The sequence below is a fragment of the Homalodisca vitripennis genome, chromosome 6, assembly GCF_021130785.1.
Source record: "Homalodisca vitripennis isolate AUS2020 chromosome 6, UT_GWSS_2.1, whole genome shotgun sequence".
Classification (NCBI taxonomy): Eukaryota; Metazoa; Arthropoda; class Insecta; order Hemiptera; family Cicadellidae; genus Homalodisca; species Homalodisca vitripennis.
In genome coordinates, this window is record NC_060212.1 from 1,673,793 (window position 1) to 1,817,971 (window position 144,179).

The window sequence follows — 144,179 nt, forward strand, 5'->3', positions numbered from 1 at the left end:
AGGATGCCTTTAAAGCACACGGGAGACACAACCACTCCCTGGCAGGGCTATCTGCTGCTGAGCATTACAGAAAATGATACATTCATAGTGAATAGGGTTACGCTGGTGTCTCGTAGATAGTTTTACTACTATTTATACTAGACTTATGAAACTAAATACTTCAATTCAAATTAATCGATAAAAGAACATTCTTTAACAGGAGATTTCAGTTATAATACAATGAGTACAAACAGATTCGCAAGTATGTGTTGTCATTATCTCTCAGATGTTTGACTTTATATGTGTTTTAGTGACAGCTAACGTTTCTAAGCCTCAATTCGAAAAGGACGTCTATCGTTTACTCATAACTGGTTTATGTGATTAGTGAACCTCATTACTTTATTTCTGTCTTATGTTATTTTTTATAAAGATATTTATCTAGAGAAATGTTGTTACAAATATACTACTTTTTTATATACACCAAGAAATTTATATGACAAAGCAATTTTTGTCTTATAAGGTTTTATGAAAGGTAGTACCCACGTCATTGAAAATGTCTCGATTATATTAATATACCGACATTTAAAATTATTCCTCAATGGGTTTTGGACAAAAGAAACACCTAAGGTAATAATGCTTCTTTAATTGGACATTTAAAGATAACGGCAAAATGTGAAATCAGGTTTTCCCCACGTCTGAGTCCGAATATTATTTGTATATATGTTTTCAAAAATATATTTCACACCTTGGTGTAAAACCTGGCATTTTTGACAATTTTAAACATTCTAAAAGGTTTACTAGGAAATTAAATTTGAGAAGCAATTAAATCCCCAAAAACATTTTTTTAAATAGCGTTACTCATAGTGATATTGATCTAACTTGTTGAATTAAATATTTTGAAACTAAAACATTTCATTTCATAATGGGTTAAAATATGTGTAGTATTGTAGTTTTTCTTCTTCTATCATCTCTTCGAAAAAGAATATAATGAAAGTTATAATAGTTATAATGTATTGTAATTCTTATTGTAATCAAAACATTTTATTTCGTACATGAATGATAAAATTTGTATAGACATTTTAAATTTATATGTATTTGGTTGACACCGATGTAAACTTTTATTTACGTTTATTGCGGCAGGTTTTACGTGTAGGAAGGTAAACCACATGGTCTGAGAAAACCGTTTGATGTTTTAAAATTTTCATGTACCCTCCAATTTCAATTATAATAAACATTGATGGGAATGACGATTAATTTTTTTTATTAGGGGAAATCTCTCTATTAATTTCATTTAAAAGATAATACGAGTAAATACACCGTATAAGTTATCTACCTCTAACAAGACTAACAGAACTAGTTCATGTAAATATTAAATATAAGTGCACAAAGATAAATTCTTATGATTCATTTCTAAACTTAATATTTCATTTTTACTCCAGGCCATGAGTTAGAGTACCCATGTGAGTTGATAGTGGGAAAAAGTTTTATTTTTTATGTTCTCTTAGGAGGAGAAGCGTATAAAATGTACCTAGGCCTTTAACGACCTTTGCGCTGCTTCCGGAGTGACAGGATATTCTGGACGAGTAAGGTTGGGGTAGGAACGCTTCCTGTCGAGATTCACAAGGAAGGATTTAGGGCACTAATCTCAAGTCATATTTTAGTCATAGTAGCATATTATTTATGTTACATTCTAAGTAACAGCATTTGGTTACATCGGTTTCATTTCATTTCGGGATGTAAGCAACCTTTTTGATGGATCTATGATAATTTAGCAAGTTTATAGCATAGTAACATTTAATAGAACATGTATTGGGATATATAGAATAATTTGGGGGAAATATGAATAAAATGAATGCACTACCAAACTTACTTTCCATTCCAGGATATTGATTTCATTAGTTTCTTCTTGTTGCCGTCATAATAAATTTTCTAATAACCTAATTAGCTTCTATAGTTTATAGAAGCCAATTAAGTTGTCAGGAATATTTTCGTAACTATTGCGGTAACCCATTGATATTCCTAACATAACCAATTATCTAAAAGGCCTAACTCAGGCAGAACATACAATTAGTGGGCATAGCGTGTACTGAATAAAAAGTGACTTTTTATTGCTTGTTTATATCAAGTGTTGTTCCTCCTTGAAAGGCTGAAATTATTTTTACATGGATTAATAGTATTTTACGCAGGTGAATAAATAAATATTATGAATCGTTTAGTCACCTTCGTGTGAATGTTCCACATCGATTTTATATACTACCAAGTATGATTTTGGTACTTCACAGTATAGTACAAGGTAGGATTTTGGTACAGCACAGTATACTACAAGGTAGAATTCTGGTACAGCACAGTATACTACAAGGTAGAATTCTGGTACTGCACAGTATACTACAAGGTAGAATTCTGGTACAGCACAGTATACTACAAGGTAGAATTCTGGTACTGCACAGTATACTACAAGGTAGAATTCTGGTACAGCACAGTATACTACAAGGTAGAATTCTGGTACAGCACAGTATACTACAAGGTAGAATTCTGGTACTGCACAGTACACTACAAGGTAGAATTCTGGTACAGCACAGTATACTACAAGGTAGAATTCTGGTACAGCACAGTATACTACAAGGTAGAATTTTGGTACTGCACAGTATACTACAAGGTAGAATTCTGGTACAGCACAGTATACTACAAGGTAGAATTCTGGTACAGCACAGTATACTACAAGGTAGAATTCTGGTACTGCACAGTATACTACAAGGTAGAATTTTGGTACTGCACAGTATACTACAAGGTAGGATTCTGGTATTGCACAGTATACAACAAGGTAGGGTTTTGGTATTGCACAGTATACAACAAGGTAGGGTTTTGTTACAGCACAGTATACTACAAGGTAGGGTTTTGGTATTGCACAGTATACAACAAGGTAGGCTTTTGGTATTGCACAGTATACTACAAGGTAGTCTTTTGGTACAGCACAGTATACTACAAGGTAGAATTTTGGTACTGCACAGTATACAACAAGGTAGTCTTTTGTTACAGCACAGTATACTACAAGGTAGGATTTTGGTACTGTACAGTATACTACAAGGTAGGGTTTTGGTACTGCACAGTATACTACAAGGTAGTATTTTGGTACTGCACAGTATACTACATATCACGTAATATGCTTTGCTGAGTTTGTATGAAATGTTTTTAAGTTTTATCTACTGTACCTGTATTAAAATTGTACATGATAAAATTGTATGTGGCTATAAATGTTGTAATTAAAAATTAATTTATTCTTTGGTTTCTGTTAATAATAATTGCTTATATTGTTTATTAAGTAAGCTATATTTTTCCCTTAAGAAACATTATTTTTTATAAAAATCAAAAGCCATTGGTACTAACATAATTGCATATTTAAAAATTTATTATAATAAAGACACTAAAAATCTAGGTTTCCAAATTAAAACATCATTAGATTCTAGACAAGTTTCTATCTATAACACTTAGTGTTATGTTTATCCCTCTGAGCCTCAGATGCGCGGCCGACAGCTAATTAGTTTGCCCTCTTAAGGGTGAGAGGCAGACACATGTTGATCGAGATAGGTAGAGGTGTTTATAATAGTTTGGAGTTAATTTATTTTGTTCTTAATAAATAATACATCATATTCAATCATATTATACTTACTATCATAAAGCTAAAGTTTTACATACCTAATGTAAAAAAACTAAAATTTGTATGTTTACTTTGTCATATTAAATCTTATATATGGTTAAAAGGTCTTATATTAATAAAAGTATCTTTACACTCAGGTGGTTCCAAACTTAGTTCAATAATTCTGTTATGTTTTTTATCGTATAATTTGTAAAAACTGCCAAAACTAATTTAAGTTACTAAAATACATAAATTCAATCTCAGCCCTTAAAATGTAGCGTGATATCTCAAGTATTTATCCGATGGATGGATTCAATAATCCAAGTATCATAAATTTATGTTTGCCAGAAGTAAATAACATTGTTATACATGTAGCAAAAACATCAAATTAGATGATTAAAATGCCACTGATTAACTATTAAATAAAGCTTTGCTTTAAGGAAAAACGTTTAAAACTGAAATACCCGATACTACTACCTTTATCGTCTTAAACAGTATAGTACCTTTTGTAGACCGTAATGAAAATTTTGTCAAAACATGATGTGATCCCCAAAAAGTTAAACATGTGCATTAAATTTTATTTTAGACGATGCTTTCTTTCTTGATATTGCGAAGACTAGCTGCTTTATCCTGTCTCCCGTCCTTTTGTAATGGAACTCTTTACACATAAGAAGTATGTTTGTATTGCTATGTCATATACATTTAAGAGAATGACATTGGCATGAAATACATTGTTTTATATTTGACTTTAATTGTAATAATTTAAAGACTCTCTTGTAACGTTTGGATTCTTATTCACTTTACACTACCACCCTATACATTGCCCTATACATTGCATGTCATTAAAGATTTGAGTTCTCCATGGACCTGAAAGCGTCTTCAATATTAAGAACGTAGTTACTCAACAAGATAAAGATAAGATTTTTTGTCATGTTGTATAAATTTGTATTGGAATACTAAACAACATACTATATCGTCTTATTCACATTATATCATTTTTATACTTTTAAAGTGCAAAAACAGAAATATAAAAATACAAATAATTAAGGGATCAGGCTTATATCAACAGAAGCGGTAATAAAAAACCACAAGCTTACATGAACACAACATCAGTCAAATATTAAAGGATTAAAAGTGCATTATTGATGTACCAGGGCTTTATTTAATTGCTAATCCCCAATTACATAATTGAGCGCTTTGCTGTTATCGTTCTCCAAATACTTATTTCTCATTGAAATTATTATCCAATAGAAAAAACTTTATTGTTGAATTTATAAAAAATAAATGTATGTTTTTTGCAGTACTGTTGTTCATGTATTTTTTAGAAATGTAATTAATACTTCTTTACATATTTATATATTATAAAAGAATTTATTTGTTAATTTTTAATTGCATCTTCAATAGATAAACCCCAAAAATCGATTACAAATTGTAACAAATTCATTATATGTTGTATAATTTTCTTAAATATCATATATTTTATTGTATATACTATATTAACAATACTTAGGGTGCGTTATTGCGAATAACGGATGACATCCTGGTTGCCGTGGTTTAGTGACAATACATTTTTCTAGTCTTGTTTGACTTCTATGAGGCTTTTCACTCTGTAAATCATATTCTATTGATTTAAAAATTGAAATTTATGGAATGTTCGGCTGAAGTTATGTGGTAGGTGAGATCTTGTCTTAGTGGAAGGCAAGGAGTGTGTTTGTGGTTGATGACAACAAATCTAAGTGGAACCTGCCACATGCGGTGTACCACAAGGGTTTATTCTTGACCCCTTACTGTTTTCACTGTACATTATTGATATACACACAGCACTGACTTACTCAAAATTCCACGCTATGATGACAATCTCCAAATATACGCTCACTGCAACGATAGTGACAGTAATCGAACAATTAAAAAGTTTGCATGGATATTCAAGAGGATATAATTTTGATCCAAATTTACGGGCTAAACAAAACCCATAATAGTTGGGCATTCATGGCTTTTGAGAACCTAATGAGAAACAGCGACATCCATACGCACAATTCGGAGGGTGCGAGCATCTTCAACCTGTCCCACCACAATCCCTCACTCTATTTCAGAAAACCAACCTATACTGGAGCAAAGCTCTTTAACATTCTCCCAGCGGAAGTGAAGAGAGGGCTACCAGGTTAGATAAGGACATGGCTTCATCGCTGGCTGCTAAGGGATCCAGTATAGCTTATTGCTTGTAGGAATACACGGAATGAGCTACGTCTCTGATGTGAACACTGTCATTAACATTACATTTTTGTCTATTCTAAGCTTGAAGCTGTCGAATAAGGAATATTCTGATTCTGATTTGGAATGAGTTTAATATTGTTGCTCTGTTAGTCAGGTCAAGTTCGCAGTAAACACTAAAATCAGTTATATATCCAGGGCGTACACATTACTTCTGCAAAGAGTAGTAAATAAACGGGAGAAATAAAATAATTCACGACGCACTTAAATTTCAGATTCATAACCGCTCGTAACCGGATCATGGAATAGGTATTTTACTATGCCATTAAAATTCAGTAGTAAGTAGGATACATTAATTTGGGCTATCCAGTGATCACGACATAAATTATTTTCTCAGAAAAGTATATGCCATAAACAATGTTAATCAGAACCAAAGGCTTGACGCAAACTTTGAAGAACAACAAACAATGTTACGAAAGTGTATTAATTCTGGATAAAAAAATCTAAAGTTTTAATTAGTATTTCACATAAAAGTTATTGTGGGGCTTTATGCCTGGTATAATTATTAAGACCTCTAAAAGTACGAAGGGATTATATCAACGTTATGGCAAACTTAATCGCCTACATAAATTACACGCTTTAAAATTTCTCAGTAGACTCTTGTTTTATGTGATTGTAAACTGATAAAACATAATGTATAGCGATCCAATAACATAATGTGAAGAAAGGGTTGGTTCACAGGCAGACAATCAAAGAGATGATTGGACTTCTCTGTAAACTCTGGATCTCAAAGTCAAAAGGATAAACAAGAATCTATGTAGGAAACTTTTAGATCCTAGGAGGATTTTTCTAACAATTATAGTAGAGACGGTCAGACTGAAGAGCTGACATAGAACTGCTGTTTGACATTTTATAGTTTTTTTTTAATTTTCATACATATAGTCATGATTTCTTATAAACAACGTTTATTTTGAATATTCATTGACGGATTTACAATATTAGGCAACCGTGAACTGTTTTCCTCATATGTTATTGGAAGTTTCTCCAATGAAATGCTTATATGTAATTCTTTGTGTGCCCGTAATATTTGCCTTTTCTGTTCTACATAACATATAGGTGTTTTCCGGTAAAGAAAAATATTCCTTATTGAAGATAAAATCCTGGAAACACCAAAAAAATGTTATACACCTGATGTAACTATAACTATTCAACACGGTTTTACCTGAAAGTTACAATAACTACATACATATCAGGATATATCCATATATAGGAGTAATATTTATAACATTAATTTTTCATTTCTTTCCATATTTAGTGCTCTGAATACTTTGAACAACGGTGTATACGAAGGATAGGCTTGTTGTTCACATTTATAAACATATACATATAAGTTATATCTAATATAAGTCATGTCATGTCTAATAAGTTATATGCTGCATTAATTTTTAGCAAATAATAAAGTGATTTATATGTTAAGTAATATTTAATATATAACATGTTACCAATAATTTTTAGTATAACAAGGTTAAATTATTATTTACAAACGTATTATTAATACACATGATAAATATGTAAAAGTAGTTTTTATTTTTGTACTGAAATAAATTATAGGGAAACAAAAATATCTGCTGCTATGAAGATTTTGGAAATTTATTCCATACGCATAAAACTCCAGAAATATGTTTTTATAAAATCTATTATTTATTAAATGATTTTGTTATACGATTTATCATAAGGCAAAACTCTTCCTCATCCTCGTAGTAAGTGTTCCTTTCATTACTTTTCTATAGAGTAGATAAAAAAAACAGTGTTATGGTAGGGAAAATATAATAAACAGCTTTTAAATTCTTCAGAAATCATTAATACGTGTAATAGTTTTTTCAATAAAATATGTACTAGAATTATCAATAGTACAATAATTAAGATTTATACTTTGAATAGAATACCATTTAGGGTAAATAAATCTGAGTATATAGGGTATTATGTTTAACTTTGATTTAATTTTTAGTAGGGTTCTCTGAGGTTATATGCTAAATTTTAGATCTATAACTCGTTGGTAGAATAATAAATAGACAAAAATACAATTATACAAAACAAATTTGACAAGAAAATCACTCATCAAAATACTCATTCTTGTGGAAATTAAGTTTTATGCCAAATTTTAAAGCTTACATATGATATATACTTCAAAATATCTTTTGATGAATGAAGAAATATCTCTTCGTATTGACAATTTTTGTCACCACATAATGTCTTCATATATTTGTTCATTAAAATGGGTTTTTATCAGTATTTCAATAATAAAACTCTAAATCATAAGTCACTATTAACTGTTGTTCCAAACTTGTTGAATCTCTTTCGGGTCCTTGTTGATTTATATGTAAACTGAGTTTAATTTCAATGTTATCTATTTCTGTATTTCTTGTTACCGATCCTATATGAAAAACGTAAATATATTCGCTAATGTCAACCGAATGCCATGGAGTGACATGTACCATCTCATTGTTTGTCATATATAGAAATGCACAATTTCAATTCTACGAGCCATACGGACAAAAACTTTTCCAAACCTTCAAGTCATGGTATTATATTGACAAATTGGTTTTTATAACTGTAAATAAACTAAATTTGTCTTAACCAATATTTTACACATAAATAAAAGAGGACATTTCTGTAACTGAAATTTATTACTTAAACGTATTTTATATCGCGCATAAGAATTTTGCAAGTATCTCCATTTTCATAGCACTATGGTAAGATTATGAACGACAGCAATTGTGTTATGTAGTGTATTAAACTATATAGTTATTTATTATCGTTACGTTATTATGATTTATCAGTATGAGTTATTAATACGTAATTGTGACCTATAGTGTAGTATGTATTTTAAAATATCTTTAAAATAAATACAAAAAAAAACTTCAGTTTTATTCTAATGTTCATAACTATATCTTATTATTGATGTTAACACGATGCATTAACTACATGGAACATGAAATAGTAAAAATGTTATAAATATGTAACACAAATTATTTTACTTTTTTAATATTGTTTTGAGACTAGTATTTAAGTATTTTACAAATAGCAGTTGAACGTGTATTCTGATAACTCTCTGTACTTATTCAAAATTCTCACTTGCAGCACCATAATGCACAATGAACAATAATAGGTTAAAAATAAGTTAAATGTACTCAATGTGTTAATCTCAAAATCACTTTATCTTTTCTATATTGTTTTAATAAATCATAACAGCCTTCATGTTTTAAGATTAGAAAACATTAACTTCATTCATTTTCGATCAGAACTTAATTTCGCAACCAACAAATCAAGTTTAATTTTAACTGAGCAAGGTTTTCCTGCTTAAGGTGTGGACAAACTTTACATTTGACGTAGTATTTCATGATGGTAAAACTTACTTTAACACTTTTCTGTAACTTCATCATTTCATTTCATTCCACTAAAGAAAACAAACTAATTAAATTATTTAATATTATAATCCTACAATTGCGGTATTTAACTATTCAGACATGGTATAACAAGAATTAAATTCTTGTAACCAGAGACAGCACGAAATAAGATGTTCGGATAATATGGATTTGTACATACAATAAAACAATATAAAGCAATGTTTAAATAGATAAAATAATTTTACCAACATCTTTGGCTGAAATTTAGCAAAAGCTAACACTCGAGGGGCTAGAAAACCTTTACCTCCATAAGTTGAAGTTTGGCATAAAGCCATAAAAAAGTTATTGTCACAAGAAATGTCTTTACGTATTGATAATTTTTTGTCATCACCCTGATAACAATCCTTGATACCTAAGGTATAAAATTAATCAATCTTTAGAACTATAAAATGTTACCTATTCCCTTATGTGTATTATTTTTTTTTTATATTAAAAAGTAAACAAACTTTTGCTTACAATAGTAAATATGCATCAGAAATGAATTTATCCTAAAATTTTTAACCTGGATCACGGCCCTGAAACCACCCTAGTGCCAGGTCCCAAACAACCATCGAAAATTCTCCTTTTAGCCGTCCGTGTTATACTAGTAGTCGGATAGCAATGCGTTAAATAAGCTGTCTAAGTGGTTGAAAATCGTATTTATATACGGAATAGGAAAAAAACAGTTTCAATATAATTATTGTTGGATAATTCATAAAAGATTAATGCAGGTGTGGCAATTTTATATTTTTACGCTTGAATGCCTATTTTGTTACCTTTTTTTCCTAAAAGATCTAGTGAAAAAACACAACACCTAAAAACTATAGACTGAAACGAAAGCGTGTATTTTACCCCTTGCACCATAAGTTTGTACAGTTTAAAACTCTACAGATTATATTGTTACATCAAAGGTCACATACATATCTCATTTTAATTACATAGTATTGAGTTACATTCTTGATATAAAATTCCTTGATGTTTAGGAAATAATTTTTATAAAAAAGGACCAAAATAATCTGGTAAACAACGAACCTGGGCCTTTTCAAAATTCACCGTTACTTTATTTGATAAAACTAAATGTAAACTTTATTTTTACATATACATATAACATAATGTGCTGTCATAGAATATTACCTCTTTGTATTTTTAATGATATATGTTTTTATTTTGTACACAATTTTTTATGTTACTATTGTTATTATTAATTTTATTAAGTTGTGTGTCCGAAGATGTACTCATTGAGTACGAAAGGCCTCACAAAAATAAAAACTTTATATTATTGGAGAGTTTGTTTAAATTTAATATAGTATATACTCAAGACAATTTTGAGTTAGTTTTTATCATATTTAATTTATAGATCATTTACCAATAAAGTTACATAAGAATCATTGTGTGTATATATATATATATATATATATATATATATATATACATGATATAAAAAGCTAGACAAAATATCATGAATGAGAACACGAAAAATCATTACAGTTTAACAAGAGATGACGTCACGCAAATGTTAGACTACTACATTGCCTTGTAACTTTGTTACTTACAGCGGTCCCTTGTCGCACGTTAGAGTTAACTTTCAATGGCAGCTCCCATGTCTAGAATACTAACTTATGTTACTGGTAATTTTAGATTTGAATCTGGTTATTACTACCTTCACTAAAGTGTTCTTACTATGAATGGAATATCTTACCATTATGTTACCATTTGCAACTTTCTAATTGTGTTATATCATTCTGCTGATTACTAAGAACTATTTAAATTTTTAAGAACAATACATAAAATAAGTTTATGTCTTGCAACTTATATTTAATAAAACGTAATGGGATATGTTCTGTTATTGAACTTTTAGTAATAAATATTTAATGGGTAACCATTAATATGAACATAGTGGTTGCTGAAGAACAATATTAATAAACATTAACACGAATTCATTTAATATACTCATTTAATTAATTTAATATTCATATACGATTAGTGTAATCAGGCAAAATAGAATATGTATGGACGAGAAGATTCCTCTAGGATAAGAAGTTTATTCCCAGTTTTTTGTTTCCCTAAGAATAATTAATAGAAACTATATTTTAATGCCTTTTTTTATCACACCATGCTAATGCATCTGGGACTATATTATTAAAATAGCTATGGTAGGAAGAGTTCACTCAATTTATTGTCGATTTTAGCTCCAGTTCACAATTCTTTTATTGCAGCGTGTGGTATCTGACGTTGTCTCAGATTTCACTCCTGGAATCTGGAGTCATGTTCGCCTGAAGATATCCAAAGAAAGTCGACAACGAAGAAGCTCAAAACGAAAAATTTACATCGTTTCGACATCAGAGACACCTATAAATAGGTGAAGTGGTGGACTCATTAGGTACACAATTGAGTGCACCGCAATGTGATAGACACAATCTCTAAGCACAGTAGAAATGCTAAAATTTTAAAATGCTCTAAGCCACCGGTTTTTTCTCACTTAGGAAATGCTAAGAAGGATATATTCAATTCGGGCGTTGAGTTCATATATACAAAAATATATTTTGGCAATTTTTGGGTAAAACCAGACCGATTTATTAATTTAATATATTTTTACCGTTGAATAGGTAAATAATATACCATTATATATATATATATATATATATATATATATATATATATATTATATTTGCATATATAAATTTACAATACATTGAATTTAGATATAGTCGCCTACAGAAAATTTCAATATTTTGGCTTAATTTAGAAATACAGTTAGTAATAAATAAAGTACCATTTTAGTTCGCTTTTTCCATTTAAACGTCGTTTTCTGAAAGTACGTATATTTTCACGTTAAATTACGGAACTAAAGCTGATATTTCCTTAATAAAAATGTAAAGTATTTAATTAAAATTTTTATGAACTTATTTTATATATTTAGCTTAATTGTCAGTAGATTTATACCTGTAACTATCTTGTACTAGAAAAACCCGAAACTTACTTTGGGAGTTATGTCGCTTTAAAAAGATTTTAAAATTACATGAAAATTCATGCTTTTCAATACTTTCTTCAATAAAATTTTAAAATATAAATTTTTTATATTTTTGCATTTGTTTATAGCATGGACCATATCAGAAAAAAATGATTTTAGGCGTAAATACTAAAGTATTCACCCTTTTCAGTGCTAAATAATAAATTAGTATATTACGAACTTAATTCAAAACATTTTTGGTATAGTTCATTGTGATATTTTCTCATCGTTCGTATGTTTCTATTTTAATTAGGAAAAAATGGTTACCTTTATGTTATTAATTTATTGGCTAAGGAAAAAAAATGTATTTATTTTGTTTCAATGCATATCCCAGCAATAACACTATGATTGTACCAGTTTCGTAACAGAACAAAAACATAACGGTATTAAAAAAAATAACTTTATTAAGTACCGCGCATAATGTACATACTTAAGTCTAGTCACCTGGAAACAGTTACTACACTTACGAGCATTGCACTATTCTTAAACTGCAATTTTATACTACTCAGCTATAAACCGCTTCTACCATAAAACCACCTCCGAGCGTAAGCACGAGACGTCTGCTCGACAAGATGGCGAAGTCTCGCAGCTTGTGGCTAACTATTATAACCCAGATAATAACAACCCTGCATTCATTGTTAACAATAAATGCATGGTATTTCTAAATAGGTATACCTAATACATTTTAATTATTAGAGTTTTTCAAAACAAAATATTTTAGTGTAGCCAATCTACCGCATCCATTTTACTGAGGGACACATAATTACTACCTACAAATCTATCTAAGTTCTTTAATACATAAAGCTAAGCAATTTTATTATATAAAGTAAATTTCCATCTTGAATATTTTATTGTCTAACTCCCATTTTTTTGGTTTTTAGGGGACAGAATTATACCTTCCGATCGAATAAATATTTAAATTTCAAACTCACACAATTTTGTTGATATTTTAAAGCAGATTAAAGCATAATTTAGAATTTCTATAACTTTAAAGTTTTAGATGGTGGCTGGTTAGACTTAAATACATATAAAAACAGTAAAACATCATAGGTTAATTTGTATAAAACAATTGGGGAATAATTCGTAATAAATCAAGGCCTTATTTTACAAAAGAAATATGCTTAAAACAATATTATTTGTCTAAAAGTTTACAAGATAAATGACATTTCTAAATTTTGAAAGCTTTTTCCTATCAGTTTCGTGCAAAATATACATCTAAAATAATAATGCATCTTCAGATTAGATATGACGGCCACATGTAAAGATAAGACAAAGTAAACGAAAAACGAAATAAAATTTGTAAGGGTCTTCCTGAAGCATTGTAGAATTTATTAAAATTAACAGTTCGCAAAAGACTGATTTATTAAAATTCTAATTTTTCCGTTTATATCTACGATACAAAATGTTGAACTAAATATCGAACAAGATGATTATGAAATGCAAATTAAATGTTTTTAAATATATATTATGTACTGATTTGATGTCCAGTTTTATTGTACAAAGCTAGTGGGAGGGATGTACACTGTTAATAGCCATGGTTTAATAATAAACACTAATGATGAAATAATAGTATTTTGTCTTTGTATTATATGAGTTATGTATGAAATGTTGTATTGTTGAATGATAGTGAAATGTATGTGTGGGTGTAGGAAATTGTACAATGGATAGTATTTGTTTAAAATAGAAGCAGACATAATGAGGATTATAAATTATAATTTATTTTATATAATTAGTGTATGTGTGATTTATCTGTTAATCTTACAAATATGAATCTGAATCAATTTTGTTGGAAAGAGGGTTTTTAGTATTATGTTATAATATTTGAAGATGTATAATTGTTGTTCTATCTCTGCTAGTTCTTTTATTTCTATGATTACGTAAATGCCTCAAAACAGGCTTTGCCTTGGAGGCCAATACTTTTGTTTCTCGGTATATGTATGTATGTATGTGCGGCATGAATGTTAATGTGTCAAGGTCAGCCAGTACTGATATACTCTGTAATCGCGTGCTATGCACAAGATTATTTTGCTATGTATGTGGTTTTCAGTTATATTTGTTGTATATTTGTATTGAATATTTTGTAATGAGTGCATATTTATGAGAAATAAAGTTTATTCTATCCTAAAATTCTATTCTAGAAATAGATGTTTACGAAGGTTTAAGTGCTAAACTAACAAATGAACGTATAAACAAAGAATTTAAAATTATATTTAAAATTTACATGATTAAATAAATCAAACTGGAAGGAAAAAGCGGGTACATCTTGATATATAGAAAAATGTTAGAATACCTATTAAGACATTATTGTTATTAAGACAACTTGTTCTAAAAGTATTTTAAGGATTATACAAAATTCATCGCCCGAGAAAAAGACTGGAGTACCGTAATGTTATGATATTTAACAACTCAGATCATATAGAAGAAAACAAATACAGCTTTTATAATACATTTTGTATGTATCAATATATAAAGACCAATTCTTAATTAAGAGATTCGATAAACAAGATACAATAAGATATAAGATAAATAATATTAAATACAAAAAGATTAAATGCAACTTAATGCTTAAATTTTTCTGAATGAAACAAATTTATTCTTTACAGGAATATTTTTTTATATTAGGAAAATAAGAGTACAAATAAATCAGTACATATCTCATCATAAAAAAAATAAGTTTAAAGTTTTCGTGAAAAGTTTCTATCTAGAGAAGTCGCAGAGTAAATACTGAGCAAGAGAGATAAGTGGATTAACCTACCAAGTTTCGAGTTGCTCTTGGATGTTACTCCTAGTTTGTAATAACATTTTTAAGCCGCTTTTAAAGAATTGAGAGCCAGTTTAAACTGCAAATATTTAGTTCATTTTGTTGTTACCCGAACATCATAAACCATACATCGCATAAGTTGATCTTTGCTGTTTGTAGAGAAATATAGAACAACGAACTCTTCTAATTCTTTATATAGACATAGGTTACAATCTTGATAATTGTCTTCTATTCAATACAATTCTGGTATCTGTGACCTCTTGGAACTGGATAAATCCAAACGCTAGCAATCAATATAATTATTAACCCTTTACATCATAATCAATCTTTTTAAATTCTTTTTCCTCACATGGTTTTCATAGCCTTATGTTATTAGGTTAAATCGATTGTATGCATACCATCATTTAAGGTTGATTTACTCTTTGAGATTTCAGGAACAATCGAGTGTTTGGGAATAAGAAATCTTTTTACACGATCAATATAATGGTATATATTATTTTATAAATGTATTTTATTACTGAAGTTGTCTATTTTAGAACGTTGATGAACCATCAGATGCCGATCAACGACGCCATATGCCTTAGCTAAACTTGACCTCCACGTCACATAAATTTGAAGCCATACGATAAATCTAATTCCTGTTATTTTTAAATTTTCATACTCGAAAAAGGAACGAACGTATTTAATTTTCACCCTCTTAAATTACGTCGATAATTATATGTAATTTATGTTATATTTTTGTCTTAGTATTTTACCGTTAATTTGATAATTATTGTTTCCGATTAACCGAACATTTTTGTCATTATCTTTGCTATTTAAGTGCTATTTAACTTTTCTATACAATTTTAATTACACTTGCATACAATTGTGTACAGAACCTCGTATAGTTCCTTGGTCAAATGGGTTAAAAAGTGCTACACGATTAGGTAACAATCACAAATTAAACCAGTATAATAAATTTCTTTTCATAACATTAAATAGTTGCAAACCCTTCAAAGTTGACAGAACATTTTATTTCTTCTGATTTTGATTTTTTTTACAAAATATAAATAAGTCTCAATTACCAATTTTACTGTAATTATTGTACTGTAATTAATGACATATAAGTAAGATTTTACTAGAAAATTGATTAGGTTACACTCATTTTATTCATAATAAATCAAAACTAGTACGGGTATTATATCGGTTAAATTAATTAAGCTGTATCCAAGGCGGACGCAGGTCTTTTTTTTAGATACTTATGATCATAAAGTTGGTGATATTCCCATATAAAAGTATTTACATAACTATAAAAGTTAAAATGTACAATAAAGTATTTGAATACAGCATTTCAACCACATAGATATGTTGAAAACACTTGCTGGTCAGGGTTTATACGCTATGTTTGTTCTCTATGGTCAGATTATTAGTTGCAATTATTAATATATAATTGCAAGAATTAAAATTTGTATTTCTGAAATTAATACAATTTTGTTCTTAATATTTGAAACCAATGTAACCATAAAATTTAACCAAATTTATAGACAATTTGTAAGTAGGACAAAGATAAATGCTAAATACGAAATGCCAGACGATTACTTACTTGTCAGTAATATTCCTATAGAATGAAATGTTTAATTTAATTTTCAACTTGAATTTTACATATTATATTAGTTTGAGACTAAAATATTATTATAATATTTTTATTGTATACTTAAACATGTGATTACTTAAGTGATTCTTTTTATAATAAAGAACACAAAAAATGTAAGAAAAAGTTTTTTTTATTCTCATTCATACCGGATTGTTTCTTTATAAAAACACACCAAAATTATATCCATCATTACGTATGAGTGTAAGTACACTAGCTAAAATTATTGAAGGATACCCAGCCTACTTTTCATTGTTACTTTATTCGCATTGTTTTTCTACTTATTTTGCGAATATACCAATTCCGATATTGCATTCAATTATTCATTGCTCTAACTGTTTTTGTACCAGGAGGTTGTACAGTGTTACTTCTCAAGATAACGTTTGGACTATTTTTACAATCGGCCATTAAGTTAAACTATCTCTGCACTTTTTTTACATTATACGTATAATTTTCTTTTCAGCCCATCGGTATTTCTTGACAACTGTAATTTGAAAAGTATCAAAACAATTTTTGCTTTATAAATGATGAAATATTATAAATGAGTCAAATTTATTTATACACATTAAATAATGGACGAATAATAATATATCAATGTTTTATAATCTATAGTATATAGTTACGGATAAAAAGTTCACATACTTCAGGTTTGATAGAGGACGTGAATAAAAACTCTCTTTGCTGAATTGATATCGGGCAAATGTATCGTTTCCGATAAAATTCAGAATTTTTGGAACTCTCCCTTAGAGGCAAGTGTTCCAAAAATGCAAAGCTGGTAAAAAAGACTTTTTTACTTCGCTATAACACGTTAGATAATCACATAATGTGAAAGAGAAAGTAAAACAAAATTATTACAGCAAACGTTCCAAAATCTCTCATTTTGTTCGAGTCTGAACAAATTGTTAGTATTATTTTTTACTTTCCTGTTTGCATGGAGTGTTTTTTTTGTAATTTTAATAAAATGAATAAAATGGATTTAGTGTCAGACTTTTTTTTCTGTCCCAATATCATTGGAAACACCATGTGTAGACTACAAGGAGGCTTTTCATAAATTATAAATCTTTTTTTAAAGGGGAACAATTGCGACTCCATATGTATTGGATAAAATTATTTCATTCGAATACTAAATCTTAAAAATTCGAACCTTTATCGTAATTGCCATGCATTCTTCAATAAAGTTACTCTAAAAAAGATATACAATATGTTAAAATACTCTCTGCTGTTTTCTGTAGTCTCTTTTGAGTTTACAACGTTCAATATATATATATATATTTTATTTGTTAAAATTTTATTTTGGTTATGTCTTTTGTTTTTGGTTTGAGTTCTGTTTATATGTTTTAATTCAGTGTGTTCTGATGAAGGGTTGTGTCAACTCGAAAATTAAACATGACCACTGAATTTTTGTTTCTGTTTTTATGTACACTATAAACTACTTCGAAGAGTATATATATATATATATATATATATATATATATATCAAACAGAATGCATAGCTTTAATTTACTAACTAACCCTTTCTAACTTAATATTAGTTTTATAATCTGTATAATAGCCCTATGATCGTTGGGTTTTAACGGTCAAGAACATGGTTTAGGGAAAATTATGAAGCTATTAAGTTGATTTAAGCACAGTTTTAATCCAATAAACTAAAATAAAAGTTTGTTTCAAAAGTATACTATAACAAAGATTTAGATTTTAAGTAAATGGAAAAATATCTTTTAGTAAAGAAATAATTTTAAATATTTAATAGTGGTCCATTTTTAAATTAAACTGTATAAAACACACTTATAGTTATTGTGCATACGTTTGCAATAAAGAAGATCACTATTGATTTAACGGGTTATCTTCTTAATGGAGTTTTGAAGTGAAGGATAAGAGCTAAGTGTATTCACGCCTCAACATTGACGATCAATACGGTGACAGTTAAGGCCAGGAAGTATGCTATTAATGCTCAGAGCGAGCTGCATTACTGGAGGCAGGGAGTGATGTTGATCATTATAGAATGTTTTTAAAATGTGCACCCATTACGGAAAATAATTCAAATTAACTATTTTCTATAATTATACAATACGCATACCTTTACAGCTTAGTGAAATGTTTATATTAATGTACATGTTATTCTGTATTTACTTCACTGTTAATATGAGTATTATCGATCTAGTTATACACAATGCAAAATTACCGCACTATATACATAATTCTCTTGTTGCATATTTGAAAATTAGTATATACTACGTTACAATATAAAAAAAATTCTAATACGCAAATTATTATAAACAATGCTATACTTTCTAAATGTACACTTTAAGATACATACCATCAAAATACACACCTCAAAACAATTAAAGGATCACTTTGATTGCGTCTTGTAAAACAAGTATTAATAACAGAAGAATGTTTGAACTTTGCACACTGATAAAGGAACCTCTCGGTAGCAAAGATAAATAATTCTTGTTTATTTCTGACCAATTCAGTAAAAGATAAGAGCGATTATTTCGATATCATGTCCAAACAAGAATGAGATAAGGAAAGGTTCAGACTCAGTTTTGTCAGAAGTTGATCTCGTTCAGTCTGGATTAGACTTCTATAGTTAGGCCTGTGTGTTTTTTATTGTTATGGCGGGTGTTAGACGGATTTTGTCTGAGAGTGATGTCAGTAGAGCTGTTACTTTGATAGAAGTGGGAGTTTCCCAACGAGAAGTGGGTAGGCGCTTAGGTGTGAGTCAATCAGTAATTTCAAGATTATGGAACCGACATCAGGAGCTAGGTACTCTTCAAAGACGCCAGGACAAGGCCGCTCGAGATCTACCACGCACATAGAAGATCGATTTTTTACGAGTTAATGCACTTCGTAATCGATTTTTAACTGCTAGAGAACTTCAAAAACGACCTAAGCCAGGCGACTGGAAATCGTGTGTCGGATCAGACTGTTAGAAATCGACTCCGGGAAGCTGGATTGAGATCTAGGAGACCTGCCCGAGTGCCGAGATTGACTGTGCGTCATAAGAGAGCCAGATTGCAGTTTGCAAGAGACCATAGGCGTTGGCAGCTGAGACAGTGGCGTAAGGTAATGTTCTCAGACGAGTCAAAATGTACAATTTTTGGTAATGACGGCCGCGTTCGAGTGTGGAGAAGAGGAAATGAACGGTTTATTAACTGTTGCCTAGCTCCCAGAGTTCCGTTTGGCGGGGGCTCAGTATTAGTGTGGGGTGGCATAACAATGGACGGTCGTACAGACCTTGTCATAATCCGAAACGGTACTTTGACAGCCCAGCGTTATGTGGACGAGGTGTTAGACGTTCATATTCGTCCGAGAGCGGAGCAAGCAGGTCAAAATTTTTTATTTATGCAAGACGGAGCTCGACCACATGCAGCAAGATTGGTCCGTGAGTACCTGGGCGAACACAACATACCACTGCTGGAGTGGCCAGCCTGCAGTCCGGACCTAAACCCGATTGAGCACGTCTGGGACCAACTAGGACGAAGTATCCGGGGCCGCCCAAACCAACCCAGGACTTTGGATGAGCTGGAAATGGCATTACGAGAAGAATGGGAGCGGTTACCTCAAGATAGCCTCAGACGACTCATCAGAACCATGCCACAGCGTGTTCTTGCGGTTATATCAGCTAGAGGTGGCAATACAAGGTATTGAAAGTAACATTCAAAAGACCAGACCATTTCTTATTACATTTGTACTTTATTAAGAGAGTTGTTTTCGTTTTAATTTTGCGGTTTTAAACTTTGTTTACTGTTCTAGCCTAAAATAAAATATCATATAAAAAAAACATATACGATGTATTTTACTTTCAACACCGACTTTGAAATAAAAAAAAAAAAAAAAAATTATTAGAAAATTTCGAACCGTTAACCGAGTGCATTCTGTTAAAAAAGTGATCCTTTAATTGTTTTGAGGAGTGTATAATCATTGAATTCTTTCGTATTAGGTTCTTTCTTAACTGATTTATAAAAAGAGCTTATGCATGCGACCAAATTCTGTATTACTTGTTTATGTACATCCATACTTTTTTTTCCAAATCTGAAGAACTGATATCTAAACTAATCAATTTTCACCGGAACAGGGCTTCCCCATAGTGGATTTTCGCCATTGCTTAAGGATTGGATAAGTTCTTTGGATATTTTACATGGAAAATCATATAGAGAAGCCACATCTTGCAAATTATAGTTAGTGATGCTACTTTCTTACATCTGCTAAAACCTACCTCAGAAATATCAGGAAACAAACATTTTGTATTTGAGTTTTGAATCACATCCATATTGGAGAAGATCTAGTAGTACAAAAACAACGAAAGTTGGAATTTCCCAAGTTACTGTAAAATACTTCAGAGTCGTAATATGAAGTTTTCTGGTCTTTATCAGGATTCCAAAAAATGCCTATGTAGGTCTTAAAAACATGGTATGAACAAATGAGGTGAATTAGGATGCCAAGAGGATCACACCTTTATTTACATGGTTCGAATAACGTTACTGTTGGAAACAATATAGCATTCCTACAGGAGAAAAGAGACATAAGTGCGGAGATTAATCTAAAAAATTATCAAATGTTACTTAGGAGCTGCAGAGGCAAGCTTTCTACTCTATATTAAGGTTTCAGAGAAATATTGTGTAGGAGTCCTTTGAAACACGATATAGTGCAATGATACGGAATAATATGCTGAAATGTACTTTATTGTAACGACTAAAAATAATCTCAAAAATTTTAGGAAACATATAGGTTGCGACTATAATAAAGGTTCCTTATTGAAGGAAGTATAGTAACAACTGCAGTACCGTTCACCTTGTATCAACGGCACAAGGAAGTGCTTATGTTGTAATTTTCCAAATGTTAACTAAGGGTGAGTGTGTATATGTGTGTAAGTTTTCTGCTTTATATCACAGTTCTAGTCGTGTAGAAGTTCTTTGAACTATTACGTAGACCAACGATACGAAATAAGATTCAGTGATTTGGTCTTGCAGTTACCATAATGTACTTCCCAGAAGCTTGGGAACGTATATGTGTTCACAGAAATAGCCAATATGCCAATTTTAAATATTCAATGAAGCATAGCGAAAATATTTATCAGATTAGAATGTTTTAATCATTATATGCTATCTCAATGTTACTAAACGTTCAAATGGTCATCCTCTACAAATATATGAGAACATGAAATGCAGGACGGGGTATAACTTGCTGCTTAGTAGTTTTATTTTAACTATCCGTACAAATTTTATTATAGGCTTATAGTTAGTCTTAGTTTGTTTCTTACCCAATGCAGGTCTATTGTGAACTATATTCTGTAGTTAATTTTAAATAATTTATATTGTATTTTGTTCGTTATTAAGTTCATATTTCTTTTGTTGAGTTACTGAAGTTGACACACAACATGATAGTTGTTATACGTGAGTCATGCGTGTTACAACGCTCTGGCATTACTTGCTTGCTTTAAGCTTTTGTTAATTATGTATTTTATTTAACTGAAGAAGACATTAGATTGCAAATCTCGAAACGTAATGTTACTGATTTTTGTATTAATAAACGATGGCAAATATCAGGAAACTCCGTTTCCTTTACAATTATTCTATCGTGAAAAACAAACTTCATTCAACGGTCCTAACAAATACTGGGAAATATATCGTAAATTTTAGTACCTGTGAGAATAATGTGTCTTTTGGAAGCGATGGTGTGTCTGTCCTGGAGCAATAAGACAGGATTTTGTGCGGAGATTTAACATTTTAAAAAGTATCATGCTTTACCTTTGGAGTTATGACAAGCTTTCTACTCTACATAAGAGCATCATATACCGACACTCTAAGTTTTTATTGAAACAGGATATAGAGATGAGAGACACAATCAGTTTCTGATTTGTCTAAGTACTATGTTACCTCACCAACAAGGGATATTATAACTTTAATAGAGTCTATTATAGTGCACTAAAGGTAACGATTTTAAAGTAAACATGGATTACCTACCTGACACGGGTAAAATGTTGTTATTTAAAATAGAACTCTTGTATGTGGCATTTCCATGATGGCATGGAACAAGATGGAGAGTGAATAAGGAGTACATATGTAAATATTTAATATTTCGAGATGGCACTACAGTTGGTGTACATGTGTAATATGTTTCATCACGCATGGGACAGTATGGAGAGCAGAGATTGCGATTTATCAGGCATGGGTCAGATCTCAGTCATGGATCTCAAGTTGGCATAGCCTTAAGTAGCAGTCCATTATAGACTACATAGCATGCAGCAACAATACGAACTAACTCGAGCTGCATTTCCTTGAATAAATCTATGTCGCACTAAGGAATTGTACATTATCGTATAAGAGTAAGATATTATATTATCTACTAAGTAGATCACTGTATGTTAGGTTATATTCCCTGAATATTTTCCTCTGTATTATTGTTAACGTTTGTCGAATTATTAGTAGGGAGTAAAATATGCTAAAAGTCAATACAATAACAATAACTAAAATAAACCGACTTCGAATCCCTAAAATAGACACAAAAAAATTCTTCAAAATTAAATAAAATGAAAAATAATCATAACACTGATGAATCTCTGATAAACGTTGAAAATTTATCCATTTGAAAAACCTTTGTCTAAAGAAAATTTGGTATTAAAAAAAGGCCTAAACTTTTCCCCTACACCATACAAATTTAATCACATTAACTTCGTAACTGATGCGTTCGAATTTGCAAGAAACATAAGAATAAAATATTATTTCAGTCAAAACACTTGAGATAATAAAATTAAAACTCCTCAATGTTTACTCAAATTCAAAGATCGCTCAGGATGGCAACCTCCACCACTTCCACTAGAACACCCTGTGAGTAATTAATAAGTTTAATTTTGGAAAATATTTCAAATCCTGATCTGCCAGACAGTCTTCCTAAATCCAAAAACATATCTCGTGTTGAACGAAAAGCAATTAGGTCACTTCAAAATAATGATCAAATTATGATTTTGCCTTCGTACAAAGGCAGTTCTATTGTAATTTTAAACAAGGTTGATTACATTAAATAGGCAGAGGTCAGCTAAGTGATAGTTCTACCTACAAACAAATTGATGAAGAACTAACATCAGCATTTAACCAAAATATCCGTGATTTCCTTACTAAAGAGGATGCTAATGAGGATCTTTCAGATGATATGCTAAATCTTCTTGTCCAAAAAACAAATTTTTACCATTTATCAAAAATACATAAACCATCGAGACCACCTCCTGGCAGACCTATCTTGACAAGCATCGGTTCTGCTACAGAGCGAATCTCAGCATTCGTAGATGACAACCTGCAACCCCTGGTGAGAAATCTTCCATCCTACATCAAAGACACCGGACACTTTTTATCAAGACTCAAGGATATTCACCAGCCACTTCCTGATGAGACGATTCTTGTAACGATAGATGTAGAATCGCTTTACACTAACATTCCACATTAAGGTGGTCTGGAAAGCCGCCACACATTTTCTTGAAACAGGGCCAAATATTACTAAATCTTCAACAAACTTTCTATATAAGTTCTCTAACCTCACTCATTCATTTAATTATAAACAATGAATCATTTCAAATTAAAGGGTAAGAACTATCTCCAAATTAAAGGAACAGCGATGGGTATTCGAATGGCCCCATCATACGCCAAATATTTTATGGGATGTGTAGAACAAAATTTGTTTAACTCAAAATTTCCTTCCTTTATTGTGGCTAAGACACAATAGATGACATTTTTGTAGTCTGGAATCATGGGTTAGAGAAACTTCATAATTTCCTTGATAGTTTAAATAAATTTTCATGTCTTAACTTTAATTAAAATATTAATCACAAAATCGTCACTTTTTTGGATGTTGAAGTTTTTCTAGAAAATCTTAGTTTAAAAACCAAAATACGTGTTAAGGGTACCAATAAAATGAATTACTTACATTACAGTAGCTGCCATCCAAATTATGTAAAAAAGTCAATTCCAAAAAGTCTTTCCATTAGAGCCAAATCCTTATGTACAAACGCTTTAGATTTAAAAATTTACAAAAGCAAACTTGAAGCTCTGAAGCTCTTTGTAACAGGGTATACCCTAAAAAACTTTTGAACCGGCAGCTCAGACAACCAAAAAAGGTTACACATATTCCAAATCACTTCCAAAATTATCCTAAATTTATAACAAAATTGTATCCTTGTTTTTTATAACAGAGTGTTCACAAACTTCTGTGGCTAATATTACTCTTAGTTTAAAACAAAACATATCATATAAACATAGGTTGAGAAATATCTCGTTTAGCTAATACCACCGTTTTGTTTTTAACCTGATATCTCTAAAAATATTCAAGCTAAAGAAACCAAACTATAAAGTAGGTTTAAATAGATTAGAGAAAAATTTTAAATTATGTTAAAAAAATGTTTTAAGCCAAAAATAAAATAACCCGTATAGTATAAAAAGTTATTTGACACGAAACAATTTAACATTTTTTATTCCGATTCCGACTGTACTCTTTTCAACAAAATCCGTCAACGAGTATGCGTGCACGACCAATTTAATTATACACTCGCACGAGCCGGGAGCACAAAACCTGTTGTAGTTGAAAGGTTTCAGTTGTTGATGCTCCTGGCTGAAATGTAATATCAACCGTGACGCGAACAAAATACTCTGATTCAGTAAAATATGAATCACCTGATATAGCTTGAATAATAAATAAACAAAATTAAAATACTTTAGACGAGAGTACTATATTCATCAAAGCTGAATGTTTACAATCATTATTATAATGTTAACACTTCTCACCTACGAGTTAAACTGTTGAGCTGTATAGCAATTTTCACTGTGTATTATTAAACACAAGAGTGATTAATCAGTAAAGTGTGTACCGAGGTTGTTATTCTCTAATACAATAATTTATGACGAGCCGTCAATTTTATTTTGGAATTACTATTAAGTTTTGTGATGATAACAGACCCTTTCAATATGTATATTACATTGAGGGTAAATATTTAGGTTTTAAATTTTTATATTTCAGAAAGGGGAATATCCAAAAAATCAAGTTTTGTTCACACTTAGAGAAAGGGTGTTGTTAATAACTGTGTTTAACAGAATAGTATTATAGGTTCTGGAGATACAAATGCCAAAGGCGACAATAATCAACTTCCAAGAACCATAGAATCGCTAAGAAAATCTTAACATTAGGGTTGTATTATACCACTTCACTAAATGTTCTATAACACTTTTCAAGCACATACATGCCTAATTGTACGGAATGATTTAGTTATATTTAAATCATTAGTCAGACTTAAAACCCAAAAGTCCCACCCCCCTTCTAACTTTTGAACGGAATTAAACAAACCAATATCCTTTGGGGGTTAGTTATATAATGACAATTGATGGTTTTTGCGCTACATGAGAGCTTAGCCCCTCAACCCAAAATGGGGGTTTGGGGGGTCAAGTCAAAAGTTTTTAAATTCAAACCCCCATCAAGTGGACACTTCACTTTAAAGGTCTTTATAAAAGAAGAACAATGCCACAGACTAGGGGTCTCAATCTCAATCCAGTACGAAAAAACGGCTTGAAAACTTAGGCTAAGAAACACTATTTTTCTTAACAAAGCTCAACGATTGAAAACCCCAGTAACAATAGGTTAAGAGAAAGAATTTAAAAAATCGTGTAGATACTACAGAAAACGGTTACTTCCTAAAATATAATACGCTGAAACAACATAACGTTATAGTACGACTTTGGATATGTAAATTTCAATAATTTAGTCAAACATATTCTTTGTGCATGATTTGTGAGTGTTGCAATTCATATAAGCTTCAATCGTTCTCTTGTTGTACCATTTGAATTGATTCACAATGTATATAAATACAAACATATAACACAAAAAGGCATAAATTTCCACATTATAGCTAAATGGTCAGTGCAATCATAGTGACGGTGGGGCAACAATAAGCGTGGTTGACTGGGATCTGTTGACGCTGTATGAAATAATGCTTGCACGGCAAACATTGTCTAATAGAAGCAGTGCAAACAAGAATCATGAAAATGTTTACTGCAGTAGAATAGACAGACTATAATACCTGATGACCTCCTTTACAACACGCTGACGCAACAATCTGGGTTTACAGCGTAGCCTTTATTTTATACTAGAGTGGTTTTCATTGGTTAACATCACAGTATACGGTTACTGTAAGTGTTTTCTTCAAAGCTGCAAAATGGTTAGTTTCATTATTTCATCTGCATCTTTGACTAATTGAACCTAAAAAATTAAGAATTCGAAATTACTACGTGAGAAAACAGTGATCATTTGTAAAGAAGTTATGTTATATATTTTTTTTCTGCTGTTTTTCTTTTTAAAATACCGTCGTTAAATGATAGTTATTTTAGAACATAATCTTAAATAGCAGAATAAAAATAACATTACATATTTAATTAAGGCTTTAGTTCAGTTTACTTTCAAATATAAAAAAATATTGTGTCGGCTGAGCGTTAGTGAAGCTTATCATTTGTAGAGTTTGAATAATTTCTTTTACGTCTGTGCATCTGTTTATATTGTTTATATTTATCCGCAATTTTTTTCTGAGTAAAAACATTACTATTAATGAAATGGATGTATCTTAAAATGTGTATGAATAAGATTTTTCAAATTACTTTGACTACGCTATTTCGTTTAGATATTTGTTTTTGCCATAAATTACATTTAGAACTAACAAAACATAAATTCATATGTTTTGAATGAATTTACTAACTAATTCAAAGCAAGACATTTCGGTAAAGCTGGAGTTCGTGTTAAAGGAAAATCTTTATCTCAAAATACTTCACATAACAGACTAAACATTTTTTGAATATATATGTATACTTCAAACAAACTTGATCCTAGCACATTATTAGTTGTCTTTAATAAGTGCATGATGATGGTAAACGGTTATAACTTAGTTCTTGGGCATCCTACAACGAAAAAGAATTATTTAGAATAAGCAAGTTTTGTTAAATTAGAAAACTACTATGTTTGTTTATTGTTTTAAAATTACGTAGTAGTTCAGTAATGATTGTATAAACTTAATTTACAGTCGTTAAAACAGGATTAAACACCATAATTATTACATAATATTTAATTGATTTGTATTAAACTGAGATCCTCTGATTAAATATCTCTATAATAATTAATCGATACATGATGAGTTTCCTGGTAAGTCTAAACAATAAACATTTTTTTAAATAGCAACATTCAGATACTTTGAAACGTTTCTAACATATTTTAAAGCCGATACCTTATGTGACATATTTTTTGTGAAGTTCATATGACTTAACGTATGAGAGACACGATCAGTGTCAAATACTGAGAAATTTAAAAGTAAAAAATGTTTCAAAGACAGACATTTAGAGGCTAAGAGTACAGAATTGTTGAGTCATAACTACTTGTATGTGAAATTATTTACGATATCACATTTCAAACAATACACCAGAAAACAATAGATTCGTTATAATGCGTGTATCATACCTAATAGTAACACTGGCTTTCCGTTACAATATAGAACAAAATGATAAAACAATATATAATCAGCTAGGAACTCTGGTTAACATGTTATGCTATAATATTGAGTTCAGATCATGTAAAACAGAATTGAAGTATACAGTTAATATATTTATGTTCTGTACCGATAGATTTTACAACTGGGTCGAATTAAGCAATGGGGATGTATAAAATAGTCGAAGTTAAAACAATTTTTGAAACATATTGATTATTTGCTCTTTAGTGCAGCTACTGGATAATAAATTAAGTAAAATTAAATCAAAATGTCTCCCTAAACCTTTTACAGCTAAACGAAATTTAAATAAAAAACCCAAATGCATTTTTAATTTACCTTGGTAAGGTATATTTCCTAATAAACTCTTTTAATAATACAATAATCATATTATTATTCATACAAAGTACAGTTATATGGTACATCAAAGTTTCTGTAGCTTATTACATTATAACCTCCTACTAATAATTTTTTCACAAATGGTGACTTTTCTCAAATATGTATTATAGATTTAATAGAACCTATTATAATACAACACTAACTGTTCATACTAAATCCACTGAATGAAGATGGACAACAGAGTACACAATGCAGGCAATATATACATGAGCTTCTTATCTCTTACAACTCCTTATCTCTTACAAACACATACAAACTGGTGCCACATATCGGCAGAATTTGTCAACACAAACAAGTTTGTCTCAGAGTAGTGGTTTCACCGAATAACTAGATTATCCGTCGAGTCTCAAATATATTTTGAGATTATAACATCACTTCTCTAATCTACCTGTGAGAAACGTTAGTAGGCTTCAAAATCGTCAATTAAATGCAAAATTGGTCTTGTATCAAATCTGAACATCCATATTAGAGAACGTTTAAGGTTTGGTTGAAATAAAAGCACAAACATCGTTTTACACCCTTATTGCATAGTGTATCAAATTTTTATTGCACGAAATATAGGAAAGTCTACTTTATTTACAATCCAGAATGAGTATTATTACTAAATTATACTAGGGATGCCATCGCACTTTTTGATCAATAAACGGCTGTACTAAAGGCTTAAAAAGAGTTCTGCATGGTAAAGGATTTCTGCTAAGGACAATAATTGATCGTCTAGTAATTTAAATATGAGGAATTCTAAGAGAATAATGAATAATTATTTCAATTACAAAATTATATTATTCAAGATAAATATACAATTACAATTATTTTACTCCACAATCTCATCGAACAACAACATTGTGTTTAAGCTACGAAAGTATTGTATAGAATACTACCAGTTACCTGCGGCCTTAGACGCACTATTATGCTTTTAAATTATTTATTAAGTAATATTCTGGAGCCCTATGATATTTATCAAACAGATGTAGACATACATCAGCTACATATTATTTTAGTATATATGGCTAAAGATTCAAAAATTAAATAAATTTCTACTGCTTCTGTTTATGCCATGTTAAAAAGATATATAAATATATGTCTTAGAAAATAATCGGCTTAAAAACGTCAACTCTGAATTATTAAATGCACTGTCTGCCTAACGTATTTCCAGTGCTATATTCGAGTTTTCCTTTGGCTCCGATAAAAAAAATATACCAATACATGTTACTATAGAGTAAAAAGGATTATGTTTCTTACGCAAAATATTATTCCAAAAAATTTGTGTTGTACATAGAAATGTTAGTTGGAGGTTCGATTAATCGCTTTGGCAACGACTCTCTTTGTATGACTTTACAGTGGTCATTACATTTTCCTAAAACAAATGAAACCTCCCCTATCACTTAAAATACTTTCAAAATGTTGACCGTAAATTAGTAAGGATTTAAAACTTGATTGTTTATTAAATAAAGATTTTTACCCACACAGCCACGTATAAGCTATGATTTAGTAGCCCATTATAAATGCAAAAGAAACATACAATGGCAGTAGAGTGGAAAATATATTTATCATTTATTTTTTAGAAAGTCATAAATCAAACGTATACATCCATCAGTGTTATCAAAGAATTATAGTTGTATATGTCTACTATTCAAATTAAAGTAATTTTACTTGACGAGTAGGCACACTCACTGAAGTATTTCTTACAGCAGTAGTCACCAAACGGTATTAATAGACGATATAATCGTATCAACTTGAAAGTTATTCACTTATACAACGATCGTACTGAAAAGGTTTTAAGTCTGAGATTTCTCGCTTCAGCTTCAGCACTATCGTCGATGTCAACAACATGAGTTACTGCTCAACTTTCCTTCTTAGTGTTATAAAGCGATTTGCAACTTGAGTGCGACTTTGTTCCAGAAATGGAAATGTAGTTTTGATGTTCACTACATCGCGACGTTTGGCACTGCCTCACATCTCGTGGAGCTTTACCGCTATCGTTTTATTGTGGACTAAAGAAGACCCATTTACAAGTTATCCCATGTATAAGCTTTAGTATTTGATATTTTTGGTGTATATAATAATATATTCTATATTTATCCAGTTTTTAGTTTCACTATATGCGACAGTACGTATCAGATCTGAACAAGAATACAAATAAATATTTATAACCATAACGCATGGGGAAAGGGAACAACGTCGTCACACAACCGTTATTGCAAATGTTTAATTGTAAAATAATTTCTGAGATATAAATCAGTAGCAGTAGATTGAAGGAGAATGATGTCTTGTTGTTTGCCACTACATCTTGGTGTAACTTCATCAGGACTATTTTTATTTTAAACTGACAGTGAAGAAAATTTATTAATTGCGGTGCATTATTGTTACTAATATATGTAATAACATACCAACTAAAAACAGGAAGCGGCAACTAAAATGCTGTTTGTCTTGTACAATTTATAAACTGCTTCCTATGCAAGTTAAAAAAAAAAAAATTACTAGTCTCCTTAGTGAAAGCACTTATGCCATAATGTTATGAGGCCTATGAATCGAACATAAATAGGAATATACCACGCACGTATTATTGTAGCGCTCATAATCAATAAGAACTGAGTTTTATGCGATCCAAACACCATATTTTTCTAGCCGTTTTAGTCGAATTAGTGAGTATGGTTTGTTATCTCAATTAAAGGATACATACGCCATACGAAGGACTGACAAGCTTATCAAAATGTGTGTCCAACGTTTAAAATTCAATTCCGTTTTAAAAATCCTATTTGCAGTGCCATAGGTAAGTATTCCTTACTGCTCCAATAAAAACATATACACATGAGTAGGGTTCGAAAATCGACTTATATCTATCAGATTCAATTACCAGCCCTTGCATCTTACTTCTGGCCTCATACAATTACAGGTAAAAATTGTTTCTGACCTTATGTCCTGATGAAGAAATTATAAATACATACATAAACTGTGAAATTTACTACAACGTAAAAGTGCTTATTTTGGCCATTGAGTTTTCAAATCGTCTAATTACGACAGTTGAGGCAACATATTTATCTCTTTGTTATAAAATATCTGTACTAATATATATATATATATATATATATATATATATATATATACATATTAATACAGATATATACATATATATATATATAAGTAGATATAAATATGAGGGTTCTAGACCACTTTTGGGACAGTCAGAAAATCAATGTAAAATACTGTCCATTGAACAATAAAAAAATCTAAGAAATCTAACAGGAAACCACGAATGTAAAATACTGTCCATTGAACCATAAACAAATCTAAGAAATCTAACAGGAAACCACGAATGGAAAATAACCGAATCTTTAGCTGTTTACTGTTCATTGTAGGCTTCTAATTTCTTAAGCTATTTTAATGAAAAAATCCAGAAATCTTCGAAATCTTTATTCTACAAAGTTAATTGTAACACAGTCTTTATCTTTAATAGTCTTCTTTCCAGTAACAATCAAGTGTAATTTATCATTTTTATTCAATTCTTTAATCTTTTTTTCATCCAAAACAGTCAAAAATCTGTTCGGTAAGTGTACTTTATAATCTTCCAACTCGGCAATTATTGTAAACCCGAATTTATCTTTCATTTTCTCCAGATTCAAAATTTTGTATTTCTTATTTTCTTCTAATTCTATTAATCTCTTGTATTCTTTGAACTTTAAATCACCAACCTTATTCAACTCTTGTAACAGTGCCATTTACATAGAAAAAAATTAATACTTCTACACTTTTAAGGTGAAAAATCAAAACTATACTTCCAAAATACACAAAAAAACCGGGGTTTTGACCCTAAAAACACGGTTTTTTAGGGTCAAAACCACAGCTCTTAAGGTGCATATACTAGAGTTTTTTGAAAAATCCTGAAAATCTACTGAATTTCTCTAATTATTGCGAATTTTTAGCTTTAAAGTTGATAATGTGAACGATATTTCTCGAAAATTCTGTTGTAAATATATTAAAATCTTAATGAAAAATCTTGGAAAAGTTAAAGAAAAAAATATTGAAAAAATAGTATTATAGAATTTAAATTACCCCCTACAAACCAATATAGTAATAAAAGTACTTTTATTACTATAACTATACTATTTTTTCAAAAATTTTAAGTCTTAGTTTACAGATTTTTCTATAATAAATAGAAGAATCTACAGCTGTTTTACTACAATTTGTGCTGATTTGTGTCAAATTCTAGTAAAATTCTCCACTTTTCAAAGTGTTAGTTAAACAAATTTTTCTTCTTTAAATAGAAGAATCAAAGGCTGTTTAAACCATAAATTGTGCTGATTTTTATCAAATTTTGATAAAAATCCTTAGAAATCTACTGAATTATTGCTATTTTTCAGCTTAATAAAAAGATATTTCACTAAATAGTAAAACTTGGCACATTCAAATTTTCCCTATTTAAATGGAGAGGAAAAAGATATTCTGCCCGTACTGCAAAAAAGATGTTTTCGAACATCATTTTACCCGACATTATAAGTCAAAAAATCATCTAAAAAACAAAGAACTTTATGAGAAAGAACTAAATTATTTGAGGAATTGGGCTAAAGAAAATCAAATTGTCGATCATGAAAAGATGTACAATATAGAAAAATTGCGTGAACTAAAGAAAAATTTTAAGGAAATTAAAAAAGATCTCAATCTATTTAAAGATGAAAAAAATTCAATCAATCGCTGAGAAATTGTCCATTGAAACAAACGATAAAACTAAGTCTGAAATGATCGAAGAAATTGACAAAACTCTTAATGAGAAACCCGAAAATATCATTGATGTAGAAGTTTTATCCTCAATACACGGTCTTTTCAAGCAATACATTTTAACAAATTTAAACGATAATTCCATGTCAATTTACAAATATCTATCAATTATGCGGTCAGAAATTAAGAGTTTAATCGAGAAATTTCAAGAAAATGTTAAAAATATGAAGGGTTATCTCTCTTTAGAATGCGAATACGAACGAACTTTAGTGAACGGTGAAACACAAACGTGTCCAATGTACTTTACTATAAAAGCAGACGAAATCTTTGACATAAACGACTTTATTACTAAGCAATTTAATAAATTAACACATCGAGAACAGACAAATCATCCAAATCGAGGTTCTGGATGGACATTAAAACGCTGTAAACAACTGATTTTGAGCCTTAATAAACACGAATTTATGAACGCAGGATCATATATCGATTTACCAAAGAAAATCAAAGATAAGAAAGCTTGTATAAATATCAAAAATAAAGATGATTATTGCTTTATTTATTCTATCCGATGTGCTATTGAAAAACCAGAAACTCATGTAGACAGAGCAAAACAATATGAAAAATTTGTAAATGACGAGATATTTTCTGCGTTCGACTATCCTATGTCCTTAAAAGATATACAATTATTTGAAAAACGAAGCAGTAAAGCAAAGTATAATTATCCGAAAATGTCTGTAAATGTCTATAGTTTTTGATGAAAAACTCAATATTGTTCCGTTGCAAATTTCAGAAATTTATGATGCCGAGTTAGAAATCGATTTATTGTATGTTAAACAAGATGACAAATCTCATTATGTTTTGATAACAGATTTAAACAAACTTGTATTTTCTCAGTTATCTAAGTGTAAAAATAAAAAATTTCTTTGTAGAAGATGTTTAAGCCATTTCTACAAATCTGGAGATTTAACAGATCATTTAGAAATTTGCAAACAACACGAAGTTTGTAAGCCAATTATGCCGTTTCCAGGTCAAACAACAACATTTACTAATTATCAAAAGAAATTTTCTCATCCTTACGTTATTTATATGGATTTTGAAAGCATATTAGAGAAGATTCCCACATGCAAAAACAATCCGCAAAAGTCGACTACAACCAAGATTCAGAAGCACATTCCATATGGTTTTACTCTATACTTAGTGTCTAATGTGACCAATCGTATGTACAAGCCGATATGTTATCGAGCAAAAAATGAAGAAGATTTGCCAAATGTTCCTGCAAAATTGTTTGAAGAACTTAATAAATTATCGAAATACATAGCTAAAAAGTATAATTCTAAGAATAAAATACCTATGAAATTAACTGAAGAAGAAGAAATTTCGTATCAAAATTCCAGTCTTTGTCATATTTGTGAATTTGAGGGTTTTGATAATCAAACAAGAAAAAAAGTACGAGATCATTGTTCATTTAACAGGTAAATTTCGAGGTGCTGCTCATTTTATCTTGTAACTTGAATCTCAAATTTCCTCAAAATATTCCCGTTTTCTGCCACAATATGTCATGTTACGATACTCATTTGTACATAAAAGAGTTGGCAAAACAGTATGGTAATGTTGATTTGATCGCAAACACAGATGAGAAATATATAAATTATTCTGTAAATTCTGGATATGGATATGAGTTTGAAGATGATAAACCAAGAAAGTTCATCAAGTTTTCTTTCGTAGACACGTTCAGATTTATGGCATCGTCTATAGAAAAGTTAGCTAAAAATCTAAAGAGAGATGATTTCAAGCATACAAATCATTTTATACAAGATGGTCTGAACGCAATTCTAGATAGACAACCAAATGACGAAGAAGAAATCTTTAAAATTCTATCTGGAAAAGGAATATTTCCCTATGAATTTATCGACAGTATTGAAAAAACTTGATTACACAGAAGAATTGAGAATTCAAGATTTCTATTCACTTTTGACAGACGAGAGCATATCTGAGAAAGATTTTCAACACTACTTAAATGTATGGAACAAATTAAAAGTAAAAAATCTAGGAAATTACTCCGATCTCTATAACATTCAAGATGTTCTATTGCTCGCTGATATCTTTGAAAATTTCAGAAACATTTGTTTGAATTGCTATAAGCTTGATCCAGCACACTATTTAACAGCTCCCAGTCTTGCTTGGGATGCTATGTTAAAATTAACGTAGATAGAATTACAATTAATTAGTGATTATAACATGTATTTGATGATCGAAAAAGGTATTCGCGGAGGCATTTCTCAGTGTATTAAACGATATGTGAAAGCAAATAACAAATATTTAAAAGATTTTGATAAGACAAAGCCCGAAAACTATTTGTTGTACGTCGATGCAAACAACCTTTATGGGTATGGACTTATGCAAAATTTACCATATAACGAAATCAAGTGGATGGATCCTAAAACGTATACAACAGCAGAATGGAAAGAAACAATTTTGGAACTCACTGGAGACGAAGATTATGGCTATATTCTCGAAGTTGATCTTGGATATCCAACGAATTTACACGAACATCACAAGGATTTACCTCTTGCTCCAGAACATTTTAAAAACAAACTTTGCACAACTCTACTGGATAAAACTGAATACGTTGTTCATTCGAGAAATTTGAAGTTCTATTTGGAACAAGGTATGATTTTGAAACATGTGAATAGAGTTATTGCATTCGATCAGAAGCCTTTTATGAAAGAATACATTGATTTTAACACAAACATGAGAACCAAAGCTACAAGCGACTTTGAAAAGGACTTTTATAAGCTGATGAACAACTCAGTGTTTGGAAAATCTATGGAAAATGTGAGAAACAGATGTGATATTAAGCTTGGAAATGAAGAATTTTCAATGAAACAAGCTAAGAAAACAAATTTCAAATGCTTTAACATCTTTGACGACAACTGTATAGCGAGTCACATGTACAAACAAAAGGTTAAATTTAACAAACCGATTTACATAGGATTTTCAGTTCTCGACCTCTCAAAATTGCTAATGTACGAGTTTTATTACAACAAATTAAAGAAGTTTGATCCAGATTTGAATCTGTGTTACATGGATACAGACAGTTATTTTCTAGAATTGAAACGAGATCCTTTTAAAATTATTAAAGAAAATATAGATGACTTTGATACAAGTGATTATCCAAAAGATCATGAATGTTTCACTACTAAAAATAAGAAGGTAATAGGGAAATTCAAAGATGAGTTAAATAGCGAAGTTTTAGAAGAATTTTGTGGTTTAAGGTCTAAGATGTACTCGTACAAATATCTAGATAAAAACCCAGTTAGGTGTAAAGGAATTAAGAGAAGCGTTGTAAATAAAACAATAAATATCGAAAACTTGAAGAGATGTTTGTTCGAAGATAAAGAAGAATTTAGAGAGATGACAGTAATCAAAAGCTACAAACATGAGTTGTACACCGTTTACCATAAACAAGCTGGCACTGAACGCTAAAGATGATAAGAGAATTGTCCTAGAAAATAAGATCGATACAGTACCTTATGGCTATAAAAATGAAGCAAAATCTGATATATTAGACGAATTAAATAAACTTGGAAACTTTGAAAAATTGAGAAATAACCGGAAGTTTTTACGAATATGAATTGAAAAAGTCAAAGCTGTAATTTTTTCTATATAAATGGAGGCCCAAAAGAAATGTATAAAGTGTCAAGAATTTAAAGATTTGTCGAAGTTTTTTCAAGATAAGACTAGAAAAGATGGATTATGCTATTATTGTAAGGATTGTAATAAGAAATATAGAAAAGAATTATATGATAAAATGGAAAAATTAACTTTAGAAGAGAAAGAGTGCACACGGTGTAAAAAGGTTAAGAATATTTCAGAATTTTATAATCTCCATTATAGTAAAGACAACAAACAAGCATATTGTAAAGATTGTGCTAAACAAATCTTTGCTAGACCAGTTCTTTGCGTATGCGGAAGAGAAATTCAACATTTCTATAGTCTTAAAAGACATTTACAAACAAACTATCATAATTCGAATGTTTAACATTTTCATCGTGTAATTTAGATATTCTATAAATCAGTCGAGATTCTGCCATATTTGTAGTAAAATGATTTCCGTTGTATAAAATATTCAAAGATTCTTTCATTTGGTTGTAGAGATTTATACTATTTGGATCTCCATGTCTTAATAAAATTTCCATTTCTGGGTAATCAATTTCAAGTTCTTTCAATCTTTTCGGTATTTCTCTCTTTTGAGCTCTGATAACGTAATAAGGCCATTCCCACATGTGATTCTTCTTAATTAACACAAAAACATGGTGTTTTTTCTTATCAAAATCTTTACAAACAAGATCTGGTTTCATTAAGTCAATTTTTACACTTTGTTTTGCAATTATTTCCGTTTTGATTTCATCTTTAATTTGCAAGTGCTTAACTTTGTCCTCTAAATATTTAATCTTGTTTTCAAGTTTGTACACACCAAATTTACGAATGCTTGGTAAAACATCTCTCGTAACCCATTGTTGAAAGCTTTTTGCTTCTATTTTATGAGATCTTAAAATTAACGAATAAAGTCCTGATTCATTAATGAAAATAGTATCTTTGTGAATATTTGCGAGGTGGCCCTCGAGGGCTACCTTATCTTTTAGATAAAAGTATTGAGATTTGTCACCTTCATCGACATTATTTCTAATCGCTTTTTCTGTCTTGTTATATTCCAATATTTCTGCAACATCTTTAGCCTTAAACCAAAATTCATTATTTTCGTCAACAATTGTTAAAAATTTCTTTATTATTGAATTTTAGATGATTATTTCTTAGATCTATGACTGACTCCATTTAGATAGAAAAAATTTAACAAGCAATTTTTATTTTGAGAGACCTGGTTCATTAATAAAAACAGTACAGGGATGAAGATTGTTAAGGGGCCATTCGAATAGACCCCTTGTTTTTTAAGTAAAAATATTGAATTTTGTCATCATCATCAACGTTTAATATGATTGCTTGTCTAGTATTTTCATATTCTAACACCTCTGCAATATCTTTTGCTTTAAACCAAAATTCATTATTATCATCGACAATTGTAAAGATATGTTTGTTTTCAAATCTAAGTTGATTATTGAGTAGGTCTACAACTGACTCCATTTAGATAGAAAAGAAATTTAACTAGTAATTTTTATTTTGAGAATAAAGTCCAGATTCATTAACGAAAACAGTGTTATTTTGGAAGTTTGAAGGTAAGCTATTTATAGCCCCCCCTTATATTTAGATTAAAATAGAAGTTTTTATCATCTTCGTCAACGTTTATTCTGATCGTTTGCATAGTATTTTCATATTCTAGAATTTTTGCTACGTCTTTAGCCTTAAACCAGATCACATTGTTTTCGTCTACAATCGTTAAGATATTTGTGTTATTGAATTTGAGTTGATTATTGAGTAGGCCTACAACTGACTCCATTTAGATAGAAAAGAAATTTAACTAGTAATTTTTATTTCGAGAATAAAGGCCAGATTAATTGATAAAAAACAGTGTCAGGATGAAGATTGTTAAGGGGTCATTCGAATAGCCCCTTGTTTCTCGGGGTCTATGGGATAGACTCCTGTAATTTATACATTCAAAAGTTGTTTTTATCATCATTATCGACATTATTTATGATAGCTTGCCTCGTGTTTTCATATTCTAAAATTTCTGCAACATCTTTTAAAAGCGTGAACACGAAACGTAAAACATGAACGCGGAACGTGAACGTGAACGTGGAACGTGAACGTGAAACGTGAACTTGGAACGTGAACATGAACGTGAACGTGAACGTAGAACGTGAACGTGGAACGTGAACATGAACGTGAACGTGAACGTAGAACGTGAACGTAGAACGTGGAACACGTTCATGTTCACGTTCCAAGTTCACGTTTCACGTTCATGTTCACGTTCCACGTTCACGTTCTACGTTCACGTTCACGTTCACGTTCCGCGTTCATGTTTTTACGTTTCGTGTTCACGCTTTTAAAAGATGTTGCAGAAATTTTAGAATATGAAAACACGAGGCAAGCTATCATAAATAATGTCGATAATGATGATAAAAAACAACTTTTGAATGTATAAATTACAGGAGTCTATCCCATAGACCCCGAGAAACAAGGGGCTATTCGAATGACCCCTTAACAATCTTCATCCTGACACTGTTTTTTATCAATTAATCTGGCCTTTATTCTCGAAATAAAAATTACTAGTTAAATTTCTTTTCTATCTAAATGGAGTCAGTTGTAGGCCTACTCAATAATCAACTCAAATTCAATAACACAAATATCTTAACGATTGTAGACGAAAACAATGTGATCTGGTTTAAGGCTAAAGACGTAGCAAAAATTCTAGAATATGAAAATACTATGCAAACGATCAGAATAAACGTTGACGAAGATGATAAAAACTTCTATTTTAATCTAAATATAAGGGGGGGCTATAAATAGCTTACCTTCAAACTTCCAAAATAACACTGTTTTCGTTAATGAATCTGGACTTTATTCTCAAAATAAAAATTACTAGTTAAATTTCTTTTCTATCTAAATGGAGTCAGTTGTAGACCTACTCAATAATCAACTTAGATTTTGAAAAACAAACATATCTTTACAATTGTCGATGATAATAATGAATTTTGGTTTAAAGCAAAAGATATTGCAGAGGTGTTAGAATATGAAAATACTAGACAAGCAATCATATTAAACGTTGATGATGATGACAAAATTCAATATTTTTACTTAAAAAACAAGGGTCTATTCGAATGGCCCCTTAACAATCTTCATCCCTGTACTGTTTTTATTAATGAACCAGGTCTCTCAAAATAAAAAATTGCTTGTTAAATTTTTTCTATCTAAATGGAGTCAGTCATAGATCTAAGAAATAATCATCTAAAATTCAATAATAAAGAAATTTTAACAATTGTTGACGAAAATAATGAATTTTGGTTTAAGGCTAAAGATGTTGCAGAAATATTGGAATATAACAAGACAGAAAAAGCGATTAGAAAATAATGTCGATGAAGGTGACAAATCTCAATACTTTTATCTAAAAAGATAAGGTAGCCCTCGAGGGCCACCTCGCAAATATTCACAAAGATACTATTTTCATTAATGAATCAGGACTTTATTCGTTAATTTTAAGATCTCATAAAATAGAAGCAAAAAGCTTTCAACAATGGGTTACGAGAGATGTTTTACCAAGCATTCGTAAATTTGGTGTGTACAAACTTGAAAACAAGATTAAATATTTAGAGGACAAAGTTAAGCACTTGCAAATTAAAGATGAAATCAAAACGGAAATAATTGCAAAACAAAGTGTAAAAATTGACTTAATGAAACCAGATCTTGTTTGTAAAGATTTTGATAAGAAAAAACACCATGTTTTTGTGTTAATTAAGAAGAATCACATGTGGGAATGGCCTTATTACGTTATCAGAGCTCAAAAGAGAGAAATACCGAAAAGATTGAAAGAACTTGAAATTGATTACCCAGAAATGGAAATTTTATTAAGACATGGAGATCCAAATAGTATAAATCTCTACAACCAAATGAAAGAATCTTTGAATATTTTATACAACGGAAATCATTTTACTACAAATATGGCAGAATCTCGACTGATTTATAGAATATCTAAATTACACGATGAAAATGTTAAACATTCGAATTATGATAGTTTGTTTGTAAATGTCTTTTAAGACTATAGAAATGTTGAATTTCTCTTCCGCATACGCAAAGAACTGGTCTAGCAAAGATTTGTTTAGCACAATCTTTACAATATGCTTGTTTGTTGTCTTTACTATAATGGAGATTATAAAATTCTGAAATATTCTTAACCTTTTTACACCGTGTGCACTCTTTCTCTTCTAAAGTTAATTTTTCCATTTTATCATATAATTCTTTTCTATATTTCTTATTACAATCCTTACAATAATAGCATAATCCATCTTTTCTAGTCCTTATCTTGAAAAAACTTCGACAAATCTTTAAATTCTTGACACTTTATACATTTCTTTTGGGCCTCCATTTATATAGAAAAAATTACAGCTTTGACTTTTTCAATTCATATTCGTAAAAACTTCCGGTTATTTCTCAATTTTCAAAGTTTCCAAGTTTATTTAATTCGTCTAATATATCAGATTTTGCTTCATTTTTATAGCCATAAGGTACTGTATCGATCTTATTTTCTAGGACAATTCTCTTATCATCTTTAGCGTTCAGTGCCAGCTTGTTTATGGTAACGGTGTACAACTCATGTTTGTAGCTTTTGATTACTGTCATCTCTCTAAATTCTTCTTTATCTTCGAACAAACATCTCTTCAAGTTTTCGATATTTATTGTTTTATTTACAACGCTTCTCTTAATTCCTTTACACCTAACTGGGTTTTTATCTAGATATTTGTACGAGTACATCTTAGACCTTAAACCACAAAATTCTTCTAAAACTTCGCTATTTAACTCATCTTTGAATTTCCCTATTACCTTCTTATTTTTAGTAGTGAAACATTCATGATCTTTTGGATAATCACTTGTATCAAAGTCATCTATATTTTCTTTAATAATTTTAAAAGGATCTCGTTTCAATTCTAGAAAATAACTGTCTGTATCCATGTAACACAGATTCAAATCTGGATCAAACTTCTTTAATTTGTTGTAATAAAACTCGTACATTAGCAATTTTGAGAGGTCGAGAACTGAAAATCCTATGTAAATCGGTTTGTTAAATTTAACCTTTTGTTTGTACATGTGACTCGCTATACAGTTGTCGTCAAAGATGTTAAAGCATTTGAAATTTGTTTTCTTAGCTTGTTTCATTGAAAAATTCTTCATTTCCAAGCTTAATATCACATCTGTTTCTCACATTTTCCATAGATTTTCCAAACACTGAGTTGTTCATCAGCTTATAAAAAGTCCTTTTCAAAGTCGCTTGTAGCTTTGGTTCTCATGTTTGTGTGTTAAAATCAATGTATTCTTTCATAAAAGGCTTCTGATCGAATACAATAACTCTATTCACATGTTTCAAAATCATACCTTGTTCCAAATAGAACTTCAAATTTCTCGAATGAACAACGTATTCAGTTTTATCCAGTAGAGTTGTGCAAAGTTTGTTTTTAAAATGTTCTGGAGCAAGAGGTAAATCCTTGTGATGTTCGTGTAAATTCGTTGGATATCCAAGATCAACTTCGAGAATATAGCCATAATCTTCGTCTCCAGTGAGTTCCAAAATTGTTTCCTTTCCATTCTGCTGTTGTATACGTTTTAGGATCCATCCACTTGATTTCGTTATATGGTAAATTTTGCATAAGTCCATACCATAAAGGTTGTTTGCATCGACGTACAACAAATAGTTTTCGGGCTTTGTCTTATCAAAAATCTTTTAAATATTTGTTATTTGCTTTCACATATCGTTTAATACACTGAGAAATGCCTCCGCGAATACCTTTTTCGATCATCAAATACATGTTATAATCACTAATTTAATTGTAATTCTATCTGCGTTAATTTTAAACATAGCATCCCAAGCAAGACTGGGAGCTGTTAAATAGTGTGCTGGATCAAGCATATAGCAATTTCAAACAAATGTTTCTGAAAATTTTCAAAGATATCAGCGAGCAATAGAACATCTTGAATGTTATAGAGATCGGAGTAATTTTCCTAGATTTTTTACTTTTAATTTGTTCCATACATTTAAGTAGTGTTGAAAATCTTTCTCAGATATGCTCTCGTCTCTGTCAAAAGTGAATAGAAATCTTGAATTCTCAATTCTTCTGTGTAATCAAGTTTTTCAATACTGTCGATAAATTCATAGGGAAATATTCCTTTTCCAGATAGAATTTTAAAGATTTCTTCTTCGTCATTTGGTTGTCTATCTAGAATTGCGTTCAGACCATCTTGTATAAAAATGATTTGTATGCTTGAAATCATCTCTCTTTAGATTTTTAGCTAACTTTTCTATAGACGATGCCATAAATCTGAACGTGTCTACGAAAGAAAACTTGATGAACTTCTTGGTTTATCATCTTCAAACTCATATCCATATCCAGAATTTACAGAATAATTTATATATTTTCTCATCTGTGTTTTGCGATCAAATCCAACATTACCATACTGGTTTGCCAACTCTTTTATGTACAAATGAGTATCGTAACATGACATATTGTGGCAGAAAAACGGGAATATTTTGAGGAAATTTGAGATTCAAGTTACAAGAATAAATGAGCAGCACCTCGAAATTTACCTGTTTAAATGACAATGATCTCGTACTTTTTTTCTTGTTTGATTATCAAAACCCTCAAATTCACAAATATGACAAAGACTGGAATTTTGATACGAAATTTCTTCTTCTTCAGTTAATTTCATAGGTATTTTATTCTTAGAATTATACTTTTTAGCTATGTATTTCGATAATTTATTAAGTTCTTCAAACAATTTTGGGCAGGAACATTTGGCAAATCTTCTTCATTTTTTTGCTCGATAACATATCGGCTTGTACATACGATTGGTCACATTAGACACTAAGTATAGAGTAAAACCATATGGAATGTGCTTCTGAATCTTGGTTGTAGTCGACTTTTGCGGATTGTTTTTGCATGTGGGAATCTTCTCTAATATGCTTTCAAAATCCATATAAATAACGTAAGGATGAGAAAATTTCTTTTGATAATTAGTAAATGTTGTTGTTTGACCTGGAAACGGCATAATTGGCTTACAAACTTCGTGTTGTTTGCAAATTTCTAAATGATCTGTTAAATCTCCAGATTTGTAGAAATGGCTTAAACATCTTCTACAAAGAAATTTTTTATTTTTACACTTAGATAACTGAGAAAATACAAGTTTGTTTAAATCTGTTATCAAAAACATAATGAGATTTGTCATCATGTTTAACATACAATAAATCGATTTCTAACTCGGCATCATAAAATTTTCTGAAATTTGCAACGGAACAATATTGAGTTTTTCATCAAAACTATAGACATTTTACAGACATTTTCGGATAATTATACTTTGCTTTTACTGCTTCGTTTTTCAAATAATTGTATATCTTTTAAGGACATAGGATAGTCGAACGCAGAAAAATATCTCGTCATTTACAAATTTTTTCATATTGTTTCGCTCTGTCTACATGAGTTTTCTGGTTTTTCAATAGCACATCGGATAGAATAAATAAAGCAATAATCATCTTTATTTTTGATATTTATACAAGCTTTCTTATCTTTGATTTTCTTTGGTAAATCGATATATGATCCTGCGTTCATAAATTCGTGTTTTATTAAGGCTCAAAATCAGTTGTTTACAGCGTTTTAATGTCCATCCAGAACCTCGATTTGGATGATTTGTCTGTTCTCGATGTGTTAATTTATTAAATTGCTTAGTAATAAAGTCGTTTATGTCAAAGATTTCGTCTGCTTTTATAGTAAAGTACATTGGACACGTTTGTGTTTCACCGTTCACTAAAGTTCGTTCGTATTCGCATTCTAAAGAGAGATAACCCTTCATATTTTTAACATTTTCTTGAAATTTCTCGATTAAACTCTTAATTTCTGACCGCATAATTGATAGATATTTGTAAATTGACATGGAATTATCGTTTAAATTTGTTAAAATGTATTGCTTGAAAAGACCGTGTATTGAGGATTAAAACTTCTACATCAATGAATATTTTCGGGTTTCTCATTTAGAGTTTTGTCAATTTCTTCGATCATTTCAGACTTAGTTTTATCGTTTGTTTCAATGGACAATTTCTCAGTGATTGATTGAATTTTTTCCATCTTTAAATAGATTGAGATCTTTTTTTAATTTCCTTAAAATTTTTCTTTAGTTCACGCAATTTTTCTATATTGTACATCTTTTCATGATCGACAATTTGATTTTCTTTAGCCCAATTCCTCAAATAATTTAGTTCTTTCTCATAAAGTTCTTTGTTTTTTAGATGATTTTTTGACTTATAATGTCGGGTAAAAATGATGTTCGAAAACATCTTTTTTTTGCAGTACGGGCAGGATATCTTTTTCCTCTCCATTTAAATAGGGAAAATTTGAATGTGCCAAGTTTTACTATTTAGTGAAATATCTTTTTTATTAAGCTGAAAAATAGCAATAATTCAGTAGATTTCTAAGGATTTTTATCAAAATTTGATAAAAATCAGCACAATTTATGGTTAAACAGCCTTTGGATTCTTCTATTTAAAGAAGAAAAAAATTTGTTTTTTTAAAACTAACACTTTGAAAAGTGGAGAATTTTACTAGAATTTGACACAAATCAGCACAAATTGGTAGTAAAACAGCTGTAGATTCTTCTATTTATTATAGAAAAATCTGTAAAACTAAGACTTAAAATTTTTTGAAAAAATAGTATAGTTATAGTAATAAAAGTAACTTTTATTACTATATTGGTTTGTAGGGGGTAATTTAAATTCTATAATACTATTTTTTTCAATATTTTTTTTCTTTAACTTTTCCAAGATTTTTCATTAAGATTTTAATATATTTACAACAGAAAATTTTCGAGAAATATCGTTCACATTATCAACTTTAAAAGCTAAAAATTCGCAATAATTAGAGAAATTCAGTAGATTTTTCAGGATTTTTTCAAAAAACTCTAGTATATGCACCTTAAGAGCTGTGGTTTTGACCCTAAAAAACCGTGTTTTTTAGGGTCAAAACCCCGGTTTTTTTTGTGTATTTTGGAAGTATAGTTTTGATTTTTTCACCTTAAAAGTGTAGAAGTATTAATTTTTTTCTATGTAAATGGCACTGTTACAAGAGTTGAATAAGGTTGGTGATTTAAAGTTCAAAGAATACAAGAGATTAATAGAATTAGAAGAAAATAAGAAATACAAAATTTTGAATCTGGAGAAAATGAAAGATAAATTCGGGTTTACAATAATTGCCGAGTTGGAAGATTATAAAGTACACTTACCGAACAGATTTTTGACTGTTTTTGGATGAAAAAAAGATTAAAGAATTGAATAAAAATGATAAATTACACTTGATTGTTACTGGAAAGAAGACTATTAAAGATAAAGACTGTGTTACAATTAACTTTGTAGAATAAAGATTTCGAAGATTTCTGGATTTTTTTCATTAAAATAGCTTAAGAAATTAGAAGCCTACAATGAACAGTAAACAGCTAAAGATTCGGTTATTTTCCATTCGTGGTTTCCTGTTAGATTTCTTAGATTTGTTTATGGTTCAATGGACAGTATTTTACATTCGTGGTTTCCTGTTAGATTTCTTAGATTTTTTTATTGTTCAATGGACAGTATTTTACATTGATTTTCTGACTGTCCCAAAAGTGGTCTAGAACCCTCATATTCATATCTACTTTATATATATTATATATATATATATATATATATATATATATATATACATATATATATATATATAGAATAATCTTTTGTTCTATATTATACACATCTCAAAAATTTGTTTCGGGTCAAAAATAGATCTCTTCCACACTAATAATATTTTCTGAGCTATACGTGAGTTTTTCTTATTGTCCTGATGAAAAATGTATACACATAATTAACTTTGAGAGGAATGCTTTCCTCAAAAGTATCTACTTCTGGCACTAATAATTTATATTTGGTTGTAAGAAGAATTGTGGATTAGCATTTACTAGTTTCATATATAATTGTTAAGTAATCTTTTATAATAGGATTTAAAGATCTTGTTGTATTTCAAAACTGTAGTCCAAAATATAATGGCTCTTTAAGGAATTTTTCTCGTCAAACCCAAAAATTTACTTATAAAACGCCGTAAATCTATAATATTGAAATTTGGAAGTCACCCAGTAAACATTATTTTTGTTCAATAAGGTTGGTTTAATAAATTGCCTAAATAGTACCCTAAAATGCATTAAATGAACTACAATCGTTACTGGCGCAATCTGTATTAAAAATTGAATATTTCTATTTGTTTTGTAATCCGTGTCAAGCTTACTTAGTTTTTTAGCTATAGCTTATAGCTCTGCCTCTTTGGCAAGCTTCAGCTGAATTTCTCAACTTCTGTTTTAGTATTTGTAAAATAATGGATTATATTTAATATATATAAATTTTGTAGTATCCTATCCCTAATTATTCAAGGAAAATTGTTTTTATCTATAAGGACTACAACGACTGTAAAATAGGAATTAATTGAATTGGTAGTGCAATTTTCAAAAATTTTGCGTTGAGATGAAAAAAAGCGCTACACATTTTTTTTATTTTCAAGACATAAATTAATCTCAGAGATCTAAGTTTAATAATTCTAGTGCGGAATGAGCACGCTGCTAATAATTCCAAATTGAGTTGAAACGTTAGCGAGTCTCCGCAATGTCTTGAGGAACAAAGGTTCACGCTTCAGCGGATACCGCAGCTGCCTGACACAACTGTTCGTTGCACAGAAGTGTGTCGCCTCCCTGTATTACATGTTACAAACAGTGCTTCACTGCCAACATAAATCGCGTCTCTTTTTTGGTGCTATCCGATTGCGTGTGAGAGGTATATAATTATCGATGTCAAAAGGGAAAGATAATCTCTCTCTGTGGCTCGGGCATACCCATAAAGTGTCAAACGTTTGGTTATTCAAAAAATATATGTAACATAAATAAAGAGTGGCAGTGCCCAAATCGTAAAGTCTTTTCACTAGCCCAGTGGGAATAAAAATAGAAGAGGATGGCTTAGGTTTAAGAATTTGCGAAAATTTTCTCTAATTTACAGCCTTCTTGACGTCTTCTTGTGGTTGGTGAAGAGCATATTATGTTGGTAAATGAACAGTTGTATTTGTAAACTATTAGAGAAAATATTTGTTTCTAAATAACATTAACTTGGGATTGGTGAAAGAAAATGTTTGCTTTGTTTACTAAATGTTTTTTTTTTTAATAAGGTTGGGTAAAATAGGAAATTGCTGAATATTTTAAAAACCCCTTTTTAATACAAATAAATTTAAAACAACCTTTAAATTAAAATTTAAAAAAACTTATGTTTAAAAAATTCAAAAATTAATTTTTTTTATTAAATTTCCCGAAAATGCAAAAAATTTAAAAAACAAAAGGATTTAATCCTTTATCTTTTCCTTAAACAAATACAAATTTAATAATGGAAATTTTCCCAACCAAAAATTTTTTAAGATCTTAAAAATTTTCGGTTTTAACCCCGGGCCCTTTTTATTTGGGGTTTTCCCAATTGCCTTTATTTTAAAATACTTGAAAACCCCGTTTAAACAAAAAGGGTGAAAGGGGGAAACTTTTTGATTAAAAAAATTTTAAAAAACCATTAAATTTTTCCCTTTGAAAAATCAAATTTTTCCCAACAACCCCAAAAATTTTTTTCCCAAAAAAAAAACAATTTTTTTGGCCTCCGGCAGTGCTTTGAAGAAAAAAAATTTTTTTTTCCCCTTTTTAAAAACCCTTTTTTGAAAAGGTTTTATCTTTTAATTTTTGGTTTAAACTCCCCATTTATTTAAAAAAATTTTATTAAGAAAAATTAGGGAAAAATTTCCCAACAAAAAAATAAAAATTTCAAAGTTTAATTTTTTTAATCAAACCAAGGGAAAACCCCCATTTAAATTTTTTATTTAATTTTCTTCCTAAATTATGACTTTTTAAAATAAAGTAAAACCCCAAAATTTTTAAAAAAAAATAAAAAACAAAAAAAATTTAAATTTAACTTAAAAATAAAGTTTTTTAAAATAAATTTTTTTTTAAAATTTTGGGGTTTTTTAATAAAAATTAAAAAAAGAAAAAAAATTTTATAAATTAAATAAATTCCCTGTATTTTTAAATCTTTAAAATACATTTTTGGGGGTTTTTTATAATTACGTTATACTATTTTAAAAGTTGGTTTAACCAAAAAATTAAACCCTAGGATTTAAGTTTGTAAAATTGAGGAAAAAAATGTTTTATATTTTGGGAAATGTTTTCCGAAGAATTCCTTTAATAACATTATCATGTCTTCGAAAAGTTCAAGATACTTCTCTTTATCTATTGAATCGGGTAATCTATAATGGGACAATCATGTATTTTGCGTAAAAATATTAATGCATTATCTTCAAACATATATTACCCTGACGCTTCATTTATAAGTAATATATACCGTCATAATTATGGGTTTATAAATTTTTAAATATCTGGTTGGTTAGTAATGAACTAAATACTTGGGGAAGGGCCCGCTAATTAAAAGAAATATTCCTTTTATCCAGATTTTTCTACCACAATAAATATGTTATTGATTCACTCTCATGGGAATTTTAATGTTGCTCCATAAAACAGATCGAAACAAAAGAAAGGGCACAAAAATTTTTACTAAATTTTTAGTATAGCATTTCAGACCCAATTTCATGTTTTTCTCTAGTTTATAAATAAATTTTTAAAAAAAAACCGATTTTATAGGGCGGCTTGAACATATTTCATTAACGCAAGCATACTACCTGAGTTAACGTTTAAGGTTCATGTACAAAGCCCTTAAAATGTGTTTTTCGTAAAAATTATATGTTACAAACACATTAAACGTTTACAATTATAGTAATTTTATGAAAGAGACCACAAACAAACCTGTTCCATTACAATTTGTGAGGTTTGTTGTGGATTTTGCAGAAAAGGCCGTTATTAAGTTCACCTAGTTAGTAGTTGGGGAACAATAATAGAGAAGTCCCACAATACAATATTTCATTGTAATTAACATTAAATCCTGTGTGACCTACTTGTTGAAAGAGTTCTATCATACATATTACATTACATTGGGACAGAATTATGGTTATTGTGTACTTTACTCCAAGCAATTGGAGTCCGTAATATGTAGTTTATTAGTTTTGCAATAATATTTTTATATTGTATATGTAGGCATAGTTATTAATACCGTTTTGTAACTGCTCCGTTACGCTCTTCTAAGTGTCACAGTAATAGACTGGAATGAAAAAAACCACTTTCAATCATGCAAAAATAGTCTTTAATAGGAAGTTACAATCTACTCCACAGGGCATTTCTCAATATTGTAAGACTGTACAAAAATTAATCAATTGAAAAAAACAACTAGGTATACGATCAGTGATAAAATATTAGTTTTTAAAACGAATAAGATTTTTACTCCTTTGTCCACAACTGTTTAAAATAAATCCTGAAATTAAGGTTACTATATTAATAATACATGTTGTAAGCGGACCAATATGTATAGTTATTTTCAATATGAGGTGCAGATTATTTTACTAAAAAACTACCACAACAGTGATGGTGGAAGTATATAAAAATGTCATGCTATTGTATTAAGTTCAGACCCATGCAAAGATAGAATTACTGTATGCAGCTAATTCAGAGAACGACCGTCTCTCTGACCAAGGTATGTTGAACATAAATTAACAGTTTTACACATTTATCTCTCAGAAATGTAAAAATATGACAAACATATTTGCAAGTGTAATATTCCTTTTGGTGAGCTTTAACGTTACCTCGCAAGTTCCTTTCTGACATAGTTATATAGCAACGATGCAACCTTAGTAAGCCTGAAAACAGGAATGAATGAATTAGTTAACTTTATTTTTCCAAAATAAATGTACAATATTTCAATCGAAAAATTTGGAAAAAAAAACCAAAAATACCTATTCAATAAATAATGAAAATTCGTGGTTACTGTGTAATGAGTACGATTCAATGAAAGAATATGAAGATAAGTCTTTGAGCCATGATTGCGAATCCAATATTGCTTCTGATACCGTGCCACTAGGTAATATATAAGGATAAGGTGTAATGATTTCCCAAACTGATGATGTTTAAATCATCAAATCTTTTGTTAGAAGGATACCCTGATTGCTATAGCCTGAAAGCATATGTTTTATTATTTTAAGGTTAGTGCCTAGTATAATTTTTTTACTATGTGAGCAATTCATAAAATCTTTGTGGCTACTTGTAGGTACACTGTGGCTTGGAAAAAGTTTCATGAATCGCTGTTTCAGCTAACATACCCTCATGGACAAAATTGACAAATCAATCGGATTTTCCTTTTTACAATTCACTAATTCACCTTGGAGCACAATAATACTCAATATGAAATATTTTTAGCATTTTTAGTAATTATTGGCATACAGGAAAATCTTTCTATAATCACTTAATATAACATGTATGTTTGCCCTTAGATAAAGCAAAATTATTCGAACACTGTTTACAATTAGTGTGATGTATTTGTAGTCAACATACAAGCGTTGAAAGTATGCACAAATGAATAAACACTGGCGATATGAACGCAAAAGTACATGAAAAAACAACATAGACTGTATCTGATATTGGTGGTGAACCGCAAACAAAATATCCGATTTGATGCCTCAGGGAGCAATATTTAGCTGTCAATACAATCATAAAAATCCGGCGCATTATTTAATAAACATTTTGAAGCTTGATTTGGTAATAATAAAAATGTATAAACTGCTTTTATTTGTTAAAACATTTGTCTTTATTCAGGAACCAGTAATATTAAAATTAATGTAAATATTAATTTTAAGAATTTTTTTAAGATACCACTGGTAAATTATTATAAATCTCTAGAATATTTAGTTTTTATTTTTGCAAAGCCTTTTAAAAATATATAGAAATAACATTATCAGGGCAACTTTACTAGGCTTTTTTTAAAACATAAATAATAATATAATGAATGTTCCATAACGCATTAAAAACTACCTTTAAGTTATTAAAAAAAATCAGAAGTTATTGTGACTAATTTTAACATTTTGTTACACTAACGTGGCCCCTCAACATAGCTCACTAAAACTTTCCATTTAGAAGTAAAGTATAGTACTATTTTTTGAGAAGTACAGTATTTTTTTACAAGGGACAAAAATATACCCTTGAATGTTTCCCACTGGTCTTCAAAAACCACAGAGGTATATAGAAATATCGCAAAGATATCATTAAGTATAACGCCAATTACCTAAATTTATACTAATTCACAGTAGACACTTTTCTATTAATATGACATGATGGTCTGTTCATTAGTAGGATCTCTGAAAATGTCTGAAAAGGATAAATAAAAGTGACTTCAATTTAAATTTTGACCGAAAGAAACATTTAAAAGACTTTTCAGAGCCTTTCCTTGCAAGAAGGCCGCCTACCCGGCCATTGGTGGTGGTTCCTCAGTCACTTTTAAGCCGTTGGTCCCCAGTTTTAAGGTTAGACAGGGCTCCTTAGCACTATCTACGCTTAGTATAATAATAGAGACTTTGGAATATGTTTTCTTTCTTTGATTGTACTTCGTTAGTTGCCAAAATGTGTTTGTGTCTATCGGTTTTTATAACAAGGCTGGAATAAATAGTCGATGCATAAAAAGTGTCCTCAACATGGAATTCTGTACAGGAGTTCACAATCTTCCTATGGCTGATATGAGTCCTAATTTGAAATAATCTTTATAAAATAGGTCCAGAAATGTCTCGTTTAGCCTCTATCCATAGTTTTTTTTAAAAAAGCATTATCTTTAATACTATTAAGTTAAGTATGCCAACTTTTAAAAAGTTTGAATAAATATAAGACAAAATTTAAACAATTTTGCGTTTCTATAATATAAAAAAATTAAGTCAAATACCACAAAACCAGTATAGTTTAAAATACAACCATCCCATTATAATACGTCCATGTATTATAAACCGACCATTCGAAAATTTCTATTGCATTTCAAACTGTAATTTTTCCAACAAAATCTATTAGCACATAATAAGGGAGATCGACTTCTTTAAAGATACGCTTGCACAAACGTGTTACAGTTGAAAGGTATCAGTCGTATGTTGCTCCTGGCTGAAATGCAATACCAACCGTGACACGAAAAAATACTCAGTAAAATATGAATAAACTTTGGCAGAGCTTGAACTATAAGTAAACAGAGTTTAAACAAAAATCTAACAAGAGTATATCATTAAGCAATGCTGATTGTTCTGATTGCTTAAAATCATTCTTATAATGTTAACACTTCTGACTTACTGTATGAGTTAACATGAGTTAACTGTCAAGCTGTGTAACAAGTTTCAGTGACATACTGATCTTACGTGTCAGGGTTTATGTCAAGGACTGTATACAAAACACAAGAGTATACACAACAGAGTCAGAGTCTGTCTGTACTAAACACAAGAGTGATCAATCAGTAAACTTTGTACCGAGGCTGGTGTCTCTAAGACAATAATTTTATGAGAAGCTATCTATCTTACTTTGGCATTATTAGTGGGTTTCGTGATGATAAAACACCCTCCCGATATATCTTACATTGAGAAAATTTTGATAAATATTTAGGTTTTACATTTCATATTGAAAATTTACATATGCAGATAATACAATACTGTGATATTTCAGAAAGGGGGAAAAAGAAAAGATTAGAATTTTATGAACACACTTACAGAAAGGAGGTTATCGATAAACTGTGTTAAAATGAATAGTATTATAGTGTGTGTAGATACGAATGCCAGAGACGACAATGATCGAATTCTAAGAACCATAGAACCACCAGAGAAATCTTAACAACAATGGGGAAGTATAACTATACTTCTCAAAATCTAGCATAACGCTTTATAATTACATTTAAGCCTAAATTCACGGATGAATTTAGTTGGTTTGTATTTGAGAGATAAATTTGCAATTTAGTAAATAAAATCAATTATTATGAAAAGTCGAAATGTTGGTTACAAAAACTGTGTTGCATATAATCAAATCATTAAATTTAAAAAGCTATCGTAGAAAAATGTCCAAAATTGGAAGAACATGGGATTTGATTAAGTAATTTTATGGACAAACCTTTTTTTTGGCTGCCACAACAACCTTAGGTTACAGTACGACCTTGGATATATATTCCATTACTTTAGTAAAAAATATTCATTGTATGCGATTTGTGAGTGGCAACATTTATTTCATTTTCTAGTTTTAATGTTTTCTTGCTATACTGTTTGAGTTGATTCACAATGTATATAAATTCAAACTCGTAGCACAAAGAGACATAAATCATAAATTGCCACATTATAGCTAAATAGTCAGTGCAATCATAGTGGCAATGCGGCAGCACTAAGCGTGGTTACGTATGAAGTAATGCTTTCTCGGCAAACAATAAAAACAATGCAAACAAGAATCACGAAACTGTTTGCTATAGTAGATCAGACAAGGACTATAATACGTGTTGACCTCATTTATAACGCGCTGACACAACACTCCTGGGTTTACAACGTAGCCTGTACTTTATACTAGAGTGGTTTTCATTGGTTTAACATCACAGTGTACGGTTATTGTAAGTGTTACCTTCAATACAATAAAGAGGCTGGTTCTATGACTATTTATACCAATAACCTTCTTAATATGAAAATTCTACGTGAAAAAAGTGATTAGTTGCAAAGAAATTATGGTTTATTTCTCAACTATCTTCATCTTTTAAAAGTACTGTTGTTAAATATTCATTATTCTGATACATAATCCTAAATTTTAATGTAGTTCTACAATTTCTTTAATGTATGCCTTGCAAGAATTCGTTTGTATTTATACATGATTTTTTATTGTAAAATTATACTAAATCATGATATCCGAATCATAGCAAAGGTTTCCTCTGAAGCAATATTTATGATTAAAACAATTCACACAGTTCAGTAAACAAATATTGTTGATTGTGGTGATCACATGTTTGGTGAAAGCCCAATTACATTAATAACGTAACATTTATCTGTTATTAGTCAAAACCAGAGACCCCTGGGCTGTAGAGCTTTACCAATACGCACATGTACCAATGAAAGGTCGCAATTGTTGTTAATTTTAATTTGTTCCTCATCAGTATTTAAATAATAAAATAAATAATAAACCTCATATAATTAAGCTATATTTGTTAATATGTCACATATTAAAATATATTATAAGTGTAATGAGTATATTACAAATTAATCTGCTATTCCCTCGCTAACACCATCGTCACACACAAGACATTGGTATATAAACAATCATAGATCCCGATTGTACACAGATATGAAGCTTCTTGCACTATTTAAAGTTTGTATGCCAATTCGTGATTTACATACTGTGCGGATAAATAGAAATTAAATGTGTCTGCTCCTAGAGTAATAAATAGGCTTCACTAAGGCTCAGCCAACAACTGCCCGTCCTGATACCTGCTATTCCTGAGTGAAACCAAAGAGAATCTAGTTTTATTAATATTGTTTTATACATTGAAATAACTTAAAAAGTAAGTTTTTTCACCAGTTAGCACAAGAAGCTATAGAATTGCCTCTTTAAAATGAACTGTTAAAAAGGACTTTCAGGATTGCTTCCTGAGTTAGGAATTTCAGAACAGTAATATTGGGGTACTGTGATTCCTGTTGAATTCCTTTACACATTCACTTTGAGGACGGATATGGAGCACTGTATCTCAGTCACGTTACAGTGGGACAATTAAAGCATTGCCTTTTCCAGTCAAAGCGTCTAGGGTAAAGTACTCTCTCATATTTATCTTGCCCCATTATTTAACACTAAAGCAACTCTACCCATTCCAAACGACCTCATCGTCAATAAAGTAAACCCATAAAAACAACTCGTTAATCCTAATTTTGACATTTGTGGTTATTGATGTGGCGCTCTTAGATATTCATAAGATATCCCAGATGTAAGTGGCACTCTGCTTATTGCAGCAACCAGGATTGGTTCAATGAAAATTTACGAAAAGGTATAAAGAATCAAAAACAGTTAATAGTATTGTATTGGGTTTCAAACTAGTCAGAATTTAAACTCTCCTGGAGAGCTCTTTATGAACTTTCAAGTTGTGTGTCTTATGTATACATACATAAGAGAATTTATCAAATAATAATAATTCTTAATTTAAATACAAAATTTGTTTTATGAAATATCATTAAAATCGGTAAAAAATTTGATATAACCCTCATAAAAAATACTGTGGTAAGTTTTAATGAGCGGAACATAAAAAAATAACTAAAAATTCAAAGAAACATTGTTTAGACAATCATTTTTGAATATAATAAAGAATTCCTGAACTATATTACGTTCAAAATATTCTGAAATTAAAGTTTTAACGAGTTTTTTATCGTCACTTGAAATCTATAGAAATATTTATCAGTTTTGAAAAATGTATTACTTGTCTTACTTCACTCATTAATATTATATTTAATGAAAGAAATACTGTTTAAAAAATTATTCATTCGTCTTAATTGTAATCGTAATTTTACTAAAGTAATTATTTAAAAATGGATTAAAAACTTGTTTTTCATAACATCTAATTTTTAAGGAAAATTTCAATACTACAGTGGAATCAGAAAGGCAAATAAATATTACTAAATGTAAATAATACATATAATTTCCAATGTATTTATTTTTCGTGCGAGTCCTTTCAAAACCGGAATTTTTCCTCATCAGGCGACTCCACAAATAAATATTTTACACATAATTTTTATTACAATTAAAGTACCATAATTATGGTGTAAATATGAATATACAAAAAGTTTGGAATTATTTAAGCAAGTATGAAATTTAGATATTGCTACGGTGTAATTTGTGAAATAAATTGAGAAAGAAAGAAGAAAGACTAGAATTTTTCAATAGGGCCCTCTTCATTGTTTATGAGTTTTTCTTTATTTGTGTTTATATGTAGTGTTTCCCAAGCATTTCAATTCATTGTTTTTGTTACTTCTTTTATTAATTTTAGATTTTGAATTTATGTTCTCTGTCCTGATACGATGCAGTGCTTGGCTACAGCAGATTTTTCAACTCTTCCATATTTTTTGTGTGGTAAATGCTCTTTAAAAATCGTGTTTTTTATTGTTATTTTCTTTCTCCATTATACATTTTGTCACAGGCATCGCATCCAATTTTATAAATTCCCGATTTATTTTCATTTGAAATGTTGTCTTTAGGATTTCCTAAAATTTGGGATGGTGTTGCGCTTGTTCTGTGAGAGACAGTTTTGTTTGTATGTTGTTTTTTTTTAATTTTGAATATTTGGTTCAATAAAGTACTGCATGTTGTGCAAATAAATTCTTGTTTTGTGTCTTGAGGTAGCCTTAATGTCGTCTTATGTTTTACAGTTATTCTTTAGAATGCGTTTTATCACCACATTGTCAAATCAGTTGTGTAGTGGAACTTTTAAAACAAAGCGATTATTTCTTATGTAATGTAGTTCTTTATTGCAGTTTTCTATTGAAAGTGGTGTATTTAAAAATCTGTAGATCGTAGAATTAAATGTTGTACTTTTTTGTGCAGGTGGATGATTAGATTCATTGATGATAAATATATCTGTATGAGTTTTTTTCCTGTAGATATCAAACTACAGGAAAGGCTATTATATAAGAAAGGCTAATGATAATTGGTGATTCCTAGAATATAGTAGAAATGACAAGGCTATCTGCGTACAAGCACAAAATGAGTTCGGCCACCCCCTGCCACTTTATTCGTGCTAAGCCAAGTGTGAAAAACTGCGCCAAAGAGCTCAGGGTGAAATTGCTCCAACATTGTGTAAAGGAATTTCGGTGACACAAAAGCGATTTTTCCTAGAATGAAAACTCAAATCGTATACTCCACACATACAGGCGCATATATATTTTAGCAAATGATGCCTGAAATATTTTGTTTTCTCTTTATTTATTATTTATATTCCCAATATCTTCTCCCAAAAATATATATTTTTTTCATTAAACTAGCTATTTGCCATCTAACACTGTGAACGTTACATGTGCAAACAGTCTATATGTTGTATTTGACCTAATGATAAATTTAATATTTCAAATTACGGTCGTCACTTTCAGCAATCCTCTAAATTAAAGATAGGATTGTGTACAATAAAAAAGTAATTAAACTATAAAATATATTCATTACAGTAACTTATTGTAAAAAATTTTATCATTTGTTATAAATGGAAACTTATGTAGAATATCGTATATATATATAATATATATAATGTTAAATTAGGGGAACAATTAGATAAAAAAAACATAAAGATAAAATATATTTCCATTTTTAAATACTTTTACGAATTTCAATAAGATTTCCTAGAATGGAATTTGCGTCATTATCACCATTGGTTACTTCAAACATTTAATGCATGCATAAGTTATAATAATACTTTACACAGTATAAAATGAAAAATTACGTAAAAATGCCTTTATTAAAGAGGCAGAGTTATGGATGTTAAGCCCTTTCTACCATTTATTACATTTATAAATATTTATGCGGATTTGATAGTAGTGTATATTTATTTAAATTTCAAAGAAAGATTGGCTTATAAAATAAAATTTTTACAAGAAGATCTAAAGCTGAATCTCTCGCTGATAGGGCAAGTGTCTTGATATGTAAAATCTGATGTAAAAACTATTTCACTAAAATAAGTGTTATAATTAGCATGTAATTTACATAAAGACCGAAATGGAAACAAAAGTATCGAGATTGTGGTTTCTTTTGAAATATTTCACAAACACTAAATATTTACATAATTGTAGTACAAAGTAAACATCCTATCGTTAATGTACAACGTATTACAAACACAACACCATTTACCATACAGTGTAAACATACAGTGTTACTAGGGTAACGCATGACAGAAAACATTTAAAGAGCCAACATGTACGCTTTAAAACGTCTTTTAGAAATGAACACAGATATATAATATATGAACACTTGTCTTTTACAGTAAACATTATTTCTAGAAAATTACTGAGTTACGTATATATAAAATTGATCTTTAAAAATTATCATCTATTATACTGGATTTTTAAAACATAAATATTGATAGAATTTTCCCTCCTTACTTTTAAGTATTATAATGACGTCATAAATAACCTTTTTTTACGGCGATATTTGAAAACATAGGTAACTTGTAGTAGTACATGTGACTCGATTCCTCTAAAATGTGTAAGTTTTGGCAGCAATAGTTTGGCTGAAAAGTGCAATTCATGCAACAAAACTTTCATTACAATACTATATTTTGATTACAGACAGTTTTACCTTGGCGAATGTAGGTTGAAGTGTTTCGTTTATGTAAAAACTGTATACTTTCTTAAAAAGTAAAAGAATGCCTGCAAACCTCATTTTATTTAGCTGGACATTTTCCTCCGTTATAATAGGTATTCATAATATTCGAGTTTAAATATTTATCATGTGGTAGTTAGTCGGAATATAAATGTGCTTAAGGATTTTCAAAACAGCCATTAAAATAAATTATTTTTTCGTAAACGGTTTGTAATTATTAGTAAAATTAAAAACATTTTCATCTTCAACACAAATATTTTCTGCTCTATTTATATAGTTTGTTTGTGATCTATTGTCAAACGAACTCTATCTAGCAATTAATGAGAGGAATAATAATCGTTTTAATCAATTAAGGAAAGTTAAACTATACCGTGCGAGTAAGCGCCGCTAAGGTGCCTAATGAAAAGAAACAATAATCTTTGTAATCAATAAGGGTAGTTCAACTGTACTGGGAGATTTTAGCGCCGCTAAGGTGTCAGCAAAGTTTTAGTGTTGGCTCGGTATTACCACAGGATTTACGCTGAGAGATCCTATTTTAATTCTTTTGCATTAACTTTAATTTATTTTAAAATTCTAAATGAATTGCAATAAATATGCTTAATTCGTTAACCTATGTTAAGAATATATAATAATTTGTAAATAAAATGGTTAGTTTAACACATTACATATCGTTTCTGAATTTCACACAAATTTACATAAAATATGCCAGATATGTTGAAGAAATGTAATCTCAAACCGTTTAAATGCATAAAAAAGGCTTATAATGTTTCTTAAATTTTTTATGGTCAGTTAAAAACATCTATTCTAAATAAGATTACGTTTGTAACTTTGAAAAAGCTACAGTTCTTTTAAGAATGCTCGTAATAGGTCTGGCACTTTACCTTTACTTTGAATTATTTCTCGACATATTTTATCATTTAAGATATTTTTCTGCCTCCTTATAAAACATTTCTGATATTAATAAACATAAGACATTGAAATAAAATAAATTGATAGTTGTTATAAATATTGGTGTAAGGTTTTATTGCTCTATCTGTAATGGGTAAATAAATAACGTCATAGTATGTTACGAAATGACTTGGTTTTAGTTCGGTGGTCATTATTTTCGTGTTATTATATTTTTAAATTCACGTTGGCAGTGTATTAAACAAACGTAAGTTTTGTTACTTATACTTCAGTTCAATCAATAATATCTGTTATTGGGAAATTTAAGTAATTAAGTTTTTTATTGTGCTTGAAATTACTCACACAACTAGTTTTTAACACGATAAACCTTGTTATTTTTAAGAACTTTATTAGGCTTTACTGTAGCTCTTAAACAATAATATTGAAAAAAATTTCCAACAATAAAATATTCTGAAAACGTTTTATATTAAAATTATAAGATAACATAGGGCGTTTTAAATAAATTATGAATTTCCCCGCCATATTTCCAAATTTGTCTATACATTTATTTTATTGTCAATAAACCTACAAAATAGTCTACATTTAAATTCCTCGTAGAAATCCTTTTAAACATGAATGGCTTTGCCACCATTAAAATGGACAATGTATACTAAATATTATCAAACAGAGGTTTACTGTACAGCTACGTACATTACAATAGAGAGCTCTTTAATAAGTACCTGAAATATGGTTATTGGATGTAAAAAACCTTTTTTTACTTTTTTTTGAGTTTTTCCATACAATAATTCAGTCTGCCAAGGAATGAATTTAACCCGGAATTTCCCTTGTCTGGCGACTATGCTACCACTACACCAAAGAGACTTACGTTTCTGAAGAATACGAAATGTATTCTGTTTTCTATTCATTCATTTCAGCACATATTCTAAGCAAAATACATTTTAAATAAACCTAAATATTTTATCACAATAAACGATTGATCCACACAGTCTCACTATTTTGTTATATAATGATTGTAAATGCCATAAGCTAAATCTATTATTTACCATAAGCTTAAAATGTATTATTTAAAAATTCATTTTTCTTTAGTGGAAAATTTATACTAGTGACCGACATTAAGTCAGTGTTTATATTTTATTGAAAAGTCTCTGGTGAATTACAAGTATTATTTTAAAAATAAGAACAAATTTTGCATATTTGCTTTAATGAAATATACTGTACATAATTATATGAATGGTACTTTTAATTTTTTAAATAGGAGTTTTTGCTATTAATGAATAATAAGTAATTGTCACAAGTGTTGTAGTCTACGGATAAACTTTCAGAATTATTTTAATTTAAGTGAATAACTACTATAAATAAATATTTATTTTGTATAATATACTGTATATTATGCAGTGTATACTGTATAGTATATACAAGGTGTTTGAAAAGTCTGGGTACGGCTTAATATTTTACAAACCATAGCAGATAACATCTGTAAACTTTGCACACAGTGTCATATTGCTGTGTAAAACTATTTTCCTTGCTATTACCATGACATGCCAACCATGGGGGACGGCCCACAGAGGAAAAACATGGAAATCTTAAATGAAAGCATGGGTAAATTACCTAATTTTAAAGAGCTCACTGTTACTCCTTTGTAAGGTTAATCCAATCAGAAATGGTGGGTTGTTTTAGGTACACATTGTGAAGTACATTATGCGCTGCGCCATTTCTGACTGGATCGTCGTATTCTAATGCGGTAGGCGGCGTTTCACTCTACTAACCCAATGGTTTCACTGATTAGTATTTATAAAAAGTAACAACAAAATTTAATTCAAATTAAATGGTAAGTTAACTATTTCACCAACAAAGTACAATGGTAAAACCTAAGTATTAATATTATCCACTTTAACAACCCACCATTTCTGATTGGATAAACCTTTTGAGATGCGGTTTGCGGAATTCAACTCTACTAAGTGAGCTCTTTAAAAATGAGGTATCACTCGACCCATGCTTTAATTTAAGATTTCCATGTTTTCCTCAGTGGGGGGCCGTCCCCCCATGGTTGGCATGTAATGGTAACAGCAAGGAAAAATAGTTTACATAGCCATATGACACTGTGCAAAGTTTTATATAGATGTTATCTGCTATGTTTTCAAAATATTAAGCCGTACCCAGACTTTTCAAACACCTTGTATACAGTATAAATATATACTAATAAGTATAAATATACTTATTTCTAAGTGTTTATACGAGTATTAAAACTAAAGAGAGCGTAAAGCCAGGTAAACTTTGAGGCTCTTTGTATAACGGCTTTCTTACATTGTTTATTATTAAAATTCTCTGGCTGTAAACTTTAACTATTACAAACTTGAATGGTTTATTCCATGAAATTCTTTCTTCACCTGAAAACTGAACTTTGTACAAGCACTTTACTTTTTACGACATTGAGGCGAACAGTTGTGAATAATTGCTCTCGGTTAAGGGGGTTGTGTGCTTACGTTTAAATTATAATATTTTGACATTTTTTTTCTCATAAACTCTCGTCACTGAAAAATAAGTTTTTACAGAATATTTACTTTTTAACCGGAAATATTGCCTAAGAATCTTAGGAAAACTTGTATTTCACAGCAAAACCCGAGCAAATATCTAAAGGCCCAACCTCTGAAAATAATTTAAAAAGGAGTAAATTATGTTTAAAGAGGTAGATTAATTTCGAAAAACATAAACTTTGTAAGACATTTACCATTGTCCACTATTCAAGTAGACATTCTTTGGAAATTTTAAAATTATGTTCCAATGATATTTGTTCGTTTGTTAACTACTCAATCATATAATAATCACAGTTACTGTCCAATAATAATTATCACTTTTACAATCGTATTGAGTATAAAATGCCCAATAAAGTTTACTCAATCCGTTACATAGAAAAAACATATCATGAAGTATGAAAACAAGTATATACCTATATATTGTATATATATAATAAATATAAATGTTTTCTTTAAAATAATTAACTGATGTATTGGCTATTATATTTGATCGATTTTTCAAGAACATATTTCACTATATTTTGATATAGTATTTTCAAATTTTTCTAGGCTTTAGGAATTTTCAACAGTATTGTTGTTTACTTCTCTGATTTTAATTATCTAAAGATGATTTTACCATATTAATTTGTCAATGAATATTGTATTTTATACTATATGATTACCTAATCTAACATTACAGTTTTTCCCAAAGTCTTAAAAGGGTTTGACAATTGCTTGCTAACTACCTGAAAATTTTTATTACGTTAAAGTGCAAGAATATTCACATATACAGAATTAATTCCTAACTAGTCCGTGCTTACTGGTGATTATAAGACAGGAGATGACGTAGGTGCTTAACGTTCAGCAATGGAGACAAGTACTGAACTGTTTGTAACTAAAATCTATGTAGAATCAAAGTTATAGATATACCCACTGATATCTGGCAAGTGTAGCTCCTGCGCCTGGATAGCCACTAAATAGGGATATACAAACATTATAATGGCCACGTTTATCCCGTCCCAAGCGGCTACAGAGAGAACATGCGTGATGTGACGTTCCGTGACGAGAACAACAATTTTTTCCGTGTGAAAGTCATACATCCCTAGGTTTTCAAAGGACCAGTCACTTCAACAATGCCATTTTTATCATAAACCAATTGACCATTAGCAAAGCCTTTCTCCTCTGAAGTGGTGGACCATTTCATTTATGTTTTGTTTTTTTATTCACACCCGAAGAAGAAAAGCTTTGTATAATTTAAAAAGCAAAACAAAAAACTGTCATGTTATATTTGGTAAGTAACTCTGTTAAATCTATGTAATAATTATGAACTTTTTCTGTAATTCTCGTACATAAAAAATATGGAATATGTTCTTTGTTATAAATAGTTTGATATTTCTCAACAAAACGTCCATCATCATTATTATACGGAACATTGCAACTGCAAGTGCCTTACTTCACGATACATACAAAACGAGAAGTTGTGCATTACAAAATAAAGATATTCATGAGCGTGTTCAAAAAGTATATAAGTTAAAGTATTTGAAGTATAGACGCAAATTCTCCCACAGCAAACCTTGTTTATCTTTACATATTTTAGAGAATATGTACCAAACATGTAAATATCCTGGGCAGCAATTGGGTCACATAATGCATAAACCGCGGAATGTGGTGGCACTTTGTGCAGTCTGAACATCATACCACAATATGGTAACAAGAATACTCACTAGACTTGTTGTTCATTGCAATATTCTAGTTTGCAACAAATTACCAGTAGTCTCTTTGGTGTGTGAAATTGTTACGAAAGATTGACAATATACTATCTTATATTTTAGTATAGTAAAATTTTTAAAATATATATAGTTTACTAAAAGTGGCATTAATGCGTTTTATAGTAAAACATTGAAATCTTATATTAATTAAATCAAACATAAGACATATTTTTTAAAATAGTTTATACATAATTATATATTTAACGTCTTAATTTAAACATCCCTTCTAGTTTTTAAATTTACAGTACTTAACTCAATTTTATAAACTTATAGCTTGGATTATCCCTTTCTCGCTCAAGAAATGAGAATTCATTGAAGCTTCTTTTACTCTGGAACAGCCTGGTTCAGTATTTTTTTCTGGCCCTACACACAATTTAATACCCTTAACTTTTTAGCTAGACTTTATCCCATAGGGTTTATACAGATATTGTTATTATGTAAATTAATCTCAGCATCAAGAAATAAATGACCTCTTGAGTTTACATCAATCTCTTCAAGCATCCTTAGGATTTCAAAAATTTGTTCTAGTTTTTTCATATTCGGTACTGCATAACAAAAATTTTATATGAACATAGACCTGATTATTACTCTCATATTATGGACTTTACAAATTGTCAAATAAAATAAATGATTACATACTGAATCAAACTAACACATTAGAAGTAAAGTATTTTTTCTCAAATCATTCAATAAACTGTACCATGAAAATATGTTTTCATTTTCAATCCGACAGTTATAACGTATTTGTTAGTTTCTTAAGTGACTATAGGATAAGATAGTAATGTCTAAGATTAAGGTAGTTGAGATAGCTAAAGTGGTTCCAATGAAACTTCAACCGTACAAGTTAGTTAAACTCAGGTTAGGGGGTTAGTTATAGAGGTTATAAAGTTATACAGGTAGATTTGAACAGTCTTCTATCTTGTTTTACCTTAATAAATTGTTTTACGTGTTATATTTAATAGCTTATTTGAAACTAAATTGAAATATTCAAATTACATATATGGATTATATTTATCTAAGAAATTTGTAAACATCAATAATAAATTAATTCGGCAGAACAATGTAAGTAATATTTGTTGCATAGTCACCATCATAATGTTGAATATTTTCACAGTTAATTGTTACTTTTTACATAAGGTTTTCATTTAATACTGATCATATTAAAAATAAGAGTTGTAATAACTAGCAGAACCTATTGAAAGTATTTAATACATTGCATATTATGAAACTAAAATAAGCACACATGTAACATAATATACATACTACTAACATCTTATGAACTATACAGTTTTTTGATTGTACAAATTGATACATGGTAACGTCTTCATTGGGGATGCTGGCGAAATTTGAAGATTTTTTAGCTCATTTTAATCTAAAATTTGGCTACAGAGGTCACGTAGTTTTTTTTAAAATATTGTGTGACATGTTTTTTACCATCAGTTATTATTATACTAAAGTATAATTATTCTTAATGTTTTTTGTTACCACTCGATGTTGCCTCTAAATGAATAAACTTCATTAATATTCTCTAGTGTTCCCATAGGTAAATTTCTGCAAATCGTGATGACAGATACAAAAAAATTTTTTCGAGACATTCCAGACTTTGATATCACTCAGTCAATCAGCACATGGGTTGATCCTGTAAAAGATATAATTGCTTATTTATGATTTACCATGTAAAATGTGAAAGTCAGAGATGGTAAGTTAGTAATCTGCTATTATTTGCGAAATGCACATTAAAAACGTGCTAGTGTGATATAAAATATACAGCAAAATCAGAAACTACAAACACGTAGTTCTTTACAGTAATGATAATCCAGATAAATATTCCTAGATAATAATAACGAATAAGAAGTTTCAAGAAGTTCAATGAGTTCGGAGACATTTTACGCCATTTCCTAAGCAAAGTTGAATTGAACAACACCCACTCTAATCGGCAGCAACTGAAGCGAGGTTCTGTGATTTGTCGGTGTGAAATTATGACTTCACACCAACAGCTGATATTGTCACGTGTCACAGTAATGACTACTGCAAGAGGGACTTCTTCTTGTTCTGCTCAATTAATTTAGTTTTTTTTTCTGAAAAGTAAATCATTATACTGACTGGATCAAAATTATTTATACACAATAAATAATGGAAAAATATTAATAAATTTATGTTTTATAAACTGTAGCATACAGTAAAGGATAAACAGGTATTTATATACAGGGTGATTTCGATAAAAAGTGCACATATTTCAGGTTTGATAGAGGATGTAAATACAAACTCTCCGTGTTAAATTCACATCGGGTTGCAAATGTATAGTTTCCGAGAAAATTCAGAATTTTTGGAACTCTCCCTTGGAGGCAAAATGTTCCAAACAATGGAAAAATGCTGTTACAAAACTTGTTTTACTTCGCTATATAACATGTTAAAATAATCACATAATGTAAAAGAGAACGTAAAATAAAAATTTATTACAGCAAATGTTCTAAATTTTTTCCCGACTTATTGATGCTAAACAAATTGTTAGTATTATTTTTTACTTTCCTGTTTGCATGAAGTGGTTCTTTTACTTTTAAGAAAGAATAAAATTCCTCGTATTTCAAACGGAATGTATAGCTTTAATTAACTAACTAACCCTTTCTAACCTAATATTAGTATATGATCTGTATAATAGCCCTATGCTCGTTGGGTTTTAACGGTCGAGAACTATATGGTGTAGGGAATATTATGAAGCTATTAATGTGGATTGAAGCACAGTTTTAATCAAATAAAAATTACTCAAATATAACCATAAATAGGTTTTTAGATTTTAAGTAAATGGAAAATATCTTAGAGTAAAGCGATCTCTTTATTTTTTAATAGTTAATATTGGTCCATTTTTAAAATCAAACTGTATAAAACATAATTATAGTTATTTTGGATACATTTTCGATAAAAAGATCACAATTTATTTCACGGGTTATCTTCTTAACCGAGTTTTGAAATAAAGGATAAGGGCTAAATGTATTCACGCCTCAACATTGACGATCAATACGGTGACAGTTAAGGCCAGGAAGTACGCCATTAGTGCTCAGAGCGAGCTGCATTACTGGAGGCAGGGAGTGATGTTGATCGTTTATTGAACGTTTTTTAACTGTGCAGTTATTATATATTACACAATATTAATACTTCCTGAAAAATACACATGGAGTGTGTCAAAAACAAGGCAGCATTCTATGTAACTTATCTTTCACGATTTTTTTTCTACGTTCACAATTTTCTAGTATAAGCACTTATTTCAAAAGTATATAAAAGCAAGTTTGTTTTCAGTGGCAATAATTAGAATTCATCATGTAATTTAGTATATATATATATATATATATATATATATATATATATATATATATATATTATATATGTATATATATATATATATAATATATGAATATTCAAATATCGAATTCGTTATTGGTTGAAAAAACTAAAAATTCGAAGTCCTGCAGATAAAGCGAAATTTTATATTTAACGTATAACGCATAAATGCGTTACACAAACTTGTGTTTCGTAAAATTAAGCGCCGTAAAAAAAATTTTGTGGTATCAAATTTAGTTAAAATTAAAAAGCATTTTATTTACTTTCCTGATTTTACTTTAGGCTTTAGAAGTTGATTTATTTCATTAAAAAAACTATATTATAAGGTGTACACAACAGGAAACTAATATAATATATATATATATATATATATATATATATATATATATATATATAGTTGATTAAAATTTAAATGGGATAACAAAGTAATTTTATGTCGTTAACTGTTTGAAATAAGCTATTTATTTCGGTAATGTGAGAAATTATTTGATAATAAGTTTTTTTTTATTATAACCTTTTTTAAGGAGAGACAGATCCCCTTTTAAGCCTTATTCTGTTCGTCCTCATGGCCCACTGGCCTGTGCGAGGATCTTATCAAATAGAATAAGGGTGAGAGTCGATACAGTACAAGGTTGATAGTACTGATAAAAAGTGCAACGGTCACCGATAGGATTTGAACCTGCGCTATCTCTAACTCAGACCCAAAGTCCAACGACTTAGACCGCTCGACCATCGGCACTCCCTAAATACATTATAAAATAAAGTTAGAATAGTTACTGCTCAATAAATTGAATACTACCTAAAGTTAATGTGTCATAACTGTACGAAACCTGAACTTGTAGAATCAGTTTGGTTTATTCAATTCGTCATATATTTTTTACATGCATATATCTCGTTACAGATTAATATAATTTCAAACACCCTTTTAAACTATCCGTTTGTAAACAATAATGGAACTTGAGCTGATAAAATATAATCAAGTAATCTTGAAATACTTACTTAAAGTGAAAATTTATCTTTTAGAATTTCAAAAGTTTATGATAGTAGACTAGGGGTGTGGTCGTTTTGTTTCCTAGACAGCAAAACAATCTTCGAAAAGTAAAGATTATTTCTAATTAGTTGTTACGGTATCGGAAGACTTTTCCACTTAGGATAAGAATAAGAATGTTCAGTTCAGCTTCAGTTTACCGTCCACTTATTGCAGCATTTGAAGTGCACTCAATTGTGTACCCGATGAGACAACGAGAACACCACTTCATCTTGATTACATTTCATCAGGTTTGTCCAGGTGACTCAAAGGTCGAAACGATGTAGCGAGTTCGTTTGTGCTTCTTCGTCACCGACTGTTTTTTATCACTTCAGATGGATGTTGATTACACATTCCAGGAGTCCAATCTGTCACGATCTGTAACTGTCGTTAGACTTCAAACGCTGCAATAAGTGGAAGGTGAAATGGAGCTGAACTTAATATTATTATTGAATCAACCCTTCCTACCATTGACCTACGTTAAGTGTGGGATAAGAAGTTGAAAAAACATTTGATTGCACTTATGTCTAAACGAGCTTTTCTACTACATTTCTGAATTTTATTGAGAAAGTTTCGTTGTTTGTAGATGCCATCTCAGTAAAGATTCATTGATACCGGTAGCGGAAGTATACGTCGGCCATGTCACCTTGAAACGTGTGGATACCGCTGTTCCTATCCAACATGTTCAGTCTAGCATCAGTGACATCGGTGAACATTCCGTGGAAAATATTAGGAGATTAACACATATTTTTAATAATATAGGTCTTTTGAAGAGTAAGAAAACGAGTCATAATTACCCTAAATGTATTGATTGATTATCACAATTTTATTTTCGCACTAGTGAGCCTTTGTTTCGTGTTAATAAATATACGTAGTTTACATAACTCCTAATCGGATACCCAAATTTTAAACAATATTTATTTTGTCACTGATACAAACCCTCTTAAATCATTGATCATTGCCTGAATCCAAACCATAAAGAAAGAATGTTGAAATATATAATCAATTATTATTTTTATATTTTTTCTAATTTGGTAAAGAGAATTTCTATAAAATTAGCATTTAATTAGTTTTTTATTTCTATAATTTTTTGGTTGCAATCTCATGCTGGGATAAGACTTAGCTTGATCTTTGGTTGTAGTTTAATATTTATGTTATATTTATTTATAATATATTTATTAATGTATAAGGCTTATACATGTTAGCAGTACCATCCCCAATAAAATCTTCTAATTAATTATATTGAAAAATCTGCTTTTCTATACTAGCTTTTATTAATAGGTACCAATATGCATGACAGCGAGAAAAAAAATGTGAAAGATTAGTTTCATACAATACTGCCATAGTTTTGTCACACTCCATGGTCTTTTGAAACATTCATTACTTTTTAGTAAATTTACTTTTTTGTTGAAAAATTGTTATATATCACAAAAATATATACACGGTAACAAAGACACAAAAAAACAGTTTATTTACGAAATTTATATCTGACAATATTAAAACATACGTCGTACAATTATATAAAATGAAGCATAACTTTGATTGCGGGTTCATTTGACCTACTTACGTACATACATTTATATCGTGTACATTACAATATCAATTAACCTCTTGTATAGCCAATTATTGCATACTTTCACAAAGTAGGTCATGCTGTACTGTAATTGGGTATAGTGTGGTGTGGGGTTACTATGATTGTTCCCAATGCTACTAACTAGGTTCAGTCCGTTAAAACGAGTTTTGTTGTTAAATAAACCACACAATGGTATGATCAAGTAAGTCATTATAATGCAGGCATCAGATATCATTATTTAAGCTTTTTTCCACTCATGCTTTGTATTTCAAAATTTGAAAACCAATTACTGTTAGAGTACTTAGTGGCCGGGTAACCGATTTATGTTCACAAATTATATGATTTATAGGGTATGATGATTAGGAAAAGTCTTTTTTATACTTTAAAATCTGTATTTCTCTAAATATTAAAGGAAAAAAGTAGAATATATAGTTAAACATCAGTTATCTATTTTTCTATGAAGTTGACAACTCAAATTGAAATTCAAAAATAATTTTTACACGGAAATGTGCTAAATCTTTATAATATCGAACGTATTACTTAACTAGCACATACTCGCAGCTTCGCCTGCAATTTAAATGTAACATTCCGTGTATTTATCTTAATAGCTCCCACGATTTAAGATCAATGTTGAGGAACTCCAAATTAAAATTTCATAATTTCCTTAGTGTGAGCACTTGTGATGTAATATGATAAAGTCCTATGATATTATATAGAAATGATATATATATATATATATATGTATACACAAATTATACATTATTAGAGGAGACAGATAGTTTTATATTTTATTTTGCATAACAATGGAGTCACAGAACTCTCTTATTCTTTCGAAAAAGGTTTTTAAAATCCACCTATAACTAATAAGCTTTTCCCTTTAAAATTTTCTGAATATAAGAGCATTAGATTATGAGCTATTAAAAAGCAGTATGTGTCCCATCTATTCAAGGATCATATTTCAATTTGTAGGTACAGTAAGTATATGAAATTCATTCAAAATTTTGAGTAAGTTATTTGAATTTTACTATCGCCTGCAGAATAATTTTGATTGTGTGTTTAAAAATATATGATTTATAACGTATCAGTTACAACATGTAAAGAAATTGTAGGATAAACTTAAGCATTTCATGTTTGTTTGTAGCACAAGAAACTTAATGAAGGTGCAAACATCTCTTAGGCTTCCAGTGTAAAGTTTGGAACTCCAACAGACCAATTTAAACTCTATAAGTGAGGACACCGAGTTTGCTTGGTTACAGTTGTCAGCTCCAATTCAACCTACATGATTTCTTGAATATTAGTATTTTATAAAAAATATGCAGAGTGAAAAAAAAATTTAGAATATACAGCTATATTACATTTATGTTTTTGCAATTACAGTTCTTTATAACTTCTTATCGGCATGTCGAACGTTTATTATACTATTGAAGTATGAGTATATTCTCAATATTACTCAATTCCACTAAACTCGTCACTAAAAACAGGACAACTAACAATTGCAGAAAAAATCATAACGGTTCACCTTTTTTGTCGTTTAAAATTTAAATTTTCATTACACTTTCGTACAAGTTGTGTAAAAATATAAATACATATTTTAAAAAATGTTCTCAACGATTAATTTTGTATATAAATATTATGTACAATGATTATTTTCTTTTCAGCTTTAGTATTAACACATCAGAAGTGAGCTAAAAGGCGTCGTGGTTCAAGTAATGCCATATTCCACTAGGCTTTAAATGAGAATACATTCTATTAAGAAATCCTAGAGGTGAAATTTTATAAATAAGCAGTGCGTGAGAGAAAATATTGTATGCTATCTTCTTATAATTATATGGTAATAGTTGACAACTTTGGATCAAAACAGAATTGAACACTGCATCTTATTTTACTATCGATGAAGTGTTAAAGTATTATTTACTTAATTCCACTTAAAGTAGTATCCACTTTGTAACCCTATGGAGATCAAGTTACTTGTGGAAAGACAGTTTATCCTGGAACGAAAGGAAAGAAACATTTTAGTGATAGATTTCTCTCACGATTTGTGTAAGGTTTTTAGCTATTTTCAATATTTTTTCCCTGCACAACTAAAACAAATTCATAGTTTTTTACAAATTAAATGGTAATTGATTACCGAAATAAAACAGAAACTTTTATTTATATAATATTACATCATATTCCAAATCACTGCTTGAAGCATAACTGTATTATTATGTATGAATTAAGTATCACAATATGAACAAACAAAATATGAAATACCGTTAAAATTTAAGAATTTTGTGATGCATGAAATCCTTATTGAGATTAATGGATGGGTGATTAAGCCACAATGCTATCCTTGAATCACTCGCAAAGAACAAATCAATGTTTTTTTTTCGACAAAAAGACATCATAAAACTTTTAAAGTATTAATAATAAAATTTTTTACGTGTTCTGGTAGTAAATAAAAAAATGATCTTATAAATAAAGTCTGAAATTAAGAAGTATTATTGAATTAATATCCTTATTGGCTCACTTAAGAACGAAAGGAGTTATTTGGCAGTATTATTTTGAGCAGAGTCTTTGAAAGAGTTTCTGTCTTTACTTATGCATTTTCCAAATACAGTACATGTGATTTATAAAACCTAGGTATAACTCTAGGCTCCAACATGGATTGAACAATGAAAAATTGTACTGTTTTTTAAAGATAAATCATTTAATATGAAAAATAAATTAGAAAAATCTGTGAGCCAAGTTGATAAAAAATATAAAAGAGACAACTGCAACAACCCACAGAAACATAACCAGAACAAATATTGTACATATTAGAACAAAAAAATGCTTTCGGTGTTAGTTACAACATAATTCACGTTTGATTAATGAAATATATAAAAAATAAGGCTAAAATTTATAAAACAATACGGAATTAGTATGTTTTAAATTAATTAATTTATTAATAATTTAAAATTATGTTGTAAGGTACCCTGATATCAATGCAAGATTTTTTATCACTTCCTAGTAATGGTAATCACAGATATTTCGATATTTATTCCATATGAAACTTAATTTATTCTTGGCATATCAGAGTAAGAATCCATCAAAGGCTTTCTGTAGCCTGTTTTAAGGAAATTACCTTTACAGCTGAACCGAAATTTGCGAAATCATCGTTTTGCTCGTAGCTAAGTCAGCTGATTTTCACTCTCCCAAATATTACTTTCCTCATGTAAATATCTCTTTCATAGGATACAAAATCCCGGGTTTGGCCAATAAGAACACTAATAACTACTGTTTTAACGCCAAAATGGATCTTATGGAAGAATAATTACCAGACTATGAAATGTAAGATCGTTTTTTAAAATATTTCCTGTTCCTTTCTTGTCACAAAATTTCTAAAGTGGGGCTCGATCTTGAATTCATTGTTCAATATGGCTGAGTAGTTAGAAAACGTTGTACAATATTTTTCGCTTCTACTCTTATATATTTATATTAATTTATTTTATTTATTTAGTTTAAATTAATATTGAAGTCACATGACGTAGTAACACATGTAGACGTAAATTATTAGATCCAACCTCAGCGGCGTCTTTTGTGAAAAACTAGCTTTGGGGTACACCTTCATTGCGTTATCAGTTTTATGAATCGACCTTCAAATATTTGAAACATCTGGGCTGTTTTTCCAATTGACAGGTTTTACTAAGTTTTAGAAAATTTCTAGTACACACGTTTTAATATAATATAATATCGCGTAAAAGGTGTACTATACGAGAGTGTTCAAGTTAATATTGATAGAAATACTAGTGTGTTTCAACTGGTAAGATCCCAGTTAGCAGTTGAAGCTGTTAGTTTATATGATATTGTGCTTAGTGTAGGTATTAGAATACCGATGTGGCCGGACTGTCTAAGACGTCGGATTTGAGATCTGAGCTACAGATAGCGCAAGTGCAACTATTGGCTGTAACCGTAGCACTTTTATAAGTTCCATCAAGCCTTGTACTGTATTGAGTCTACCCTACCTTCTATTTATAAGATCCTTGCATAGACAAGTGTTCCATGAAGACCGGCAGTATAAGACAAAATCTCATTAAGAAAATAAAACAATTATAAATTTGAGCATGATGTGTAATCAATGATTCCTTGGAATTATATGGAATAGTGATCCTGTACTACACAAACAAAACGTCCTGTATCCTCTACAATATACATTTTCCATGTAATTCTTCAAAGTTTTGTAATAAGCTTTTATTTTTTATTTCTGTATGTTCAATAAAATACGAGTTCCATAGGTATATAAAACACTTTAAAATTTCGCGACCTTGTAAGACTTCTAATGTACACAATTAAATCAAAACAACTTACAGAACAATTACGATAGCAATGCCTTAATTAAGCCATATCAATAATTTAATAACCTTATATATATATATATATATATATATATATATATATATATATATATATAATGTGTAGGGAAAACATATTCCACTACAGTATTGATTATATTAATGATTTCTGAACACAGAGTTACTAAACCTTCAACCAACAAAGCATTTATAAGCTAAGACCTACATCTTACTTATTTATATTTAGATCGACTCAGAATATTCTTAGGCTATTAAAAAGTAAAAAGTAAAGTAAAGAATGTCTTATTTTACCAGGCGAAGTTAGGGCTAAGAAGCCCTCTCTAACACTTAACCTGCATTAAACATATGCTAGAGTGATATTTAAAATTGTTTAAATTTTAATGCCTATTTTTTCCTTATTTCCACTCTATAGTCCTTGGGGAAAACACCATGCGTTAAAGGCAACAAAGAAAGTGCGTCGTGGACCCTCTGGGCTGTACGTTATAACGATGTAATTTTTATCAAAGGTTACAAACATATCTCATTAAACTTATATTGTGAGACATTCGTTATTATATTATTTTAAATATTAAAAACCAAATCCTTACATAATTATAATTGTATTTAAGTATATGTAAGTGGGAGATCCGGGTTCGACTCCCGGCGGAGCTAGTACTTTTTGTGATTCAATGTGTATTGAAATTATATATATATATATATATATATATATATATATACTTACATTAAATTGTATAAGTGGCAATTGCCTTATTTAATTTCAATACAAATTGAATCGCAAAAAGTACTTGCTCCGCCGGGAGCATTACGCATTACTATGTGTTGCCTGAGGTCTTTGAGGTTTAGTGCAAAATGTCAAGACTATACCTCATAAAATTCTTGACAGATAAGACATACATATGCATATGGAAAGGAATCCTTAAGAACCCTCCGAAAGCGAAAGGAAAATTACTCCGTCAGAATACAGAATAAATTGATTTCAACAACACTCACCCAACTTCCATCATGTGTACATGAACATCATACTGTTGGACATGTACCATCATAGAACTCATTTATGTATATATAGAACTAAATAATTGATCCAAACTTTAAGTATATAGATGAAAACTTTATATATTTAGCTAAAAAGATTTGTATTCACAATGTGTATTTCTTAGATTAGGTATCCAGTGTTTAAATATTAAAAGTCTACCACGTCATTATTAAATTAATAATTTGTTGGTTTAGTTAGCTACATATGTTTGTACGTCATACGTTAAAATCTCTAAGTATTATGAGCGTGTACACATTTTTTATTCTTGTTATTTCTTGGTGCCATCACGGATAACAATAATAGCAATGTCACAACATTTTATAGCGCTTACCCGAATTCCATGGAGAGAAATACGCCTCCATCGAGCTCAGTATTGCCTATGTATTAACGAAACTTTATGCACAATTTAAAGTCTATAGGTCAGATTATTTGTGAATTATCGTGCGTTCAGAGAGATATGAAAACGTTCCATCCCGTCTGTCTTCGATAACGCTCGGCCAACAGGGAAGATGCAACACCAAGCACACTACCGCGTACCAAACTTCGCTGAGATGTAGAGCAACATTTTTTGCAACACACGAGCTCTTTTCGTTATTTTATGGCCTGAAAATACATACAGAAATATTTAAAAATATTTCCAATTTTTCGGCAACCAGAAGAGAAATTTTATCAGCCCAGTGGGTAATAAATACGCTTCAATGATGCTCAGCCATATGTATTGTTGGAAATGCGTCATGATAACACTCAATTATGTCTATGTAAAGATTAAGTTTCATATAAGCAATTCGAAACAACAGGTGATTTTCTCTAGATCTTTTTTACTAATACATTTTCATATTTCTTTATTAATTTTAGCCAAATATAAATGTTTAAATAAAAAAATGTTTAATTAAGATTGGGAACTAATTCTCAATAGAGCTATAAATAATATTGCTTTTACCGACTGTAGCATAGATTTTCCACTCTATTATTTTTTTATCGTAATAAATGCATTTTTCCAGACCTTCCAGTTAAAGGATTCAGTAACGCTCAGCAAATAAAACTCAATAAGAAATGCTAAGGTCGCGTAGAAACACCAAAACTCACAACAGTTAAAAATAATATATGTTCACGCACTTATTACTACAGTCTACGTTGTAACTTTGTTACTACATTGGTCCCTTTGCTCGCGTTAAATTTAACTTGGCGGTAAAGAACTTTCTCTGCCAGCTACCACGTATAAAGTACTAAGTTATGTAAATTGTATCTATACATATGAAAGTGCTTCTTTTTAACTTTTCTACTCCACTCTTCGTAATATGATTGCAATATTTCAACATTACATTTACATTAGGTTACTTAAAATTGTGGTATATAATTCTGACATATAATTTATAAAAAACCAAAACAGTCAACTGAAGCTGTGTCTAGTATACTACATGACCTACAATTTTTAATTTATAGTCATTGACCACTCTGCTCTAAAAAAGGGATAGTTTTCTGTTTTTAAAAGAACACGATCTATGGAATAAATCTATAAAAAGTCCACTCCGTATTAGTCAATTCGATCAGTAATTTTTAATTTCCCATAGGCTTCAACACCCCATGATAATCTATCATAGCCAGAAATATGTCTATCCAGCTCCGAACTTACAATTATAATACCTTGCAAATGTTATTTTTTGGCTTCTAGCCTTCGTCTCCTAAAAGATCTAGAGCAGCCTTCCAGCCTTCCTGCAGTCCTTGGCCACGTACGTCGTTAAATTGCTTTATGGGTAGATTAAATTCCAGGTAGTTAATCCTAAAGAAGTAAAACACATGTCTCCATGTTTCAAATCACATTAACAATTTATATTGTTCTTGTTGCTTAAAACATTGCTGTGGATGATTCAATAGTCTTTTTAATGCTATAAAGGTTATAATACTGATATCCAGGTTTGCTGAAAACTAACAGAATGCACTTTTGCTAAAATCATTAACATTTCATGTATTTAAGAAGAAAATACGAACCGTTCCTGATAAAAATGAACCGTTGCTCAAAATGGTTCTAAGAATTTAACGTTTCCGAATTTCTCATGGACCCTCTTACCGATGACACCAGTTGTAGCCTAAACATTAAATACAACTGGTAACCCAAACTTTTATTTTGTATTTACTAATATTACGTTCAATAAGCGGCATAAACGAAAGCAAATGAGCATCATATAAAGATCAATCAATTGAAACCATGTCATACCAAGTATTATAATTCCAGATATAAAATAGTGATTTCAGTAATTGCATGCTACAATCTGCTGATCGTTTATTAGCAGTTAAAATGTTATAGAGTTTTATTTTTAATGATTAGTCCCAGTAAACCTTTAATATTCCACTATCATTTTGTTCTAGTCAAATACATTTTTGTAAACAATTTCAAAAACATTTACCCTAAATTTGACTGTTTTTAATTTTTTTCATATTATCTCATAGTATTTAGTTATTATTATTTCTATACATGAAATAACAAAATTTTGGGATCTAAAACAAAATAAAATGATTTTTTATCAATGTAAACCTTACAAGCTGTTTATTTTTTATCCATCCCCATGTCCATTTGATATACGAAAACTAACTGGCTTAACATTTTCAGTTAGGGATCGCTTTACTATAGTAAATACTGAATTCAGTGATGTTCAATTTTACTCTATGGAATTTGGTTGGGCGTAGCCCAATATTCTTACATTGGTTTAAATGATGACTATGATGATAAACAAACTGAATAGAACAATATGATTTTTAAATGTGAAATATTAAGCATGTAGCCTAAGCACCCATAAAAGACAACAACACCCTTTTATGAATTTTTGTGTAAACTTTCCTTGTTAAAAACGGCAATGAAACAAACAATGTATGAATTAAAAAGTTAATGTATGTTGTGGCAAGATATAACGAAATTTTGTTTTTAATATCTGAAAATGTTATTTATACTAAAATTGATTTCTAAATAGACAGAATGAATTAATGTAATTATAGGCAGATATACAACCATGTAATTTTAAATTACATCATGGAATCTATTGTCATTAGTTTCAACACAATTGACTGACATATAAACAAGGTTTATTTTCTATATGATTCTTTGAATATTTGTTTGCAACACAAAATATCAGGGATAACATAGGTGAAGCCAATTATGTGACCCTTAGTGTATAAAACTAATAATTTTTCAGCTTTGGGAGACACAAATGAGACAATGTTACAGAAGGCTTCGCTTTGTTTGATCAAAGATATTCTTTCTCTGACTGTGCGCAAGTTTCTCGTTAATTCACCGATATTTAAATATATACATTATCTAATACTTTTAAAGACAAGAAATATTAAATTAGTCGTTATATATATTTTTAAGGACATATTTTTTTGAGGTTTCTGTATTAAAGAGAAAATGTATTACTGTAATTTTAAAGGACTTTTACAAACTTGTTAGCTCTACAATTTCTAGATGAAATCATTATGCAATATTATAATTAATATACATTTATAGATAAATTTAAGATAAATTTCTTAAGTACTTTTGTATATAATTTTAAATAAATTAAATTAATATTCAAATAATGTTGATAGCCTTCCATAGAGCTGGAACATTTTTCTAGGGAAATACAATCTGAGGGAAAGAAAGTGTACAACTATGCTGGTTTACACGAAAGATCGACCCTAAAAGGAAAAGTAAAGAATGTCTTATTTTACCAGGCGAAGTTAGGGCTAAGAAGACCTCTCTAACACTTAACCTGGGGACCAACGGCTTAAAGGTGACTTCCGAACCACCACCAATGGCCGGGCAGGCGGGCTGCTTTCAAGGACAGGATCGCTCAGCGGTCACCTATCCAAGCAGCAGCCACGCTCGACGTTGCTTGATCTGGTTATTTTGCGATAACCGCCGTACCCGCTACACTGCGCCATTGGCTACCCTAGATGATTCCTCAAGAATTAGAGCAATACTCTACTATCCGTGTCCTTAAGAATAGACAATGTAAGATATATCTCTAGAAAATATTATCGCATTATACTAAAATGCTGAAACAATTTTGAAATATTATTATTTATTAAACTTTCACAAAACTATATTGCCAAGTATTGCAAATATAAACAACAAAGAATTGTTATAGCATGAAGTTCGGCGAAAATTCCTGGAATTTGACGAAAAATGTTTTCATTCACTTTACTAAGTATTTATCTTAATACAAAGTATAGCTATCCAGAACATAAGAACTATATTTACGAGCATCGCACTATTCCTAAACTGCAGTTTTATACTTCTCAGCTATAAACCGCTTTCTACCATAAAACCACTCCTGAGGTTTCCTAATCTGTCTGCTGCACAAGGTGGCTAATACTAATAACCCAGATAATACCTGCCCCACCCCCCCACAATATCCTCCCGTTCTAAATTCAAAGTTAAATAAATGCCCTTTCTAAGGATTTGAACTGATTTTAATTATTTAATTATTTGCTTGTTGCGCTAAAAACGATAGGCGAATAAATGCATTAAGAGAAAATAATGATGCGAGTGAATATAGCAGGAACATTTCAATAAATGAAACAAGGAAAGATCACTTATTAAAGTTTTATGCTAAAAATTTATGGGAAGACGTAGCATAGGTCACATGAGAAAGAGATGGGGAGGGACCTAAACTAAATTATGTCCAATTTTTAAAGCGCATTTTAAGAATACCTAAAAGTTTATTGTAACTTGGGATATAATTATTACCTCTTAAAAGTTTAAACCAACTGTATCTTCTAACTGTGTGTAAAAATATATAAGAATTCATTTAATTTTTTTCGAGGTTTCTCAAAACAATACATCCCTACAACGTGATTACTCTATATGCTCATTATTGTTCCAAATAGTTTAGTTTTCAAGAACGGATAGGTGAATAATGTAACAGTATCTTGAAGGTAATACGTAAATGATACGAGTTTTAATAAACGTTATTTATGAAAGGTAAATATTAAGGCACTAACTATTTGTACTTTTGTTATGTTAATCCGTAATATAACAATGTTTTGGTGTCGCTACCATAAAATAATATCTTATTGTACACTGCGAACAAGAAGCTAAGGAGATCCGTTTTAGTGTTCAATGTTATATGGACTTTTGTGTGGCTTTCAAGAAACTGGATATTCAGGATGGATGGAGCCAATAAAAGTTCCCTTTACTCAGTTATTTGAATTTCGTAACGGGGAAGTCTATTATAGGAATGGAGACCCCTCATGTTTTGATTTGTATCTCCTAGTGCACAAATACCAACTACTCGCAATCATCCACCACAGTAAATCAAACTATGGATCAAGCTATCATTGTACTCATCATATCTATAGTTGCGGTGATTGATGTGTCACTCCTGGACATCATTAAGTTTGTCTAGGTGAGTGACACATCGATGTCTGTGTGCTCTTTGGAGGATCTATTGATAAAATAGGAACAGAACGATATACACCGTTCCGTGCACTTAATAGCCTAATAATTCCTTTTACGTTCAGGGAATAACGATAAATCTCAAGATAGTTTAATACATGTAAATTACTAACAGTTGGTTAAAACGTTTATTTTTACTTCTAGTAAATTAAATAATGAAAGAGATTTCTTTAAAAAGGAACCTAGTGCATTGTTTCCTAATTAGCGTTAAAGAAAACTGAACACGTATACATCTTGAGTCCTGTAATCGTTAAGGACGCGACATGCCCTTTTTGAAATCATGTCGTTCAAAATCCATCTGTACTGTAAATATAATACATGTATCCCAGATGCCTGAAACTTGGTGTATAATTTTCCTTCGCTGAAGGAAGGACTGTATTGAGTTTGGAACCACACGTTCGAAGAACAGTCTATCCGCCAACCGATTAACCTCTAGGATAAATAGTGATATAAAAGTCATTGATAATTTAAAATTGGTACATAAGTTTTACTTGTGCAAGGAAAAACGATATTCAATTTGGATGCAGGATTTAAAACGGCAGTCCTTTCACTTATGCGACACTCTTCCGTGAGGTTTAGTAGCGTTCTTAAATGAATTGTTGTACCGATTTTTGGATTCCAATAAAATAGAACTTCTCCAACTATTGATTATTCAATTAGAATAACTAATCTAGCAAATATTTATTAAATGCAACAACCATTATGCATCCTTATTATTAACTATGTATAGTTACACGACCAAAAATTCGTTAGTTTACACATTCTTGATTTTTAAGCGATAGTATTATACTCCAGTATTTATACTATTACTAAATATTAACTTCGATTTTAAGAATAACTATATATATAAGTATAATAAACGTAAAGGATCGTCATAATATTGTTAACCAAGAACGGATTATAAATTATAACTCTTTACCACGATGTCGTAAAATGTAAAGTGGTTGTATAATGTTCGAGACGGAAACACTAACTCAGGGGCTAAACCATCCAAGTTTGTAACAGTAAAAGTTTAAAGCCACTCCGAAGTTAGATAATAAATAATGTGAGAAAAAAATTTGCCTTGGGTAATCATATCTTAGCTTTATACGTGTATTCAAAAGGTAGTATTTTAATGAGAAGAGAAAAACAGTACAATTATGTGATATGAAACATATAAACACGCAAAATAAAAATTATAAAGGAAAATAACAGGCCACCTTCTTTCCTCGAGTCTGAAAAACAAACATTGTGTAGTCTTTAGTTTGAGGCAATATATTTGCTATTCGAAAAATAATTTTTATTTTGAGTAAATAATGGTGACATACAAGATTTAAAATATCATAATTAATCTTAAAAGTTGGTTTTGTTCCATAGAATATTTTTAAAAGTTGATATCAAGTTTATTTTAATTGGACGTATACATTCTATTTAAACATAAAAAAATCTGTACTTGATTTCATCAGCAACGATTTCCTAACGGTTTATGCTTGTTTATATAAAGTTTATTACAATTAGGTATTTATTATTAGACTTATTATTATGTATTAGGCATACACTAATTGTTCTTGAAGTCATGCAATAAGTAAAGAAAAATCTTGAGATATTTATCCAATCAAATCTTTGCCGTGAACCAACCCCCTCTCACAGGGCATCAAAACCCAAGTGAATCATTAAACAGTTATATCAACATAATATTAACTTTTCATAGTAATAAAAACTTGAGAGTAACGTGTAATTGATACTTTGGCATGTTTCCTGAACCACGGGATCCTTTTTATGGCAAAAATAGAAATCTAGAAAGCCATGAATTAACTTAAAAAGAGTCACTAGAAAAACAGCACCTTAAAGAAATATACAGATCCTTTAAGAGGTATATGAAAACCTCAATACACTTAGCTTTAAGTAAACTATTTTTGGAATTTTTCCTGATTTGTTCAATTACAATTAAGTTTTTCAAATAGAAGTAATATTTTAGGCACAGTAAACTGTTCTGTATAACATAATATTTGTTTGAATAATCCAAACAAATAATGATGTCCAAAAATTAGGTTTTAATTATTTTTTATTTAAAAACATTTAATAATATTCAATTAAATAATGTTTCTGTACTTTTAATTAATGGCAGTAGATAATATTTAAAAAATATATGTGTTTTTTGGTTACACACCAATAGTTTACTAATTCCACACGCAGGGTATATAGAAAATTTTCTTCCTTAAGAAAATTCCTTGAAGGAAGAGAACAATTTCCACTTTAGCGTTATAATTTAGGTCATTTTGAAATTTGTGCACAAAAAAGTTGACGATTTAAACTTGAAATACTATATTATACAAAATACATATACCTTAAGGAAATTAAATTTGTTTATTATTTTCAATCTAAGGAAATAAATAAGTTTTATTAGATTATAATTGATAAAAAATTGCATAATTTGTAAGATAAAATTTCTGAATTTAATTGAATTTTCATATATTAAAACATGCCTTATCTTTAAGTCGTTATTTAGGTCTATACTGTAAAAATTCATACTGTCGAAAAGCTGTTATACAGGTTTATAGATTTCAGTTTGCTGGAATATATGAATAATTTGGTGTTTTTTCCAAAACTGAACATATGATAATGTACATCTCAAATGGTCCTACACCCCTCAAATATAATTCTTTAAGATGAGTGACTAGAAAGCAATAGTGGACAATTATTAAAAATTATTATTGTTAATTAATGCATGCAGTTTTTTTAACCAGCGCCTTTATTTTAAATTAAATTACATCTTTCTATTATCGTTATGACCTAATGTTGTAATATATAATATTTCAATTCGGATCATATATAATGAAATAAATCCAGGTTTAGAAAAAATAATTCTATTATCAACAAATATAACGTTACGTTTTTATTGCGTTCAGTAAACAGAATTTATAAAAAAATGTTTGATATCTAATGACTATATTTGTATTTATGTAAGAAGTATATTACATCTTAGAATTCATTGCATTCAGTAAATGAGAATATAAAGATATCAGGATGTCATCAGTAAGTAAATTTAAAAGTCTGGTGTAAAGCTTATATGAGGATAAGTTACACAGGAAACACTGAGCGAGAGCGATAAGTGGATTAACCTACAAGGTTTCTAGTTGTTCTTGAATATTACTTCTGGTTTACAATAACTTTCTTAAGTCACCTTTAAGGAATTCAAAGCCAGTTAAGATAGCTTTAACCTCTACTTCACTTGAATTTATACATTATGATCTATTTAATTTTCTGTAAAGCTCACATCCTAAAATCAGTGATCATATACTATAGCTGTTTTAAAATGATTTAATGTCTAGATATGTAACTTATATCTGAGTGTCATATTCATTTATAGGTAATTTCTTATATTGTAATATATTCTTTAAGATATAAAATCTACGTTAATAGTCTTTTTCGGTTACACACATTTACCCTTTGTGGGAGCTCCAGATTCCAGAATTCGAGTCTGTCATCAGATTCCATACGCTTCATTAAGAGGTAGGTGACCTGGAGCTAAAGTTAAAATTCCTATTATTATTTTAGTTTACCAATCGTTTTCCTGTTATCATGACCTTCTTGGTATACTCTTATATGTTATTTTGCATTTATAAGCCTATATTTTACACGTTATTTCCCAAAAAGGATTCTGTCCATATTAACAAAATTAATTAAGTTGCACTCAATATTTTGCCTTGGTTATATTTCATTAATTAACTAATTCATGATATCTCTTGCTCTTCTAAGGTTAGATCTATTTATGTCAGTGAATAATTGTGTAGACATTATTGTTCATAATTTTATTAGGACCGTAATTCGATTTCACCAGCAAGTTCTAAATTTTTTTCAAGATTTTACTGCATTACTTTCTTATTCAGTATAGATAAAATTCTAGAATAATTTCTTTACCCTTGAGACAAAGGATCTCATAAAAATCGAGATCTAGTGAATTAATCAATCTAAGCGTTTGAGGATATTTGGTTTAAAAATACCGAACCTCTATCCACGATCAACGTGTTTCTTTTTTATTTATTCAAACTTGTCGTGTTTTTATCTTATTTCTTTCTTTCATTTTTTATAAATAATTCATCTTATGCCAACTAAAGTATTGTAAGCTAAAACTATACAAAATGTTGCAATTCGGCCTTTTAACAACGCAAAACTGATGATAACACTAAGTCTGCGCTAAAAATTGGTTAACTCCATAATAAGGACAAACTTGTTTGTCTAAAGTTTAACTTGGTTTCATGATTGGTGTTAAATTGCTGGTCAGAGTTTACTCGCTATATGTTTGCTCTCTCTGGTCAGATTATTACGCACAATTATTTATCTAGAATTACAATAATCAAAGTTACTATCGTTAAAAAGAATACATTTTTGCTCCCTGAAAAACGTATAACTACAAGCCAAACTTTAAATATTAATAAAGTTCCAGACTTTGCCCAAATTCAATGTCACATGTAAGAACTACATACAGATACTAGTAATTTGCATCCAGTAAAATTTTAAGTTTAATTTGATTTTAGTTGTTGAATTCAGTCTCCTACACTGGTTGAGGTAGTACCCTTCATCTGAGTACGCCGTAACACATTCTCCGAGTACAATCCTATCTAATGTAGGAGACTGAACTCAACTTCTAAAACGTTCCTGGCTATGATCTTTATAGACGACAACTTGTCCATCTCCTCACGAATCACACGGATTATCCGTCCGGGACTCTAGGGTCACGAGTCTTCGCGCCACTGACTAGAGACAGATATCTCCAAACGTATTACATGGATTGTGAGCTGACGTCACATCTGAGACTTTCACCATCATCGCTGATGGGCAGCTCTCAGTGAGAGATTAACTTTCAACACGAAATTTAGTGAGTTTAAGTTACAGAGCACTAACTCTATTGACCGAGTTAACTGAACTTTTGGAATCACACGAACACTATGGGTTCGGCTGTTACCAGCTCAAGCATAGTGGTGTATGCTAGCAGGGGAGACCTACCTCCTGTTTGGTCATGCTCATGCATTCTATACTAGTGCTAGGCACTAGAAGGGAATCGAAACATTGAGATTCGTTCTCAGTATAGATTTCCACCAGGTCTTGTTCCCGTTTATAAAACGAAGACGCCCTCAAAAATAATGGGGTTGCTAAACTTAGAGGAGACCGCTCTCCTAACAAACATATTTGGTTTGCCAAGTTCGAAAAAAGGAATAAATTTTTCGATTGGTGTAGCAGTTTCTATGTTTTTTCCGTCTCTTCAGACACAAATAAACATCACATTTCAGCAGTCTCTGTGTTACAGCGTACCCAGATGAAACTCGAGAGCTTTCTCTCTCTAAGAGTACATTCCAAGCCAGTGTAAAACTTTCTTGGTTAAGAAGATGGTGGTAGAATGCAAAATCAAGAACTTTTAAAGTCCTGATCTTTTATATAAAACAGTTTCAAGCTGATTGTGAACCTGATGAGACAATCAAAGTTCACGTTCAAATAGATACTTAGTCACATACGTTCACGTAGTCTAGTATCCCTAATCTCTAAACGAGTTTATCTTAAGTTTATTTGTTACCAACTTATTTTTATTCAATTCAGACTAACATATTTCCAGATTACAGGAGTCAAGTCTGTGATAGAGCCAGATTCCAGATGCTGTTCTAAGAGGAAGGTGATCTGAAGTTAAAATAACCATTCACAAAACAGTTATGTTTGTTGTAATTACTAACAACACGCAACCAATTTCTTAATAACTTGCATTAATATTCTTACCTGTCACAACAGAGTAATGCCAAGATACGTATGTGACTTTTCGTTTTAACTTGAAAAGATAAAATAATAATTTTAATTACTCCACAAGAAATACCAGACTTCCGGTGTGAACTTTGATATTCAGATGGTAAGCTTATACGATACTTAATTCTGTTGCTAACTTCAAGGAAACCACATGGCTTTTGGTGGCAACTTTCTTGATATATTTAAGGCTTTAATAATTAAAATTTACTTTCTTAATATCCACGCATATCTTTCTTCTATCTCAAGTATTCAGATAACAGGCACCTGATTTACATTATGTATGCTTGATTTCATGAACTATAGTTGTAATAAGTATTTACACATAGGAATGGTTCCTCTCCAATAATTATGTATGGATTATTATTTCAATCAACCGTTTATCTATAATGTCTTAAAAACTAAAGTAGGATATTGCAAAGTTGTTCACACTTCACGAAGCGTACAGTTTAATATTCGCTGTTGTACGAGTATGTAGATACTTCCCGCCAACAACGTAGACTAGGTCATAGTTTCTCCTTTATCTTACCCAGGTATTGTGTGGTAGAGGAAATACCAGCACATTATGTATAATATAACTCGGTTCTAACACAGTATACCCATGGTTTTACAACAATGGAACCTAATTAAGTATTTTTATTTTATACTATTACAAGTTTGACCATGTAAGTAAAACATATAGTTCTAGAATTGAACTACAATAATAATATGTATATAATTATAAACACTTTAACACTTTTTAAACTTTTGATTTTCATAATATGGACATTTCGAATTCTGGGAATTAATCTTCAGGTACTAAGGTTAAATTAAATTATGAAAATAAATAATTCAAACCAAATATTCATGTGTTTTTTCACTACCCTAGTGGCTGGATTTGTTGTATTTAATTTAATGTGTGATCAATGTACATTGTTTTAAATTTTAAATGATTAATAAAATTTTGTTAGAAAGTCCTTGTTATTTAATAATATATTATGATTAAATTTGGCACTTTCGTAAATTTCATAATTTTTAAAGTAGACAATAGGTGACTTTTTTGCTTGTGTGTAAAATTTCAAAATTGTTTTCGATGTTAGTGTATGTATGGCCGGTGTTATTTAAATGGTTTGCATATTTTCAATTTTATGATGTTTTGAATGCTTTTTGTGTTCATTAAATCTAATTTTGAAGGATCGGCCGGTTTGTCCAATATAGTGGGATTGAAAATCGTAGCAAATTAATTTGTATACTCCACTATTGTTAAAAGTGTTAAAAGGTTTATAATTAAATATATAAATATACATATTTATCAAACACTTTTTGAGGCAACATCTCTAACACAATAATAATAGTACACTTTAATATTGCCAAATTTTATTTTATTAAATAAATAAATATACACAAAAATATTTTAGAATATAAGTAGAATTGTTAATATATCGGTGAATTAGAAATGTAATATCTCAAGAAAGGACCCGAGAATGTGGGTTGTGTTAGAGATTTTACAGCTATTCTCTGGAAGCCGATTGTGATAACTGATTACAATAGTGTCGAGTATTTGTCAGTTAATTTCGTCAGCATTGTGATTGGATGGTCCGACATCAATCAGTGGCTTTGAATATGAGGTAATGTAGGTTAAAAAGCCGTGGTATTTAATGCTCTGATCGCGGTTTTTGCGGCGAATTTTTAATCTTTAGCGTATGTTTGATTTAGTTTAATTTTTAATGTCCAAAAGCATCCTGAGTTTGATATGAAACACTTAAAACTTCATATGCAAATTAAAATTGTTATAACAGAAATTTATGGCAACCGATTAGGTTTTCTTTTTCAAGGGAAATTTGTATTATTTTAATATAATTGGATGACACACACTTTATGTATAAATACATTATTAACGCAAAATTGCATAATATTACCAAGACTTGAAAAAGTAATGAATTCGATTTTAATATTATTTATATATTTCTTGATATAGAAATTTAAGACTGCAACAATAAATTAGAACGAAAATTTTTCAGGTTTAATAATTTTTCTGAATGTAGTTTAATTTTAGCTGAATATTGAATTTATGACAACTGCAACAGGAACTTAAATAAGTAGCACGAAGATCTTTTGAATGAAGTTGAAAGAAATCTGTATTTATTTTAAATTATAAGATTATATAAATTGATTTATTTTAATTAAATTTGGAAAAGTTTTATTTCATTTTTGTTTTATAACAAAATATAATTTTAGTTCGTTTTTTCTAATTTCGAGTATATGTTGTTATAAATTAAATATTTGAAAACCATTCTTCAGAATGTATTTTTTAAAACAAATGGTCGTGTAATAAATTAGAGAATTAAACCATATTTTAAAATATTCGATAAATAAATATAAAATTATAAAAATATTATAAACTATTTTGAGAAAGTATTCTCCTTTCTATTTTGAACAATAATGAACCTAGTCAATATAAAATGTTTAAAACTATAAACATATGCTCAGATATACATTTTTTTGAAATGATAATGCGTATTAAAAAAAATGTAGTTCTTACAGGGCTGCAACACCATTTCAAACCCTTATCTATCTTCTAATTTGTTTTATCTGACTCACCCTGTATAATTTTCCAACAGCAAACAAAATTACATTCAAACAAAATATAATATAGTTAGCTGCTTGGAGTGCCTATGATCTGCCATGTATAATGTTACGTGATATTATAAATGTAATTGTATGTAGTCACCATTTGTGTAATGGTCTGAACCATGCGTAATGGATGTAAGTAAAATAGTTGAACGAAATCTTTAATCAATCGGAGAGTGGAATAGGCTAAGAGTACAACACCCATGTACCGTAAGCGAATAGAATAAAGAGACTCAAGTACAAACTGTACGTTGATTCACTCCGGATTCTGGACTGATCCATAGTTCGTTTATTCCTCATATGTATGCAGGTACAATGTCCTCCTTACGCGAATAACTCTTTAATCAGGCATAAGAGCTCATCAATAAATACAATAAATCGGAAGGTTCACATTTGCAGTTATTAATTTGGTGTGCAGGGTCACTGGTTTCGTTTGTCATGTTTTACTCAAATAAGTAGTACTGCAATAGTAATCGTAGAGTCCACTTGTGTAATAGTAAAACCCACATAAGGGATGTAAATAATACATTTGAATTACTTTAGTGTATCTTAGCGTCAAACAAGACTTAACACCCATGTACCGTAAGCGAACCGAATGAAGACACTCAAGTACAAACTATACGTTGTAAACCCAGGAGGGTTGAGTCAGCTGATTGTAAAGTAGGTCAACACGTAGCCTAGCGTTTGTCTACTATGACACAGATTGTCGTGATCCTGATTACTTGCATTTCCGTAAGTAAGAAAATCATGTTTGTCGATATGATTGAAAAATGTTATGTTTGAATCATAAAACTATTTACTGTGTAATTTAAATAGGAAACTGCAGTTTACAATTCATTTCGTACGTTTCCGTAGATCATTGACCTTTTTTTAAATAGTGTGTCGTATACTGTATTATAAAAATGCAGGTTATAAATGTTTCAATTGATTGGGATTTGCTTGATTCATACCCACGGGAGTATATCATATTAACACTTTGGTACTTGTTAACATTAGCCGTTTAACTGTTATTGTTGTAGACCGCATAGCGAAAATTTTATTTTTTTATGTTTATATTTAATTATAAGTCATTTTTAGCAACTTAAGTCCTCGAAAGTTAAAGTCTTTTACTATTGTAAAATGTTCAATTAGTTCTAAACGATACAAATTTTGTTATAGTTTATTATTTATTAGTATAAAAAAATGTTTTTATTATTTCATTAAAGACTTTTTACCCATATATATGGTTAATCTATATATATATATATATATATATATATATATATATAAAAAAGCTATAAAAATGTCGTAAATATCGTAAAATTCTACCTTAGACGTCATTAAAATATTCATATTGCTCAGACGGAAAGTATAATAATTTTATGGGCTAACAATATTGACGAGGAAAACAGAGAAGTCTGATACCATGGGTGGTTTATGAAACACTAATTATAATGTAGGAAAAACCTTAACGCCGTCAATAGGAGAATGTAGCGTATATAAATGAGATTAATTGCAGCTTTGTTCTAACTAGTTCAGGGCAAATAAGTTATGCTTTATGTTATTACTTTAAAGTGTTGTTTTTAATTCTAATTTTATTATTATGTAAAAATAAGTAAAACCCGTAGGTACTATAGCGTAACGTATATTTTTTGGAATTAGTTTAAATTAGTACATAATAAATATGGAATCAATTACGTTAAATCTAAAATTGCAAACTAAATACTCCAGACGTTTTATTAAAGCCACTTACAAATCATTTGCAGTTGGTTCTGTACAGGACAAATTTATTGCGGTACCAAGCAACTCAAATAAGGTTTTCCTTGGTTGCTTTAATGAAAACTGATGTTTCTATAAAAGGATTTGTCATAATTGATTTAAACTAAATTTACCGATAAACAACGAAAATTATAACTTATTATTAAACAGGAATTAAAGGGTAATTTGAATTTGCTTTTTAATAGATGATTTAATATAAAGGAAATGATGATGCTGCTGCTCCATCTCTCTGAATTCAATTGTAGGTTACATAGTGATAATTACTATGAGCACTTAATTTTTTAAATTATTTTTACCTAAAATCAATCCTTACACTGACTCCAAAATATTTCAATGTTTTAAATTTGAGAGCAGACCATAAAAGTTTTTTATTTACAATGGTAGCTTAATTCGAGGTAATAATGCCAGCTAATCCTATTCTTGCTTATGTCAAACTTTTTAATATTAGGTATTTTACCAAACATGTGCAGCAACATACATTAAAATGCACAAATTTATCTGAATTTTAATATACCCAAAGACAATAAAGAGAAAAGTTGAGCAATAAAAACAAGGACAGTGCCAAAATAGTATTGAGAAATATAAATATTTTTTTAACACATATTGGCAAGCGTAATCAGACTTACGTGAAAAGTGAAACATTACGTGTAATGTAATTAATATGCCACATAGTTATTTTTTGTGTCAAAGGTTTTTCATTGTACGTTTATCCATCACAACCAACAATACCTGTTTAATTAACTGTATGACACGTTTGTAGATCTTCGTTCCTCGAGAACAAAGCTCTCCATTCTGTTAATCTGATTGTTATTTGAAATAAGTGATTGGATATTTTAGTAAGAATCAATTTGCGTCATTAATAAGAGGAAGCGTACTGGATAAATTATGTTTATGTGCATTAATAACGTTCGAATATATTATAGAAACCCTTAAATTGAATGAAAAATATTTACATTTAAATTAAATATTTTTAGATACATTTTGTATACCAAATTAGTGTAAAGGTGCTAAAGAGCCCAATGTACAATTTCTTACACTAGATTTACATAATTAATCTTGTAAATATCACGCCTGATTTCGTTGCCCAGCTTGATACAATATTCAGATATTAATATGTCACTCCTAGGACACTTTTTGGGACTATACAATTTCAAATAAAAATACAGTTCTAACTGTTCAAATATTTAATATATGAAGAAATAATTAACATTACAGTTCTAACAATAAATTTGAAGAAACAATTTACCATACAATTCTAAAATAACTATGATAATCTGTATTCAAGCAACCTTTCAAATAAAAATACGGTCTAAGGTCAATAAATAGATCTATGAAAATATTTTTGGGGACTTTTAAAAATCAAATGAAAATACCTTCTAAATGCAATTTTCAATCATTATAGTATAACTTCTATGGATGGAATAAATTAATTTAAGAATGTGAATATGTTTAATCTTTTATAATATTACTAGCTGACCCGGCCACGCGTTGCTGTGGCTCAGTAACTATAGATTAAATTAATATTTTACTCATTGTCTAAATACATTTAAATTATTATTCACTAATAAAGCTGAGAATAATTTAAATCTAAATCTATAAATGAGGTAGATAACATTGATTTTGAACAATTGTTTTGATTTAAAGTTTTTTTCTTAAATTATTAAAATTGACAATTATCTCAATACTAATTTGTGCACAATATTCTTGGTTAATCTGTCTTTTGCTAATACAAACAAATTTGATGACTTTTCCACACGTGAACAGGCCACATACAGTTGTCCATGACAAAAACACGTATTTTCTAAATCTAAACCGCAAGTCAATATTGTTTGACCTTGCGATTTGTTTATGGTCATCGCAAATGCTAAACGAATGGGAAATTGAAGCCTTTTGAATGGTATTGAACATTCTGACGCTATTAATGGAATTCGCGGCAACAGGACGATTTCGCCTTTAAACTTTCCAGTCAAAATTGTTGCTTCAAGAATATTTCCAGTGATCCTCTTGATAACTAAACGTGTACCGTTGCATAATTTAGGCAGGTTTAAGTTACGGAGAAGAATAATTGGTGAACCAATTTTTAATTGCAGATTGTGTGGTGGCATTCCTGGTAAATCCAGAGAATTTAAAAATTCGGTGGGAAAGTTTACGGCTTCGTTTTCGTCAACAACTGTATCGATTGATTTAAAAGGCATCAAATCACTGGGTAATAATTGTTGTATCTGGAAGTTAATTTTGTCGACATCAACGTTTCTTGCTGCTAAAATAGCACGATTACAGAGCCAATCATGATCTAAATAATTATTTAATATATCCGGGAAGACACTCTCAATTAGTTCACTTTTCGTCTCAACAACAGTGCAGAAATTATCTGGTAGTTTGATATACTGAGTATCTTGATACAGTTCAACTTCACCGTTTCCAATATCCAGCAATTGCTTAGAAAATACTTGTGCCAATGGATCATTTTGCATTTGTACTCGCATATTCACGGTCAATCGAAGAGTCTCGACGTTTCGCCATAAAAACGATTGTTTTAAACATGCGTTAATTTCGTCGGCAAAAGTAGAATGAGGAATAACTGGTAATGTCTGTCGGAAGTCACCAGACAATAGTAAAACAGTACCACCGAAAATTTTATCGTTGCCTTTCAAATCTTTCATACTTCTATCCAATGCTTCAAGTGAATGCTTATGGGCCATTGTACACTCATCCCAAATTATAATTGCACACTTTTGCAACACTGAAGCCATTCCACTTTTTTTTTAATGTTACACACTGCATTTGGTTTGTTGTGAATGTCTAATGGCAACTTCAATGCTGAATGTGCTGTTCGTCCACCATCTAGTAATGTGGCAGCAATGCCTGACGATGCAATTGCCAATGCAATTTTTTGTTGCGACCGTATCTTTGCAAGGATTAATGATATTAAAAATGTCTTCCCGGTTCCACCTGGTGCATCTAAGAAAAAAAAAAATCCACCTTGTTTAGCATCAACAGTTCTTATAATTCGATTATAAATATTTTCTTGTTCAGTTGTCAATGATGGCTCATTATTCGCAATAATTGAAGCTAAATCAATTTCATTGTAATGTGTTTCTCGTTGCAAATCAGTGTTAAGTAAGTCAGTGGCCGGACGATTAGGTGCTGGCATACCATAATGACTAAGTGGTAAATTTGCAATTAAAATACATAAATCTTCAATCAACACTAATGCTTCATTATACATCTCTGGTGTGAAATCTAGATTTGGACATTGATTTGTTTGTTTGGCTCGATACAGGATGTCTTCAGTCATATAATTTTTATATTTCTCCCATAAAGTCAATGAATGTGTTGGATAACATGTCGTCAAGATTATTGCAAATAGTTGACGCATACTATTGGGTGTGGATGTTAACGCTGCATCAGCAAGTGTCAAGTCCCAATGATTGTCTGCCTCCAATAATTTCAATTCACAACATGCATCTTGATATGTATTGAACACGCGACCATTAACTGTGCGCAAAAATTCAAAAGATGTTGGTCCAGGAACATTTACCAACAACAAACGCAAAAAGAAACATTCACGTTGTTTGGGATGTACAGTGTAAAGCCGTCCCAATGTCTTGGCTTTAAATAAACCTGGTATTGATGGATGTGGTGTTCCTTTTTTACGTGGTTCCCATTTTTTGCTTACATTATTCCACGTAAAATAGCATGGAACTTCGGTATACAATAATGTTTTTGCGAATTGGCCAAACACATCAGATATTTGACACAAAGTAAAAAATTCAGTTAAAGTCGTCTTTGGTGGCTGAAGTGCTTTTTGGACAATATTTTTTTCAGAAAAATATACTCGCTGACCATTTTCGAGATGTACTGCAAGATGCTGAACAGGAGGATCTCTTTCGTGTATGGGAAAACTAAAAATATGCCAGATAGCCTCGTTACTACTAATAATATCTCCCCATTTGGTATCGTGTTATTTCGTCATTTCGGTTAATATTTTGTACTTCGAATTTGGCCAGATCACTTCCTTTATTAACGTATTTGCAAATGTACTTAATGGATTTCACGGAACTACAAAACTCGACATTAATATGAGCCTTATACGTTTTTGGAAAGCAGTGGTGAGTATGGAACTACCCACCGATTATCAATTTCAACTTGATTTGTAGAATTTGACATTTGCATATTAAATGTACGGCCACCATGTTTAGTGTCTCTACGGCGATACAATGGATAACCATCGATATCCGTAATAGTATCAGCCGTAAATGGTTTTGGGAAACGTTTCTTACATTTTCCATTCTCCATGCATGGCGACGTCATGTTAAAAGTACCACATGGTCCATGGATCATCTGACTGGTAACAACCTCAAACAACTCTGGGTCAGTTGATGAATCCGGAATTTCAGCAGAAATTATTTGATCTATTTCTTCTGGACGAATTTTATTTTCAAGCCAAATCAAAATGTGAGCATGAGGTAAACCTCTCTTTTGGCCACTCAATAGAATACAGCCAGCAACACGTATTACCAAAAATAGAATATTTAACGATTAAATCAATCATAGATTTCAATTTTTGTTTAAATACACGTGCAACGATATCATGGCGATGTATTGATTGTTGACCTGATAATAACAAAGTTTTTATTTCTTCCCAATTTGGGTTACACGTAAATGTAATGAACAAATCAGGTCGACCATAATGACGTACGTAAGTCATAGCATCTTGCATGTATTCTTGCATATTCCGTGGACTGCCTATGTAGCTTGAAGGTAAAATAAATACAGTTCCAATATCATTGATGCTTAAGTTTTCGTCGACGTTTCCGATAATAGCATCTCGTAAATGGATGTATTCCTCTGATCGTAATTTAGCTTGATTGAATCTAATGAATCGTAAACGTTCACTTTCGATCTTAGCGTACATATCTACAACGTATTGATGGTACAGCTGACGATATCGTAAGATATAATTGTCTTGATTAAATCTAATCATCAATCGGTGCGCATAGTAGTTCATTGAACTAACTTTTTTATTTGTTTCATTACCAGTGACTGGATCACGCTGTTTGATGTTGATGTGATATTCATCTTGCCCTTGCCAGAATATCAAAGGATACTGAAGTGCGTCATATGAACGATGTATATCCGAAATTACACTAACAATTCTATCTCGACGTGTAATTCTAATGTCTCTGTTGTTAGATGGATCACCAACCATAATAATAGCAACTTCATCTACAGTTGGCGCGTTGAACCTGCCAGCATGTTCCCCGGATGGTAATTTATCGGCTTTGATGACAATTTGACAATTGTCGCTTATTAATTGTGGTGATACCCTTTTAAATAGCTGAATAAGATGATTATAATTTTCGAAAAAAACTTCCAACGATTCCACAATTGCTCTTTCTTGTGCTTCTTCTATGAAATTATGCAGGCACCTAGTTGTCACACGATCCTCACAACTGCCCATAAAATAAATTTGAAGAAACTTTGAATCCTCATCAGGCATCGGCATTAGTGACCCAATCTTATGATACACTTGGCCTTGGATTTTGAATGTCGTTTCAAAATTACGTCCATCAGATGTTAAATCGCAAATCTTAGTTGCACCAAAAGATGTCATTTGAAAGCAAGAATTAAATTTACGTGTCTTACATAAAAATAATTTCGAATCGTCTGATTCGCCAGCAAGAAGTGATTTCAAAGGTTTCTGGTGGAGTAGGAAGAAGTGGCAGTACAATTTTCCTGATGCACAACACATTCCAGTTGTTTCATTTCGACATTTTAACGCGTGGCAATATTGACATATTTTATCCATCGCACCAATTGTAATTTTAGAATGTGCCGAGTAATTAATGTCTGGTTCATACTCAAACGCAAGGCGAAAGAATGATGCACGTGTTAATACACGACTGGTTTGTTGCCTCGTTCTTTCGAGTTCTCTAAATCTGGCTATATTCTGTTGTCGCGCAGTTCTTGCCCTTAATACATTTTGTCGCAGACGTTTATTACGCTGTTCTTGAGATTCTTGAATACGAATTTTTGCTGTTCTAATTCGTTGAGCTGCATTTCTTGCTGCAGTTTCTTCTTCTGATTCTCGAGCTCGCCGAGCGCGCTGGAGTCGTACCTTTCTGCTACACGGATTGTTGAGGTTAGATTTCTTCCGCGGCATTATTCTGAAACTGAAAATATTTATAATTGAAATAAATTAATAAATTAGATCGAAATTAATGAATGTATTAATTAACAATTATCAGATTAAAAATCAAAATAAGTATCTTTCCGGGAGATAGTATTTACTCGTTTAAAAAGGAACTGAACTGCAGTGACACTCGACGCCAGTATTTATATCTGGGCCTTGAATTTCCCGAACGTTCTAGTGCGCATGCTTCGAGAAGAATCGATTGATCGATTGTTCGAAATAGTGACTCTCGAAGGTTCGAGAGAGAGCTTTATTTAGATTCAGAGCAGATCTCGAGAGCGAATGAGATACTAAAGCTTTGGACATTCTAATCAGAGATGGCGACTTGATAGAATTTGATCGCCAGATTTTGAGACTTTGATTCGAATTTGGGCCAAGACTTTAATAATTCTCTAATAAAAGTAGTACAAAAATTTATCTGTTAACAATGATAATAATATTGTAACATAATACACAGAATAATTATAAAAATATCAGTCACAAACAATTAAAATAAGTACGATTATGTCGTGAATATAAATAAATATTAAGTGGAATAAAGTTGTAGAATTTTATATTCTAAAAAACAGAACACAGCGCTATCTATTGGGTGTATTTGCAACTTAGATGTCAAACAATATTGAAGAATTTGATCGATAAATGAATTAAACCGCCATCTATGAGCACTTCATAAAACTAAATAGTAAATAAACACTTGCTTAATAAACATTTAATTAATACATTTTATTCGTTTATATTCACGACATAAGCGAATAATTCAGATAATAAACTATCCTATCTTCTAAGTTAGACTAAATTACGGATACATGTGAAATTTTATTGAAATTGGTTTAGTCGTTTTGGAGTTTATTGGCAACATACATCGTGACTCAAGATTTTTATATATATAAGATTTATTAACTTATTCAACAAATTTAATCATAACAAAATCTTTACCTTTAATAGTTTTCTTTCCAGTAACAATCAAGTGTGATTTATCATTTTTATTCAATTCTTTTATCCTTTTATCATCTAAATCATTTAAAAAATCTATTAGGCAAATGTACTTTATAATCTTCTAAACCTGCAATAATAGTCCAACCATATTTATCTTTCATTCTTTCCAAATTCAAAATTCTATATTTTGTTGCTCGTTAATGAAAAAATCTTTATTATACAATATTAACCATATTACTTCGTTGATTAACAAAATGAATGATTGTGTCTTTGGTGTAGTGTTGTTAGTGTGCGTATTTGCGATATGGGGAATCACATCACATTCAACTTCTACGGTGTCTATTGTTTAGAGACTTGGCCCTGCACTGCTACTGTCCAACCAAGTGAATGGCTAGGAGCATTTATTTGGGTCTTGGATTCTCTATCTTTTTTTCAAGTCTCAATTTTCTTTGGTAAACTACTGTGTAGAAGTTGATGGAGGGATACAATTAGGGAATTTGTGTCGGGCGTTTGTAAGTGTAATGTTGTATTAATGAACGGTGTGAATGATGATGAATTAAGGAAGAGAAGGAATAATTGAATTTAGGAATAGGGTAATGGGTCGGCAAATGGTGCACCAACCACAGTTGTTATTACTCGGCTTGTTCTATAGTCATTACACTATGGCCACACGTGTAAAGACTTGACACCAACCACTGAACAACAACTATGTCCTCAATAAAAAGCGCGCCTGAAGCTCTAGGATTTGAACCCAGAACCTCAGGCTTTGAAGGCAAGCGTCTTACCAACTGAGCTACGTAGAGTCTCGAAAGTTATAAGCTATATCTCTGCTATATAAGTTGTTCCCACTTTTACAATTAGGAGTGCTAGTTTACAAGTTTATTAATAATTTTATATTTCAAAAACCACTCAACCGATTTTAATGAAATTTGGTACACATATAGTAAATACTTAACTCTTTCGACTTAACTTATCCATGAGGGTGAAATCATCCCCTATTCCTTAATATTCATAAAAAATATAAAAAATTTCAGAAAAAATCTGAAAGTTCAAAAACAAGCGAGTTCTACTTCAAATTTCGTAAAAATAACAAAATTTTCTAAATCTACCCCCAGTCATCCCTTATTTGTAAACTCTTATATCTCGAGAACTATTGGAGCTTTTTTGATGAAATTTGGTATATAGGATCAGTAAATATTAAAGTATTCTTTAAAATCATCACTTCCGGTCCAACCCTTAAGATGAACTTGAAATAGATTTTTCATTATACCATCTTTATTTTTCAATATTTTTTCAATGTTTTTATCAATGTTCTTTAACAATTCTGTAAAGTTGTAAAATGATCCAATGAATAATATAGAAAATAAGACGATTTTTTCTAACATTTTACTGAATTTCTCTAATATCATTCTTAATCAAGTCGTATGATAAAAATTTCTCAGAAACAACTACAACATAACAAATCGCGTTTGTAACAGCATTTTGAAAATCTATATTGATAATTATATCGTTCTTTGAACCAGAAATATTTTGTCAAACTCTTTGTTGTATCAATGACATAAATGGGTCTATTTGCGATAAATTCTTTGGGATTGTAATATATTTCCATATTTTTGTAGTAAAACTTTCTTAAAATCTTGATGCATAATTCTGAAAAGACCGCCGGAAATGTTTAAATTTTGTAATTCATCTGGATAATAAGAACCATTCAGTTTTACTCTGATATTTTTTACATTCAAACTATCGAACTTTGAAGGATTTTTTTTCTTGATTTTCTGTCTACCTATTTGAAAACCTATAATAACGAACTTTGGATTGAATATATTTCTATAAATATTTGTGAATATCGAACGAATAAGTTGTTCCAGTAATACCTTTTTGTTCAATACATTGAAAATCTAGAACATTAAATATAATGTTTTGACTTTTTGTAATTTCATCATTCAACCTAATTATACTCGTGGTTTTATAATCAATCATCGGAACTCTAATGAAAAAACTCGTTAATTGTAATTTTTCCATCAACTGGCATATTCATTTTTATTTTTAATATAGCATCATCATCTTCAGCTCTTATGAAACTAATGTAAAATCCACCTTTGTAGATTGGAAAATTGACATTTTCAAAGAAACCTAAACCGAAATGTGCTAAATCACTTACCGCTTCAAATTGTCCGAATTTAAAAGTTGATTCAAAACTGTTTGAAAATACACCACTTTTGGAATAAGATATGGTTCCTTTAATAGTACTTAATTGACAGCAATTTTCAATTTCTTCTATCAATTTATTGTGTTTCCTTACTTCAATTTAAGAGAATAACAATGGTACGAAATTATCAATCAATCTGACATCATTTGTTCCAAGATATGCTTGACCATCTTGTTTTGTTAAAGTTCCAGAAATATAAAACTGGAATTTAGACGAACAAAAATTATCTCCAAAATCAATATTAAACTCAGTTCTTTTATTCGGTTCATTCAAATGTTGTTTACTAATTAAACAAACATTTTTAAAACTCTGCTCTCTCAATATCATTTGCACATTCAGGGAATTGGAAGAAATCTGCGAAAACATTAAACATTTTAGAGGAATTTTTATGCGTGATACATTACCTGAAAAAGTTAAGAAATTTGAATGTGGAATTGTGAATTTAGACTCGATTATGGGGAAGTGGAACGCATTGGATTTGCTATTATAAAAATGATAAGTTTGCGTATAATTTTGATTTGTATGGAAGAATTGAGGACAACCCACCGAGAGAATTGATCCAATCTTTGAAAAAATCAATCCTTTATTATAATGATTCTCAAATCAAGACTATATAGATCCCCCAATTTGTGGTCATTTATGTGTTTTTGTTTTGAATAAGTTGACTGACTGATGGTGAAGATTTTAAGGAAGTTGTTAACAAATTATTACTTAATAAATATGGATTCACAAAATATTTTGATGTATTTGGAACACAAATTAAAACATAAAGTATTCAAAATGTAGTTAATAATGTCAATTTGGAAAATTTGAGAAATTAGTTTGATAACAAGTTAAAAAATTTATTTCAAAACCTTCCAGATTCAGATATGTTTGCTGTCAAGATTGAAGATTTTAAAAGCAGAATATGATAACAAACTTGCAAATTTCATGAGTTCAAATGAAGTTGCTGATAAAAATAAAAACATTGGAAAAAGATTTTGAAGATGGTGCAAAAAAATATTTACCAATTTAATGTCTCATATCGAAAAAGCTGATAAAATTACTGAAGTGATCAAAGTTCAGAAAAATTCTATTCTGGTTCCTTTATTGTTTTTCTTATGTTTTTTCGAGTTTATTGTATTGTCTATTTGTTAAAAATATCTTATCTTCGCCATTTTTTAGTTGATCTATTTTAAATTGAATACTAACAGGTATTTTCTTCTTAAAATCGGATTTTATTTTCTCTTTCTGAGTTTTTACTGAAATTTACGTTCACCTCCATTTATATAGTTAAAATTTCAAGTTCTCTTCGATTCCCCATTTCTAGTTTTCTTTTTAAAAACATTGCTCCAGCTCTTGGTAGTGCAGCAAATCATTCACCTAAACTGAGATCTTTTGATAAAAATCTAGCCATTGCTTTATCTTGCAAAACTTTTACCTGCAATATGCCTAGAATTTGTGTCTCTATGTTTTGCATAAAAAACGTCGTGTTCCCTTGCAGCTTGATCTAATTTATTAACACCAAGATCTCCTCTTTTTAGTCTTTGTTCAAGCTTTGTCCCAGGCCCCAGATATTGACAACCTGGTACATGTAATTCAAAAGGTAAATTGTCGATAAAATCATTCAAAAGTCCACTACCTTCAATCAAAATTGGAGAACTTATTTGAGGCAAAATTCGTTTTAAATATTTAATTCCATCAGGTTTTTCAATCATTTCGTCAAGTTTGTTCGAAATAAAATCTTTAATTGCTTTCTTTTCATTCAACAAATTGTTATTTCCAGCCTTCTCTTGAGCATAAATATAATTAATAATTCCATCGAGTTTTTTCAAATCGTCGATATATCTGTATTCAATCTTATTATCACTGTACTTTCTTACACTAGATCCTTCGATTCGTTTTTCTCAAATTGGTGTAATTAAATTCATATATATTTTACCTCTACTTGATTTAGGCTCTTTAGTTGATGGATCATTATTTTTGTAAATTGAATCATATTTCCATAAATTTCAGTATACTTTTCAAATCTTCTTCGGAATATATAACATCATAATATATAAATCATCTCGTGGAACATCATTGTCTGTTAATAATCACCACAATCCTTGAGTACCTTCATACGTATTTTCATTAATAATTGTACCATTATTATTTTTCAAAATTCACAGGTAAATTTCCAATTATAACTTATACTTTTTTTCTATCCCAATACAAACCAAATTTATCATCTTTTGCTCTAGGAAGGAATTTTTTACCAATTTCACCAATTATTATATCAGTTGTCCCAGGACTTATTGGTTCAACTATTGTAGAACCTTCAATGATTCCGGGTCTAAATGGTGCAGAAGATGGTAGTTTTGGTAATTCAAATTCTTCTTCTTTAGATTCTTGAATCGAAATATCAGCAAATTTTCGTACAAACTGGAACCAAATCCATCATATTTTTATTTTGATTTAAAACATTTTTAATTGCAGAAGTTACAGGTTGATTAATTTTTTTAAGAAATTCTTGTTCTTTTTCATCAATTCTAATCTGTTATTTAAATTCTTTGATTAATTTCTTTTCGATTTGATCATGTTTTTTCGCTTCTTCAGAAGTTACGTTACCGCATTTGGTTGATTATTCTGTACACGTAATGTAATTTTTTCGAATTGACTTGAAATAAAATCATCAACATTAAGAATATCTTCTGTCTTTAATTGAAAATACATTGATGTTGATTGATGATTGGCGTTTACTAATTCTTTTTCATATTCACATTCTAAACATATTTGACCTTTAATATTTTTGTTTTCTTGCAACATATTTTCAATTAATCTCTTCAATTCGTCTCTTTGGGATTCTAAATTTGGAGAAAGATCAACAATGTTTTCATCTGAATTAGAAAGATAAATTCATTAAAATGTCCTTTCGTAGATGATATTGTTTGAATATCAATAATATTTTCTTTTGAATCTGGAAAATGTTTCTGTAATTCAAAGTGTTCATTTAATTCTTTAATTAATTCTCTTCTAGTTTTTGTACTAATCATTAATCCATTCTTCCTTGCTAAATCTAGAAGATATCTAGTATTTCTTAAACCTAATCGATTTGGACGTTTTTGAACTTTTTTAATATTATGTATTAAAGTTTCTCGTGATAGATCATCAATCTTTCTAAGAGGCAGTTTTATTGCTATATCTATTAATTTCTTAATATTAAAGAGATTTAGATTATCCTTATTTTCTTTGTATGAATTCTTTAATTCTTTTAATTTATCTGAATTTAGTTTTTCATGATTATAAAATTGATTATCCTTTGCCCACTCTTTTAAATAACTAAATTCATTATATTTTAATTTTTTATTTTCTAAGTGCTTCTTAGAGGTATAATATCTATCAAAATGTTTCTAAAAGAGCTCTTTGTTGCAATATGGGTTAATCTTTTCGTTAGCCATTTAATATTAAAAAATTTCTAAGTAAAATTTCACTATTTAATAAAACACCTTTTCTATTTAAGAACAATAATTTGCTAAATTCATATTATTCTCTTTCATTTCTTCTAATACTTCAAAAATATACTCTGTTGAAATTGAAAAATCTCGATTTCTTACATAATAATCTTTATTATCATAAACATAATATCCCAAATAATTATGCGATAATATAAATTTTCTATAATCATGAAACATCGGGCATTGGTTTTTCGTTATCTCAGTTGTTGAAATACAAACAAATACATTAGTAAATTGTTTCTTCAAATTTATTGTTAGAAATGTGATGTAAATTATTTCCTCATATTTAATGTTAGAACTGTATTTTTAGTGGAAATTTTATAGTCCCGAAAAGTGTCCTAGAAGTGACATAATAATATCTAGTAATATACATATAATATATATATATATATATATATATATAATATATATATATATATAATAATATATATATATGTACCATGAAGAAAAACAGATAATATTCCAATTGTAACAAAATGTGTCTATTGTTTTAGAATACTTTGAAAAGATTAATTTCAATGTAATAAAATATTATTAGTTACCTACTTTAATCATTTAGTGTAATAATAGTGTAAACGTAATTTAGATTTGGATTCTTTTTCATTTATTCGATCAGAATGAACAGAACACCACTTTCTGGACACACACAAAATGTTACAGAAACGAAGATTGTCTACTTAATGTGCCAATTTCACTTTATTACAAATAACTAAAATGCAATACAAAATTGGTGCATTCTATACATGTAAATATAATAATTTTATTTTTCTACAACTTGTTTACACGCACAGAAAATACTATAGTCCATTGGTATATCAATCATCACAGATATTTATATAATTTTTTATTTATTATTCATACAACAATTCATATATTAGCATGTTTAATAGTTTTAAATTTCCTTTATCAATTACAAATAAATATATTAATTTTTAAATTTCATGTTTTAATAATCGTATATATCAATAAATCCATAGTATCTGTATATTGTGTAGTTAATAGTAATAGTACACGGTACAAATTAGAATAAGGATAATCTTTGGGTTTTTATAATTACACGTAAATTATATTTTGGTAGTTCTTATAAAATTTAATTCTATCAAAAATAAATTTAATTTTGTATTTTGAATTACTTTTTCATTCCTATATTTTTTTAGAAATTAGATATAACTTAGTATTACATAGCCTACACATTTCATACTTACTCATAAACTCACCTATGTTATAATTATAATAATAAGCTGATGCGTTTTTCCTTTATTTAATATTATATAACTTTTTGAGTTTAAATACAAACAAGTCAGATGTATCAGTTACTGAGAACAAGTATTTCACCATTTTGTTTAGAAATTACTGGCTTTCACTTTAAAACAGAACAGGCCATACATTCATTTTGCAGTTTAATGCAGAAATTTTTGATTTGTCGACAGCGTTTTCTTGCTTAAAATCCATTCCAATCCTCGAATTATCTTATTTAAGCTATCAAATTATCATAAATTATTAATTTAAAGTAATTATTTCTTTTTAATGTCAAAAACGTTTCTACTATAAACTTTTCCGTAGTAAAAATTGTAATTTGTGCATCGCTTGATTTCCACTAATGTTTCATAACTTTAACGCCGTGGAACCCAACTTTAGGATAGGATGAAATAGCGAGTGATACACGCAAAATATGTAGATCAACTGTAAAATCTAAACAATAGTATGTCCTAGTTTTACTCCACTGTTATCAAACTAATTTCTGAACCTGAGGTGTAGGTGATTAAAACTAGTTTGATACTGGTGGAAGAGTTATGGGTTTAAATAAAACAACACTAAACAGTAATTTAAAACCCCCGTTGCGAAAAACACCAGTATCCAAAGTTAACAAATGGAAGAACTTCAGTATAAACTGGACGTAGTAAACCCAGGAGTGTTGAGTCAGCAGATTGTAAAGGAGGTTAACACGTACACTTGCCTTTGTCTACTATGGCACATACTATTGTGATTCTGGTTTACACTGTGTATTATATTTCGTCTTCATGATGACTACTTGGAATTAGAAAAGTTATAACTTTTCATGTTTGATGTTAGATTTAAGTTTTGTGTAAGCACACAGTTATATACATATTGGTGACAGATAAAAATTAACTTATTTTACGTTACTTTGTTCACGATAAATGTAGTCTATTATAATGTGGACTTTGAGGACAAGAATAAGTCAAGTCTATCAAATTCCTTCCAAGTTTCCCATTAATTTTCCTGTCTTAACTTGTCTTGCGAGTATGAATAGTCCAAGTTTCAAAGTCTAAAGTCTGACAGAGGACACTTCCGATTATTATAAACTTGTTGATTTATATAAATATATCTCTAAGTATAACTATGTGGATAGCTAATAAATTTGCTATTATTATGTAATAGACTATGAACATGACAATCAGATCATAGCTGCAACCTATACGTGTCCTTTTAAATTATCATAATATATATTTTACCATTCATTTCACCTCAATATAATGTACCAAAAGTTTTTACTTAATGTAATATTATTATAATGTTATAATTTATAAAATAAGCATGCTATAACAGTAAAGTTAATATAATAAAGATAGGAGGAAACCTAGAAATAATAAAAAAGAAGTTAACTTTAAAAACGAAGACAGCACCTGATTGTCAATAAGCTCCCTGCCATTGGTAAAGAGACAAGTTTGATTGATTAAATATTTTAGTTTAGATGGCTCCCAAGAGACCAGTAATGGTTTATTATAGTCTAAGTGTGTAAACATTGTTTAAAAGGATCAATAATGTAAAATAAAAGTTAACTGTATATACAATTTATATGACAACATATAATTTAATGGTGGTATATGCAATCCATATCCTAGTTTCAAGTAAGTACAAGTATCCTAAACGGAACATGAAGTCAAAATAAAAATACAAATAAAATATTTTTTGTAATAAATAATGTAATAAAAGTTCCTTATTGCTTTTTATAATGCAAAGAACGAAGACGGATGAATAAACTGCCGTTTGATCTTTTGAATTCTACACTAATATAGGTATTATTTAGAGGAAGGGGTAATTATTTATAAAGTCTCAAGTCTCAATTCTCTAGAAATTATATCATGGACTATCTCACCGGCAGTCAGACGGTCTGAATGTAGAAAATTGTACCCCAAAAGCAAAGCTTGAATCTAGATAAATGTATGATAACTTTTTAAGAACTTTTTATTTAACGTGCCCTAAAGACCGACAAGGGCACTGAAAACTACATGATTTTTAGAAGTGCCTATCCATTTATCTGTTTCGTTGTATGGTACAATTTATAGATAGTTATAATGTATTTACAATTGTTATAAATTTTAAGTGACTATAAATTAAAGGAAATCGGTATAAGAGACAGCATAATGGTAAGAGACACGGCGTTTGAAATGAGATCCAGCTTAATGGAAGATCCGAACAAAGTCAATTGCAATACAAAGAGTATTGTAATGGGACATCTTTTTAATTCACTACTTAATAAACTTTAAGTTCTTTACTTCTGAATATTTCAGAAACTGAGTATTTGGCAGTAATCATTCATTAAAGTACTTATTCATCATTTATTCCCTGTCCTGACTAATTAAATTTCAAAAACATTTCATTTTTTTCTAGAGGTTTTCTTAGCTTTGCATGAAGTTTCCAAAATTAACGTCCTTAATTGCTAGTGAAAGCACTTATCTTGTATATCATGTATTAATATTTTTCCCCATTAATTCGTCGCCGACTTTTAAAAATTTCTCCAGCACGACGTGGTTTCTATAATCCCTGTGTCGATATGTATAAGTGACAGATTTAAGATGCTGCACCGAGCAGAAATATAAATTTATTAATTTACTGTCACTTAATTGATATGTTTAACAAATCTTAATTGATATGTTTAATTAAATCTCTGTCATATGTAAACTTTGAGCTACTTTGTTGAAATGTAAAACATAGTGTTTTAACCTTACACTGACTAAAATACAAATAATGAGTGCTCCACTGTTTAACATAAACTGAGATTATTATTTTATAATTGTAGCTGCAACCATAAAAAAAACATACACCAGAGATAAACTCCAGTGGAGAAACTTCATTTACCCGACAATGTGTAATGGGCGATACTTGGGGATGGGATGAGATTTTATACATTGTATATTGTACACGCTATCATCCTTTTACATTCTTTTAAAGGTTAACCTATTATTATTTCTACAATATTTCATGTTAGTTTTTACCAGAGCATTAGTAAAGCCTGTATCTCAAGAACTGGAAAAAGTCAATTCTGAGATGTATGTCTTTCTGTCAATTCGGGCGTAATATTTTTTTAGCCGTAAGTCACTAACGACGCATTTCCGTACCCATGTTTATATTTACTGTTTACATTATTATTACGTGTAGATGAATTCTCACAGTTTCTATATACCTTCGTAAATAATCCTATATATCCATAAATCTGAGAACTCTTCTTAGGTGAAAATGGCCCACTTCCAGTCAAAGATATACCTGGCTCCATAACACGTTTGTATTGTTTTCCAGAACAAGAAATCTAAACTGAAACTTTGGTATGAAATAGTACTTAGATCAGAAAGTGAATACTCCCGGCCTTAGAATATACATTTGTCGAAAATATGTTGAGTTCATAATACACGTGTTTGTCTAATCCATACAAATATGTCCCGATACAAAAAAATTATATATTTCTTTGTAGTTCTCGTTACGCTAAATTTGTCAAAAAACAATTAATTTCGGTCTAAAATGTTTCCAGTGTTGTAATTGAGTTTTCCTTGGTGTTCCGACGAAGACAAATATACATACATATGTAGAACTGAGAAACCTATTATGGTCTTTCTAGGGAAGACTCTTCCTATTTGTGGTGCATTGTAAGCTAGAAAGTATTATCAATTGCCATGGAATACTTCAAAATAATCGTTTATAGAGTTTTCGTCTTATTGTTTTATGTACGATAGTCAGGAAAAGAATGGATTTTTGAGGGATATTAGTGTTTATTCCTCTTGTTACTTGTTTAAGCCAGGATATTAATTCAGTATCGCAATATGAAGATAGCATACAAGTTTCATGTAACTTGTGTGAAATTATTCACAGCTTTGTTTATTGAACTTGGTCCGAAAACAGTGCTTGTATAGTTTTTAAAATGTATTCCATGATTTATATTTGGTATTTGCACAATCTGGAGTAAAAGTTATATTGTAAATTGCTACAGTCATCACTAATGATCAAGCAATGTCATATACATTACACATAAACAGAATTTTAGAGACTCCGAGGCAAACTTCAACTGAAAGTGTCAGCAGCTGTACAGTGTCGCCTAAATATGGATTGAAACCATAACTTTTTCCGAATTATTACATTTTAAAGTAAGTTTTATGATTTATCCCTACACTTTTCCTAGCCTTTACATAATTAAATTTTTTATAAAAACAGTCCAGCGTATTCGATTTCAGAGCGTAGCAACACATTTTGCGATTAATTTTTGTTCCTGAGATAAACATTTACTGTTAAATTTACACGATACAACTGTAACAAATAATATAATACATATAACAAACTAATAATATAACATGATATTGGTAATAAGTGACAGAGACAAACTCGTAGGAACCGCGTTTTCTATAAATAAGGGATATAGATATTAACTACAGTACTTACAGACATACCACATATTTCTCTTGATTAATTGATTAGACGTACGTAATAGAAGATAAACTAAATGTTATAGGAGTAAGATTTCAGCATAAAATCAGACTAAACAAAACAAATCGCCAGGAAATTTTTAAGTAGATTATCAATAATTATTTTTATGAATATTTACATTCACTCCTTTAAGTAATTCAAGTATTCTAAATACAGTAAAAAATATTTTTCTTTTCCTTGAACTCAACTAAACATAGGTAACAAAATATTTATTTTTAAAGAAGCTAAAGATAATTGGGAGTAAATAATGGGACTTGGAAACTAATTATTTAGTACGATAATATAATATCAATCATACTTACTAACAAAATGGTGCAATTACAAAGTACCTTTATATCAAAGAGTGCCGTAATTTTCTGTTTGTGCCATAATGTCTGCCATTTTACTCTTGTCCAAGAATTAGTTTAGAAGCATGGCCTATTTATGTAATACTGTTTATGGTTCCACTTGAGTTGATGGATGTCCTTAATGTCCTTTAATGGATGTACTGTAACTAACTCATCGACAAAATATTGAATGGATACTGTTCCTCTAATGGTATAATCCCCTTGCTCATTTCTTTCATTGTAATGGCCTCGTATTGACAAGAAGAAATAAAGATTAGAAAGCCCAATAGCCATCATTATAAAGGAGGCAAGGCGATTGAAATGGTGTCCGACCTAATGGAAGAGCCGCGCAATTCCAGTCGCAATGCACCGATTATTTTAACGGCACTTCGTCCTGAATATCCTTAGAGTGCTTTACGACTGAAATATTTTGTCAAATAATATTTGTGGTTAAAAATTATCTTATTTATTTTATTGTTCATCCCTTTTTATAAAAGGTCATTAACAAAAACTGCATACCGAATTGCATATATTAAAATATTATATAAGTACTTTATAAGTCGTTTAAAAGTACGTTTCGACAAACTAATATATTTCTATTTCGTTTACAAATATAGTATTTACAAGTAATAATAATTTCTTTAAATGCAGTAGTTAAAGCATTGTTTTTGCATATTTTTACAACTGATAGTATAATGTAGCACAAATCTAATTCAATACAATATTTATTCGAGTTCTATACTTGACTCCTTAAATATATTAAGCTGCCCTTAAATTTATTTGATAATAAGTAAGTCAGTAACCCAGTGCAAGTCTATCTCCTTAATTGATATAAGGTGTAGTCTGGATTTTTTCTCAGATTATTTGGTGCCAACTGTGAAGTAAATTTGGCTAGTAAATAATTTTAACATAAGTTTTCCAATAATTATTTTTACGTGAAAGTTTAAAATCATGAATGAAACTTTTCATACAAATAAACTTATTTTCCATTTAGAAAGGTAATCGAATACTATCAAAATGTGCTGCTGAATGCCTAATAGTTCCTTTACAAAACGTTGAGTTTCTAATGTATTGAAGAGATCAAGTTAACTTTTCAAACTTCCTTAAACACTCCATTGTAGTATGTCAGACGCGTATGCCGTTAAAGGGTGTTTTGAAACTGAACATTTAATGCCTGCCAATAATGTCAAAGTTTCCAATAATATCTTTTAAATTTAAAATTTGAATAATTTTGAAACGTTAAGGAATATGTAATTTAAACTTCTATGTTTTCATTATAATACTTTTTTCTAATTTACATTAAATCAAAACAGAGAAAACAATTTTCCTGGAATTTAGCTGTCGTTACAGATAATCAACCTCATTAGCGGCCATTATTCCGGTTTATCTCTACAGGGTTGGATTAGCGTAATTAACTCATTCTATGAGGATGCCTGTAAAGCATACGGGAGACATACAACCACTCCCTGGCTGGGCTATCTGCTGCTGAGCAATACAGATAATGAGCAATACATTTATAGTCAGTAGGGTTACGCTGGGTGTATCGTATATAGTTTTACTACTATTTATACTAAAGTTATGGAACTAAATCCTTCAATTCAAATTAATCGATAAAAGAACATTCTTTAACAGGAGATTTCAGTTATAATACAGTGAGTACAAACAATTTGCAAGCATGTGTTGTATAAAGTAAACACCTAATGTAATAGTGCTTCTTTAATTGGACATTTAAAGATAACGGCAAAATGTGAAATCTCCTTTTCCATCGCCTGAGTCGGAAGATGTTTGTATATATGTTTAAAAAAATATATTTCATACCTAGGTGTAAAACCTGGCAATTTTGTCAATTTTAAACATTCTAAAAGGTTTACGAGGAAATTAATTTTGAGAAGCAATCAAATCCCTAAAACCACTTTCTTTAAATAGCGTTACTCATAGTGATATTGTTCTAACTTGTTGAATTAAATATTTTGAAATTAAAACATTTCATTTTATAATGGGTTAAAATATGTGTAGTATTGTGTTTATCTTTTTCTATCATCTCTTCGAAAAAGAATTTAATGACAGTTATAATAGTTTAATGTATTGTAATTCTTACTGTAATCAAAAAATTTTATTTCGTACATGAATGATAAAATTTGTATAGGTATCTTAATTTTTTATATATTTGGTTGACACCGATTTAACTTTTATTTACGTCCAGTGCGGCAGGTTTTAAGTGTATGAAGCTAAAATAAATGATCTTATAAAACCGTTTGATGTATTAATATTTTCATATACCCTCCCTCAATTATAATAAACATTAATGGGAATGACGATTAATTTTTTTTTTTAAGAGAAATCTCTCTATTGAATTCACTTAAAAGATGATATGAGTAAATACACCGTATAAGTTATCTACCTCTACTCAGACTAACATGGCCAGTTCATGGAAAACAAATAAAGTTCACAAAAATAAATTCTTATGATTCATTGCTTAAATTAATATTTTATTTTTACTCCAGTCCATGAGAGTACCCATGTGAGTTTATAGTGGGTAACATTTTTATTGTTTATGTTCTCTAAGGACAAGAAGCGTATAAACTGTACCTAGGCCTTTAACGACCTTTGCGCTGCTCCGGAGTGACAGGATATTCTGGACGAGTAAGGTTGGGGTAGGGACGCTTCCTGCCGAGATTCACAAGGAAGGATTTAGGGCACTAATATCAAGTCATATTTTAGTCATAGTAGCATATTCTTTAACACCATTTGGTTACATCGGTTTCATTTAATTTCGGCATGTAAGCAACCTTTTTTATGGATCTATGATAATTTAGCAAGTTTATAGCACAGTAAAATTTAATAGAATATGCATTGGGATATAAAACAGAATAACTTTTAAGCAAAATATGACTAAAATAAATGCACTACCAAACTTACTTTCCATTCCACGATATTTCATTGGTTTCTTACTGTTGCCATCATAATAAATTTTCTAATACATATAATGACTTAATTAGCTCCTATAGTTTATAGAAGCCAATTAAGTTGTCACGAATATTTACATAACTATTGACGTAACTCATTGATACACAACCAATTATCTAAAAGGCCTAACTCAGGCAGAACATAATTAGTGGTGTAGCGTGTACTGAATATAATGTGACTTTTTATTGCTTGTTTATATCAGTGCTGTTCCTCCTTGAAAGGCTGAAATTATTTTTACACGGATTAGTAGTATTTTACGCAGGTAAATAAATAAATATTATGAATCGTTTAGTCACCTTCGTGTGAATGTTCCATATACATTTTTTTACGACTAAGTATGATTTTGGTACTTCATATATTACAAGGTAGGGTTTTGTTACAGCACAGTATACTACAAGGTAGGGTTTTGGTACTGCACAATATACTAAAAGGTAGGGTTTTGGTACTGTACAATATACTACAAGGTAGGGTTTTGGTACTGTACAATTACTACAAGGTAGTGTTTTGGTACTACACAGTATACTACAAGGTAGGGTTTTGGTACTGCACAGTATACTACATATCACGTAATAGCCTTTGCTGAGTTTGTATGAAATGTTTTAAGTATTATCTACTGTACCTGTCAAAATTTCACATTATAGCATTGTATATGGCTATAAAATAATTGTATTTTACGGTTTCTGTTAATAATAATTGCTTATATTGTTCATTAAGTGGGCTATACATTCCTCTTAACAAAATTTTTTTCTTTATAAAAATCATAAGACATTGGTACTAACATAATTGCATATTTAACAATTTATTATTATAAAGACACTAAAAATCTAGGTTTCCAAATTAAAACATCATAGAATGTAGAAAAGTTTTTGTCTATAACACTCAGTGTTATGTTTATCCCTCAGAGCCTCAGATGCGCGGCCGACAGCTAATTAGTTTGCCCTCTTAAGGGTGAGAGGAAGACACATGTTGATCGAGATAGTTAGAGGTGTTTATAATAGATTGGAGTTAATTTATTTTAAGCTTAATAAATAATACGTCATATTCAATAATATTATACTTACTATCACAAAGATAAATTTTTACATACCTAATAAATAAAACTGTAAAATGTGTGTGTTTTCTTTGCCATATTAAATCTTATATGATGTTTAAATTTAATAAAAGTATCTTTACACTCAGGTGTTCCAAACGTATTTCAATAATTCTTTTATGTTTTTTATTGTATAATTTTTAAAAACAGTCAAAACTAATTAAGTTACTAAAATACATAAATTCTATCTTAGCTCTTAAAATGTAGCGTGATATCTCAAGTATTTATTCAATGTATGGATTCAATAATCCAAGTATAATAAATTTATGCTTGCCAGAAATAAATAACATTGATATACATGTTGCACAAACATCAAATTAGGTGATCAGAATGCCGCTGATTAACTATTAAATAAAGCTTTTCTTTAAGGAACAAGGTTTAAAACGGATCGTACTAAACAGTATAGTACCTTTTGTAGACCATAATGACCATTTTGTCAAAACATGATGTTATCCTAAAAAGTTAAACGTATGCATAAAATTTTAATTTAGCCGATGCTTTGTTTCTTGACATTGCCAAGTCTAGCTGATTTATCCTTTTTACCGTCCTTTTGTTATTCAACTCTTTACACACAAGAAGTATGTTTGTATTGCTATGTCATATAGATTTGAGAAGGTAACACTTTCATGAAATCCATTGTTTTATATTAGTAAATTGTAAATAATTGCAATAATTCAAAGATCCTCTTGTAACGTTTGGATTCTCATTCACGTTACGCTACAATCCTAAACAGTGCCATATTCAGTGCAGGTCATTGAAGATTTAAGTTCCTCATAGGCCCGAAAGCCTCTTCAATATTAACTACGTAGTTACTCAACAAGATGAAGATATGTTCAAAGTATTTTCTCAAGATCAGCAGGAAAAATCCAAGATGCACAGGATTATTACATTTTTTATAAATTTGTATTGAATAGTAATCAACATACTATAAAGTCTTATCCACGTTTTATTTTTTTTATATTTTTAAAGTGTCAAACACAGAAATATAAAAACAAATTATTAAGGGATCAGGTTTAAATCAACAGAAACTGTAATAAAAAACCACAAGCTTAGATAAACATCATCAGTCAAATATTGCAGGATTATAGGTGCATCATTGATGTACCAGGGCTTTATTTATTGATAATCCTTAATTACACAATTGAGCCGTTTGCTGTTATCGTTCTCCAAATGCTTATTTCTCATTGAATTTATCATCCTATAGAAAAACTTTATTGGTGAATTTATAAAAAATAAATTTATGTTTTTTGAAGTACTGTTGTTCACGTATTTTTTCGAAATGTAATTCATCACTTCTTTACATATTTATGTATTATAAAAGAACTTATTTGTTAATTATTAATTGTCTCTTCAATAGGATACCTCGACAATGAATAAAAAATTTTAAAAAATTTATTGTATGTTGTATAATTTTCTTAAATACCATGTATTTTTATTGTATTTAATATATTAACAATACTTAGAGTGTGTTACTGCGAGTAACGGATGACATCCTGGTTGCTGTGGTTTAGTTACAATACACTGTTCTAGTCTTGTTTGACTTCTATGAGGCTTTTCTCCCAATAAATCATAATATTTTGATTTAAAAATTGAAATTTTTTGAATTTGCTGCTGAAGTTATGTGGTAGGTGAGATCTTGTCTTAGTTGACGGCAAGAGTGTGTTATGGTTGATGACATCAAATCCAAGTACAATGTATATACAAGTACAATATATCCATTGTACAATGGTACAATGGAAGTACAATATTCAGTCCTTATCTAATCGCCGATAGATTAGATTAGTAATTATGTAGCTTGTTCATTCTAATCTATTATAGTTATTGTACAAATTTTTAATTTTATTTCTGGCATCAATGACTTTTTCATGTATTCATCTGTCATAAAGCTCATTAAATGGACATATTGATTTTATTTTTATATATTACTATATTATTTGTATATACAGGTCAAACAACAATAGTCGTATCTACTATATACACCTGATAAGATGTCTTATTTTATTTGTATCATTTAATACAATAGAGCGAATTTTTTATTTAATTTAAAACATTCCCAACATTATATTCCTACCGTTCTAAAAGGCTTATTTCATTAATCCTTTACAGATAACCAATTATAATGTTCTATTATATCTTCCTCCTTGAATAATACTTAGTAATACTAAGCAATTTATAATGATCTCTCTAACCTTGCACCATATTGTTTTTAATTTTATATTTTATTTATCAAATTCATGGGAGAATTTTTATTTAGAAAGTAACTGACTTCCTTATATTTTTCTGACTTGATGTATTTAAGTATTTTTAACTTCAGAGCGCAAAAACATTACCCAAAGATAATTTTGTTTTAGCTTGTAGTCACAGATCTCCTCTGTTTTAAATTTATTATGATTTAATTATTGTTTTGACTTCTGTATATACGAGTTGCATTTATTTCATTAAGCGTACTAAATATATGCACATACTGTGCTCTGCAGAAATCTTATTAAGTTGGAAAAAATAATGTATATACTCGTATTATAAATATCATTGATAGAAGGGGTTTTTAATTTTTTGTTGTTGTCTATTTCTTAATAAGAACTATTTTTAATCCTAGAATCTAAATAGTCCTTGATATGATACATTTTGTGTGTGTATGTTTATGCATGTATAATTTCCATTAAAGCCAGAAATAATTGTTTTTATTATTATTAAAAATGTTATGTTATAATCTGTAGGTTTTTTTTTTTATTCATGATGTCTTAGGTCTCTTTATGAATTGTGAAGCAGTTTAATTTTTAATAGTATGCATTCTCTAGGCACGAATTATGCACGCAGTTTATTCATGCCATTAGTACCAAGGACATATAGTAGGGGCCTATGTTCTAAATATAACGAGATTTATAACGAAATAGTTTATAATAGAATCAATTCTGTGTATCAGAGTGTGAGAATGAGTACTATACTAATTTAAGGGGCATCGTTTCGCGGGGTGGTAGATCAAACAAGCGTTTTCAACCAAATTGTATTTTTTGTTTTGTTTTGTTTTTCCTTTCATTTACTTGAGTGGGTTCGGATATTCCCGTTCATGAACGAAGATCATAATCTAATTGACGGTTATAGAAGAATCAGCAGTGTTTCTATAAATAATATACTCAGCCATAAATCGTTTCACGAATTTCATATCGGGGGGTTTAATATATTGCATTTAAACATAAGAAGCTATGGTAAAAACTTCGACAGCTTATTAGTTTATTTGGAAGCCATTAAAGTTATTTGGGATATCATTGTTTTAAGTGAAACTTGGCTTGATGAAAATGGGGTGGGGATCGAGCTTGAGGGGTATAAGTGGTACAAAACCACGAGAGGTGCCAATCGGAATGATGGTGTGTTAGTGTATGTGAGAGAGTGTGTTTGTAGTGTGAGTGTGCAAGAGACGGAGCTGGGCGGTGTGCATGGCCTACTATGCGACTTTACTTATAACAATAAACAATTCAACCTACTGGCGGTGTACAGAACTCATGATAACGATCTTGACGACTTTACTGCTGCGCTCAGTGACCACTACTCCCGCCTTACCAAAACCAAAACGTATATACTTATTGGTGACATAAACGCTAACATTTTGACACCTGACAACAAGACCGAAAGATACTTAGACGTACTGTATGAATGTGGGTTTATGTGTGGCATATACAATCCAACTAGAGAGGCGGGGGCCAGTCAGACTTGTCTTGACCATATTTTTATTAAACACGATAATTTTGACAGTTTACAAACAGCAGTGATCGAGACTAGTATTACTGACCACTATTGTACAGCCCTGAGTATTAAAATGCCAAGACAAATTCATAAGACTCCTAGTGAAACTACTATCATTGACAAAAGGTTATTTAGTAATTACTTAGGGAACTGCGACTGGACCTGTGTCACAAATATCACAGACGTCAATGTTTGTTCAAACTTATTCTTACAAATTTTAAACAGTTTTACTGAAAAATCGAAGAAGATTCTTACAAATGAGAAGCATAGACTAAAAAAAATTAAACCATGGATTTCGGAAGAGTTGGTAAGGGGCATAAGGAAAAGGGATAAAATAAGCAAACTCCTCAAAAAACAGCCGTTCAATCTGAATCTAAGAGAATACTACATACGAAATGAATTATCTGGGAGGGTGAATAAAAAAAACAGTTTCCCCATTACACAATTTACAGGTGATAAAACTATGAACTCGGACTCTGACGTGAAACTGCAGTGTCGACAGGTGGCTGAAGAATTTAATAATTATTTTGCACAAGTAGGTTACAATTTAGCTCGGGCTATTGACTCGAGCAGTCCACCTGTCGTTGATGACAATGACTATACGGTTAACACAGAATTCTCAATTCACACTATCACTGAGACAGAACTTCACCGGTACGTTACTAGCATGCGTGGTGGCTCAGCTCCGGGGTATGATTGTATATCCGCGTCCCTCTTGATTGAAAATTATCATTTCCTCTGAATTACGCTTCTTCACATAGTTAATTTAAGTATACGTACAGGCAAATTTCCAGACGTTTTCAAGATCGCCAAAGTCATTCCATTATTTAAAGCGGATGACGTTACCCTGATGTCAAACTACAGACCGATTAGCCTGTTAAGTGTATTTTCCAAAGTCTTGGAGAAGGTAGTTAAAGACCAATTAGTCACTTATTTAGAAGAGAATGATATATTAAGTGACTGTCAATTCGGGTTTAGAAAATCTAAAAATATCGCAGATGCTTTTTTTAATATCTCTAGGAGTCTGAACGAAGCAATAACATCTAACAAAAAATATTTATTGGCATTCCTCGATTTAGCCAAAGCATTTGATTCCGTTGATAGATACAAATTACTCCAAAAATTAAAATTAGTTGGAATAAAAAATAATTCATTTAATTGGTTTGATAGTTATCTCAAAAATCGTAGGCAAATAACCACAATTAACGGAATCAATAGTAATCTGGCATCTGTAAATTATGGAGTAATCCAGGGTAGCACTTTAGGACCTATTCTGTTTTTAATCTATATAAATAATATTTCTAAAATTAGAATTTCTGGTAAGCTTTCACTTTTTGCAGACGATACTGCTCTATTTTTTGAGGGGTCCAATTGGGAAGAAGTTTTCCAAAAAGCGCATAGTGACCTTTATCTAATAAAAAAATGGTTTGATCAAAATTTGCTTTCCTTAAATTTATCTAAGTCTAAATTTATGCCTATTGCCCTGAGAGACAGCAGTGACACTCCCATTAATTTAATTAAACTACACACGTGTGGTAATCCCACAAGTCTGGTTTGTCATTGCGGATCTTTAGAAAGGGTTGATAATTATAAATATTTAGGGGTTATATTGGACAACAGAATGAATTCATCTGCACATGTTCACTATGTTAATGGTAGACTTCGAAAACTCATTTATGCTTTTCGTCAACTGCATGACTTTTTAACTTTAGAAGAAATAAGAGTAGCTTATTTCGCATATGTTCAATCGCTTTTAGAGGGCGGGATCATAATGTGGGGTGCTAGTTATAGAAGTATTTTAAATCCACTGTTTGTAACTCAGAAAGCAATACTTAAAGCAGCACTGGGAAAAAATAGGCATTACGCATCGGAGGCGCTGTTCACCGAAATGGATGTTTTGGATATAAGACAGCTGTTTGTTAGAGTAGTAGTTGTATATATTTTCAAAAATTACAGAAGTATATTCGAATTTCCGAATCACCATTACGCAATAAGAAATTTTACATCCTCCATATTTACACCCAGGCTAAATAGAACTTTTTCAAAAACAAATACATTTTATGTTTCTCACATTATTTATAGAAATTTACCAGAATTTCTCAAGGATGTGTTTTTGTATAAATTATCAACTTATAAAATAAAAGTAAAAAACTGGTTAAAAAGTGTGGGTCGTGATTATATGGAAAGGATTATAACATCTGATTACAGAATTTAATGTCCAAAATTGGATTACAGGATGGGAGCGTGCTTTTATATTAGTGATCGCATGGTGATAGTTGTGTGTGTGTGTGTGTGTGTGTGGGGGGGGGGGTTGTGTGGGTTCGTGCGTGTGAGTGTGAGCGTGTGGTGTTGGTGGCCAACGTGGTAGGTTGAGGTGCGGGGTAAGATTAATTTGGGGTAGGCTAATTGAAAGGAGGGGCAGAGGCCTCAAGCATTGTCCTGACTGAGGAGTCCGTTTTTCTGTCGGTTGTTTATTTCTTATCAACTAATATTTCGTAGTTTATCCTTATTTTAATTACCTACATTCACTGATAAGTATGTTTGCTATTGCGTCTCTTCTGTAACCTCATATTGCTTTTTCTTCTTTACCACTATGAGCGTTATCAGTATTTATAATTATTAAATGAATTATTTTTCTATTATATATTTTTTTACTAAACAACATTATTTTAACATCTTATTTCCCTAAGAAAATTATTTTTGAATTAATGGGACTCATTCTCTCACGCACAGGTGCTATGCACCTATGTGAGGAAACATTTCCATAATCATTAGAGCAGTCTATACAATACTGTATGTATGTGTGTATATATGTATATATATGTGTATATATGTATAAGTATTTAATTTGTTTGCAGTTTTATGTTTTTGGTGTTAATTACATTAAGTAATTTTATATTATAAATTTAAAAATTGTGCTCCTATGATTTCTAAATTTTTGTACCATAATGGAAATAAAGATGTTTTTTGATTGATTGATTGATTGATCAAGTGGAAACCTGTTACGTACGGTGTACCACAAGGGTTTATTCTTGACCCCTTACTGTTTGCACTGTACGTTATGATATACAAACAGCACTGACTTACTCAAAATTCCACGCTATGTTGACAATCTCCAAATACACGCTCACTGCGACGAAAGTGACAGTAATCGAACAATTAAAATGTTAACTTGTATATTCAAGAGATAGTACATTAGCCGAAATGTACGGGCTAAACAAAACCCATAACAGTTGGGCGTTCATGGTTTTGAACACTTAATGAGAAACAGCGACATCCATACGCACGATTCTGAGGGTGCGAACAACTTTAACCTGCCCCACCACAATCCCGCACTCTATTCCAGGAAACCAGCCTATGCTGGAGCAAAACCCCTTTAAACTTTTTCCAGAAGAAGTGAAAATAGGGCTACCAGGTTTGCTAAGGACATGGCTTCATCGCTGGCTGCTAAGGGATCCAGTATAGCTTATTGCTTGTAGGAATACACGGAATGAGCTATGTCTCTGATGTGAACGATCATTAACATTACATTGTTATCTATTCTAAGCTTGAAGCTGTCGAATAAAGAATATTCTCTTTCTGATTCGGAATGAATTTAATATTGTTGCTCTGTTAGTCAGGTGTAGTTCGCAGTATACACTAAAACCAGTTCTATATCCAGGGCGTACGCATTACTTCTGCAAAGAGTAGTAAATAGACGGGAGAAATAAAATTATTCACGGCGCACTTAAATTTCAGATTCATAACCAGTCGTGACTGGATCATGGAATAGGTATTATACTATGCCATTAAAATTCTGTAGTAAGTAGGATACATTAATTTGGGCTATCCAGTGATCGTGATATAAATTATTTTCTCAGAAAATGTATGACATAAACAGTTTTATTCAGATCCAAAGACATGGAAACTTTAAATAACAAAAAAAACACGACATCGATATTTTAATATAATCAAAAGATTTATTTCGTATTTCACATAAAAGTTATTATGGGGCTTTAAGATTGGTATAATTATTAAGACCTCTAAAACTATAAAAAACTATATCAACGTTATAGTAAACTTAATCGCTTCCATAAAATACACGATTAAAATCGTCCAGTAGAATCTTGTTTTATGTTATTGCAAACCGGTACAGCAGAGTGTCTAACGATCCAGCGACATAACGTGAAGAAAGAGTTAGCACACAGACAGACAATCTAAAAGATGACTGGACTGCTCTTTGAACTCTGGATCTCGAAGTCAATATGTAGCAATTTATCAAATTCTATGACAATTTTACTAAGAACTATAGCACAGGTGGTCAGACTGACGTGAGACTAAAAACTGCTGTTTCACCTTTTATTGTGTTAGCTGTCATAATGAAGTCTTGATTTCTTATAAACAACGTTTTTTTTTAATATTCATTGACGAATTTACAGTATTAGGCAACCGTGAACTGTTTTCCTCATATGTTATTGGAAGTTTCTCCAATGAAATGCTTATATTTATTGCTTTGTGTGCCTGTAATATTTGCCTTTACTGTTCTACATAACATATGGGTGTTTTCTGGTAAAGAAAACTATTCCTTATTGAAGATAAAATCCTGGAAACACCTCAAAAATGTTATACACCTGATGTAACTATAACTATTCACACGGTTTTACCTGAAAGTAACAGTAGCTACATACATATACATGGATATATCCATATATAGGATTAATATTTATTAAAGGAATTTTTCATTTCATTCCATATTTAGTGCTCTGAATATTTTGAACAACGGTGTACGAGGATGGCTTGTTGTTTACATTTATAAACATATAGATATAAGTTATATCTAATATAAGTTATATCTAACTTATATGCTGCATTTATTTATAGCAAATAATTCAGTGATTTATATGTTAAGTAATATTTAATATATAACATTTTTCCACTAATTTTTAGTATAACAAGATTAAATTATTATTTACAAATGCATTATTAATACACATGATAAATATGTAAAAGTTGTTTTTATTTTTGTACTGAAATAAATTACAGGGAACAAAAATATCTGCTGCTATTAAGATTTTGGAAAGTATTCCATACGAAAACAACTCCGAAATATGTTTAATATAAAATTAATGTTTATTAAATGTTGTTGTTATACGATTTATCCTAAGGCAAAACGTTTCTTCATACTCGTAGCAATTCCGCAAGTGTTATTTTCATTACTTTTCTACAGAGTAGATAAACCAACAGTAATATGGTAGGGAAATATAATAAAAAGCTTTTAAATCCTTCTGAAATCATTAATACGTGTAATAGTTTTTACAATAAAATATGTACTAGAATTATCAATGGTAAAATCATTAAGATTTATACTTCGAATAGAATACCGTTTAGGGTACTGGTATTTTAATATTTTACAAATAGCAGTGGGACGTGTATCTTAATAACTCTGTACTTATTCAAAATTCTCACTTACAACACGATATTGCACAGTGAACAATAATAGGTTAAAAATAAGTTAAATGTGTTTGTTTATCTCAAAATCACTTTATCTTTTCTATATTGTATTATTAAATCATAACAGCCTTCATGTTTAATATTTCAAAACATTAACTTCATTCATTTTGATCAGAAATTAATTTCGCAATCAACAAGTCAAGTTTACTTTTAACTGAGCAAGGTTGTCATTGTTAAGGTGTCGACATACTTTACATTTTTGACGTAGTATTTCATGATGGTTTATTTGACTTTAAAAATTTTTGTTACTACATAATTTCATTTCATTCCACTCAAGAAAACAAAGTAAATATTATTTAAGAATATAACCATGCAATTGCGGTATTTAACTATTCAGACATGGTATAACAAGAATTAAGTTCTTGTAACCAGAGACAGCACGAAATAAGATGTTCGGATTATATGTATTTGTACATACAATAAAACAATATAAAGTAATGTTTAAATAGATAAAATAATATTACAAATATCTTTGGATGAAATTTAGCAAAGGCTAACACTCGAGGGGATAGAAAACTTTTACCTCCATAAGTTGAAGTTTGGCTTGAAGGCATAACCAAGTTATTGTCACAAGAAATGTCTCTACGTATTGATAATTTTTTTAATCACCTTGATAACAATACTTGATACATAATTATAGAATATTTAGAATTATAAAATGTTAACTATTCCCACGTGTTTCAATTTTTTATATTTAAAAAGTAAAAAAACTTTCGCATACAATATAAATATGCATCAGAACTGAAGTTGTCCTAAAAATTTATGGATCACGGCCCGGAAACTACACGAGTGCCAGGTCCCAAACAACCATTGCAAATTCCCCTTTTAGCCATCCGTGTTATACTAGGAGTCGGATAGCAATGCCTTAAATAAGCTGTCTAAGTGGTTCCAAATCGTATTTATATACGGAATTGGAAAAAACTGTTTCAATATAATTATTGCTGGACAATTCATCAAGAATTGATGTAGGAGTGGCAATTTTATATATTTACGCTTAAATGCATATTTTGTTCCCTTTTTCCTAAAAGATTTAGTGAAAAAAACACCCAAACACTATAGACTACAAAGATAGCGTGTATTTTACCCCTTGCATCATAAGTTTGTACAGTGTAAAACTCTACAGATAATTATTTTTACATCAAAGGTCACATACACAACTCATTTTAATTACATAGTATTGAGTTAGTTTTTGTGTAATATTTAATTTACAGATCAATTACCAATAAAATTACAAAATAATCATTTTATATATAAGCTACAAAAAATATGATGACTAAGAACATGAAACACCATTACAGTTCAACAAGAGATGACGTCACGCAAATGTTACTACATTGCCTCGTAACTTTGTTACTACAGCGGTCCCTTGCCTCGCGTTAGAGTTAACTTTCTATAGCAGCTCCCAAGCTAGAATACTAACTGATGTTACTGGTAATTGTAGATTTGAATCTGGTTCTTACCATCTTCGGTAAATTGTTCTTATTATGAATGGAATGTCTTACCATTACGTTAACAATAGCAACTTTCAAATTTTGTTTTATCATTCTGCTGATTACTAAGACCTATTTACAATTCAATGAACAATACATAAAATAAGTTTATGTCTTGCAACTAATATTTAGTAAATCGTAACGGGATATGTTCTGTTATGAACTTTCAGTAATAAATATTAATTGTAAACCATTAATGTTAACATAGCAGTTGCTGAAGACATTAATAATCTATATTTAAACGAATTAAATTAACTATTATATATGATTAGAACTATTTTTACTTTATCAGGCAAAATAGACTATGTATGTATAAGAATATTCCTCTAGGATAAGAAGTGTATTCCCAGTTTTTTTTCCCAAAGAATAATAATAGAAACTATATTTTATGGCTTTTTTTGATCACACCAGGCTAATGCATCCGGGACTATATTATTAACAAAGCTATGGTAGGAAGATTTCATTCAATTTATTGCAAATTTTAGATCCAGCTCACAATTCTGTTATTGCAGGATGTGGCATCTGACTTTGACTCAGATTTCCTGGAACCTGGAGTGATGTTCTTTTGAAAATATTCAAAGAAAGTCGACAACGATAAGCTCAAAACGAAAAAGTTACATTCTTTCGACATCAGAGACACCTATAAATATGTGAAGTGGTGGTCTCCTTAGGTACACAATTGCAATGTGATAGACACAATCTCTAAGCACAGTAGAGTTCTTCTCATTTAGGAAATGGTAAGAAGGGTTGATTCAATTCGGGCGTTGAGTTAATATTTAAAAAAAGATTATTTTGCGATTTTTGGGTAAAACCGGACCGATTCCTTAATTTGATATGTTTTTAACGTGGAATAGGTGAATAATATCATTAAATAACTTTTATTTGCATATATAAATTATGCATACATTTAGATGTAGTCACTTACAGAATATTTCCCTATTTTGGCTTAATTTAGAAATACAGTCAGTTAATAATTAACAAAGACAGTAACATTGTAGTTCGCTTTTTCCATTTAAACGTCGTTTTCTGAAATTACGTAATTAACTTCACGTTAAATTACGGAACTACAACTGATATTTCTTAATAAAAATGTATTTAATTAAAATTTTTATGAACTTATTTTATATATATTTAGCTTAATTGTCAGTAGATTTATACCTGTAAGTATCATGTACTAGAAAAACCCTAAACTTACTTTGGGAGTTATATCGCTTTTAAAAAGATTTTAAAATTACATGAAAATTCATGCTTTTCAATATTTTCTTCAATAAAATTTTAGAATATAAATTTTAATATTTTTGCATTTGTTTATAGCAGGGACCAAATTATAAAAAATGATTTTAGGCGTGAATACTAAAATATTGACCCTTTTCAGTGCCAAATAACAAAGTAGAATATTAAAAACTTAATTCAAAATATTTTTGTTATAGTTAATTGTGATATTTTCTCATCGCTCTTATGTTTCCATTTTTATTACGAAAAAACGTTTACCTTTATGTTATTAATTTATTGGCTAATGAACAAATGTATTCATTTTGTTTCAATGCACATCCCAGCAATAATATCATGTGTGTACAAGTTTCGTAACAGAAAAAAAACATTACGTTATAATAAAAATCACTTTATTAAGTAACGCGCACTTTATTAAGGTACGTACTTAAGTCTAGTCACCTGCAAATAGTTACTACATTTACGAGCATTGCACTATTCCTAAACTGCAGTTTTATAATACTCAGCTATAAACCGCTTCTACCATAAAACCACCCCCGAGCGTAACGGCGATACGTCTGCTCGACAAGATGGCGAAGTCTCGCAGCTTGTGGCTAACTGTTATAAACCAGATAATAACAACCCTGCCTTTCATAGTTCATAACATTTTACTGAGTGACACATAATTACTGCCTAAAAATCTATCTAAGTTCTTTAATACATAAATCTAAGCACTGTTGTAATATAAAGTAAATTTCTATCTTGAATATCTTATTGTCTAACTCCCTTTTTGTTGTTGTAGGGGGCAGAATTATATCTTCGTCTTGAATAAATTTTAAATTTCAAACTCACACAAATTTCTTGATATTTGGAAGCAGTTTTAAGCATTATTTAGTATTACTTAGACTTTAGAAAACTTTAAAGTTTAGATGGTGGCTGGTTTGTCTTAAATACATGTAAAACATCATAAGTTAATATGTTGAAAACAATTGGGGAAAATTGGAAGTAAATCAAGGCCTTATTTTACAAAAGAAATATGCTTAAAACATTATTTGTCTAAAAGCTTTCTAGATAAATGAAATTTCTAAACGTTTGAAAGTTTTGTCCTATCAGTGTTATGCAAATTATACACCTAAACTAATGATTAGTGATTTGATTGATTGATAGTGATTCAATGTTTATTGAAATTAAATAAGGCTATTGCCATTTATACAATTTAACTTAAATAAAAAGTCGTTTGACAGGTGTTTGGTCTTCCGATCATATGTTAGTGTGCTTATTTAAACGCATATGTGACAGATACGGTCAAATACAAAATAATTGAATCGGAAAAAGTAAGCGCTCTGTGGTGTAATGGTAGCACATTCACCCGGCAAGTGAGAGATCCGGGTTCGACTCCCGGCGGAGCAAGTACTTTTTGTGATTCAATGTTTATTGAAATTAAATAAGGCTATTGCCATTTATACAATTAAACTTAAATAAAAAGTCGTTTGACAGGTGTTTGGTCTTCCGATCATATGTTAGTTTGCTTATTTAAACGCATATGTGACAGATACGGCCAAATACAAAATAATTGAATCGGAAAAAGTAAGCGCTCTGTGGTGTAATGGTAGCACATTCACCCGGCAAGTGAGAGATCCGGGTTCGACTCCCGGCGGAGCAAGTACTTTTTGTGATTCAATGTTTATTGAAATTAAATAAGGCTATTGCCATTTATACAATTTAACTTAAATAAAAAGTCGTTTGACAGGTGTTTGGTCTTCCGATCATATGTTAGTTTGCTTATTTAAACGCATATGTGACAGATACGGCCAAATACAAAATAATTGAATCGGAAAAAGTAAGCGCTCTGTGGTGTAATGGTAGCACATTCACCCGGCAAGTGAGAGATCCGGGTTCGACTCCCGGCGGAGCAAGTACTTTTTGTGATTCAATGTTTATTGAAATTAAATAAGGCTATTGCCATTCATACAATTTAACTTAAATAAAAAGTCGTTTGACAGGTGTTTGGTCTTCCGATCATATGTTAGTTTGCTTATTTAAACGCATATGTGACAGATACGGCCAAATACAAAATAATTGAATCGGAAAAAGTAAGCGCTCTGTGGTGTAATGGTAGCACATTCACCCGGCAAGTGAGAGATCCGGGTTCGACTCCCGGCGGAGCAAGTACTTTTTGTGATTCAATGTTTATTGAAATTAAATAAGGCTATTGCCATTTATACAATTTAACTTAAATAAAAAGTCGTTTGACAGGTGTTTGGTCTTCCGATCATATGTTAGTTTGCTTATTTAAACGCATATGTGACAGATACGGCCAAATACAAAATAATTGAATCGGTAAAAGTAAGCGCTCTGTGGTGTAATGGTAGCACATTCACCCGGCAAGTGAGAGATCCGGGTTCGACTCCCGGCGGAGCAAGTACTTTTTGTGATTCAATGTTTATTGAAATTATATATTTATATATATATATATATATATATATATATATATATATATATATATATATATATATACCGGGTGTCCCAAAAGTCCCACCCCCCTTCTAACTTTTGAACAGAATTAAACAAACCAATATCCTTTGGGGGGTAGCTATATAATGACAAATGATGATTTTTGCGCTACATGAGAACTCAGCCCCTCAACCCAAAATGGGGAGTTGGGGGGTCAAGTCAAAAGTTGTAAATTCAAACCCCCATCAAGTGACATTTCACTTTAAAGGTCTTTATAAAAGAAGAACAATGCCACAGACTAGGGGTCTCAATCTCAATCCAGTACGAAAAAACGGCTTGTCAAAGTTTTATTGAAAACTTAGGCTAAGAAACACTATTTTTCTTAACAAAGCTCAACGATTGAAAACCCCAGTAACAATAGGTTAAGAGAAAGAATTTCAAAAATCGTGTATGATTTGTGAGTGTTGCAATTCATATAAGCTTCAACGTTCTCTTGTTTTACCATTTGAATTGATTCACAATGTATATAAATACAAACATATAACATAAAAAGGCATAAATTTCCACATTATAGCTAAATGGACAGTGCAATCATAGTGACGGTGGGGCAACAATAAGCGTGGTTGACTGGGATCTGTGGACGTTGTATGAAATAATGCTTGCACGGCAAACATTGTCTAATAGAAGAAGTGCAAACAAGAATCATGAAAATGTTTACTGCAGTAGAATAGACATACTATAATACGTGCTGACCTCCTTTATAACACGCTGACGCAACACTCCTGGGTTTACAACGTAGCCTGTATTTTATACTAGAGTGGTTTTCATTGGTGAACATCACAGTATACGGTTAATGTAAGTGTTGTCTTCAAAGCTGCAAAATGGTTAGTTTAATTATTTCATCTTCATATATGACTAATTGAACCTAAAAACATAAGAATACGAAGTTACTACATGTGAAAACAGTTTTCATTTGTAAAGAATTTATGTTATTTTTTTCTGCGGTTTTTCTTTTTATAATACCGTCGTTAAATTATGGTTATTTTAGAAAATAACCTTTAAATTGCAGGATAAATATGACTTTACATATTTAATTAAAGTTTTAGTTCATTTTACTTCAAATATTAAAAAATATCGTGTCGGCTGCGCGTGAGTGAAGCTTATAATTTGTAGAGTTTGAATAATTTCTTTACGTCTTTGCATCTGTTTATATTGTTTATATTTCTCCAAAAATGTTTTCTGAGGGAAAAAAATTCTATTAATGAAGTGGATGTATCTTAAAATGAGCATGAATCAAATTTTTCAAATTAATTTGACTACGATATTTCGTTTAGATATTTTTGTTATTAGCTATAAATTTCATTTAGTACTTAAAAATATATAAATTCAAATTTTTTGAATGAATTTACTAACTAATTAGAAACAAGCCATTTCGTAAAGTTACAGTTCATATTAAAGGAAAATCTTTATATCAAAATACTTCACATCACAGACAAAACAATTTTGGAATGTATATGAATAGTTGAAACAAACTTGATCTTACCACATTATTAGTTGTCTTTAATAAGTGCATGATGATGGTAAACGGTTATAACTTTGTTATTGGTCATCCAACAATGAAAAAAAAAATTAGAATAAGCAAGTTATGCTAAATTAGAAAACTACTAAGTTTTTTTTTTTTTAATTACGTATTAGTTCAATAATAATTGTATAAACTTAATTTACAGTCGTTAAAACAGGATTAAACACCATAATTATTACATAATATTTAATTGATTTGTACTAAACCGAGATCCCCTGACGAAATATTTCTATAATTATTGATCGATGCATGATGAGTTTCCTGGTAAGTCTAAACAACATGATTAGTGTCAAAGACTGAGACATTTAAAAGTTCAGAATGTTTCAAAGACAGAAATTTAGAGGCTAAGAGTACCGAATTGTTGGTCATAACTACTAGTATGTGGTGTAAGTGAAATTTTTAACGATATCACGATTCAAACAATATACCAGAAAACAATAGATTAGTTATAATGCGTGTCTCATACCTAATAGTAACACTGGCTTTCCGTTACAATATAGAACAAAATGAATATTATAACCAGCGAGGAACTCTAGTTAACATGTTATGCTATATTATTAAGTTCAGATCACGTAAATCAGAATTGCAGTATGCAGTTTAAATATTTTGTTCTGTACCAATAGATTTTTCAACTGGGTCGAATTATAAACAAAGGGGATGTAATAAAAAGTCGAAGTTAGAACAATTTTTTAAACATATTGATTATTTGCTCTTTAGTGCAACTACTAGCATACTGGATAAGAAATTAAGTAATATGAAATCAAAATGTCTCCCTATACCTTTACAACTAAAGGAAATTTAAGTAAAAAAGCCAAATGCATTTTAATTTGCTTTGGTATAGTATATTTCCTAATTAACCTCTGAATTAATTCAATAATAATATTATAATTTATACAAAGTACAGTTATATGGTACATCAAATTTTCTGTAACTTATTACGCTATAACCTCATACTAATAATTTTTTTAAGAAATGGTGACCTTTCTCGTGTATGTATTATAGATTTAATAGAACCTATTATAATACAACATTAACTATTTATACTACATCCATCGAATGAAGATAGACAACAGATTACACAATGCAGGCAATAAATATGAGCTCCTTATCTCTTCCTTACAAATACATACAAACTGGTGCCACATATCGGCAGAATTTGTCAACACAAACAAGTTTGGCTTAGAGCAGTGCTTTCACTGAATAACTAGATTATCCCTCGAGTCTCAAATAATATATTTTAAGATTATATCATATTTTTCCTCACTATTATTACTTCTCTAATCTACCAGTGAGAAACTTTACTAGGCTTCAACATCGTCAATCAAACACAAAACTGGTCTTGTATCAAATCTGAACAGCCATATATTAGAGAAAGTTTAGGTTTTGGTTGAAATAAAAGCACAAAAATCGTTTAGACAATAATTATTGCATCATGTGTATAGCACAAAATATAGGAAAGACTACTTTATTTACAATCCAGAATGAGTATTATTACTAAATTATACTAGGGATGCTATCGTACTTTCTGATCAATAAACGGCTTCACTAAAGACTACAAGAGTTCTGTATGGTGAAGGATTTCCGCTAAGCGCAATAATTGCTCGTCTAGTAATTTAAATATAAGGAATACGTAAGAGAATAATGGTGTGCTCAATTACAAAATTATATAATTCAAGATAAATATACAATTACAATTATGTTTACTCCACAATCTCATCGAATAACAAAATTATCTTTAAGCTAAGAAAGTATTGTATAGAATACTACCAGTTACCTGCAGCCTTACACGCACTTTTATGATTTTAGAATGATTTATTATTTAATATTCTGGAGCCCTATGATATTTTTCAAACAGACGTATACATATATCAGTTACATATTACTTTAGTATATACGGCTAAAAGATTCAAAAGTTAAATACATGTCTACGGCTTCTATTTATGTCCTGTTGAAAAATTATACAAATATATATATGTCTTAGAAACAAAATCTGCTTAAAAACGTAAACTCTGAATTATTAAATGCACAGTCTGCCTAACGTATTTCCAGTGCCATATTCGAGTTTTTCTTGTGCTTTAATCAAAAGAATATATACCAATACATGTTACTATAGAGTTAAAAAGATTATTTTTCTTACTCAAAATATTATTCCCAAAAATTAGTGTTATACAAAGAAATGTTACTTGGAGGTTCGATTAATCGCTTAGCACAACTTCTCTTTGTGTAAAATTATAGTGGCCATTGAATTTTCCACAAACTATTGAAACCTCCCCTCCCACATAATATACTTTCAAAATGTTGAATGTAAAGTAGTAAGGATTTAAAACTTGATTGTTTATTAAATCTAGATTTTTACACACACAGCCACGTATAAACTATTTTTTAGTAGCCAATTATAAATAAAAAAGAATCATACTATGGCAGTAGAGTGGACAATATATTTATCATTTTTTGTTTAGAAAGTCATAAACCAAATGTACATACTCAACAGTGTTATCAAAGAATGATATTTGGATTGTTTACTATTCAAATTAACATAATTTAACTTGAAGAATATGCACACTCACTGAAGTATTTCTTACAGCAGTAATTACCAAACGGTATTAATAGACGATATAATGGTATCAACTTTAAGTTATACAATTATACAAAGATCGTACTGAAAAGGTTTTGAGTCTGAGATTTTTCACTTCAGCACTATCGTCGTTGTCAACAACTTGAGTTACTGCTCAACTTTCCTTCTTAGTGTTATAAAGCGATTTGCAACTTGAGTGCGGACTTTGTTCCAGAAATGGAAATGTAGTTTTGATGTTCACTACTTCGCGACGCTTGGCACTGCCTCACTTCTCGTGGAGCTTTACCACTATCGTTTTAATGTGAACTTAAGAAAACCCATTTACAAGTTTTACCATTTACAAGCTTTAGTATTTGATATTTGTGGTGTATATAATAATATATTCCCTATTTATCTATTTTTTAGTTTTTAGTGTTACTATATGCGACAGTATGTATTAAACCTGAACAAGAATACAAATGAATATTTATAACCATAACGCATGGGGAAAAGGAACAATGTCGTAACATCACCTTTATTGCAAATATTTAAACGTAAAAAATGTCTGAGATATAAGTCAGCAGCAGTAGATTGGAGGAGAATGGTGTCTTGTCGTTTGCTATTACAACTTGGTGTAAATTCATCAGGACGGTTTTTATTTTAAACCGACAGTGAAGAAAATTTAATAATCGCGCTGCATTATTGTTACTTATATATGTAATAATATACCAACTAAAAACAGGAAGAGGTAAATACATTGATGTTAGTGTTGTACTATTTATAAACTGCTTCCTATGTAACTTAAAAAATTTACTAGTTTTCTTAGTGAAAGCACTTATGCCATAATATTATGTAGGCCTATTATATTTATCGAACATAATTAGGAATATACCACGCACATATTATTGTAGCGCTCGTAATCAATAGGAACAGAGGTTTTAAATGATCCAAACACCATATTTTTTTAGCCGTTGAAGTCTACTTAGTGAGTTTGGTTTGTTGTCTCAATTAAAGGATACATACGCCATACGAAGGACTGACAAGCTTATCAAAACGTGTTTCCAACGTTTAAAATTCAATTCCGTTTTAATGTATTTGCAGTTCCATAGTTAAATATTCCTTACAGCCCCGAAAAAGAAAATATACACATGAGTAGGTTTCAAAATCCACTTATATCTAGCAGATTCAATTACCAGCCTTTCCATATTATTTCTGGTCTCATACAATTACAGTTAAAAACTGTTTCTGACTTAATGTCCTGATAAGGAAATTATAAATACATACATAAACTATAAAATTTACTATAGCGTAAAAGTGCTTATTTTGGACGTTGAATTTCAAATCAAGTCTAATTGCGACGGTTGAGGTAACATATTTATCTCTTTAGTATAAAATATCTGTACTAATATATGTACACATATAAAATAATTTGATAGTTCGATATATACAACTCAAAATACTGTTTCGGTCAAAATACACCTCTTCCACACAAATAATTAATATATCCTGAGCTATACTTGAGTTTGTTTTGTTGTCAATGTTGTACCTGATGAAAAAGGTATACACACAAATAGCTTTGAGAGGACTGCTTTCCTCATAAGTATCTACTTCTGCCACTAATAAATTTTCATGTGGTGTATGAAGAATATTGGATAGCACTTACTAGTTTCATATATAATTGTTAAGTAATCCTTTATAATAGGATTTGAAGATCTTGTTGTATTTCAAACTGTAGTCCAAAATATAATTGCCCTTTCAGGAATTTTCGTGTCCGACACCAAAATTTACTTAAAACGCCATAAAATACAATATTCAAATTTGGAAGTAACCCAGTTAAGAGTATTTTTGTTCAATAAGTTGGGTTTAATACATTGCCTAAATAGTATCCTAAAATGCAGTAAATGAGCTACAATCGTTACTGGCGCAATCTGTATTAGCAAGTGAATATTCAGTTTGTTTTGAAATCTGTCTTAAGCTTACTTAGTTTTAACTATAGTTTAGCTCTGCCTCTTTGGCAAGCTTCAGCTGAATTTCTCAACTTCTATTTTAGTATTTCTACAATATGGATTGTATTTCATATATATTAATTTTTTAATATCCAGAATTATTCAAGGAAAGTGTTTTTTATTTATTAGGACTACAACGAATGTAAATTAGGAATTAACTGAATTGGTTGAGCAATTTTCAAAACTTTTGCGTTAAGACGAAAAAAGCGCTACAAAAGTTTTTTATTTTCAAGACATAAATTAATCACAGAGATCTAAGTTAATAGTTCTATGCGGAATGAGCACGCTGCTAATAATTCCAAATTGAGTTGAAACGTTAGCGAGTCTCCGCAATGTCTTGTGGAACAATGGCTCACGCTTCAGCGGATACAGAAGCTACCTCATACAACTGTTCGTTGCACAGAGAGTGTCTCCTCCCTGTGTTAAATTTTACAAACAGTGCTTCGCTGCCAACTATATCGCTCTCTTTTATTGGTGCTATCCTATTGTATGTGAGGTTTATATAAATATTGATGTCAAAACTGAAAGATAATCTCTCTCTGTAGCTCGAGAATACTATTATTAGTCTCAGTTATTAGTGTCAAACGTTTGGTATTCAACAAACATATGTAACATAAATAAAGAGTGGCAGTGCCCAAATCTTAACGTCTTATCACTAGCCCAGTGGGAATAAAAATAGAAGAGAATTGCTTAGGTTTGGGAATTTGCGAAAAATTTCTCTAATTTACAGCCTTCTTTCTTGACGTCTTCTTGCGGTTGGTGAAGAGCATATTATGTTGGTAAATGAACAGTTGTATTTGTGAATTATTGGAGAAAATTGTTGTTTATAAATAACATTAACTTGGGGATTGGTGAATGAAAACTTTTGTATTGTTTATTAGATATGTTTTTTTAATAAGGTTGTGTATAATATGAAATTTGCTGAATATTTTATTGAGCAATGATTAAGGAAATAACTTATAGGGTAATTAATATATTTAAACGAAAAACTAATCAATGAGGATGAATTACCTTTAAAATGTCGTAAGTCAATTGTATCTTTGTAGTAAAAAAGATATTCCTGTTTTCCAATCTTAAAATAATACTTTTTTGGATATTACGTTGTATATTTAAGTTGGTTTAAACAAATTTAACCCTGGTGCTCTTTTTTTGCCCTGTGAATAAACAAGATAAGTTAGCTTCAAACATAACAGTGGATTTCTTATGTGTAAAGGTGTAATTAATGCCAAAGTTCAAGAGAAAATAAATACCGATAGTACCAAAAAAACCTATGATAGTTTTTAAATATTTAAAATATAATATAATTTTTACACAATGTAAAGTTTAAAAATATGACTAAAAGCGTAGACATTACCATTAAAAGGATGGATCTTGAAATAAACAAAAAGTAATAGGTACTCAAAGTAAGCTTTATATAAAAAATATAGATAACCTATACTTTTGTTGCAATATATTAAAATATCGTATACAAAGCGAAAAAGAGAGTGAGAATAATAGTTTCCTCAAACACTTACTACTATATAGAATTAACTTATTAATAATTAACACTTATTAACTTATGTCAAGTAAATACACATAACAATTTCTACTATTTACAGTATCCTTTAGTAAAATACATATTTATAAAATACAACTATTACTTATATAATCTTAACAATACAAACTATAATTATATTTACAACCTTAAATTTAAGAGTCTTATAAAACTTTCGTAGATTTAACACAATTCTATAAGATGTTATGCTTTATTTTTATACTGACAGTTAGAAGCCGCCATACGAAGATGCATAGAAGGGTACACAATGCAGGTAAGGTATTTCAGGTCTTTATCTCTTCCTTGCAAACACACACAAACTGGTGCCACATATCGGCAGAATTTGTCAACACAAACAAGTTTGGCTCAGAGCAGTGCTTTGACTGAATTGCTGGATTATCCCTCGAGCCCTTTGTTATGTTAAGGGATTTACCATGACTTGTCTTACTCCCATTACTTCCATAATATACGACAGAGAAACAATCCTGGATTTCACCAAGAAGAATATAAAGTACACTACAAATGTTATGAATATAATATTCAGACAGAGGTATTTATTAAATTTTTTCGGCGAATGTGGTGTGAAATAGTGCACTATAAAATCCCAAGAACATTTTCGGTTGATAAAAATAACATAGTTAATTTCATGATACCAAATTCCAGTGCTGTATGTAATTATTATTGATTAGTAGGTGAGGCCCTCATGTCACCAACTGGTTCGTAAAACTGTTAAAAATTCAAATAAACTTAAATAATTCAAAAATGTTGTTGAAAGGTGTTGAGTAGATATTTAAGGTTATTTAATCTTTCAAGGTTAAGTACAAAACTATAGTTAAGAAATTATGTAAGGAAACTCAAGAAAGAATATTATAATTATTAGAGATGAAATCTAACAATTATATTTGCCAAATAATATTTTTCGGATTTTATGCATTTAAGCTATATCTGCAACGTATTCTTTTAATGACGTTTCGTAAGATTGAATACTACTGTTTTTTCCTTGTATTTGAATTTAAAAATTTTCTACAGTCCTTCAATACACGTGTTATCACGAAAGAAAACATTAATATAAAAACTGGTTAATCATTTTACAAGACATGCCAGCTATATGTATCAGAACTTAGGGTTGTCTCACTATCAGACCTAAAGAATAATTGTTGGATAAAATTATGTGAATTTTGGTAAATATGCTTCATGATAGATAACTGTAGAGAATGACAATCTAAATTTGTTTCAATGTTAAAATAAGTTTCTAATAATTAATAAATAATTTTTTATATTATATTTTATCTAAATTACTGATATTTTCAGTATAAGCATATCAATCCTTTTTTGTGTTTTCTCTAGGTTCATAAATATTAAAAAAAAAAACAGTTTTATAGGTAGTTGAACGTATTTCATACCACAAGCTACCTGGAGTAACGTGTAGTTGATGGAAAAGCTTAAATGTTTTCTTAATGGATGTTACAAACATCAAGTTTAAAATCTAGTAATGAGATGATATACCAATAAACTATTCTAATACATTTGGAGTTTGTGGATTTTGCAGAAAAGCCATTTATTAAGTTCACCTCGTTAGTAGTTGGGGAACAATAATAGAGAAGCCCCAAAATACAATATTTCATGGTAATTAACATCATGTGTGACCTACTTGTTGAAACAGTTCTATCATACATATTACATTACATTGGGACAGATTATTGTTATTGTACTTTACTCCCAAGCAATTGGAGTCCTTTGTATGTAGTTGATTAGTTTTGCAAAATTATTACATTGTATATGTAGGCAGAGTTTCAATAATAGACTTGAATAAAAAATAACTTCCAATCATGCAAAAATAATAAGTCTTTAATAGGAGTTACAATCTACTCCACAGGGCATTTCTCAATAGTGTAAGACTGTAAAAATTAAATTGTAACAACAATTAGGTATACGATCAGTGATAAAATATCAGTTTTAAAGTCGAACCAAGTTTTCACTCCTTTGTCACCAACTGTTTAAAATAAATCCTGAAATTAAGATTACTATATTACTAATACATGTTGTAAGCAGACAAATATGTTATAGTTATTTTTCAATATGAGGTGCAGATTTTTACTAAACAACTATCACAACAGTGATGTTAGAAATATAAACCTGTTATGCTATTGTATTAGGTTAAGACCACGTAAAATAGAATTACAGTATGGAGCTAATGCAGTGCACGACCGTCTCTCTGACCAAGGTATGTCGACATAAATTAACAGTTTAAGGCACATTTATCTCTCAGAAATGTGAATATATGACAAACATATTTGAAAGTGTAATATTGCTTTTCGTGAGCTTTAACGTTGCATCGCAAGTACCTTTTACATAGGTATATAGCAAAAATGCTACCTTAGTAAGCCTGAAACCGGAATGAATAAATTAGTTATCTTTTTTCCAAAATAAATGTACAATATTTCAATCGAAAATTGGAAAAAAACCAAAATACCTCCTCAATAAATAATGAAAAATTGGTGGCTCCAGTATAATGAGTATGATTCAATGAAGAATATGAAGATAGGTCTTTGAGCCAGGATTGCGAATCCCAATATTGCTTCTGATACCGTGTCACTAGACAACATATAAGGATAAGGAGTAATGATTTCCCAAACTAAGATGTTTAAATTAACAAATCTTTTGTAGAAGGATAGCCTGAAAGCATGTGTTATATTATTTTAGGATTAGTGCCTAGTTATAATTTTGTTACTATTTGCAAATCTTAAACATCGTTGTAGCTACTTGTAGGTACCCTGTGGCTTGGAAACAGTTTCGTGAATCTCTGTTTTAGCTAACATACCTTATGTTCAAAATGACACATCAATCGGATTTCTTTTAAAATTCACTATCACCTTGGAGCACAATAATACTCAATATGAAATATTTGTAAAAAAAATTTTAGTAATTATTGGCATACAGGAAAATCTTTTTCTATAATCACTTGATATACATGTATGTTTGCTCTTAGATAAAGCAACAATTAATCGACCACTGTTTACAATTTGTGTGATGTATTTGTAGTCACATAGAAGCGTAAAGTATGCACAAATGAATAAACACTGGCGATATGAACGCAAAAGTACATTAAAAAACAACATAGACTGTATCTGATATTGGTGGTGAACCGCAAACAAAATATCCGATTTAATGCCTCAGGGAGCAATATTTACCTGTCAACACAATCATAAAATACGGGCGCATTATTTAATAAACATTTTCAAACTAGATTTGGAATAAATGAAATGTATGAAACTGTTTTTTATTTTTTAAATGTGCCATTCTTTATTTAGAACCAGTAATATTTAAATTTTATGTAAATATTATTTAAGAATCTTTTTGAAGATAAATTAAATAATAAAATTAAATAAAGGTAAATTAATATAAATCTCCATTATTTATTTGTATTTTTGCATAGCCTTAAAAAATATCATTATCAGGCAACTTTAATATCGCTTTTTTTATAATACATGCATAAAAATAATAATAATGAATGTTCCATAACACATTAACTACCTTTAAGTTATTAAACAAATAGAAGTATTGTAACTAACTTTAACATTTTATTACACTAACGTGGCCCCTCAACAAAGGTCACTAAAACGTTCCATTTAGAAGTACAGTACAGTATATTTTTAAGAAATTAAAGTTTTTCCAAGGGGCAAAAAGATACCTTGAATATTCCGTTAGGCATCACTGGTCTTCAGATACCACAGAAATATCACAAATATATCGTTAAGTATAACGCCAATTACCTAAATTTATATTAATTAATAGTAGACACTTTTTTATTAATATTACACTTAATCGCCTGTTCATTAGTTGGATCACTAAACTTTCTTCTTCTAAAAGTATAAATAAAAGTGACTTCAATTTAAAGTTTGACCAAAGAAGCATTTAAAAGACTTTTCAAAGTCTTTCCTTGCAAGAAGGCCGCCTACCCGGCCATTGGTGGTGGTTGGAAAGTCACCTTTAAGCCGTAGGTCCCCAGTTTAAGCGTTAGACAGGACTCCTTAGTACTATCTACGCTTAGTACAATAAGACTTTGGAATATGTTTTCTTCCTTTGATTCTACTTTGTAATTGCCAAATCTTTTGTTCTGATTGCTTAAAATCATTCCTATTATGTTAACACTTCTGACTTACTGTATGAGTTAACATGAGTTAACTCTCAAGTTGTGTAGAAAGTTTCAGTGACATACTGATCTTACGTGTCAGGGTTTATGTCAAGGACTGTAGCTATAATATTAAACACAAGAGTGATCAATCAGTAAACTTTGTACCGAGGCTGGTTGTCTCTAAGACAATAATTTATAAGAAGCTATCTATCTTACTTTGGCATTATTAGTAGGTTTCGTGATGGTAAAACATCCTCCCGATATATCTTACATTGAGAAAATTTGATAAATATTTATTTAAATTTCATATTGAAAATTTAAGTATGCAGATAATACAATACTGTGATCTTTCAGAAAGGGGAAAAAAGAAAAGATAGAATTTTATGAACACCTACAGAAAGGAGGTTATCGATAACTGTGTTAAAATGAATAGTATTATAGTGTGTGTAGATACGAATGCCAGAGACGACAATGATCGAATTCTAAGAACCATAGAACCACCAGAGAAATCTTAACAACAATGGGGAATTATAACTATACTTCTCAAAATCTAGCATAGCGCTTTATAATTACATTTAAGCCTAAATTCACGGATGAATTTAGTTGGTTTGTATTTGAGAGATAAATTTGCAATTTAGTAAATAGAATCAAAATTATTATGAAAGTCAAAATGTTGGTTTACAAAAACGAGTGGCATATAATCTAATCATTAAATTTAAAAAGCTATCGTAGAAAAATGTCCAAAATTGAAGAACATGGGATTTGATTACGTAATTTTATGGACAAACCTTTTTTGGCTGCACAACAACCTTAGGTTACAGTACGACCTTGGATATATATCCCATTACTTTAGTAAAAAATATTCATTGTATGCGATTTGTGAGTGGCAACATTTATTTCATTTTCTAGTTTTAATGTTTTCTTGCTATACTGTTTGAGTTTATTCACAATGTATATAAATTCAAACTCGTAGCACAAAGAGGCATAAATTGCTGCATTATAGCTAAATAGTCAGTGCAATCATAGTGGCAATGTGGCAGCAATAAGCGTGGTTACGTATCAAATAATGCTTTCTCGGCAAACAATAAAAACAATGCAAACAAGAACCACGAAACTGTTTGCTATAGTAGATCAGACAAGGACTGTAATACGTGTTGACCTCATTTATAACGCGCTGACACAACACTCCTGGGTTTACAACGTAGTCTGTACTTTATACTAGAGTGATTTTCATTGGTTAACATCACAGTGTACGGTTATTGTAAGTGTTTCCTTCAATACAATAAAGAGGCTGGTTCTGAAACTATGACTATTTAAACCATAACCTACTTAATATGACAATTCTACGTGAAAAAAGTGATTAGTTGCAAAGAAATTATGGTTTATTTCTCAACTATTTTCATCTTTTAAAAGTACTGTTGTTAAATATTCATTATTCTGAAACATAATCCTAAATTTTAATGTAGTTCTACAATTTCTTTAACCCTCCAACTGGCGGTCATTTTTTTCCTGTAGTGGCGGCATGTTTTCGAGCCTCGTGCAAGGGTTTTAAAAAAAAATTATTAAAAATATAAATTAAAAGTAATATATATAGAAGTATATATATTTGTGTTCAGAATTAAACATATAATAATATTAGTATTTAAATTTGGCCTTAAAAAAATGTTTACTAAAATTTTTTTTACATGAAATTCAAAATTTACATTTTCTTTTTTTTTAATTTGGGGGAGACCATACCTAGCAAACCAAGTTATAGTAAGAAAACTACAAAAGTGAGATTACCATTTTGTGTCAAATTTATTCTAGTTTCAGAAACACATAAGCATTATACAAATTTATGAAACTATAATAACACTATATAACAAAAAGCAGCGATGCGCATAAATTGTGAAAATAGGGTGTATATGTAAGAGTTTGCTAATAAAAGTTTTACTAATACAGTTTTACTTCAATACATGTTATATTGCATATTTAAAACTATAGTATTCCTTAGGCTTTTTTATCCCGAATCCAATGGTACATGAATCGAATCGATACGTTGCCGGAATATACTGTAATGAGTGATTATGCAAGGGAATGTTTGTTTATCAAAATTTTGATGAACAACAATCATCAATGGGTTATGTTTATCAAAATTTTGATGAACAACAGTTGGAGGGTTTGATTACCTAGTAAGAATTCGTTTGTATTTATACATGCATTTTTATTGTAAAAATTATACTAAATCATGATATCCGAATGATTTCATAGCAAAGGTTTCCTCTGAAGCAATATTTATGTTTAAAACAATTCACACAGTTCAGTAAACAAATATTGTTGATTGTGGTGATCACCTGTTTGGTGAAAACCCAATTACATTAATAACGTAACATTTATCTGTTATTAGTCAAAACCAGAGACCCCTGGGCTGTAGAGCTTTACCAATACGCACATGTACCAATGAAAGGTCGCAATTGTTGTTAATTTTAATTTGTTCCTCATCAGTATTTAAATAATAAAATAAATAATAAACCTCATATAATTAAGCTATATTTGTTAATATGTCACATATTAAAATATATTATAAGTGTAATGAGTATATTACAAATTAATCTGCTATTCCCTCGCTAACACCATCGTCACACACAAGACATTGGTATATAAACAATCATAGATCCCGATTGTACACAGATATGAAGCTTCTTGCACTATTTAAAGTTTGTATGCCAATTCGTGATTTACATACTGTGCGGATAAATAGAAATTAAATGTGTCTGCTCCTAGAGTAATAAATAGGCTTCACTAAGGCTCAGCCAACAACTGCCCGTCCTGATACCTGCTATTCCTGAGTGAAACCAAAGAGAATCTAGTTTTGTTAATTTTTTATACATTGAAATAACTTAAAAAGTAAGTTTTTTCACCAGTTAGCACAAGAAGCTATAGAATTGCCTCTTTAAAATGAACTGTAAAAGGACTTTCAGGATTGCTTCCTGAGTTAGGAATTTCAGAACAGTAATATTGGGGTATTCCTGTTGAATTCCTTTACACATTCACTTTGAGGACGGATATGGAGCACTGTATCTCAGTCACGTTACAGTGGGACAATTAAAGCATTGCCTTTTCCAGTCAAAGCGTCTAGGGTAAAGTACTCTCTCATATTTATCTTGCCCCATTATTTAACACTAAAGCAACTCTACCCATTCCAAACGACCTCATCGTCAATAAAGTAAACCCATAAAACAACTCGTTAATCCTAATTTTGACATTTGTGGTTATTGATGTGGCGCTCTTAGATATTCATAAGATATCCCAGATGTAAGTGGCACTCTGCTTATTGCAGCAACCAGGATTGGTTCAATGAAAATGTACGAAAAGGTATAAAGAATCATAACAGTTAATAGTATTGTATTGGGTTTCAAACTAGTCAGAATTAAACTCTCCTGGAGAGCTCTTTATGAACTTTCAAGTTGTGTGTCTTATGTATACATACATAAGAGAATTTATCAAATAATAATAATTCTTAATTTAAATACAAAATTGTTTTATGAAATATCATTAAAATCGGTAAAAAATTTGATATAACCCTCATAAAAAATACTGTGGTAAGTTTTAATGAGCGGAACATAAAAAAATAACTAAAAATTCAAAGAAATATTTTAGACAATCATTTTTGAATATAATAAAGAATTCCTGAACTATATTACGTTCAAAATATTCTGAAATTAAAGTTTTAAGGAGTTTTTATCGTCACTTGAAATCTATAGAAATATTTATCAGTTTTGA

At 30.0% G+C, this 144,179-nt stretch overlaps 1 protein-coding gene across 1 annotated transcript; it reads right to left on the reverse strand.

The window, feature by feature from the left end:
- Positions 1-23,451: 23,451 nt before the first annotated feature.
- On the reverse strand, positions 23,452-97,806 carry LOC124365132. The gene is made up of 3 exons (XM_046821084.1): positions 97,040-97,806; positions 96,328-96,556; positions 23,452-23,499 (listed from the first exon to the last, which is right to left on the reverse strand). The coding sequence occupies exons 1-3, from the start codon at positions 97,471-97,473 to the stop codon at positions 23,452-23,454; spliced, it is 711 nt and encodes a 236-aa protein (XP_046677040.1). The 5' UTR covers positions 97,474-97,806.
- Positions 97,807-144,179: the final 46,373 nt, after the last annotated feature.

Coding starts and splice junctions, on each gene's coding strand:
- LOC124365132 (XM_046821084.1), bottom strand. CDS start 97,473: ATGCCGCGGAAGAAATCTAACCTCAACAATCCGTGTAGCAGAAAGGTA. Junction 96,557..97,039: donor TGTTGTGCATCAGGAAAATT/GTACTGCCACTT, acceptor ACATGCTGGCAG/GTTCAACGCGCCAACTGTAG. Junction 23,500..96,327: donor GTAATGAAACAAATAAAAAA/GTTAGTTCAATG, acceptor AATTACTCACAG/GGTGTTCTAGTGGAAGTGGT.